The sequence below is a fragment of the Pseudophryne corroboree genome, assembly GCF_028390025.1.
Source record: "Pseudophryne corroboree isolate aPseCor3 chromosome 3 unlocalized genomic scaffold, aPseCor3.hap2 SUPER_3_unloc_2, whole genome shotgun sequence".
In the NCBI taxonomy this organism is placed as follows: Eukaryota; Metazoa; Chordata; class Amphibia; order Anura; family Myobatrachidae; genus Pseudophryne; species Pseudophryne corroboree.
Window position 1 is genome coordinate 5,963,426 of NW_026967508.1, and position 144,179 is coordinate 6,107,604.

General features: G+C 47.1%; 1 protein-coding gene and 1 pseudogene across 1 annotated transcript; one reads left to right on the plus strand and one right to left on the minus strand.

Moving 5' to 3' along the window:
* Positions 1 to 24,143: 24,143 nt before the first annotated feature.
* On the minus strand, positions 24,144 to 83,323 carry LOC134983627 (zinc finger protein 271-like). Its single transcript, XM_063949302.1, has 9 exons — positions 83,230 to 83,323; positions 71,621 to 71,752; positions 70,578 to 70,769; positions 70,253 to 70,432; positions 69,680 to 69,871; positions 69,082 to 69,205; positions 63,288 to 63,385; positions 63,021 to 63,126; positions 24,144 to 26,280 (listed from the first exon to the last, which is right to left on the minus strand). The coding sequence occupies exons 2-9, from the start codon at positions 71,711 to 71,713 to the stop codon at positions 24,557 to 24,559; spliced, it is 2,709 nt and encodes a 902-aa protein (XP_063805372.1). The 5' UTR covers positions 71,714 to 71,752; positions 83,230 to 83,323; the 3' UTR covers positions 24,144 to 24,556.
* Positions 83,324 to 132,379: 49,056 nt separating this feature from the next.
* LOC134983651 (5S ribosomal RNA) lies at positions 132,380 to 132,499 on the plus strand (annotated as a pseudogene).
* The last annotated feature ends 11,680 nt before the right edge of the window (positions 132,500 to 144,179 follow it).

Below are 144,179 nucleotides of genomic sequence, written 5' to 3' on the forward strand. Positions count from 1 at the left end.
AGAATCGGGTGATGAATTGCGGTCCCCGATCAGAGACAATATCCATGGGTAAACCATGGAGCCTGAACACATGGCGGAGGAACAAAACTGCTAACCCTTGAGCAGAGGGTAACCGGGGGAGAGCAATAAAATGAGCCATTTTACTAAAACTGTCTACTACCACCCAAATGACTCGAAAGCCTGCTGAAAGAGGAAGGTCCACCACGAAATCCATGGATATATGTGACTATGGCCTGAGAGGAATGGCTAGAGGTATGAGTTGCCCGACTGGCAACGCTCTTTGTTGTCATGAAACTCAGCTAGAACAGAGCCTCTCAGAAATTCAGGGATGAAGAGACGATCAGCAGTGGTAACTTTGGGAGCCTGCTGTTGAAGCTGGACTAGCTGTGTAAATAAATCCTGTGTGAGGCCTGCCCGGATGATAGATGATGGAACTATGGGGGTAGTAGCCGGGTGGTTATTGTGAACCGGAAGAAATCAACGTGACAGGGCATCAGCTTTCGTATTCTTGGAACCGGGCCTGAAGGTGATAATAAACCTGAAACAAGTAAAAAACAATGCCCAACGTGCCTGCCAAGCATTAAGCCGTTTAGCTGACTCAATATACTGCAGGTTCTTATGGTCAGTAAACACTGTAATGGTATGCCTAGCTCCCTCTAGCCAATGCTTCCACTCCTCAAAAGCCCATTTAACTGCCAGCAATTCTCGATTACCAACATCATAGTTGGATTCTGCGGAGCAGAATTTCCTGGACATGAAGGCACAAGGGTGTAATTCCTGAGACTCCGGATCTTCCTGAGAAAGGATAGCCCCCACTCCAACCTCTGAGGCATCTACCTTAACTATAAAGGGGAGCTCCGGGTTAGGGTGCCTGAGAACAGGAGCCGAGACAAAGGCCTGCTTCAAGGCCAGAAAGGCAGACTCAGCTTCAGGCGACCAATTGGAAGGGTCCGCTCCTTTCTTAGTCAATGCTACTATAGGAGCGACCAAATCAGAAAAGGTATGAATGAAACGCCTATAATAATTTGCAAACCCTAAAAAGCGCTGAATTGCTTTTAAATTCGTGGGTTGCGCCAAATTAAGTATGGGCTGGAGTTTTTTTTTCGGTTCCATGAAAAACCCCTGGGGAGAAATAATATACCCCAAGAAGGACACTTCTGTGATGTGGAAATCACATTTCTCTAGTTTAGCATATAAATGATTCTCCCGTAGTTTTTGAAGGACCAGACGCACGTGGCAAACATGTTGTTCCAAAGACTCAGAGTAAATCAAGATGTCGTCTAAATAAACGACTACGAACTTCCCTAGAAAGTCACAAAGCACATCATTAATGAGGTCTTGAAATACCGCAGGCGCATTTGACAGCCCAAACGGCATCACCAGGTATTCATAATGACCCGACTGTGTGCTGAAAGCAGTCTTCCACTCATCCCCAGATCTTATTCGGATGAGATTGTAAGCTCCTCTAAGATCGATCTTAGAGAAGATAACGGCAGAGCGTAACTGATCAAAGAGTACTGAAATCAATGGCAAGGGGTAGGTGTTTTTAACAGAAATTTTATTCAGAGCCGAAAGTCAATACATGGTCTGAGCGACCCATCTTTTTTCTCAACAAAAAAGAACCCCGCACTCAATGGAGATTTTGAGGGCCTAATGAAGCCTTTTTTCAGGCTCTCCTGAATGTAATTATCCATAGCCGTGGTTTCCGGCCCGGACAGGGCATATAATCTCCCCTTAGGTAACGTGGCACCTGGAATTAAATCAAAAGCACAATCATAGTACCGATGGGGAGGCAGAACGTCCGCATTACCCTTGGAGAAAACATCGGCAAAATCCTGATATTCCAAAGGAATAAATTCTGGGGTAACAGCCGCAACCCGGACTGGATGGGAAATACACTCCTTAACACAAAAGGGACCCCATTGGGAAATCTCCCCAGACCGCCAATCTATGGTGGGATTATGAAAGGCAAGCCAGGGGTGACCCAAAGCTACTGGAACTGCCGGACAACAAGTAAGGTAAAATTCTATTTTTCTGAATGTAGGGCCCCTACTGTCAGTAGTACTGGAGGTGTGCGGTGAGTAATAAGCCCATTGGAAAGCGGACCACCATCCAAGCCGTGCATGGTGATACGTTTATCCAAAGGTACCTGTGGAACGCCTAAAGTCTTAGCCCAACCTAAATCTATGAAATTTCCTGCAGCTTCACTGTCGACGAAGGCCGACACCAACGAACTGAGGCTACCAAAGGAAATCTTTACAGGAACTAATAAAGAATTATTAGAGGAGATTAACGGCAGACCCAAGTGAACCCCCTCACAATTCACTTGGTCAGAGCGTTTCCCGGCTTATTCTGGCAATTACGTGCGATATGTCCCTTGCCACCACAATACAAACAAAGACCAGATTTTAACCTTCTGGTTCTTTCCTCTGGGGACAGCCGAGCGAAACCCATCTGCATGGGCTCCTCGACGTCCTCAGGAAAAGTATATACACATGGACTAGGCCTAAAAGTTGTTCCTCTTTCAGCCCTCCGCTCTCGGAGACGACGATCAATTTTAATAGCGAGCTCCATGAGTTTGTCTAGAGTCTCAGGAGCGGGGTACTGAAGGAGACTGTCTTTAATAACTTCAGACAAACCGAGGTGAAACTGACTGCGCAGGGTGGCTTTCAGCTGATGCTTCTCTATCAAGGTCATCATACAAAAGGCCTAAGGACTTAAAAAAGGCATCTACTGATAGCAAGGCAGCATCATCTGATCTTAGCCCAAAAGCTCAGGTCTGTGGATTACCTTGGAGTAAGGATATCACAATCCCGACCCGTTGAGACTCCGTACCGGAAGAACAGGGCTTTAAACGAAAATAAAGCTTACAAGCTTCCTTAAAATTAAAAAAATCCTTTTGGTTACCCGAAAAACGGTCAGGTAAATGTATCTTTGGTTCTGGAACCATACTCGGGGAGGCTCGCAAAAGATCTTCCTGCGATCTCACCCGAAGAGTAAGGTCCTGAACCATCTGAGTTAATTCCTGAATCTGGTTGGCCAAAAACTGACTGGGATTTGGACCTAAACCTGCCGGATTCATGAGGGCGAAATTCTAGGCCCACCAATACAAAGGGAAAATTATGCCCCTCTTTTTTTTTTTTTTTTTGGGGGCCGGTGATAATGTTACGATCCCTGGCGCTCAGAACACGGAAGATGTTATGAAGTGAGTCCAGAGCACCAGGACGTAATGCTGGATTTGGTGAAATGGAACAGGAATAGCCCCTGGCACCCTACCTCCGTTGTTTTACCCGTGTTGTCAATTCACGCCTGCATGACTATGGTTTCTTGGGCCCATGGCAGCCGCGTTTGAAGGGTGGATTAGGTCTGCCCAACTCTGATGCCCCCCCAGGTCTTAAAGAGAAACAAAGCGTGAACTGAGACGGGGTAATAACAAGGGGACCTCTAACTGAAACAACCAAAGCCAGGGGCTACTGACTAGCCTAAAACTAAATGTATGTGCGGCTTGCCGCCAAAGGAAAAGAACAACCAAAAAGATACCACTGTCCACTCCCCCACACGGCACCGCCGAGTACCGGGGAGGACAGTGGAAGCGGAAACCTCCGCAAATGCACCAATACAAAATAACGCAAATCCAAAGCGGGCTAGGACCCGGAGGCCCTGAACGCACGGCGCTGCTAGGCGCCATGCGGAGACGGACAGGAAGAGAGGCGCGGCGGCTGTGACCGCTGCTCTGTCAGAGTGCGGATGAGCACCACCGCGCCTAACACTTGGATAGCAGTGTTTGCGCCTCAGGGAGATTCCTGGCTGTAAGCAGCTTCCCTTGATGCCAAACCAGGATACGGAAAGGGAAGCCCCATCTGTATTTAACGTTATGACAGGAAAGCAGGGAAGTGATGGGTTTAAAGTCTCTACGTTTGGCCAAGGTGAGCGGTGATAGATCCTGGAAGATCTGCAAAGGGACATTCTGTAAAGTCACGGATCCCATCCGTCGGGCCTCCCTCATATTAGCCTCCTTTGCAGTAAAGTAATGTAGTCGGAGGATGACGTCTCTGGGTTGGGAGGAGTCCTGGCAGCGAGGACGGAGGGCTCGGTGTGCTCGGTCCTTCAGGGGTGTCAGGTGACAGAAGGGCAAAAAGCCGCTTAAGGTAGAGGTCAAGGTGGGCCGACTCGACTTCCTCAGTTTCTCCTCGCCCTATTGTCTTGATCCTCATGCTCCTCCCTCAGTTGAGCGATATCTTGGTGGAGTTGGTGGAAATTGGTCTCGACCGCTTGCTGGAACGTCACCACCTCCTCCACTCGCCGTTCAAGTTGGTCCGTTCTGGAGCCGATGTCGGCAATGTCGGATTTCAGGGAGTGGAGAGCCTGGACGGAGGTTTTAACATCCCGCACCTCCTTGAGGAATGAGAGGAAGTCTCTTCTGGTAAGGGTGTGAGGTCATCATCTTCGGCCTCAGAGTCCGAGGAGCCTTGGGGAGGATCAGGAGCATCAGGCCTGTTCACGGCCGGGGTGCTCTTTTAGTGAGAAATGGTGCGAGGTCGGAGCCCTGTGACTTTTTACTGCCCCTGGGCATCGTGAATATATAAGAGAGAGGGTGATAGACAGGGTGTGAAGTAGAGAAGGCGCTCCGGCAGCAGAGCTCAGGACCAGGGGGGGGGTGAGGCAGGAGCTCTAGGGAGACATCATGCCGTGGCAGGTGGCTCAGGGCAAGGGGTTTCCGGCAGAGGGACCCCACGGTCCCGGGGAGAAGCCAGGCAGTCAGGAGCAGTATGGGACAAAGCTCACTGATGGAGATGGGACCCGGACCAGCCAATGGCCGAGGTCGCACCATGACCAGACTGCAGGGGAAGGGAAGGGGCATCTGGGCTCGGCTATAATGGAGGCCCCACAGGAAGCAGGAGAAGCAGGAGGGTGTAAGTGCTCGTGGGGCTGCGCCCAATCAAAGAGAGAGCCCAGGCCCCTAGAGAGGCTAGACTATGGGCGCCAGAGGGGTGCGGCAAGGGGTTCAGCAACCCAGGGGCCCGGGCGCGGGTGTAATATGGAGGCGCAGGCAGACAGGGGGGCAGGATGTACTGTGCCATAGGAGCCAAGAGCTTCCCCTGCAGTAGCCTCTACGTCTGTAATAAGCACAGTGCGGGCGGCTGTAGTGTTGCCCCTGAGTCTGTCACACTACTTCCTAAGAGGAGCAAAAGTCAGGCAGTAGAGGGAAAAACATATATCTATGGCCCCACTGTTATCTCTTCAGGGCAGTCGACAATTAGAGAGCAGCACCGAGGTTAGGCAGCTGCAGAGTGGCTCTGGGGTTCATCTCCTCGTAGGTTAAGGGGAGCAAGGATCTTGTGGTGCCCGGGTGGAGGGGGAGAAACAAGAGCACCACTACTGTATCCGCGGTGCAGCTGGCTGTCAGTAATTTGCACAGGGAGCCAGCAGCTGCAGTGCAATTCCAGAGTCTGGCTCCTCTCAGTGTGGCTGGCAATCAGTGGGTTAAGCTAGAAGCAGGCAGCTGTAATGAGACCCTGGAGGCTGTCACCCCCCAGAACGGCCGTCAGGTAGTATAAAGAACCAGGAGCCGGCGGCAACTATGCGGCTCCGGCACTCATCTCCCCGCCCGCCGAGGAAAGCAGGGACCAGGTAGGGCTGGAGAGGACACTGCTCCAGTATCTAGTGTGCGGCGCTGAGATGACCCCGGCACCACCGGTGATCCTATCCCTCCAACTGACCTGCGGACTCCGACCGGGCTGCGTTCTCCTACGTGACGCTGTGGGACCCCGTGGCTCCGTCCTCGCACACAAAGATGGTCGCCGCACTCACGGACACCCGGGGCTCCAGAGCAGGAATCACAGGGCCTCGGTCCGCTCCGATCAGCAGCGCCTCTCCACCGTCGGGCGCAGTCTTAGCAGCAGGGTCCATGGCTTCCAAGTGGGACGGAGGACCTCGTTGGCGGCATCCGCGGCAGCAGGACTTCCGGGAACAGGTAATTAAGGTCCCGGCCCGGTGCACAGGCCGCAACCCGCAGGAGCCAGGAAACAGGCTCCCCGATTCCGCAGCCGGAGTCCACCAACACAAGGGAGGTCCGCGCTCACAAGCCCAGTTGTGGGGGCCACAAAGCAGGGATATTATATGGCAGAAAAGGGGGGATTTAGAAGCCTGATCTCAGGAGCACTCTGAGATTGCCTCCTACCCAGTCAGCCTCCAGGCCACGCCCCCTGAGAAACTGTTTTTATACAGTGTTTAAACAGTGTGTACTGCTTAATCACCGGATTGAGAGAACCATCTACAGAATATGAACAGGAGAGTATAGTTATTTTTTATTTACCTGGCGCCTATCACCTAGTACCATTTCTTTTATGTGTTGCCTTGGAGTTGTGGTGAAAACTCTATTTACTAGTGTGACAGAATGCATTGGTTGCGTATTGATAAGGTATCTATTGACCTATTGTTTCCGTATTAGCAGGAACTTTACAGCGGCTGCTGTGTGATTCTGTGCAAGCTGAAGCCTGTTGCTGTATATGATCTAGTGCTGGGAGTTTTTTTTCTATTCTGGACCAGCAAACCACCTACCTGTCCTGAGGGGAAGCATCTGCTCGCTCTCACCACTTGTCAGTCACTGCTACTACAGACGCATTCATTGGAGACTAGAGTCCAAACATCTCCCAGATCAGCCACTGCTGATTTCCCCCCAGGAGCTGGAGGTAATTGGCTTTTATTGCTGGATTATCTGGAGAATATACCTACCTAGGAGGTGGCGTAACGTGAGTAACGCAGCAAATCGCCCCATATAACCATTACTGGACAGGACTCTTTTTGGAAACTCAGATTTTACATCACTAATCAATGTACAGTGGATGGTAGATGCCATCAGGTAACAGCTATTTTTGAACACTGATCTGGATTAATAACGAAAACTGGTGATATTGGTTAATGAGTAATCACCGGCTGCAGTGGTAACTAACTAGTGAGTTCTATATGTCTTTAACAATCACTTTGTGTATGGGTATATACATAATATATATTTTGTGTGCTCATTACTACGGTAGGTGGTTTGTGGATAATAAATATTTACTGTTTTAAGAAATTATCCGGTCTTTAGTGTTAAAATGTATGCACCAAATTTTGTGATGATGTATTCCAGGGAAGGCCTTTGTAGTGGACAGATGGCCGTCTGGTCCAACTCTGAATCGGGCCACAATATCTGAGTCAGCCTCGACATTTGCCTCTACCAAGGATGAATATAAAAGTGTCAGTAAGCGCAGTCGCAGTGGTTTAACTTTTTATTGAAGCAAAGTATCATACAATCATAAATATAAAAGAAAATTAATATTGTGTACATTACAGTGTAATCAAACAATAAATTCAAAGACGTTGTACAAATCTGTTGTCTGCATTTATCTCGTTTCTTTCAGACGTTCAATCACAGAAAACGACACAAAAGTACAAGGATCGCACAGTATTGTTAATTTCGGCTAGAACATCATATTATGCCAGCTATCATTCACATCCAACAAGAACTTGTTAAGGAATACTTGAGCTAGAAAAAACAAAAACGTTTTCTGCGCTCGCCCCTATTAATATTATTTATAAATACTTTAAGGGACAATACAAGGATTTATCAGATGATCTGTTTATCAAAACATTGCTACACAGGACAGGAGGACACCCCCTGAGGTTAGAAGAAAAAAACATTTCATACACAACGGAGGAAAGGGTTCTTTGCAGTAAGAACAGTAAGTATCTGGAATTATCTACCAGAGGAGGTAGTAATGGTGGACTCACTAAATAAGTTTAAAAATGGATTAGATAAATTCCTAACTGATAGAAATATCCAAGGTTACTGCATCTACATTATATTTAATTTTAGAATACAGGTTGAACTCGATGGATATTTGTCTTTATTCAACCTCACCAACTATGTAACTATGTAAGAGAGATACACTCTGTGAAGTATGTTCAGAAACATTTCTATATTGGTTTAAAAATATTTGAATCATTTCCAATAAAACAAAATTGCTCAGAGTTACACCAGTGTATCACTTTCCATATATAATTCCCCTCCGCAGTGTCACATGACTTAGCTGTGATCTTTGGAAGCAATAGGAGTTGTTATATTGTCATGAGACGCTTGAATAATGTTTATCCCCATTTGTTTGTAGATCTGCTGTAATTGGATATAAATCCTGACTGGTCTGGATGGATCACATCTCCTAGATGAAAATGAATCCTTTCTGTCAAGGTCTTGGCTAAACGTAACATTTAGGGCCGGATGTAATGCCGTCCCAGTTGGCCGGAGGTGCGGGTTGCCCGTCACACTTGTAAATAACTGGTGCTTTAAAAAATGTCCAAGACATAGGGGGTCATTCTAACCCGATCGCTCGCTGCAGTTTATCGCAGCGCAGCGATTGGGTCGGAACTGCGTCATTGCCTAGCGATCGCCTCTGCCTGATTGACAGGCAGAGGCGGTCGCAGGGCGGGAGGGGGCGGCACGACAGTGTTTGGCCGCAGGCATGGCCAGACCGTGCGGGGGGCGGGCCGCAGCTGCTTCATGACATCACACGCAGCCGCTGCGACCAGGGGCAGCGACGATCAACTCCCGGCCAGCCGCAGGAGCTGCGTTGGCCGGGAGTTACTCCACAAGTACAAAAGCATGGCCACTGTGCGATGCTTCTGTACTTGTGAGAGGTGGGGGGGGTGGACTAGCCCTGTGCTGGGCGTCCCCCCGCATGTCTGGGAACATGATCATAGCCGTGCTAAATTTACACAGCTACGATAACTCGGAATGACCCCCATAACCACGCCTTATAAATGATTGACTCTTTAGAAAGAAAAAAAAGTCAGATTTCAGCTGGCAACACGGCCCTTAGTATTTAAAAGGGAAACTATAGGATTCACAAAGACCAATGTTCTTAACTTTTTATGGAATAACCACCAGTAAGCTGGAGAGGTGACTGGGGATGGCAATGTAAAATGTGAGCTGAGGAAATATACGTTATGGTAAGAACTTACCGTTGATAACGGTATTTCTCCTATGTCCACAGGTTTCCACAGGATAACATTGGGATATGCTTGAGCGTCAGCGGATTGGCACCAAATCAATCACGAGCTTTGTGGCCACTCAGGATGCACCGGGCTCATCCATATAATCCCGCCCACCGACAGTTGTTTCCAAAGTATTTAGGCAGGAGCATTATGTAGAAACCTATTCAGGCAAGAAGAACACACATGCACACCCTTCCACACAAGAGGGAAGAAGTTATGGAGTATAAAGATTCTCAAATCAGGTGCGTCTGGGTGGGATCCCTGTGGACATAGGAGAAATACCATTATCAACGGGGAGTTCTTACCATAATGTATATTTCTCAGGCTTGGTCCACAGGTTATCCACTGGATAACATTGGGATTTCCCAAAGCAAATTTTTAGTGGTGGGGACGCTCCTGATTGGACAGGAGAACCTTTCGCCCGAATTCAGCGTCATGAGAGGCAAAGGTATCCAAGGCATAATGTCTAATGAATGTGTTAATGGAAGACTATGTGGCTGCCTTACATATCTGTTCTGCAGAAGCACCATGTTGTGCTGCCCATGAAGGACCTATCTTACGTGTAGAGTGAGCAGAGACATTAGCCGAAACAGGGAGATCAGCTTGAGAGTATGCTTCTGAAATAGTCATTCGAAGCCATCTTGCTAGCGTCTGTTTAGTAGCAGGCCATCCCCTCTTATGAAATCCGTAGAGAATGAAGAGAGGATCTGTCTTTCTGACAGCACTGGTACGATCTACGTTGATTCTTAATGCACGGACTACGTCCAGCGACGCTTCTCCCGCAGACAGTCCCGCTACCTGAAAAGCCGGGACCACAATTTCTTCATTAAGGTGAAACTTAGAGACCACGTTTGGAAGATAACCAGATTTAGTTCTGAGAACTGCTTCATCTGGATAAAAATAAAAAAAAAATCAGAAAAGGAGACTTACACGACAGCGCTCCTAAATCTGATACTCTTCTAGCTGATGCCATAGTCAGAAGAAAGCGTACTTTAGCTGTCAACCATTTAAGATCCACTTAAGTGGTTAAAACGGAGAACCCTGTAGGGCTTTGAGAACCAGACTTAAAACCCAAGATACTGCAGGAGGAACAAAGGGTGGTTGAATGCGCATCATTCCCTGGAAAAAAAGGACGCACATCCTGTAAAGCAGCAATTTTCTTTTGAAACCATCCAGTTAATGCTGAAACTTGAACTCTCAAGGAAGCCACCTTCAAACCCTTATCCATTCCTACCTGAAGGAAATCTAAGATTCTGGATACTCTGAAAGATCTTAGATTCATATTTCTTTCACTGCACCGATGAATATAGGCTTGCCATATTCTGTGATAAATGCGAGCAGAGGAATGTTTCCTTGCTCTAAGCATTGTTTGAATTACCTGTTGTGAAAAACCTCTAGATCTTAGGATAGAGGTTTCAACAGCCATGCCGTCAAAGACAGCCATCCAGATGCTTGTGACAACAAGGACCCTGCATTAGTAGATCTGGACGTTGAGGGAGCAGAATTGGTGCATCCAACGACATCCTCTGCAGATCTATGTACCAATGCCTCCTTGGCCAAGCCGGAGCTATTAGACTCACGGCATCCTTTGCTTGCTTTATTTTCCTCACCACCCTGGGTAGCAGGGAGATTGGAGGAAACAGATATGCCAGATGAAATTCCCATTTCACTGATAGTGTGTCCAGTAGGGTCGCTCTGGGGTCTTTTGTCCTTGACCCAATTACCGGAACTTTGTGATTCAGACGGGACGCCATGAGATCTATCTCTGGCAACCCCCACTTGTCTACTAGAGTCTGAAAGACCTCCGGGTGTAGAGCCCATTCGGTTTCCTAAATGGTGTGCCGACTGAGAAAGTCCACTTCCCAGTTTAGGACTCCTGGAACGAATACTGAGGATAACGCTGGAAGATGGAGTTCTGCCCACTTTAGTATGTGACTTACCTCCTCCATTGCTCCTTGGCTGCGAGTTCCTCCCTGACGGTTGAGGTACGCTACTGCCGTTGCATTGTCCGAGCGGATCTGGACTGGTTTTCCTTGCAGAATGTCCTTTGCCTGAATCAGTGCCATGTATATGGCTCATAATTCCAACAAATTTATTGGCAGGCAACTTTCTTTTTTGGTCCATTGTCCCTGGAACCATAATTTTCCAGACACTGCTCCCCAGCACTGAAGACTGGCATCCGTTGCGAGGATCTCCCAATCTGATACCCTAAAGGGTCTCCCCTTGTCTAGATGGGATGTCTGTAGCCACCAGGCTAACAATCTTTTTACCATTACCGGAAGTACTATAATTTGTTTCTTTATTGTCTGATGTACTCCATTCCATCTGGTAAGAATCAGATGTTGTAAAGGTCTTGAGTGGAATTGTGCATATTCCACCATGTCGAATGTCAACACCATCAACCCCATCACTCGCATAGCCGTGTGAACTGATATTGTTTGACTGCGCAACAATACCTGAATCATCAACTGCATCTTGGATATTTTTCCCACAGGTAGAATTATCCTCTACAGACTTGAATCCAATACAGCCCCTAAGTGAATCATCCGTTGTGACGGAATTAGAGACGACTTTGCCCAATTTATGAGCCATCCATGTTTTTGTAGACAAGTTATTGTCTGTTGGAGATGAGTCAAAAGCAATTCCCGGGACTGTGCCAGGATTAAAAGATCGGCGGGGTATGGAAATATTCTTATCCCCTGTTTGCGGAGATAAGCTGCCATAACCACCATAATCTTGGTGAATACTCTGGGGGCTGTGGCCAACCCAAAGGGTAAGGCTTGGAACTGAAACTGTTGCTGGAGGATAGCGAACCTGAGATAACACTGATGGGACAATGCTATTGGCACATGCAGGTAAGCATCCTGTATAGCCAGAGATACCATGTAATTCCCTGGTTCCATGGCCAAAATGATGAAACGTAATGTTTCCATATGGAACCTCGGTACCCAAATGTATTTGTTTAACATTTTGAGATTGAGAATGGGTCGAAACGACCCATTTGATTTCTGGACCAAGAATAGGTTGGAGTAAAACCCCTTCCTCCATTGTTCCAGAGGTACTGGGATGATTACTCCTGGCTGAAGCAGTTTGTGATTTGCTTCTTGCAGTGCCCTGGCCCTCGTCTTTATGCAAGACGGGCTGGTACAAAAAAACCTTCGAGGAGGCTGTTTTTTGAATGGGAAAACATAACCCCGAGATACCACTTCTTGCACCCAAGCGTCTGTTGTCGACTGTTGCCATATGTGTGCAAACTAAAGAAGACGGCCCCCTACCTTGGAGTCCCCCAAGTGGAGGAGCGCACCCTCAGGCTGATGGTTTCTGTTCTGGTTTGAAAGCTGGCCCTCTAGTAGCACACTGCTTCCTCGTTTTACCAGACTTATTGTACTGGATTTGCTTAGGTTCATTCTTACCTTTTGTTTTACCATGCCACCGAAATGGCCTAAAACCTGAACCCCTAGGTTTAGGAGTATAACTGGCAGGAAATTTCACCTTCTTGGATTCAGCTTCTGACTCCAGAATTTCTGTCAATTTCTTACCAAAAAGAATGTTCCCAACAAAAGGCAAAGCTTCCAGAACCTTTTTGGATTCGGAATCAGCTTTCCATGTACGTAGCCAAATTGCTCTGCGAGCGGCTACTGTTAAGGCTGAAGCTTTGTAAGCAATCGTACCCATATCCATTGCTGCTTCTTCTAGAAATAGTGCAGCCTGTTTCATATGGGCTATATGAGACTCCTGCTCCCACGTAGTTGCTAAAAGCCCATTCTCTAATTCTTCAGCCCATTCGACTACCGCTTTTCCCATCCAGGCCGAGGCCATGGACGGCCTTATGACTGCCCCTGACAGGGAAATTTTTTTTTAAAAAACCCATCCACTCTCCTGTCTGTGACATCATCTAATGATGTTGAAGGCAAAGGTAAAACGGATTTTCACACCAGTCGAATGACGTGCGTATCTACTTTAGGAGGCACTTCTCTTTTTAAACAGTCCCCAGTTGGAAAAGGGTAGTACGAATCCCATTTCCTTGGGATTTGTATTTCTTATTGGGCGTAGCCCAAGGCTCCTCCATAATTTCCGTCAGTTCCTCTGACCCTGGAAAGACAGAATAGCCTTCATTGCTCCAATTAACTCAGATATATCTTCTGAGCTGAAGCCCTCTATTTGTGCTTCATAAGGTGAAGTAGAGTATATGGAGTCGTCATCTGTTGTATCCTCCTGTGTAGCTTGCGAATTGGATGATATATTTACCTTCGGTTTATCAGCTTGTTGACTTGTAGAAGCTGTAGGGTCTATACCATAAGATGGGAGCTGCATGTAAGGGTTAACTGTGTAACCTATTCCTGCGATAGGAGCTGCAGGGGCCAACCTGTCAGCTATACTGGATAGAGTCTGTGCAAACATGGCCCAGGGTGGATCTATTTGTTGTTGAACAGGGATCTGCCTAGTAGTCTGCTGAAATGAAAAGCAATTTGCACACAATCCATTATTTCCCAAGGATTGAGTTATTAACCCCACCTTGCAGGATAAACATGCTTTGAGTGTTGGTGTTACTGTAGTAACCTCGTCATCTTTGCCGCTCTTAGACATGATAAATAATCAACTCATCCACAGTACTACACAATCTGTGACTGAAAACACTTTTTCTCTGACGTCCTAGTGGATGCTGGGAACTCTGTAAGGACCATGGGGAATAGCGGGCTCCGAAGGAGACTGGGCACTCTAAGAAAGAATTCGGACTACCTGGTGTGCACTGGCTCCTCCTCTATGCCCCTCCTCCAGACCTCAGTTAGAATCTGTGCCCGGCTCGAGCTGGTTGCACACTAGGGGCTCTCCTGAGCTCTTAGAAAAGAAAGTATTTGTTAGGTTTTTTATTTTCAGTGAGATCTGCTGGCAACAGACTCACTGCAACGAGGGACTTAGGGGAGAGAAGCGAACCTACCTGCTTGCAGCTAGCTTGGGCTTCTAGGCTACTGGACACCATTAGCTCCAGAGGGATCGAACACAGGCCCAGCCTTGGTCGTCCTGTCCCGGCGCCGCGCTGCCGTCCCCCTTGCAGAGCCAGAAGATCTTCACGGAAATCGGCAGCTGAAGACTCCGGTCTTCATTAAGGTAGCGTACAGCACTGCAGCTATGCGCCATTGCTCCCTATGCACACCACATACTCCGGTCACTGATGGGTGCAGGGCGCTAGGGGGGGCGCCCTGGGCAGCAATTAGAGTACCTTAAGGTGGCTAATCACACATAATATAGCCTAAGAAGCTATATATGTGTAAAATACCCCTGCCACATTATTATTATAAGAGCGGGAAAAGTCTGTCGAAAAAGGGGCGGGGCTATCTCCCTCTCAAAGCTCCGCTGGAAGGACGCTCCCCAGACTCTAGCCTGCAGTTTCCAGGCTCAATAGGGTAAAAAAGAGAGGGGGGCACTAAATTTAGGCGCAAATACTATATATATATATATATATATATATATATATATATATATATATATGTATATATATAGCGGCTATAGGGTAAATCACTTGTGTAGTGTAACTCCCTGCATTATATAGCGCTGTGGTGTGTGCTGGCATATTCTCTCTCTGTCTCCCCAAAGGACTTTGTGGGGTCCTGTCCTCAGTCAGAGCATTCCCTGTGTGTGTGCGGTGTGTCGGTACGGCTGTGTCGACATGTTTGATGAGGAGGCTTATGTGGAGGCGGAGCAGGTGCCGATAAATGTGATGTCACCCCCTGCGGGGTCGACACCTGAATGGATGGATATGTGGAAGGGATTACGCGACAGTGTCAACTCCTTACATAAAAGGTTTGACGACATAGATGTGGGACAGCCGGCTTCTCAGCCCGTGCCTGCCCAGGCGTCTCAAAAGCCATCAGGGGCTCAAAAACGCCTGCTACCTCAGATGGCAGACACAGATGTCGACACGGATACTGACTCCAGTGTCGACGACGATGAGACTAGTGTACATTCCAATAGAGCCACCTGTTACATGATTACGGCAATGAAAAATGTGTTGCACATTTCTGATAATACCCTTTTTTGTGGTACCTGGGGTAATATGTTTGGGGAGAAAAAGCTTCCAGTGGTTTTTCCCCCATCTGATGAGTTAAATGAAGTGTGTGAAGAAGCGTGGGCTTCCCCCGATAAGAAACTGGTGGTTTCTAAAAAGTTACTAATGGCGTACCCTTTCCCGCCAGAGGACAGGTTACGTTGGGAGACATCCCCTAGGGTGGATAAAGCGCTCACACGCCTGTCAAAGAAGGTGGCACTACCATCTCCGGACACGGCCGCCCTAAAGGAGCCTGCTGATAGGAAGCAGGATTCTATCCTGAAGTCTGTATATACACACTCAGGTATTATACTGAGACCGGCTATTGCTTCAGCATGGATGTGCAGTGCTGCAGCTGCGTGGTCAGATTCCCTGTCTGAAAATATTGATACCCTAGACAGGGACACTATATTGCTAACCATAGAGCATATTAAAGACGCAGTCTTATACATGACAGATGCACAGAGGGATATTTGCCGGCTGGCATCTAGAATAAATGCAATGTCCATTTCTGCCAGGAGAGTATTATGGACTCGGCAGTGGACAGGTGATACTGATTCTAAAAGGCACATGGAGGTTTTGCCTTACAAGGGTGAGGAATTGTTTGGGGATGGTCTCTCGGACCTCGTATCCACAGCAACAGCTGGGAAGTCGACATTTTTACCCCATGTTCCCTCACAGCCAAAGAAAGCACCGTATTATCAGGTACAGTCCTTTCGGCCCCAGAAGGGCAAGCGGGTTAGAGGCGCGTCCTTTCTGCCCAGAGGCAAAGGTAGAGGGAAAAAGCTGCAACATACAGCCAGTTCCCAGGAACAAAAGTCCTCCCCCGCTTCCTCTAAGTCCACCGCATGACGCTGGGGCTCCACAGCCGGAGCCAGGTGCGGTGGAGGCCCGTCTCAGGAACTTCAGCGACCAGTGGGCTCGCTCACGGGTCGATCCCTGGATTCTACAAGTGGTATCTCAGGGGTACAAGCTGGAATTCGAGACGTCTCCCCCTCGCCGTTTCCTCAAATCTGCCTTGCCAACAACTCCCCCAGTCAGGGAGGCAGTGCTGGAGGCGATTCACAAGCTGTATTCTCAGCAGGTGATAATCAAGGTTCCCCTCCTGCAACAAGGACGGGGTTACTATTCCACAATGTTTGTGGTACCGAAACCGGACAGTTCGGTGAGACCCATTTTAAATTTGAAATCCTTGAACACTTATATAAGAAGGTTCAAGTTCAAGATGGAATCGCTCAGGGCGGTTATTGCAAGCCTGGACGAAGGGGATTACATGGTATCACTGGACATCAAGGATGCTTACCTGCATGTCCCCATTTACCCTCCTCACCAGGAGAACCTCAGATTTGTGGTACAGGACTGTCATTACCAATTCCAGACGTTGCCGTTTGGTCTGTCCACGGCACCGAGGGTATTTACCAAGGTAACGGCCGAAATGATGATACTCCTTTGGAAAAAGGGAGTTTTAATTATCCCGTACTTGGACGATCTCCATATAAAGGCGAGGTCCAGGGAGCAGTTGTTGGTCGGAGTAGCACTATCTCGGGAAGTGCTACAACAGCACGGCTGGATTCTGAATATTCCAAAGTCGCAGCTGGTTCCTTCGACACGTCTACTGTTCTTGGGGATGGTTCTGGACACAGACCAGAAAAAAGTGTTTCTCCCGGAGGAGAAAGCCAAGGAGCTGTCATCTCTAGTCAGAGACCTCCTAAAACTGAAACAGGTGTCGGTGCATCACTGCACGCGAGTCCTGGGAAAGATGGTAGCTTCTTACGAAGCAATTCCATTCGGCAGGTTCCATGCAAGGATCTTTCAGTGGGATCTGTTGGACAAGTGGCCCGGATCGCATCTTCAGATGCATCGGCTGATAACCCTGTCTCCAAGGAGCAGGGTGTCTCTGCTGTGGTGGCTGCAGAGTGCTCATCTTCTAGAGGGCCGCAGGTTCGGCATACAGGACTGGGTCCTGGTGACCACGGATGCCAGCCTTCGAGGCTGGGGGGGCAGTCTCACAGGGAAGAAACTTCCAAGGACTATGGTCAAGCCAGGAGACTTTCCTACACATAAATATTCTGGAACTAAGGGCCATTTACAATGCCCTAAGTCAGGCAAGACCCCTGCTTCAAAACCAGCCGGTGATCCAGTCAGACAACATCACGGCGGTCGCCCATGTAAACCGACAGGGTGGCACAAGAAGCAGGATGGCGATGGCAGAAGCCACAAGGATTCTCCGATGGGCGGAAAATCACGTGTTAGCACTGTCAGCAGTGTTCATTCCGGGAGTGGACAACTGGGAAGCAGACTTCCTCAGCAGACAAGACCTCCACCCGGGAGAGTGGGGACTTCATCCAGAAGTCTTCAAAATGATTGTAAACCGTTGGGAAAGGCCAGAGGTGGACATGATGGCGTCCCGCCTCAACAAAAAGCTAAAAAGATATGGCGCCAGGTCGAGGGACCCTCAGGCGATAGCTGTGGACGCTCTAGTGACATCGTGGGTGTACCAGTCGGTTTATGTGTTCCCTCCTCTTCCTCTCATACCCAAGGTACTGAGGATAATAAGAAGGAGAAGAGTAAGAACTATACTCAATGTTCCGGATTGGCCAAGAAGAGCTTGGTATCCAGAACTTCAAGAAATGATCTCAGAGGACCCATGGCCTCTGCCGCTCAGACAGGACCTGCTGCAGCAGGGGCCATGTCTGTTCCAAGACTTACTGCGGCTGCGTTTGACGGCATGGCGGTTGAACACCGGATCCTAAAGGAAAAGGGCATTCCGGAGGAAGTCATTCCTACGCTGATTAAAGCTAGGAAGGATGTGACCGCAAAACATTATCACCGCATATGGCGGAAAAATGTTGCTTTGTGTGAGGCCTGGAAGGCCCCAACGGAGGAATTTCAGCTGGGTCGATTTCTGCACTTCCTACAGTCAGGGGTGACTATGGGCCTCAAATTGGGTTCCATTAAGGTCCAGATTTCGGCTCTGTCAATTTTCTTCCAAAAAGAACTGGCTTCACTGCCTGAAGTTCAGACTTTTGTTAAAGGAGTGCTGCATATTCATTCCCCCTTTTGTGCCTCCTGTGGCACCTTGGGATCTCAACGTGGTGTTGGATTTCCTAAAGTCGCATTGGTTTGAGCCACTTAAAACCGTGGAGCTAAAATATCTCACGTGGAAAGTGGTCATGCTGTTGGCCTTGGCTTCGGCCAGGCGTGTGTCAGAATTGGCGGCTTTGTCATGTAAAAGCCCTTATCTGATTTTCCATATGGATAGGGCGGAATTGAGGACTCGTCCCCAATTTCTTCCTAAGGTGGTATCAGCGTTTCATTTGAACCAACCTATTGTGGTGCCTGCGGCTACTAGGGACTTGGAGGATTCCAAGTTGCTGGACGTGGTCAGGGCCCTGAAAATCTTATGTTTCCAGGACGGCTAGAGTCAGGAAGACTGACTCGCTATTTATCCTGTATGCACCCAACAAGCTGGGTGCTCCTGCTTCAAAGAAGACTGTTGCTCGCTGGATCTGTTCCACAATTCAACTTGCACATTCTGCGGCTGGACTGCCGCATCCTAAATCTGTAAAAGCCCATTCCACGAGGAAGGTGGGCTCTTCTTGGGCGGCTGCCCGAGGGGTCTCGGCTTTACAACTTTTCCGAGCTGCTACTTGGTTGGGTTTAAACACTTTTGCAAAATTCTACAAGTTTGATACCCTGGCTGAGGAGGTCCTTGAGTTTGCTCATTCGGTGCTGCAGAGTCATCCGCACTCTCCCGCCCGTTTGGGAGCTTTGGTATAATCCCCATGGTCCTTACGGAGTTCCCAGCATCCACTAGGACGTCAGAGAAAATAAGAATTTATTCACCAGTAATTCTATTTCTCGTAGTCCGTAGTGGATGCTGGGCGCCCATCCCAAGTGCGGATTGTCTGCAATACTTGTATATAGTTATTGCTTAACTAAAGGGTTATTGTTTGGAGCCATCTGTTGGAGAGGCTCAGTTGTTATTCATACTGTTAACTGGGTATAGTATCACGAGTTGTATGGTGTGATTGGTGTGGCTGGTATGAGTCTTACCCGGGATTCCAAATCCTTTCCTTATTGTGTCAGCTCTTCCGGGCACAGTTTCCCTAACTGAGGTCTGGAGGAGGGGCATAGAGGGAGGAGCCAGTGCACACCAAGTAGTCCTAATTCTTTCTTAGAGTGCCCAGTCTCCTTCGGAGCCCGCTATTCCCCATGGTCCTTACGGAGTTCCCAGCATCCACTACGGACTACGAGAAATAGAATTACCGGTGAGTAAATTCTTATTATATTGCATAAAAAGTGATATCAATCCGACCCCAACCCATGCACCAGCATTGAGGTTCAGGAAAAACACTGACAAACATATATAAAGTCAGCAATCACACTAGCAGTCAGCCACATGATATTATTAGTCATATGAGCACATTATCAACTACAAGACATTTCAAGTATGTAGGCGTACATTTACTGTTCTCTGTATTATTCAGTTATTTTATTGTATTCAGACGCAATTGCGGAGAAAACCACAGCATTGTACAAAACTCATATGCAATAGGCACTAAACTTAACTATTCATACTAACACAGTAGATAGAAATTTAGTGCTGTATATCCCTTACTCTGTAGAGAGGGATACAGGGAGACTCACCCCACTTCCAGGATCGATCAATATGTTAACGAACTGCTGAGTGGATCCAGACGCTTCTAGTGTACACTACCGCTCCATATTTTTAATGGATACAGACGCTCAGTGAACGTTTAGTGTATGCAGATGCTCATGTCTGCGACACAGTCTCTTAGCGGTAACTTTAGTGTATACAGACGCAGCGGCCCATGCTGCGACCGAGTCCCCTCATGGTAGCGTCTGAGACGGAAGTGAGGTAAACAGTTCATGGCGGGAGACGCACGGTAACGGGTCATGAACTGGGGGGAGGGGCGACCAGGAGAGCATCTGACTCCCCACTGCTGGCATCAACCCTAGGGATCGCTGCCTCAAACTAATCCTGGCGCCGTATGATCGCTAAAGCACCCGTGGTGATGGTGCGCCAGCTACTGTTTGGTAGTCTCCTCCCAAATCAGTGCGGCTGTGTCCGTATTCCCCTTCTAAGCGGAACCGATGCCTTACCTTCTCCCCGTGCTCCGGCCACAGCCTGGTAACGTCTGCTGGACCTGCTAGTAATATCCGACACAGACGCCCGGCGAGACAGCACTTGTACCGTGGGTAAGCGTTGTTGCGGCCCGGCGGAGAGTTGTTGGAGCGACTCTTTCCAATATGAGTGTAAGACGCTGTTAGGAAAGATCACTCAGAAAACATAGTAAGACTATAAAAATAAATCAAATTTAAAGTTTAGGGCTGCCAAACACAGCCGCCCTGTGACCGTGGTCCGACTCCTGCCGCACCAAACAAAAAACAGATTTGACTGAGTCGGTGGGCGGGATTATATGGACGAGCCCGGTGCATCCTGGGAGGCCATAAAGCTCATGATCGATTTGGTGCCAATCCACTGACACTCCAGCATATCCCAATGTTATCCTGTGGATAACCTGTGGACCCAGCCGGAGAAGCAAGTGTTGAAAAATCTGACCGGAAATGAGAGACTTAATGTACTGAGAGCATAGATGTATGACAGAAGAGTAAATGTACAGTACATGAAGCCGGCAGTAAAAGCAGCATTTCCTGCAGCAGCAACCCGCCAATGCAGAAGCTCTGTGCAGGTAACGGGATATCATAGCGTGCCAGGTGTGGTGTAAAGAGTGTCAGTGGCCAAAGATTTGTCCGGAGCAGCGGTGTCTAGGACATACGAGAAAGTGTGTTTTTGGAAGAAGATAGAGTAGGGACATAAAATAATAAAAAAGGAAGAAAACATGGCAGGTTAGGTGAATTATGGATGCTTTGCATGAGGGGGGAACTGGAGAAAGGGATGGGTTGAAGTAAATGAGGTTGCTATCAAAGAGAGGAGAGCAAGTTGGAAAATTTGGAGCAGAGATGGAAGAAGATAAGTCTAATTAATTATATGTGCAATCAGTGAGGCTAAAAGAGTGAGGAGAAGAAGACCAGTGGCAGCTAACCTGTTAATGGGAATGTTGACATGGACTACAGATATATTCTATGGAAAGGATCATAAAATTGGGAGAAGATGAATGACTGCAATGCTGTCACTCACATGCTAGGAAGTTGGAGATCCTATACTGTCAGCTAGGAATAGTTCTAACTGGGACAGAAGCTTAAAGCCCAACGTGTCCACTGATGTTCAGTACGTTCTTCGCTGCAAGTGTGACAGCCTAGTCAGGAGAATGGTAAGAAGAAACCGTGGAGAAGGTCACAAGTGAAGAATCAGGACCAGGAGGAAAGCTGAAGGTCAGCTAAACAGGAACCCAAATAGCAAATAAGCACAAGGATGCTGCAGTAAAGGAGAACTGATACTCTAGCAACATACTGGGGATTAAATATGTTGAGAATTTTATTTATGGGCAGACAACGTGAATTTAGCAGTCTCATGTTGCCGTTTCTAAAAGACTGAAATTTCAAAAATACTCTCACTAGAGGACGCACATCCACAGATAGCAGATGTTGCCCGTGGCATAGAGCCCTGGAGTAAATAACTGGTGGCCTCCACTGAGAATACACCAGGAACACAGCACGCCAAACACCGGACTCGGCAAGTAAGAACCAGGACCAGCAACTTGTGACAGTACTCAGTCTTAACAGTAGACTCCAAGCACCCAATGAAAGGTATTTGTTATGCAAGAGTTTTAAGAATTGGATATTCAAGAATGTGTGTTTAGTGTTCACTCTAGGAATTTTTTAGGGCAGGGTGCTGACCTTGGGGAGGGCACATTTTTGATTCGGGAGGGCACATTTTAATTTAGAAGGGAAAAATGATGTACATACTGTAATATGTATGCAGGTGTATTACACTGGCAGCACATTGTATCTTATAAACCATCCTGGGACACCTTCGCTTCAATCTGACAGCACATTTTAAGTTTAAATGTGCCGTCAGATTGAAGCGAAGGTGTCCCAGAATGGTTTATATAACATTCATGTGCTGCCAGTTTATTTCTAAAGTGTCTCAATATATAGTTTATTAAACTATATAAATCCTATTGAGACACATCAGAATTAAACTGGCAGCACATATTGCTATATAAACCCTATTGAGACACTTCAGAAAAAACTGGCAGCACGTGTTGCTATATAAACCCGATTGAGACACTTTAGAAATAAACTGGCAGCACGTCATATTTTAAGTTTAAATGTGCCGTCAGATTGAAGCGAAGGTGTCCCAGAATGGTTTATATAACATTCATGTGCTGCCAGTTTATTTCTAAAGTGTCTCAATAGGGTTTATATAGTTTATTAAACTATATAAACTCTATTGAGACACTTCAGAATATATCAGGGCCGTTTAGAAACTGGGAGCTCTCCAGGGTAAACAAGCAGGGGATATCCTCTCACATCTGAAGCCTAATAGGTAACATCAGTTTGTGTGTCAATACAACTTACTGGGGGCTGATGCTGCAGGAGTGATCGCACTGGTCCCCCCCCTCACACATTGCGGAACTGGATGAAAATGGCCGCCACACTGATTCTCTTTTATAGGGTCAGGTAAACAGAGGAGGGCTGGGTTTCCCTCGGCGGGAGAGGCAAACCCAGCCCTCCTCATCTCACCAGCAGCCTACAGTATTGCGGAGAGCTGTGAGCGCATTAGCGCAACAAGCCTGAGGCAGCGGCAGGTAGGAGTGACAGCACGGCGGGGAGGAGTGGCAGATGCGGCAGGGAGGAGTGGCAAATGCGGCAGGGAGGAGTGGCAGCGCGGCAGGGAGGAGTGGCAGCGCGGCGAAAAGGAGTGACAGCGCGGCAGGGAGGAGTGGCAGGGCAGCAGGGAGGAGTGGCAGCGCGGCAGGGAGGAGTGGCAGATGCGGCAGGGAGGAGTGGCAGCGCGGTAGGGAGGAGTGGCAAATGCGGCAGGGAGGAGTGGCAGCGCGGCAGGGAGGAGTGGCAGCACGGCGGGGAGGAGTGACAGCGCGACAGGGAGGCGTGACAGCGCGGCAGGGAGGAAGGGAGGAGTGGCAGCGCGGCAGGGAGGAGTGGCAAATGCGGCAGGGAGGAGTGGCAGCGCGGCGGGGAGGAGTGACAGCGCGGCAGGGAGGAGTGGCAGGGCGGCAGGGAGGAGTGGCAGCGCGGCGGGGAGGAGTGACAGCGCGGCAGGGAGGAAGGGAGGAGTGGCAGCGCGGCAGGGAGGAGTGGCAAATGCGGCAGGGAGGAGTGGCAGCGCGGCGGGGAGGAGTGACAGCGCGGCAGGGAGGAGTGGCAGCGCGGCAGGGAGGAGTGGCAGGGAGGAGTGGCAGCGCGGCGGGGAGGAGTGACAGCGCGGCAGGGAGGGAGGGAGGAGTGGCAGCGCGGCAGGGAGGAGTGGCAAATGCGGCAGGGAGGAGTGGCAGCGCGGCGGGGAGGAGTGACAGCGCGGCAGGGAGGAGTGGCAGGGCGGCAGGGAGGAGTGGCAGCGCGGCAGGGAGGAGTGGCAGATGCGGCAGGGAGGAGTGGCAGCGCGGCAGGGAGGAGTGGCAGCGCGGCCCGGCGCGGCAGTCTTTTACTAATCAGCAGGGTGGGCACAAACGGGCAGGGCGCGATTGACACTAAGAAAAGGGGCAGGGCGCAGCGCCCTGCGAAAGAAGGTTAGAGTGAACACTATGTGTTGTTTTCAACCCAAGAATAATCCAGGCCATATGCCTTCCAAGCCACAAGGAATTGTGGGGTTAATTCCAAGTTGATCGCAGCAGGATATTTGTTAGCAGTTGGGTAAAACCATGTGCACTGCAGGGGGGGGCAGATATAACATTTGCAGAGTGAGTTAGATTTGGGTGAGTTATTTTGTTTCTGTGCAGGGTAAATACTGGCTGCATTATTTTTACACTGCAATTTAGATTGCAGATTGAACACACCGCACCCAAATCTAACTCTCTCTGCACATGTTATATCTGACCCCCCCCCCCCCCCCCCCCCCCCCCTGCAGTGCACATGGTTTTGCCCAACTGCTAACAAAATTCCTGCTGCGATCAACTTGGAATTACCCCCTGTACTCCTTCCGTGGAATTGCGGGAATCCCTTTTGGTGCTGAATCTTGATAGCGGGTGGAGGATGAGGACTGGAAGAAAACCAATTAATGACAAAGGAGGATGTAGAAGAGATACACAGAAAACGTAGGGAACCAGTAAAGAAGCTGGTATCATATAGCGGGGTGTGAATTTCATGCTGGGAAATCTAGGCGTAAGCTTCAAGATAGCCGCACTCAGGCTCGGTGCAGAGTATATTAATACTTGTTATTATTATTAGTAATAATCACACATTCTGCGGTGAAGAACATAAACATGTAAAACACAGAGAATGAAATATGACTATGCTCCCGGGTGACCGCACTCGTGTAAAAGTTCTGGCTTACTATAACTCCCTCTCCTTACACTCAGACCTATATCATGGGTTCACTCCTGTGTGACTTTTCTGATGTTTAGTAAGTTGTGTATTATATGTAAAGCATTTCCCGCATTCAGAGCAAGAATACGGTCTCTCTCCGGTGTGACGTCTCTGATGTATAACAAGTCCTGTATTACTTCTAAACCCTTTCCCACATTCAGAGCAAGAATACGGTCTCTCTCCGGTGTGACGTCTCTGATGTATAACAAGTCCTGTATTACTTCTAAACCCTTTCCCACATTCCGAGCAAGAATACGGTCTCTCATCTGTGTGACTTCTCTGATGTACTGCAAGTCCTGCATTACTTCTAAACCCTTTCCCACATTCTGAGCAAGAATACGGTCTCTCTCCCGTGTGACGTCTCTGATGTGTAACAAGTTCTGCATTACTTCTAAACCCTTTCCCACATTCCGAGCAAGAATACGGTCTCTCATCTGTGTGACTTCTCTGATGTATAACAAGTACTGCATTACTTCTAAACCCTTTCCCACATTCTGAGCAAGAATACGGTCTCTCTCCCGTGTGATGTCTCTGATGTATAACAAGTTCTGCATTACTTCTAAACCCTTTCCCACATTCCGAGCAAGAATACGGTCTCTCACCTGTGTGACTTCTCTGATGTCTAACAAATTCTGATTTAATTGAAAAACCTCTCTCACATTCAGAGCAGGAATATGGATATGCTCCTGTGTGAATCATCTGATGTCTAACAAGTAGAGACTTTTCTTCAAACCCTTTCCCACATTCTGAGCAAGAAAACGGTCTCTCACCTGTATGAAATCTCTGATGTCTAACAAATTCTGATTTAATTGAAAAACCTCTCTCACATTCAGAGCAGGAATATGGATATGCTCCTGTGTGAATCATCTGATGTCTAACAAGTAGAGACTTTTCTTCAAACCCTTTCCCACATTCTGAGCAAGAAAACGGTCTCTCACCTGTATGAAATCTCTGATGCCTAACAAGCTCTGGAAAACTTCTATACCCTTCCCCACATTCTGAGCAGGAATATGGTCTCTCTCCGGTGTGAAGTCTCTGATGTACAACAAGTTGAGAATTACGTCTAAAGCATTTCCCACATTCCGAGCAAGAATACGGTCTCTCTCCGGTGTGAAGACTCTGATGTATAACAAGATGTGGATGACGTGTAAAACATTTCCCACACTCAGAGCAGGAATATGGTCTCTGCCCCGTGTGACTTTTCTGATGTCGAGCAAGATCTGATTTCCGTGTAAAAGATTTCCTACAAGCAGAGCAGGAAAATGGTTTCTCTCCGGTATGGCTTCTCTGATGTTCAACAAGTTCTGAATTATTTCTAAACCCATTTCCACATTCAGAGCAAGAATATGGTCTCTCACCTGTGTGACTTCTCTGATGTCGAAAAAGTTCTGATTTCACTGTAAAACATTTCTCACATTCAGAGCAGGAATATGGCCTCTCACCTGTGTGACTTCTCTGATGTATAACAAGTTTTGATTTACATGTAAAACATTTCCCACATTCCGAGCAAGAAAACGGTCTCTTAGCTGTATGAATTCTCTGATGTCTAACAAGATCTGAATTAAGAGTAAAACATTTTCCACATACAGAGCAAGACGCATTTGTAATGCAGTTGCTTTTTATATGAGTAGATATTTTCTGTGTATGATCAGTGTGTGCGAGGTCTCCTCCGTCACATAAGAATGATTCCTCCTTTATATCAGTAGATGGATCTTTAGATGGGTCTGTGGGTAAAAATATAGGAGGTTAGTCATTAAATGTAATTGTCCAATTCACTCCATGTGCTAATAACTATGGTGGTCATTCCGAGTTGTTCGCTCTGTATTTTTTTTCGCAACGGAGCGATAAGTTGCTAATGCGCATGCGCAATGTCTGCAGTGCGACTGCGCCAAGTAAATTTGCCATGTAGTTAGGTATTTTACTCACGGCATTACGAGGTTTTTTCTTCGTTCTAGTGATCGTAATGTGATTGACAGGAAGTGGGTGTTTCTGAGCGGAAACAGGCCGTTTTATGGGAGTGTGAAAAAACGCTGCAGTTTCTGGGAAAAACGCGGGAGTGGCTGGAGAAACGGAGGAACGCTGGGTGTGTTTGTGACGTCAAACCAGGAACGACAAGCACTGAACTGATCGCAGATGCCGAGTAAGTGTGGAGCTACTCAGAAACTGCTAAGAAGTGTCTAATCACAATTTTGAGAAAGTTTCGTTAGCAATTTTACTATGCTAAGATTCACTCCCAGTAGGCGGCGGCTTAGCGTGTGCAAAGCTGCTAAAATCTGCTAGCGCGCGAACAACTCAGAATGAGGGCCTATATGGGGCCTGATTCTGAGTCAGACTTTGCCGCAGTCATGTCAGCAACTTGCAAATGCTAATGCCACCACAAAGCCCTTCCATGGTGTACAGCCGCACATCTGAATCTGTGAGGTCTGAGACGTCCATCGAAATGTGCAGCAGCCCTACACTAGGTGCAGATTCTCCATCTGAGCAGGGTTGGCTGGTTTAAACCAAATGGGTTTTGTTTTTGTTTTTTGGGGGGGAGGGTTTAGCATATTCTGTTTTTTTTCCCCCCATGCTGTGACCACAGGCACGGTGCCGTAACTACTTAAAAAAAGCCTATTACAAGGGAATCCCCCTGGTATTTTTCCACATTCTTGTTGCTTGGTTCTTCATGTGAGTGAGCTGAACCAATGCAGTAAACACACACACACACACCAGAGAAATAAGGAAGATGGGAGGGTGAACCAGATCAGAGAGGTACTAAATCTACTTAGCATCAGCTAGGACTCCACAAACTCCTCCCAACAATCCTAAAGGACAGGAGAAACCCACAACTAATATTTTAATTTTTCACCTAGATCTGTATTTTGTATGTTTTAATATATTTAGTCTATCTACATATATTTAGATGTAATAGGAATAATAAACAGTAAAAAATGGTTTTAGTGAAAGATGAAACACTGGGCCTAATTCAGAGTTGATCACAGCAGCAAATTTGTTAGCAGTTGGGCAAAACCATGTGCAGTGCAGGGGGAAAGATATAACGTGCAGAGAAAGTAGATTTGGGTGGTGTGTGTTCAAACTGAAATCTAAATTGCAGTGTAAAAATAAAGCAGCCAGTACTTACCCTGCACAGAAACAAAATAACCCACCCAAATCTAACTCTCTCTGCACGTTACATCTGCCCCACCTGCACTGCACGTGGTTTTGCCCAACTGCTAACAAATTTGCTGCTGCAATCGACTCTGAATTACCCCCATTAATTATACCAAAGCCTAATAACTTTAGATTGTTAGAAAGCATTAAAACATGGTTGATCAAGGATTCTAATACATAGCAATGTTTCACAGTATTAATATAATAAGGATTCCATTTGTCTTCATCAAAACATTAAAGCTGGCCACACACAGTACGATGTGTACCAATGGTGCGATTGAGGGTCCTAGGGGCCGACATATCAGGCAGTACCCACACACGGGGTGATCCGGTGCACAACCACCCGTTCTGCCGGTCCCCACGCACAGCGCTGCATGGGATTGTCAGCCACATTTGTGATCATTTGAACATGGAGTAAGATCAGGCACAGCGACGGATAATCCCACGGGAGCGCGCAATGAATTATATCATGCCCACACATGGAACAATATAGCTGTTTTATCATTCCAATGCGTCGGATCGTCAGCTATATCGTGCAGTGTGTGGGGGCCTTAATGCAAAAATACTCCAAAAACTGGTTTACAGTAAAAAAAAAAAAAAATATGTTTCTTCTCAACCCCGCATCGAGTATGGCCTCATTCAGTGGAACATCTCTGTACGCAACCACCTTTAGCAACACTCCTATAAAATGCTACCTCTGCGTGCGTCTTTTTATTCACCGCCCACCTCGCATTACAGGTCATGTTTTCCATACCACCTAGCAGGTGCACAGGTGTAATCATTACTCACTGACACATTTTAAAAGATACAAGGGTGGAGCTAATTACTTCACTTGTGATTCTGTGAGGAGACCTGGGAAGCGTTAACTGTTGGTAGCTCTCGAGGACTGGAGTTGGCTACCCCTGCTCTATATCCTAATGGTAATGGTTGGATACCTACATTTCATTTTATTATGCTCTAACTCTTAAACCCGGTTATTGCCTTAACCCGCTAATTGTTTGTGAACCCTTCAGAATTTTCTACTGAAATTTGGGCTAAAACTACCTCAGATTTTCTTCACACAATTTCTAAAACTAGATAAAGAGAACCAAATCAAACAAATGAGACAAAAATAGAGATGTGCTCATTTTTTTATTAGGGAAAATGATCCAATATCACGTATCTGTGAGTAGCATAAGTATGTGAACCTTTGCTTTCAGTATCTGGTATGACCCCCTTGTGCAGTAATAACTGCATCTAAATGTTTCCAGTAATTGTTGCTTAGTCCTGATCATTAGCTTGGAGGAATTTTATCCTATTCCTCTACAAAACCCTGTTATGTTGATGGGTTTCCTTCCATGAACTGCTCATTTCAGGTCCATCCCCAACATTTCGATTGGACCTCGACTTGGCCATTCCAAAACTTTAAATTTATTCTTCTTTAACTATTCTTTGTTCAAATGACTTGTGTGCTTTGGGTCGTTGTCTTGCTGCATGACTCATGTTCTCTTAAGATACAGCTCATGGACCGATGTCCTGACATTTTCCTTTAGAATATTATGGTATAATTCAGAATTCATTGTTCCATCAATGATGGCAAGTGGTCCTGGGCCAGATGCAGCAAACAGGCCCAAACCATGATACCACCACCACCGTGTTTCACAGATGGTATGAGGCTTTTATGCTGGAATGCAGTGTTCTCCTTTCTCCAAACATAACGCTTCTCATTTAAGCCAAAAAGCTCTATTTTGGAATCATCTGTCCACAAAACATTGTTCCAACAGCCTTCTGGAACCAGGTTATCTTTAACAAACTGCAGATGGGCAGCAATGTTTATTTTTGGAGAGCAGCGGATTTCTGTTTGCAATCCTGCCATGCACACAGAATTGTTGTTAAGTGGACTCATTAACATTAGCTAATGTGAGAAAGGCCTTCAGTTGCTTAGATGTTACCATGGGTTCCTTTGTGACCTTGCAAAATTTTAGATGCCTTGCTCTTGGCGTGATCTTTGTTTGTCGACCACTCCTTGGGAGGGTAATAATGGCCTGGGATCTCCTCCACTTGAAAACAATCTGCACACCCTAATACTAAAGATATTAAGAGCTGCTATCATGCTGAGGCTTCTTATACTATGCTGGAGGAAGAGCGATGCAGATGCACACTCCTAGCACTAAGAATACACTGATAGTAAAAAGGATTTAAATAAACCCTCACAATTAACATGGAGTATAATTGAAGTTCTTAGCACACATTTGTGTAAATATGCCGGCCCATGTACCGTGACCAGGTGTTAGGGACATTCATCACATTGGTCCCTAACATTTCTAATACTACTACTATTACTTGACCTGTAGCCCCTTCCCTGGCACCACCTCAAGTAGATTTCTACACCCTTGGGCTGTTTCACTCCTTCCTCTTTCTTCAGAGGAGCCTGGGCAGCCATCAGCAGCAGATCTCTGGGATGCAGGACAAGCCTCTCTGTAAAAACGCCTGAACAGGGCTGTTTTTATATACACTTAAGTATCCTACCTGTCTCATGAGGCAGTGCTAGTGAAGAGAAGTGTTCATTGCAGGTCATTTTGTGTGTGACTTCGTGCCTTTATCTGCTGCCTGGTTTTCATTGTCATGTATCCCAGATATCCGTCTCTGATATTCTATACCCTTGGCTCGGTGGGTTAGAACTGCAGTTTTCATAGTGTTTATCTTAGAGATGAGCGGGTTCGGTCGTCCCCCCCCGAACTTCACGTCTCGCTCGGGACTTCCTGCCAGACTCTGAAACCAGAACTAGGCAAAGCGTCATCATCCCGCTATCAGATTCTCGCCAGTTTTGGATTACATATAAGGAGCCGCGCGTCACCGCCATTTTCACAGCAGTCCTGGAGAGTGAAGCGGGAACGTGTCTCTCTCCTCAGCGTCTGTCTGTGCAGGAAAAAGGTGTGACGACTTGCTCTGTCTTATAGGTCATACTAGTGCTGACTTATGCTGCATCAGTCCAGTGGTGGTGTCCTCTGCTGCCATATGTCCAGTGCTGCTGTATAACTCCAGTCCATTGCACTGGTGCTGTGTTGTCCTGCATCAGTCCAGTGGTGCTGCTGTAGAAGTCCAGTGGTACTGCCGTATAAGTCCAGTCCAGTGGTGCATCCGTATAAGTTCAGGGGTACTGCCATACAAGTCCAGTGGTGCTGTCCTGTGCTGTGTATTATTTACTCCATATAAAGTGGGACTGCCTCCCCAAATGGTCCCTATGGTTGATCCGCCGTGGGCGGATTATTTGGATGTGGGTCGATGGGTCGACACATTTTAGGTCGACAGTCATTAGGTCGACCACTATTGGTCGGCATGCATTAGGTCGACATGTACTAGGTCGACAAGTCAAAAAGTCAGCATGAGTTGTTTTTTAACTTTTTTTGGCGTTTTCTTCAGAAAGTGACGGGGAACCCCAATTAGTGCACTGTGTCTCCTCGCATGGCGAGCAAGCTTCAGGCAAGGTGCCTCGCTGTACTCCACACAGGTTACTATTCCCAATCGTAGTCCACATGGATCGTAAAGTATGAAAAAGTCCAAAAATGTAAAAAGAATGTGAAAAACTCATGTCGACCTTTTGACCTGTCAACCTAATGACCCTGCCTACTCAATGGATGTCGACCAATAGTGGTCGACCTAATGACCATAACCCGATAATTTGTCTAACCAGCTACAGACTTTAAACCAGAATCTGGCTAGACAGAAAGCTCCCTCTGGGTGCACACGTGGCTCTAAGCAGGCCATTTCTTCATCTCCAACCACTATTGTGACTGGACGGTCCCATACGATAGCCCTCACCGCTTTGCGTCCCCAGTCACAGAATGGAGTTTTTAGGTCACACGGGACCGGTACACATAGGGGATTCCCACTTACCGTCAGTAGCCTCCTGTTACAGACTCCACCCACTGCGCAGTGGGCAGGTACAATGCTGCCACCACCAGACTCCTAACGTGCCGTGGCATCTGGAACCACGGTTTAGCTCTGTATGCGTTGACACGCTGTCTTACCACACCTGTGTGGTGTTGATGAATCCCCACTAGTCACTTGACTAGGCCTCTACCCGGTAGCTGGCTGGAGGCGGAGCTTGGAGATGCTGGGTACACCCTGGACAGCTGGAAAATGAAGCTATGTTTCGCCTAGCCCTGCAGGTCACAAGATGAAGCGGTCATTTTGAGGCAGAAGATGTTTATTTGCCCAAATAGTTATGAAAAGAACTCAGCAATACATCAGATGTTACAGCAGAGTGAAAATGGTATAATACACCTAGAGGCTCACAGGCCTCCTCTTTTTATACAGTAAAACGACAATGCATCTCAGGGGATAGTCCCCCCCCTGAGTCCTTTCCATCCAATCAGGATATCTTACAAAATATAAATAAATTACATTTTAAAAGGTTAGAACTGCAAAAAAGCTATTTTCTTCTTCCTGTCACACACAAAGTTCTTGGAATTTAAACATAAATCTGCATCCTACATAATGCAGCCTAGGAAATGTTAGATCAAACTGTTAAACAAAACCCACTAGTTTGCATTCATAAAACAAAATCTGATTAACATGCTCCTGTCTCATTCACATCTCTATGCAAACCCAGTTTTTGGGCTTACAACAGGAAAGGCTGAAAACACAAACAGTCTTCTTTCCAAACCTTAGTTTGTATTTCAAAGAAAATGTTTGGCCACCAAAAGGCCTGCTACTTGACACTTACTTGTACATAGCAAGTCTGGAGCTAGGACAATTAACATATGACTTGCTATGTACAAGTTGCTGAAGAACAATTGTCAAAGCCCTTTAGAATCAAAATAACTCATACTGTACTTTTTTCATAAGCGCCCTGTCCATGCAGTTCTGTAACTGCAGTTCATAATTCGCCAACAACGCACAGCGCAGCAATATAACATATTAAGACACATTATTAAACATACATTTAGTCATGTATAGTGCATGGTATCTAGAGCCAATTGTTCCTTTTTAAAATGGCACCTAGTGACCATTGTCCATTTTAAATGGTGCCTGGCAGCTGAGGGTTAACCCCTTCAGCGCCGCAGATGCCATTATCCATGTGGCTGGGGGGTGTCCGGTCACAACTATCCTTACTGATTTTTCATCTGAAGAGAAAGGGGAGCATACAGCCCAATCTGACACAGATTCTGGTGCTGCAGATAAGGCTCCTTTAACGGTTGATGTCCCTGCCCTGATCGATGCTATTAAGCATATTCTCCAACTCACTGAGGAGTAGGAGGAGAAATCTACTACTAGTGCAAAGAAAACTGATGTTTAAAAGACAGAAGGTGGTTAACGCTGTATTACCCCATTCTGATCATTTATTGGACATCAGACGGGAACCCCGGAATACTCCAGGCAGAAAGTTTCCGGTCTCAAAAAGGGCATTAGCTCATTATCCTCTGCCTGAGGACATCTGTAATAAATGGGAAAATCCACCTCTGGTGGATTCGCATGTCACTCGCCTCATGGTATCATCCACTCTACCGGTTACTACAGTCACTTCCCTAAGGGAACCAACCGATAAAACATATTGAAGGTTTCCTGAAGTCTATTTACTCCCTTACAGGGGCTGTTCATAGACCTACTACTGTTACGTTCCTGATGCTCAGAACTAGAAAGATGTTGCGAAGTGAGTCCAGAGCACCAGGACGTGACGCTGAAATAGGGATGGAACGGAAATAGCCCCTAGCACCCTACCTCCATTGTTTTACCTGTGTGGTCAGTTCATGCCTGAGTGACTATGGTTTCTTGGGCCCACGGCAGCCGTGTTTGAAGGGCGGATTAGGTCTAACATTATCACGGGCCAAAAACACACACAAAAAAAAGATATAAACGGTTATTTGTATTTGGTGGGCCTTGAAATTCGGCCTCATGAATCTGGCAGTTTTAGGACCGAATCCCAGCCAGCTTTTAGCCAACCAGATTCAGGCACTAGCTCAGATGGTTCAGGATCTTACTCTTCGGGTGAGATCGCAGGAAGATCTTTTGCGAGCCTCCCCGAGTATGATTCCAAAACCAAAGATGCATCTACCTGACCGTTTTTCGGGTAACCGAAAGGATTTTTTTAATTTCAAGGAAGCTTGTAAGCTCTATTTTCGTTTAAGGCCCCGATCCTTTAGTACAGAGTCTCAACGGGTCGGGATTGTGATGTCATTACTACAAAGCGATCCGCAAACCTGGGCTTTTGGGCTAAAAGCCGACGATGTTGCCTTGCTATCTGTAGATGCCTTTTTTAAGTCCTTAGGCCTTTTGTATATTGACCCTGATAGAGAAGCTTCGGCTGAGAGCCACCTGCGCGCACTTAAGCAAGGGAAAAATCCAGCAGAGGCGTATTGTACTGAAGAACGACTGTGGCTGGAATGACCCGGCCCTGCGTAGTCAGTTTCGCCTCGGTTTGTCCAAAGTTATTAAAGACAGTCTCCTTCAGTACCCCGCTCCAGAGACTCTAGACAAACTCATGGAGCTTGCTATTAAAATTGATCGTCGTCTCCGAGAGCGGAGGGCTGAAAAAGGAGCTAGTTTCAGGCCTAGTCCATGTGTGTATACTTTCCCTGAGGACGTCGAGGAGCCCATGCAAATGGGTCTCTCCCGGCTGTCCCCAGAGGAAAGAACCAGAAGGCTAAACTCTGGTCTTTGTTTGTATTGTGGTGGCAAGGGACATATTGCACGTAATTGCCCAAATAAACAGGGAAACGCTCTGACCAAGTGAATTGTGAGGGGGTTCACTTGGGTCTGCAGTTAATCTCCTCTAATGATTCCTTATTAGTTCCTGTAAAAATTTCCTTTGGTAGCCTCAGTTCGTTGGTGTCGGCCTTCGTCGACAGTGGAGCATTTCATGGATCTTGGTTGGGCTCAGGCTTTGGGCGTCCACAGATACCTTTGGATAAACGTATCACCATGCACGGCTTGGATGGTGGTCCGCTTTCTAATGGGATAATCACTCACCGCACACCACCAGTACAACTGACAGTGGGGGCCCTACATTCAGAGAAAATCAAATTTTATCTTACCCATTGTCCGGCTGTCCCCGTAGTTCTGGGTCACCCCTGGCTTGCCTTTCATAATCCCACCATAGATTGGCGGTCTGGGGAGATTTCCCGATGGGGTCCTTTTTGTGTTAAAAAATGTATTTCCCGTCCAGTCCGGGTTGCGGCAGTCACCCCAGAACTTATTCCTTTGGAATATCAGGACTTTGCCAACGTTTTCTCCAAGGGTAATGCGGATATGCTGCCTCCTCATCGGTCCTATGACTGCGCTATTGACTTAGTTCCTGTTGCCTCTTTACCTAAGCGGAGACTATATGCCCTGTCTGGGCCGGAAACTACGGCAATGAATGATTATGTACAGGAGAGCAGGGGAGCCTAAAAAAAGGCTTCATTAGGCCCTCGAAATCTCCATTGAGTGCAGGGTTCTTTTTTGTTGAGAAAAAAGATGGGTCGCTCAGACCATGTATTGATTTTCGGGCTCTGAATAAAATCTCTGTTAAAAACACCTACCCTTTGCCACTGATTTCAGTACTTTTTGATCAGCTCTGGACTGCTGTTATCTTTTCCAAGATCGATCTTAGAGGGGCTTACAATCTCATCCGAACTAAATCTGGGGATGAGTGGAAGACGGCTTTCAGCACACAGTCGGGACATTATGAATACCTGGTGATGCCGTTTGGGCTGTCAAATGCTCCTGCTGTGTTTCAAGATCTCATTAACGACGTCCTTCGCGACTTTTTAGGAAAGTTCGTAGTCGATTATTTAGACAACATTTTGATTTACTCTGAGTCTCTTGAACAACATATTACCCATGTGCGATTGGTCCTTCAGAAGTTACGGGAAAATCATTTATACGCCAAACTGGAGAAATGTGATTTCCACATCACAGAAGTGTCCTTCCTGGGTTATATTATTTCTCCTAAGGGGTTTTTCATGGAACCAAAGAAACTTCAGGCCATCCCAAATTGGGCACAATCCACATACTTAAAAGCAATTCAGCACTTTTTAGGGTTTGCAAATTACTATAGGCGTTTTATTCATACCTTCTCAGATTTGGTTGCTCCTATTGTGGCATTGACTAAAAAAGGAGCGGATCCTTCCAATTGGTCGCCTGAAGCCAAGTCTGCTTTTCTGGCCTTAAAGCAGGCCTTTGTCTCAGCTCCAGTACTCAGACGCCCTAACCCGGATCTTCCCTTTATAGTCGAGGTAGATGCCTCAGAGGTTGGAGTGGGGGCTATCCTTTCTCAGGAAGACCCGGAGTCTCAGGAATTACACCCATGTGCCTTCATGTCTAGAAAATTCTCCTCCGCAGAATCCAACTATGATGTTGGTAATCGAGAATTGCTGGCAGTTAAATGGGCTTCTGAGGAGTGGAGGCACTGGCTGGAAGGAGCAAGGCATACCATTACGGTGTTTACTGACCACAAGAACCTGCAGTATATCGAGTCAGCTAAACGGCTTAATGCTCGGCAGGCACGTTGGGCGCTGTTTTTTACTCATTTCAGGTTTATTATCACCTTCAGGCCCGGTTCCAAGAATACAAAAGCCGATGTCCTGTCACGTTGTTTTCTTCCGGTTCACAATAACCACCCTGCTACTATCCCCCTAGTTCCATCATCTGTCATCCGGGCTGGCCTCACACAGGATTTATTTACACAGCTAGTTTAGCTTCAGCAGCAGGATCCCAAAGTCATTCCTGCAGATCGTCTCTTCGTCCCTGAATTTCTGAGAGGCACTGTTCTAGCCGAGTTTCATGATAATAAGGTTTCTGGTCATCCAGGTATCACTAAGACCTTGGAGTTAATCTCTCGCTCAGTGTGGTGGCCAAATCTTTCTAAAGATGTAAGCGAATTTGTCCGTTCCGGTCAGGTTTGTGCTCAGTACAAGGTATCTTGATCGTTGCCGGTCGGGCAACTCATACCTTTAGCCGTTCCTCTCAGGCCATGGTCACATATCCATGGATTTCGTGGTGGACCTTCCTCTTTCAGCTGGATTTCGAGTTATTTGGGTGGTAGTAGACCGTTTTAGTAAGATGGCCCACTTCATTGCTCTCCCCAGATTACCCTCTGCTCAAGGGTTGGCAGTTTTATTTCTCCGCCATGTGTTCAGGCTCCATGGTGTCAAAGTCAGAAAAATATCATGCTACACGTTGCCATATATTCACCTCATGCGCTTGCCCGCTGCACATGCACTTTCTCTGGCGTGCGTGCACATATTCGCAGTTGCGTGGCGGCGCCTCTACGGGCGTGCGCTCGAGCGCATGGTATGTGCATTTACGGTAGAGTTTGTGTGCGTCTAGCGGGCGACTCAATCGCTGCTTAATAACTCCATATAGCAGGTATTATTGGTAATGTTCCCCTTAGTGATAACTGTAAGTTTGTTTAAAGTGAATTGGTCCCTGGACAAGGGAATTCCTCTTTACGTGGTACAAGGGGTCTGATTAAGGTTGAACAGTGGTGTCTGGTACCTAACCGAAGAGTATTTTAATAGCAATAATCCGGTGTTGGTTAGGTAAAGATTAATCGCTCCTGCATATAGTTATGGCCATTAGTAGTTTCTGGACATTTTCTATATTTGCAGTTCATTGTCCATGTGTTGGAAATCCTGAGTTTCCCTCCCACCTGAGCAATTTGATATAGTCACAGCCCACCTGTTCAAACTAACCTATGACCTTTTGTTATGATGCGAGGAGACATTCCTGTGTCCAATGAACAATGAGATTATAGGTCCCTTTGTAGTATACTGTATGCAGTGTATATAAGATCAGCCAGCCTAGACAGCTCACTCTCTCACTCCACAAACAGTTTTCATATTGACTAACTTGGAGCTGGTACCAGGAATAGCGCAGCGATCATTCCCAGTGTGCGTAAGTAATTCTCTGTAATCAACTCGCTCTTTGTTTGTATTGGCCATATTCTCTCTCTCTCTGTTATAGTATAAGATTGTGACGTTATTGTATATTTCTGTCTAGATATTCTGTTAGAATTATATGTTAGCATGTAGAGTATAAGCTGTAACTGTGTACCCTTTTGATATATCTAAAAGCTCGTTAGTATAGGTGTTGGAACCTCAGCAGGGTGTCTGTGTCTCTCTAGCTAGTACAAAGGGTTGCTGAGTTTCTCAATTGCTCAAACAGCTTGCATACTCACAAAGGTTCAGTGCTAAATGCATTATAGTACCACGGTATTAAGGTTTACAGTGTAAGCATATTCTGTGTTTAAAGTTTATAAAGGTTACTATATGTGTGTATGCTCGCTGTGGGTATTCCGTACACCCAGCACAGCGTGTGTACTTAATTTGCGTACCACGTGCGAGGTCTTCATAAGCAAATAGCGTACGGAGTGCGTAGCATGTGCACATGGATTAGCAGCCATTACGGCTACACGGTATTAATATATAGCTAATGTTAAAAGGTAGATACTTGACTATCAATTGCGGGCTCATCCGTCCTCCACATATCCGCACTAACGAAAACAGACGTTATCTGTCAGCAAGGGCGGGAAGGCAGTAGTGCTGGCTAGATAAGCGGCTATTTCGCTACGTTGTAGGAGTGCTGGTGGAATCCGGAACCAGAGGTAGGAACATTAAGCTATTGTCTTTGTAAATCTGGTTTTTATTTCTATTTGGTGCCAACTGCACACGCAGATTGGATGGCTTGTCTGTTTAAATAGGTTTAAAAATGATTTTTAATCACTCTGCATAGCGTGATAGTTATTTTTAAGCCTGGGTAAAAACTAAAAGGAGCTGGCATGATGATTTTCTTTATGACAAAAGGAACCGCATGGTCTGTCCACCATTTTGTGTAACCCTCATGGAGGTGGAAGGGGGAGAAACAGCGGCCATTTTGGGAAGGTAAAAAAAATTTTTTTGTTCCCCTAAGTGGCTGATTCTCAGTTGACTCAGGAAATAATCAGCCATCCATTGTCAAAAAGAAATCATCATTTAATGAGTTTTTTTTAATGCAATTATTTAATCTATATCATAGTCAATCATAAGTGGTTCAGATAGTTTAATAAAAGTTAATAATAAATTAAATATTTGATTTAAGAAATATACAAATAAAACAAAGTAGTTTTTTTTGGTCACTGTCTCCATTCAAGAGCCTAGTTAACTCTGCTTGGTGTAGGATAACCATTGAAGTGCAAATTAACCTTTGGGTTTTTTTTCTCTCCCAGCAGTGAAAGAAATCGCCTTTACAGAGTTAGTTAAAAAAAAAGCACATTCATATGCAAATTAGAAGTACTGAATAAGGTCTCACATAAGTAATAGTGATTAGTACATATATGTAATATTTATATGCGTGTGCTTACATCAATGTATGTTATTAGATTCATTTAGAATTGCATGTTCATTTGTGTAAGTTTCACGTCTCACTCTCCTGTTTGCCATTTATAATTGATAACGTGCTGAGAAAGATTTGTTGCTATTTGTAGTTAAAAGTAAAAATAACACATTAAGAGGTAATTTGTAAAACACGCACACAGCCCTGCCTAAAGACATAAGGAAAGACCTGTGTGGTGCTTGGTAGATGATTACAGTTAAAGATCATCTACATTGATATAAACGTGTTAATTGTATTTCTGTGGACATAGCTGGCTGGCGTACACGTGTCTCTAACAAAAGGGTGAGACTAGTGTACGCGACGCAAGGGCCGACGCACGAAGCGTATATTACGCAACGGAGCATCTGGGTACGCCCACATAATACAAATCACACGATAGTATTATTTTAAATAGGCGAAAAGGAGGCAAACGCGATAATAGCGCAAGTCAATTTTAGTGTCCAAAATTTTAAGCTAATAGATCCTTCTCTAATTTGCGACTCATCTGGACCAGACTGTGTTACTGAATGAAAGGGATTTCTGCGCAGAAACGAAAGTAAAGAGTATATGAGGTGAAAGAGTGTGTATACATATATATAAGTATTGCAAAAGGGTGATACAGCGCCACTTGTGGGGTATAGTCTCAGTACTAACTTGATTTATATGTTAAATAAAAAGTTGTATGATGTAATAGCAAGGTATAAAATACACAACCACCTTGTTAAAGGTGTCAGCCACCCCTTAAGGGTGCAGCACTAGTACGGTGCTGCCAGAGAAAAGATACAGTGGAGGGATAAGGGTACCGGCGACCAATGTTGTGTAAAGATGCAAATAATTAATGTCAAGAGCTTAAGATTTATGAGCCAAAGAATATATAAAATCGGGCCCTTTGAAGAAGTCTGATGTGACGAAACGCGTTGGGTTCCCTGCAGTGACCCCCTTGCCTATTTTAAAGTTAAGTCTTTTACCTTGATACCTTTTTACCTGATTCGGATATTATATGACCTTTTATGTATTTTATCTATATATGCTATTAAAACTGTTTGTTCGATTTTATATATTCTTTGGCTCATAAATCTTAAGCTCTTAACATTAATTATTTGCATCTTTACACAACATTGGTCGCCGGTACCCTTATCCCTCCACTGTACATATATATAAGTTTCTAAAATTTTTGGGGTTGAACCACAGGAAATCATCGAGTTCTCGTGAGGTACATACGTGTAAGTGACTGCATGGTGGCTTGGGAGGCATCCCTTGTTAAACATTTAAAAAAAGAGCATTAGAGTATAGCAGACCAGGAGGTCTACTGTAGCACAGACCAGGAGGTCCAGACAGATCAGGAGGTTTAGGTACAGCAGACTAAGAAGTCCGCTATAGATAAAAGGAGCACAACACCAGAAAGGGTTGGTGCGGTACCTATATAGGCCATTAAGCTCTGGCTGAAGGAATGCGCAGCCACAATTTTCGATTCCACTGGTCGCTCCGCACATAAGATTAGTTGCTTATGTGCAGAATGATTGTACCGCACGTAATTGTGTGCATTAGTTAGTAACTTGACCCAGTACCATTTGCGTACGCTAGAGGGGTCATAAACGCTATTTGTACATTCTAACGTGATTTGTGTAATTTTTTTTATTTTAAGGGAGGTTCGCTGGTCACTCAGGAACTATCCAACAACCAATAGTTACTGGAAAGGGTTAAGTGCTCGTCAGATCACACCCACATGTTCCAGTAAATAAAGGTTCATAGGGGTCCTAGGTTGGGTACAGCAGCTCTGAGTCAGTGATTGCAGTACAGGCCAACATGGACGAGAGTGAGTGGAGGTACTCGGTAAACTTCCGCCGCCGGCCTACCCCGGACATCTTGGTTTTTGTAAGGGTTCGCTGAAGACCCTGATTTGAAGGTCAGAGGTAGTGAAAGCAACACCTGCAAAGATGGGGGCCAGTTGTTCAGGTAGGGGGCGATCAACCTCGGTTCGGGTTGACTTAGCAAACCGACCAATCGGGTCGGCAAGGTATGTAATGTGTGAGAAATACGGTTCACACACAGAGGTTTTGTGCAATGAATGGGAAAGAATGACTGTGCATAATGGGTAAAAGTTCCCACGGGTAGGCAGTTTTTGCCCAGATGTGTTACAAAATCTAAGGAGAAGGATATGTCTCATTAAATCTGCAAAGAGACGGATCAAATATTATGATTGTTTACAGTTATGGAAACAGGAAGGTGAAATACAAGGAGGATTAGCTTACACAGCTGACTCACTTTGGTAAGAAAAATATGGCAGCGAGAGAGAAGGTGGTTACAGAGAATGGCACACTGGTGTTTGATAAACATGCACTTAGCAACTGTATTATAGATAAGAATAATTGTAATAAATGTAACAATGATAATTGTAATACTGTTAAATGTACAACTATTAACCCATGCAAGTTGCACCCCATGTTAAACTTCCCTCAGGATCACCAGCAAGAAAGTGAGCCCAGCACGATATCGGCACCTTTTCCAGCAGCCATCATACAAGACATCCAGGTGGACGCGACCAAATCGGTAAAGACAGTAATCAAACCCCCTAACGGAGGGTCAGGTGAGGTCGTGTCCACAGGTACGTACGGTGTTATATATCACGCACAAACAAATGTACCTCATATTGTAGAACCAACACAAGATGATGTAATTGAATTTAGTCCTGTCAGGGTGATCACAGTCCCCAATGGGAAGACTGACGCTCAGGGAATCATTCCCGCCAGGGACAGTGCAATGCGCCATCCCTGGTCCCGGATGGAATTGAGAGCAATTATGTCTGAATTCCCTGATCCTAGGAAAGATCTAGTTGCATGTCAGAGATTTATTAAGGAACTAGGAAACTCCACAGAACCCACCAACAAAGATTGGCGGACAGTGCTGAGGGCATGTTTGCCCTCCAGCGTTGACCCAGCGAAATTTATTTCTGATTGTAAATTAGACACAGAAGTACCTCAAACGGAGGAACACATTCAGGAATGTATTAAGCAGATCAACCGACAGTTAGGAAAATATTTCCCAGCCGTTGTCGAGTGGAGCATCAAAAGACACCTGGAGTCACAGGGCAGTAAGCAAATAACAATCAGTAGACAAGCCCTGACAACGAAGCCACACCAGCTTAAGACCCAAACCCCTGTGAGAAATTCAAATGTGTTAGTTTGTTACCATTGTCACAAAGAGGGACATTTTGCAAGAGATTGTAGATCAAGAAGTAGACAAAAGTCATATCAACCCCCTAGACAACAACATAACCATGGTATCCAAGGAATCAGGGAAGTACAGGGAAAGCGGATGATGGTGATGAGCATCCAAGCGTTTGAGGAGGCATAAAATCAACCAAGACCCCAGGTCATTGGTACTTATAGGAAGCTAAGGGTTTGTTATCATTGTAAAAGGGAAGGGCATTATGCCAGTAACTGTAACAGCCCACATAAAGTCAGACCACCTAGACCAATGAAAAATGTAATTGTAATCAGGTACCACATATGTAAAATTTTGAGTTACACCTATAAGTTGCAATCAGGAAAGGTGATCATTAGGACTGACAGTAAATCTGAGGTTACAGTTAATGAAATTGGGAGGTCAGTTCCTTGTAGACACAGGAACGGCCGGGTAAACGTTGTAAATTTATCTGTAAATGTTTCTTTCTCCCCATCTCGGACGTTCATCGGCAGGACTCAAACATCACATAGCTACTTGGTCTTTGCAGAAGTCTACCTAACCCCAGCGTGACCTACCGACATCAGTGTGTCCTGGCCAGGCACAAAAATGGTGGAGTGTGGAAATACTGGTGGGAAGGGACTGCGCAAAGATACCAATGGATGTGTTGGTGTGACAGCCTGATGGTGAACGGAAGATCTGACAATGTTTTGTTTGTTTGTTGCTTAATATAACATATATATGAATTGTTCTCTCTCTCGTTTGTTTTTCTCTCGTCTCTTCTTTCTCATGTTTTAAAGATGGTATGTCATACATCAGTTAGACAAATGGTAATGCAAGATTTTTGCTCCTTACAGAGAGATCGCTGATTTGGAAGGAATATTGTATCACCGGAGTGTTCGTTTGGAAGACTGAGAGACAGCACCTTTGATATGACAGCAGAACAAGAAGAACAAGACTAGAGGACATAAGACATCATAACATTTTTCTTTCCCCTCAAAGTATTTTTTGTACCCCCATTACAAATTTCTCTTTCTCCTCCTGTAAGATGGACTCGCCCCAAGAGACTGCAGTCCGTGTTTTCCTGTTAACCATAATGTTGACCAGAGCAGTCTGTCTCGGTGAGAGTACCAGTGAGGTCGAGAAAGGATCCTGAATGGGTTTCTGATGACTGAGACGGAGGCATAAATTTCCAATAGAAACACAATCACAGAGCAAAGGCGAGTACCGGAAACGATCTAGCAGCCATGTTATTTATAGACATTGTGAAGGATTGTTAGCTAAAGAAAACTGCATTTGTAGACACTGACAGTATAGTCGAGGATGGGTGCATCAAGAAATGTCAGTCCAGTTTTAATATCCAAATGGACCGGCATCCATTGAGTGACTATCACTCCTTAGTGGGTAAAGTGTTAAACCAGACAGACTGTTGGGTATGCTCTCAAGTACCTCAAGGTCATAGCAAATCAGGACTAGTACCATTCCCTTTAACGGTAGGATAGGTACTTGAGCTAAGTGGTGGGAGGCCGGTGGACAGGAGGTTTAATATCTCTAGTTCCTCCTAGTTTGAAGCTCCACCAATATCATGTGGATAGGTCCTTAGTGTGCTTTAACATTTCCAATCCCCGAAAGCCGGGAAGTTGGGAAGTGTCATGGAGTAATCAAACCATGACATTTTCACACAGAGCCGACAGAATGCCCATAGATACAGGACTTATACGCCAGATAGCCGACCATAGGAAATTCTTTCGGTATAGGTACACCTTAGGAAGTAGGATCATGCGAGTTGGAGAAGTATCACCAGGATACTGTGCACAGATCGTACAAACTGATACGTGTACTAAACAGATGGAAGAATTAGGGTTAGGAGATTTCACATGGAGAATTTGTAATATGGTAATGTCATACTCCGTCCCATATGTTCTCCCGATGATGCACATTTCATATGCGGGAGGAAGGCGTATAAGTGGCTTGCCCCAAACTCAGAGGGATTGTGTTATATTGGAAAAGTATTGCCTGAAGTAATGACTGTATACCACACTAAAATGAAAGATATTCACCATGGTGCCCAAGCTCCTTATACTCACACCCATTACGAGCACATCGTTAAACGGCACCTGATAGAAAGAACAGAGCATCCGGCCTCTGACCTGATCCATGAATCCACCGGGATTCAAGTCCTACTAGCGTTAGATATCACTCGTACCGCCAGAGGAGTGTTGAATTATAGATATATATCTGCGCTTGCAAATTTATTAGACAATATCACCGAAATGTATGACGACACATTCAGGTATACTGGGAGAGAGTTACAAGCCTACAAAACAGAACTGGTTCAGCATAGGATGGTTCTCAATTATCTCACAGCAGTAGCAGGCGGGTATTGTGTTACCCTAGCGACTCAATATGGAGTAAAGTGTTGCACGTATATTACAAAACAGTACGGAGGACCCAGTCGAGGTCATAGACCAAAAGATGGATGACATCTTGCAATTAAAAATAAGAATTTACTCACCGGTAATTCTATTTCTCGTAGTCCGTAGTGGATGCTGGGGACTCCGTCAGGACCATGGGGAATAGCGGCTCCGCAGGAGACAGGGCACAAAATTTTAAAGTTTGACCACTAGGTGGTGTGTACTGGCTCCTCCCCCTATGACCCTCCTCCAAGCCTCAGTTAGGATACTGTGCCCGGACGAGCGTACACAATAAGGAAGGATTTTGAATCCCGGGTAAGACTCATACCAGCCACACCAATCACACCGTACAACTTGTGATCTGAACCCAGTTAACAGTATGATAAACGTAGGAGCCTCTGAAAAGATGGCTCACAACAATAAACAACCCGATTTTTTTGTAATAATAACTATGTACAAGTATTGCAGACAATCCGCACTTGGGATGGGCGCCCAGCATCCACTACGGACTACGAGAAATAGAATTACCGGTGAGTAAATTCTTATTTTCTCTGACGTCCTAGTGGATGCTGGGGACTCAGTCAGGACCATGGGGATTATACCAAAGCTCCCAAACGGGCGGGAGAGTGCGGATGACTCTGCAGCACCGAATGAGAGAACTCCAGGTCCTCCTTAGCCAGGGTATCAAATTTGTAGAATTTTACAAACGTGTTCTCCCCTGACCACGTAGCTGCTCGGCAGAGTTGTAATGCCGAGACCCCTCGGGCAGCCGCCCAAGATGAGCCCACCTTCCTTGTGGAGTGGGCATTGACAGATTTAGGCTGTGGCAGGCCTGCCACAGAATGTGCCAGTTGAATTGTGCTACAAATCCAACGAGCAATCGTCTGCTTAGAAGCAGGAGCACCCAGCTTGTTGGGTGCATACAGTATAAACAGCGAGTCAGATTTTATGACTCCAGCCGTCCTTGAAATATATATTTTCAATGCTCTGACAACGTCCAGCAACTTGGAATCCTCCAAATCGCTAGTAGCCGCAGGCACCACAATAGGCTGGTTCAGGTGAAACGCTGATACCACCTTAGGAAGAAACTGAGGACGCGTCCGCAGTTCTGCCCTGTTCGAATGGAAAATCAGATATGGGCTTTTGTACGATAAAGCCGCCAATTCTGACACTCTCCTGGCTGAAGCCAGGGCCAGTAGCATGGTTACTTTCCATGTAAGATATTTCAAATCCACCGATTTGAGTGGCTCAAACCAATGGGATTTGAGAAAATCCAAAACTACATTGAGATCCCACGGTGCCACTGGGGGCACAACCGGGGGCTGTATATGTAGTACTCCTTTTACAAAAGTCTGGACTTCAGGAACTGAAGCCAATTCTTTCTGGAAGAAAATCGACAGGGCCGAAATTTGAACCTTAATGGACCCTAATTTGAGGCCCATAGACAATCCTGTTTGCAGGAAATGTAGGAATCGACCCAGTTGAAATTCCTCCGTCAGGGCCTTCCTGGCCTCACACCACGCAACATATTTTCTCCAAATGCGGTGATAATGTTGTGCAGTCACCTCCTTCCTGGCTTTGACAAGGGTAGGGATGACCTCTTCCGGAATGCCTTTTTCCCTTAGGATCCGGCGTTCAACCGCCATGCCGTCAAACGCAGCCGCGGTAAGTCTTGGAATAGACACGGTCCCTGCTGAAGCAGGTCCCGTCTTAGAGGTAGAGGCCACGGATCTTTCGTGAGCATCTCCTGAAGTTCCGGATACCAAGTCCTTCTTGGCCAATCCGGAGCCACGAGTATCGTTCTTACTCCCCTTTGCCGTATAATTCTCAGAACTTTGGGTATGAGAGGCAGAGGAGGAAACACATACACGGACTGGTACACCCATGGTGTTACCAGAGCGTCCACAGCTATTGCCTGAGGGTCTCTTGACCTGGCGCAATACCTGTCCAGTTTTTTGTTGAGGCGAGACGCCATCATGTCCACCATTGGTCTTTCCCAATGGACCACAATCATGTGGAAGACTTCTGGATGAAGTCCCCACTCTCCCGGGTGAAGATTGTGTCTGCTGAGGAAGTCTGCTTCCCAGTTGTCCACTCCCGGGATGAACACTGCTGACAGTGCTATCACATGATTTTCTGCCCAGCGAAGAATCCTTGCAGCTTCTTGTGCCGTGTTTACGTGGGCGACTGCCGTGATGTTGTCCGACTGAATCAACACCGGCTGACCCTGAAGCAGAGGTTTTGCCAGGCTTAGAGCATTGTAGATTGCTCTTAGTTCCAGTATATTTATGTGAAGAGACGTTTCCAGGGTGACCACACGCCCTGGAAGTTTCTTCCCTGTGTGACCGCTCCCCAGCCTCTCAGGCTGGCATCCGTGGTCACTAGGACCCAGTTCTGTATGCCGAATCTGCGCCCCTCTAGCAGATGAGCACTCTGCAACCACCATAGCAGAGACACCCTTGTCCTTGTTGACAAATGTATCCACTGATGCATCTGCAGATGCGATCCGGACCATTTGTCCAGCAGATCCCACTGAAAAATTTGTGCATGGAATCTGCCGAATGGAATCGCTTCGTAAGAAGCCACCATTTTTCCCAGGACTCTTGTGCATTGATGCACAGATACCTTCCCTGGTTTTAGGAGGTTCCTGACTAGTTCGGATAACTCCCTGGCTTTCTCCTCCGGAAGAAATACCTTTTTCTGAACAGTGTCCAGAATCATCCCTAGGAACAACAGACGTGTCGTCGGGATCAGTTGGGATTTTGGAAAATTCAGAATCCACCCGTGTTGTTGGAGCACTACTTGGGTTAGTGCTACTCCAACCTCCAGCTGTTCTCTGGATCTTGCCCTTATCAGGAGATCGTCCAAGTAAGGGATAATTAAGACGCCTTTTCTTCGAAGAAGGATCATCATTTCGGCCATTACCTTGGTAAAGACCCGGGGTGCCGTGGACAATCCAAACGGCAGCATCTGAAACTGATAATGACAGTTTTGTACCACGAACCTGAGGTACCCTTGGTGTGAAGGGCAAATTGGGACATGAAGGTAAGCATTCTTGATGTCCAAGGACACCATAAAATCCCCTTCTTCCAGATTCGCTATCACTGCTCTGAGTGACTCCATCTTGAACTTGAATTTTTGTATGTACAGGTTCAGAGATTTCAGATTTAGAATAGGTCTTACCGAGCCGTCCGGCTTCGGTACCACAAATAGTGTGGAGTAATACCCCTTTCCCTGTTGTAAAAGGGGTACCTTGACTATCACCTGCTGAGAATACAGCTTGTGAATGGCTTCCAATACCGTCGCCCTGTCGGAGGGAGACGTTGGCAAAGCAGACTTTAGGAACCGGCGAGGGGGAGACTTCTCGAATTCCAACCTGTAACCCTGAGATACTACCTGCAGGATCCAGGGGTCCACCTGCGAGTGAGCCCACAGTGAGCTGACATTTTTGAGGCGACCCCCCACCGCCCCTGAGTCTGCTTGTAAGGTCCCAGCGTCATGCTGAGGCCTTTGCAGAAGCCGGGGAGGGCTTCTGCTCCTGGGAAGGAGCTGCTTGCTGCAGTCTCTTACCCCTTCCTTTGCCTCGGGGCAAATATGAATGTCCTTTTGCTCGTTTGTTCTTATAGGAACGAAAGGACTGCGGCTGAAAAGACTGCGGCTTTTTCTGCTGGGAGGTGACCTGAGGTAAAAAGGTGGATTTCCCGGCTGTTGCCGTGGCCACCAGATCCGATAGACCGACCCCAAATAATTCCTCCCCCTTATACGGCAATACTTCCATATGCCGTTTGGAATCCGCATCACCTGACCACTGTCGCGTCCATAAACTTCTTCTGGCAGATATGGACATCGCACTTACTCTTGATGCCAGAGTGCAAATATCGCTCTGTGCATCTCGCATATAAAGAAATGCATCCTTTAACTGCTCTATAGTCAGTAAAATACTGTCCCTATCCAGGGTATCAATATTTTCAGTCAGTGACTCCGACCAAGCCACCCCAGCACTGCACATCCAGGCTGAGGCGATTGCTGGTCGCAGTATAACACCAGTATGTGTGTATATACTTTTTAGTGTATTCTCCAGCCTCCTATCAGCTGGATCCTTGAGGGCGGCTGTCTCTGGCGACGGTAACGCCACTTGCTTTGATAAGCGTGTGAGCGCCTTATCTACCCTAGGAGGTGTTTCCCAGCGCGCCCTAACCTCTGGCGGGAAAGGGTATAATGCCAATAACTTCTTTGAAATTAGCAGTTTTCTATCGGGGGTAACCCACGCTTCATCACACACTTCATTCAGTTCCTCTGATTCAGGAAAAACTACCGGTAGTTTTTTCACACCCCACATAATACCCCTTTTTGTGGTACTTGCAGTATCAGAGATATGCAAAGCCTCCTTCATTGCCGTGATCATATAACGTGTGGCCCTACTGGAAAATACGTTTGTTTCTTCACCGTCGACACTGGATTCAGTGTCTGTGTCTGGGTCTGTGTCGACCGACCGAGGTAAAGGGCGTTTTACAGCCCCTGACGGTGTCTGAGACGCCTGGACAGGTACTAACTGGTTTGCCGGCCGTCTCATGTCGTCAACCGACTTTTGCAGCGTGCTGACAGTATCCCGTAATTCCATAAACAAAGCCATCCATTCTGGTGTCGACTCCCTAGGGGGTGACATCACCATTACAGGCAATTGCTCCGCCTCCACGCCAACATCGTCCTCATACATGTCGACACACGCGTACCGACACACAGCAGACACACAGGGAATGCGCTGATAGAAGACAGGACCCCACTAGCCCTTTGGGGAGACAGAGGGAGAGTTTGCCAGCACACACCCAAGCGCTATAATATATATATATATATATATATATATATATATATATATATATATATATATATATATATATATATAGGGACAACCTTAAATAAGTGTGTTCCCTTTATAGCAGCTCAAATATTATCAATATCGCCAAATAAGTGCCCCCCCCTCTCTGTTTTTACCCTGTTTCTGTAGTGCAGTGCAGGGGAGAGTCCTGGGAGCCTTCCTAGCAGCGGAGCTGTGTAGGAAAATGGCGCTGTGTGCTGAGGAGAATAGGCCCCGCCCCCTTTTCGGCGGGCTTCTTCTCCCGGTTTTTCTGAAACCTGGCAGGGGTTAAATACATCCATATAGCCCCAGGGGCTATATGTGATGTATTTTAGCCAGAATAGGTATTTTTCATTGCTGCCCAGGGCGCCCCCCCCCAGCGCCCTGCACCCTCAGTGACCGTTGGTGTGAAGTGTGCCGAGAGCAATGGCGCACAGCTGCAGTGCTGTGCGCTACCTCATGAAGACTGAGAAGTCTTCTGCCGCCGGTTTCTGGACCTCTTCTCTTTTCGGCATCTGCAAGGGGGTCGGCGGCGCGGCTCCGGTGACCCATCCAGGCTGTACCTGTGATCGTCCCTCTGGAGCTAGTGTCCAGTAGCCTAAGAAGCCAATCCATCCTGCACGCAGGTGAGTTCACTTCTTCTCCCCAAAGTCCCTCGTTGCAGTGAGCCTGTTGCCAGCAGGACTCACTGAAAATAAAAAACCTAACAAAACTTTTTCTAAGCAGCTCTTTAGGAGAGCCACCTAGATTGCACCCTGCTCGGACGGGCACAAAAACCTAACTGAGGCTTGGAGGAGGGTCATAGGGGGAGGAGCCAGTACACACCACCTAGTGGTCAAACTTTTAAATTTTGTGCCCTGTCTCCTGCGGAGCCACTATTCCCCATGGTCCTGACGGAGTCCCCAGCATCCACTAGGACGTCAGAAAAATGGGAGTTCCGAAGGAGACATAATCTCACTCTCGCTGCTGTGGGTAATGAGCTGACTGGTTGGGTGTCATGGTTGAACCCACGAAATTGGTTCTCGGGCTTAGGAGAATGGGCCCAAGGTATTATCATGGATGTAGGGAAGTTTCTCTTGTGTATATTGGGAGTCGTCATATTTATTGGCCTGATATTTAGATGCGTTCGGATTTTAACGAAGTGTAAACGTAATACCCGAGTGATAAGTCTAAGGAGTGAGGACACTGTAATTACAACGACTAACTTGATTTATGACCCAACGATAGAGACAATGTTGTGATGAAAATGTGATTCCACGGTCCGTTTCTTTCACCCGTTTCTCCTTTGTTTTCCTACAAGGTACAAAGACATCCGCTTGGAAGAAGAATTTGACAACCTTTTTATACAGACCATTGATGGACAATGCCATAGACCCCAATATCCCTAGTGACTTTAACTTTTACGATAGCCCAATACTTTAAAGATTGTAAGTCTATGGACATTGAGAAAGCTTTTTGCTCAGCAATTATAGCAAAAGCATCGGGAGACTACAGTCAACATGTACATCGAGGCAAGACACAAGACAAGACCTCAATCAGCAAATGTATATTGAACTCACATAGTTTATGACTGCATTTACCATAATTGTTTCTTATCTTCATTTCTACACCCTTCAGGTAATGACACACATAGTCGATAGGGAATATAGGCACAGATATCAGCACTCACATATCATATCCCCCCATTCATGTATCATCAACTAAAATGTGCTCCCCCATTTTGTTGCAACCAAAAGCCGAAAAGAGCTCAGTAAAGTTTGACAGCCCATCCACAGACCCTTAATATGGGATAAGAAGGATTCAAATGTATACTTAGCAATACCTCGAAGCTTGATTTAAAACACGTACGGCACGATGATACATGACCCCTCAAACATGGACTCATACACACATGCTTCTACTATCTAACTAGGTCATACTTTTTTCCCACCTTCTTCTCTTCACCCTTACCGAATCATAAAAATGTATTACATATGACATATATTTTTCTCTTTTTGAACTGTTTTAGGAAGTGGCAGTTATTGATGACTGCCAAAGGGTGGACTGTCAAAGTCAGAAAAATATCATGCTACACGTTGCCATATATTCACCTCATGCGCTTGCCCGCTGCGCATGCACTCTCTCTGGCGTGCGTGCACATACTCGCAGTTGCGCGACGGCGCCTCTACGGGCGTGCGCTCGAGCGCATGGTATGTGCATTTACGGTAGAGTTTGTGTGCGTCTAGCGGGCGACTCAATCGCTGCTTAATAACTCCATATAGCAGGTATTATTGGTAATGTTCCCCTTAGTGATAACTGTAAGTTTGTTTAAAGTGAATTGGTCCCTGGACAAGGGAATTCCTCTTTATGTGGTACAAGGGGTCTGATTAAGGTTGAACAGTGGTGTCTGGTACCTAACCGAAGAGTATTTTAATAGCAATAATCCAGTGTTGGTTAGGTAAAGATTAATCGCTCCTGCATATAGTTATGGCCATTAGTAGTTTCTGGACATTTTCTATATTTGCAGTTCATTGTCCATGTGTTGGAAGTCCTGAGTTTCCCTCCCACATGAGCAATTTGATATAGTCACAGCCCACCTGTTCAAACTAACCTATGACCTTTTGTTATGATGCGAGGAGACATTCCTGTGTCCAATGAACAATGAGATTATAGGTCCCTTTGTAGTATACTGTATGCAGTGTATATAAGATCAGCCAGCCTGGACAGCTCACTCTCTCACTCCACAAACGGTTTTCATATTGACTAACTTGGAGCTGGTACCAGGAATAGCGCAGCGATCATTCCCAGTGTGCGTAAGTAATTCTCTGTAATCAACTCGCTCTTTGTTTGTATTGGCCATATTCTCTCTCTCTCTGTTATAGTATAAGATTGTGACGTTACTGTATATTTCTGTCTAGATATTCTGTTAGAATTATATGTTAGCATGTAGAGTATAAGCTGTAACTGTGTACCCCTTTTGATATATCTAAAAGCTCGTTAGTAAAGGTGTTGGAACCTCAGCAGGGTGTCTGTGTCTCTCTAGCTAGTACAAAGGGTTGCTGAGTTTCTCAATTGCTCAAACAGCTTGCATACTCACAAAGGTTCAGTGCTAAATGCATTATAGTACCACGGTATTAAGGTTTAAAGTGTAAGCATATTCTGTGTTTAAAGTTTATAAAGGTTACTATATGTGTGTATGCTCGCTGTGGGTATTCCGTACACCCAGCACAGCGTGTGTACTTCATTTGCGTACCACGTGCGAGGTCTTCATACGCAAACAGCGTGCGGAGTGCGTAGCATGTGCACATGGATTAGCAGCCATTACGGCTACACAGTATTAATATATAGCTAATGTTAAAAGGTAGATACTTGACTCTATCAATGGTTTACCCAGGGATATCGTCTCTGATTGGGGACCGCAATTAATCGCCCGTTTCTGGAAACGTTTTTGTGCCTCTTTAAATATGAAACTCTCTTTAACATCTGGGTACCATCCACAGTCTAACGGACAAACTGAACGAGTTAATCAGTCGTTGAAACAGTATTGACGGCTATATTCGGCCAAACTTCAGAATGATTGGTCTGAATTTCTTCCTTTGGCCGAGTTTGCCTATAATAACTCTTGTCATTCTTCCACCAAGGAGTCCCCATTCTTTTCTGTGTTGGGCTTTCATCCTAGAGCCAATTCTTTTTACCCTCATTTTCCAGTCTCCTCGTTGACCTTAACTTCCCGTCTCAGAATCATTTGGAAAAAGGTGCACCTTGCCCTTAAGAAAGCTGCCTTCCGAGAAAAAAAAATTTCTGATAGGTCCCGGCACCCATGCACTTTTAAGGTGGGAGATAAGGTGTGGTTGTCAACCCGCAACATCAAGCTCCGACAACCCTCGGCTAGATTGGGACCCAAATTTATTGGACCGTTCCTTATCATTAAGAAGGTCAACCCAGTTGCTTTTCGGTTACGCTTGCCTAAATCACTCAAAATTGGCAATACTTTTCACTGTTCCCTTCTGAAGCAGTATTTTTCTTTATGGAAACGGGGCCTGGACTGCACACCCTGGCTCATTATAATGGGATGTGCTACCTTGCTGGGACTAAGTACTGTAATACTACAACATAGGAACAAAGGGTGCAGGTGCACCATACACCATTAAAATTATTATAACCATAATATAATATTTGAGGTTCTTGGCATATATTGGCCAGTATATGAGCCTGCCCACCTGCTTCACGGTGACCTCATCGGACAGGTGCCTAACACTATAGGGGTTCACCTCCGGGACGCAGAGCACCCCCAGACCACCCCAGCCAAACCACCCCAGGGCATCACACAGAAAAAAGGATAGGAGTGAAAAATCAGTGTTAAGCAAATGAAAGAGGCTGCTGAATGTAAAAGAAAAGAAGAGGACAGCAGTAAAGTGTTAGAATGTGAAGTTTAGCTGAGCAGTGTTAAAAGTGTAAAAAATATGTGAAAAAAGCGACATAAATCTAAAACAAACACAATTTGATATAAGTGTTAAAAGTAAATGTAAGGTGGTGATGCCCCAAGGTGGCCCAGCCAGAGCAATATAGGGAGCTCCACGCCCCAAAAGCTCACCCCCAAACTGACTTTGTATATAATTAAAAGGATCATACCTATGTCTTTTGTGCAGTCAGAATGTGCTGGTTCCCTGTTTAAAAGCCTGGGAGGCAGTGGGTGGGGTGCTAATCCAGAAATGAGGGATGTCCCAATCCCTCAGGTATGTAAACACACACATAATATAGACTATATGGAAACGGGGCCTGGACTGCACACCCTAGCTCATTATAATGGGATGTGCTACCTTGCTGGGACTAAGTACTGTAATACTACAACATAGGAACAAAGGGTGCAGGTGCACCATACACCATTAAAATTGTCCTCTTCTTTTCTTTTACATTCAGCAGCCTCTTTCATTTGCTTAACACTGATCTTTCACTCCTATCCTTTTTTCTGTGTGATGCCCTGGGGTGGTTTGGCTGGGGTGGTCTGGGGGTGCTCTGCGTCCCGGAGGTGAACCCCTATAGTGTTAGGGACCTGTCCGATGAGGTCACCGTGAAGCAGGTGGGCAGGCTCATATACTGGCCAATATATGCCAAGAACCTCAAATATTATATTATGGTTATAATAATGTTAATGGTGTATGGTGCACGTGCACCCTTTGTTCCTATATTGCAGTATTTTTCTTCCAGGAGAATCCCTCAGAAGACTTCCCAGGGTAGACCTCCGGTGGATGTTCAGGGGCAACAAGAGTTCTTGGGGGAGAAGGTTTCAGATTCCAAAGTTACTCGGGGCCGGCTTTATTTTTTGGTTCACTGGAAAGGCTATGGCCCGGAAGAAAGGTCTTGGGTCCTGGATAAGTATCTACATGCCCCTAAATTTAAGAGATTATTCTTTCAGGAATTTCCTCAGAAACCCGGCTTTAGGGTTTCTTTAACCCCTCCTCAAGGGGGGGGGGTACTGTTAGGTGCCGCGGTCCACGGCGCCGCTCGGTCTGCTTCCGAGCGACGCTCACGGCCGCCACACCTCCCTCCCTGGCGCCTAGCAACGCCAGGACGCAGTGCGCGCTGTGACGCCGTACGCGCTTAGCCGCCGGACCCTTAGCAACGGGGACGCCACTGACGAACCGCGTTTCCCGTTGCTTCCTATCAATCAGTACACCTGTTAGCTCTGGTCGTGCAGCAGGGCAGCTGCACGACATTACTAATTAAGCTTCGCTGCAGCTATTGGAGGGCTCCCTGTTATATTCTCCCTCACTACCTGGCACAAACGCCGGTGATAGCTTCCTGTATGCTGTTCCTGGTCAGCTGTATCTGGTCGATCCTGCTCCCTGTGCTCCTGTATCCTGGAGTTCTGAAGCCGGTCCTGGAATCCTTCCTGTTCAAGTAAACCTGTTGCAGTCATCTGGGGGTTCTCGTTTGTTGGGGTTCTCTCCCGGTTTCGTGAGTAGCGGCTTCTGCCGCATGCTGCGGCCTAGGCCGATTCGTCCTTGTGTTACTTTTTGTATTTGAGGTTTTTGCGGAGGTTTTCCGCTTTTCACTGTCTTCCCCGGAACTCGGCGGTGCCGTGTGGGGGAGTGGAAAGTGGTATCTTTTGTTGTTCTTTTCCTTTGGCGGCGTGCCGCACATATATTTAGTTTTAGGGTAGTTAGTAACCCCTAGCTTCGGTTTGCTTTAGTTAGAGGTCCCCTTGTTATTATCCTGTCTTGGTTCACGCTTTGTCTCACTCTAAGACCTGGGGGCAACGGAGTTGGGCAGACCTAATCCGCCCTTCAAACGCGGCTGCCGTGGGCCCAAGAAACCATAGTCACTCAGGCGTGAACTGACCACATGGGTAAAACAACGGAGGTAGGGTGCTAGGGGCTATTTCCGTTCCATCCCTATTTCAGTGTCACGTCCTGGTGCTCTGGACTCACTTCGCAACATCTTTCTAGTTCTGAGCATCAGGAACGTAACAACTACAGCTGCCTCATGGACAGTAAAAGCAATTGAGGCTTGCTCTTGCTTATGACAGAGGAAGCCAGACAATACCTGTCTCATATTAAAACAGCTTCTTACTCTACATTCAGAAAGCTTCGTCTGAGGCTGGTGTGTTGGCCACCAAGGCATCTGCTATGTCTGTTCTGTCACACCGTATTTTGTGGTTGAATCATGGAAGGTGGACCTAGATTATAAGAAAACCTTAGAAATCCTCCACTTTTCTGGGGATCTTCTGTTTGGGGAAGAATTGAATAAGACTGTGTCTGATTTGGCGGCTGCCAAGACAGCATTTCTACCGCCCTCAAATCCTTCAAAGAAGGTCAAGGGTACCACATTTCGCACCTTTTGACCTCAGGGTAAAGCGAAAGGACAGTCTTTCCCTAGACCCTAAAGCCTGCAAGCCCAAGACCAAGACCAAGCAGCCCTGGGCAACTCATCAGCCTTCCAGTAAGCCTGACAATCCTGCAGCATGATGGGGCGGAGGCCGACTTCTGAACATTTCCATATGACCACTTTTTTATTAGGAACGATTTTTTGTCAACTTTGCGAGCATAAGGTGAAAATCAAAGATACCTTTAGATGAACTCATCTCACTGAGTTTAGGTGAATTGGATACATCCAAGAGCAGACCCTTGAAGAGATGAATGTTATTCTTGTGTGTCTGATCAAGTCTCCCGTTCTCTTTACTTGGATACAGGACACCTCAGATTGAAGAATATAAAGAAATTCTTCATAGAGTTCACACTAACAGCGCTGGTGGACCACTCTCTCCTTTGTTGTCTACAAGTTTGAGATTTGGCACACTCATGAGTTGGTACTTAGCAGTTTGTGTGGCGCAGTTTACACCTATTTTTATATTTGATAAGTTTGTGAGGTTATCCAAGTTTAGAATGGAAACCCTGCACACAATAGTTCTGTCTATGGGGGTAATTCTGAGTTGATCGCAGCAGGATTTTTGTTAGCAGTTGGGCAAAACCATGTGCACTGCAGGGGAGGCAGATATAACATGTGCAGAGAGAGACAGATTTGGGTGTGGCGAGTTCAATCTGCAATCTAAATTGCAGTGTAAAAATAATGCAGCCAGTATTTACCCTGCACAGAAACAAAATAACTCACCCAAATCTAACTCTCTCTGCAAATGTTATATCTGCCTCCCCTGCAGTGCACATGGTTTTGCCCAACTGCTAAAAAATTTCCTGCTGCGATCAATTTGGAATTACCCCCTATGTATCCTGGAGACTTCATGGTATCCCTGGATATACAGGATGCACATCTACATATTCCTATTGCCAAGTCACATCAGCAGTTCCTGCGGTTTGCCATCAACAGCCTTCATTACCCATTCCAGGCTCTGCCATTTGGACAGACTACAGCTCCTCGTGTCTTTACCAAGATTATGGCTGTTACGACGGCCTACCTTCGTCAGCAGGGAACACGAATTCTGCCGTATCTGGATGAAGTCACAGAAAGTTCTCCTCTGTCAACTCCAACTGACGTCAAGCTTCCTTCAGACACACGATTGGCTGATAAACTGAAAGAAGTCCTCTCCGGTCCAGTCACAGAGCCCTGATGCAGTATCAAATCCGAAGAGATTTCCTATTGCATATTTAGTGACACAGCTATATTGTGCCATTTTGTTTTACAATTGAAATTACTGGAGTTGCCCAAGGGCTCCAAAACGCCTTGGATATGATTTTCTTACTTTCCAGCTGGTCTAACTCCAGCTCCACCTTCTGTCTGATAATGTACGGTATTGGCCGCGCTTTATGGAACCTGGGAACAGCTCCATCTTTGAGCACTAGCTTCCCTTTTATGTGTTGCAAAGTCCCAGTGCCTGGTTGAAAAAGAGCTGTAGCTTGGTTAAGGTCTGTTTTCAGGGACAAAGGCAGGGTGTGTGTGATGCTCAGGCTTTTGATGACTGACCAGTCTAGTTTCATTTTTTGTAGCCATTTCCGACCCCACAATGCTGGGCCACCATTTTGAATGATCTATAAGTCAAGAGTCTCCTGCTGGCCATCATGCTGCACAAATACAGGCAACACACCGCATGGAATAATTTTCTCTCCAGTATATGTTTTAAGCAGTTTTGTTTAATTTCACATTTTTAAAATGGCGTTTGTACTCTTGCTGTGACATTAGAGACTGCTGACCCTGTGCCCACTTCCATTTCAACTGGGTGATCACTGATTTGTAGAGTGACCCAAATTGCCTGTTTGTCACCCCCTTTCACTGCAATAACTTCCAAAGTGCCCAGATCATTGCCGCTGTCTGAGTCTTTCAAAACATATATATTCCTTAATCTACTGTGATTCTTTCTCCCGCCAGTGGCCTCCGCCCGATATGTCGGCGACCAGCAAACACGTTTAATGTGCCCCTTTTTGTTACATTTCCTACACAGTTCATGTTTGAACCTACAGTCCCTGGATGAAGGTGTATCTGCGCCACAGCGGTAGCATACTTCTAATGGGGGACCAGGTGCATGCAAGGGCGTTGTGTTTGTTGTTGTGGTCACCATTTTGTGAACTTGTGATGCAGACTTGCCAGCCATTTGGCGCTCCACCACATCTTTAGCTGCAGTTTCCATTGATAATGCCACTTGTAATGCGCGTGTAAACGGGAGCTCTGTCTCTGTTACTAAACGTTTTTGCACACTCTAGCTTAAAATCCCACACACCAGACGGTCTCTCAGGGCATCATTCAGGCCATCTCCAAACTAACAGTGCTCCGACACTCTTTTTAATTCTGGCACATATGCAGCCACTGATTCCCCCTCTCCTTGGTTCCGTTTATGAAATCTGAACCATTCTGCTATCAGGAGAGGCTTAGGGGACAAGTGTTCTTGTGAAATCCTAACAATATCTGCATAAGACTTAGTAGCAGGTTTCACAGGGGACGTTAAATTGTGGAGCAGACCATAGGCGTTTCCTCCCATTAATAGTACTGGTACCCGTTTGTCTACAGCAATGATATTTGCCAGAAAATACTGTTCCAGCCTTTCAGTATAGAGGAGCCAGTCATCTTTTTCAATGTAATTGAGAACCACAGAACAACACACTTAACTGCTAAAACAGCGTCTATAAACTATGGCAGATGAATAGTTTAAACATTCCTAATTAGGTACACCTCCTGAGAGACTGCGCGTGCCGAAAACACTATGTGGAGTGAGCAAAGAACAATATAACAAAGAAAGGACGGCTGCGCAGTGTGTCAGGAGATGATGTGTATAAAGAGAGCCGACATATGAAAAATTAACAATATTTTATATGAATAATTAAAAAACCAATAAATGAACTTGTATAAACCAATCACATGGAATAAAACACACCTTAAAAACTCAGGAATGACATATACTCTGTAAGGGCGTTAAATGCAAATTCAGGACCCAATATTGGCAAGTGTCCGTTTTCCATAGGCTAAATAGCCATAGCGTAAATTGATTGCCAGTAAATGATCACAGAGAGTTCCAAATGATCTGTGTGCTTGCAGAAGTTGGATGTAATGGGTAGAAGGTATTTACCTCTCCAGTGGGCTGGGCGAGAGTCGGGCGTCCCCGACTAGCCGTCCTGCAATGCCCACGTCCACACGGCGGCGGTGAGGAATGGAGATCTCTAGAAGAAATAACTGGCCTGTGACTACCTGAGCGAGGTGTGTGGAGGGCGGGGTCTGACGCGTTTCGTCACATACCATGTGATTTTTTCAAAGATGTGGAAAAAGTCACATGGTATGTGACGAAACGCGTCAGACCCCGCCCTCCACACCTCGCTCAGGTAGTCACAGGTGTTGCTTGCATGAACTAGGAACGATTTCATATCTGGCTGCAAAATTCTTGGAGAGCGACCGCTGGACGTCACGTCTCTACAGCCAGTTATTTCTTCTAGAGATCTCCATTCCTCCCCGCCGCCGTGTGGACGTGGGCATTGCAGGACGGCTAGTCGGGGACGCCCGACTCTCGCCCAGCCCACTGGAGAGGTAAATACCTTCTACCCATTACATCCAACTTCTGCAAGCACACAGACCATTTGGAACTCTCTGTGATCATTTACTGGCAATCAATTTACGCTATGGCTATTTAGCCTATGGAAAACGGACACTTGCCAATATTGGGTCCTGAATTTGCATTTAACGCCCTTACAGAGTATATGTCATTCCTGAGTTTTTAAGGTGTGTTTTATTCCATGTGATTGGTTTATACAAGTTCATTTATTGGTTTTTTAATTATTCATATAAAATATTGTTAATTTCTCATATGTCGGCTCTCTTTATACACATCATCTTTTTCAATGTCAAGGTCCCTTAAGGTGCCTATGGTGGTCATTCCGAGTTGATCGCTAGCTGCTTTCGGTCGCTGTGCAGCAATGAGGTGAAAAAACGGCACTTCCGCGAATGCGTATGCGGCGCAATGCGCATGCACAACGTATTATTACAACGACCGATGTAGTTTCACACAAGGTCTAGCGAACCTTTTCAGTCGCACTGCTGGCTGCAGAGTGATTGACAGGAAGAGGGCGTTTCTGGGTGCCAACTGACCATTTTCAGGGAGTTTTCGTTAAAAAACACAGGCGTGCCAGGAAAAACGCAGGCGTGGCTGGGCGAACGCAGGGTGTGTTTGTGACGTCAAAACAGGAACTGAACAGTCTGAAGTGATCGCAAGCGCGGAGTAGGTTTTGAGCTACTGTAAAACTGCACAAAAACTTTGTAGCCGCTCTGCGATCCTTTCGTTCGCACTTCTGCTAAGCAAAAATACACTCCCAGTGGGAGGCGGCATGGCTGCTAAAAACTGCTATTGAGCAAACAACTCGGAATGACCACCTATATGTAGAGCCATGGCAGTGGGTCCTTACCGGTGCTCGCAGCTAAGCAGAGTGCACGGTGATTCCTTCACAAACACTGCCACTTCTTTCTGGTCTAACAGATATGGCCTGGGTTCAGAAGCCACACGGTGCCAATTGTTGTGTCCATGTAAGTGCTCATTGACAAAAACAGACATGGAGACCAGGAGCTGAAATCAGCATGCCGCTTTCAACTTTACTTGACTGCAAACGAACATAAAGCAACACACTTTTGCAGCAATCTGCACAATTGCACTGAACAACAAAACAGTGGTGAAACATGGTACTGCAAGTATAAAACAGAAATGCACAGCAATGTAAATCTGACATAGCCAGATTCCAATGTCTAACACCCATAGCAACCAATATGATTCTAATTATTATCTTCTAGAAGGTGCTAGATAAATAAGGAAAACATGCTTCTGCAAACCCACACTTTAGTAAATATAAACCTTAGCATTACCAAACATCCTCTTGAGCAGGATCACTTTTTTGGACAGTAAGACAATGGTATTGATGTATCATGCAGTAAAATTGATTGCAGATGTGGACCACGAGAGAAGTTGCCCATAGCAACCAATCAGCTTTGAGGTAGCATTTATATAGCATCACATATATATGCATAACATACATTAGTGCTGGTATACGACTTGTCTCAGACGCAAATTAGAAAGAGTATTTCATACAGATATTATTACTCTTATTGCAAAGGGAGGACAATATGTAATGTCAGGAGGATCATGGGACATGTGACACCACATCTCTTCCCACTGTTCAGGGAATGAATGGCTACAATGTTTCAAAGCTCAGAATGAGGTTACTTCTAGTGTTGTATACCAAACACCAGGGAGTGTGGGGAGGAGACTGGTCAGATCTCTGGGCTGGTAACACATAGTGACATGATGTGAGGGAGAGCAGGAGTATAATAGGTTCTGATGGCTCCTGATGTATGAGATACACCAGAGAGTATGGGGAGGAGACTGGTCAGATCTCTGGGCTGGTAACACACAGTGACATGATGTGACGGGGAGAGCAGGAGTATAACATGGGCTGGTGGTTCCTGATGTATGAGATACACCAGAGAGTGTGGGGAGGAGACTGGTCAGATCTCTGGGCTGGTAACACATAGTGACATGATGTGACGGGGAGAGCAGGAGTATAACATGGGCTGGTGGTACCTGATGTATGAGATACACCAGAGAGTGTGGGGAGGAGACTGGTCAGATCTCTGGGCTGGTAACACACAGTAACATGATGTGAGGGGAGAGCAGGAGTATAATAGGGGCTGATGGATCCTGATGTATGAGATACACCAGAGAGTGTGGGGAGGAGACTGGTCAGATCTCTGGGCTGGTTACACACAGTGACATGATGTGAGGGGGAGAGCAGGAGTATAATAGGGGCTGATGGATACTGATGTATGAGATACACCAGAGAGTGTGGGGAGGAGACTGGTCAGATCTCTGGGCTGGTTACACACAGTGACATGATGTGAGGGGGAGAGCAGGAGTATAATAGGGGCTGATGGCTCCTGATGTATGAGATACACCAGAGAGTGTGGGGAGGAGACTGGTCAGATCTCTGGGCTGGTAACACACAGTGACATGATGTGAGGGAGAGAGCAGGGGTATAATAGGGGCTGATGGATCCTGATGTATGAGATACACCAGAGAGTGTGGGGAGGAGACTGGTCAGATCTCTGGGCTGGTAACACAGTGACATGATGTGAGGGGAGAGCAGGAGTATAATAGGGGCTGATGGCTCCTGATGTATGAGATACACCAGAGAGTGTGGGGAGGAGACTGGTCAGATCTCTGGGCTGGTTACACACAGTGACATGATGTGAGGGAGAGCAGGAGTATAATAGGGGCTGATGGATCCTGATGTATGAGATACACCAGAGTGTGGGAAGGAGACTGGTCAGATCTCTGGGCTGGTAACACACAGTGACATGATGTGAGGGGAGAGCAGGAGTATAATAGGGGCTGATGGCTCCTGATGGATGAGATACACCAGGGAGTGTGGGGAGGAGACTGGTCAGATCTCTGGGCTGGTAACACACAGTGACATGATGTGAGGGGGAGAGCAGGAGTATAATAGGGGATGATGAACCCTGACTCCCCTGCTGGGCAGTTACTTTATTGTTATGTCTGTATGGACAGAGGGGGTAAAGAATAAAAGATTGATGAAGTAACAGAACAAGGATAATATGTGACTCTTTTCTGTAGTAAGTGTGTATTACTCACCTGTGCTGATACCTGTAGGGATTTCCTCCTCCTTACACAGCTGATCACCCATCACATACGTCTCATCTTCTACCTTTATATCTTCTACGTTAACAAGTTCTTCAATCTGAATAGACCACAGGACAATACAAATAAAACAATTCATATGGTCTGCTCCAATTCAGGGTAAAAAGAAGACAAGAGTGTATCAGATCTGCACAGCTTCCCTACACATCATATACTGTAGCATCAACTTTGGTATTTGGCAAGTCCCTGAATTCCATCTACCTGACCCTCCTGTAGGACACTGTGATTCTCCTCTGTACGGTCCTGGGAATAAAGAGGACAGGGACATCTCTCTGGGGTATTCCTGTTACTGGCTCCATCTGTAGGAGACACACAGTGACTGAGTACATTGTATATAATAAGAATTTACTTACCGATAATTCTATTTCTCATAGTCCTTAGTGGATGCTGGGGACTCCGTAAGGACCATGGGGAATAGCGGCTCCGCAGGAGACTGGGCACAAAAGTAAAAGCTTTAGGACTACCTGGTGTGCACTGGCTCCTCCCCCTATGACCCTCCTCCAAGCCTCAGTTAGGATACTGTGCCCGGACGAGCGTACACAATAAGGAAGGATTTTGAATCCCGGGTAAGACTCATACCAGCCACACCAATCACACCGTACAACCTGTGATCTGAACCCAGTTAACAGCATGATAACAGAGGAGCCTCTGAAAAGATGGCTCACAACAATAATAACCCGATTTTTGTAACAATAACTATGTACAAGTATTGCAGACAATCCGCACTTGGGATGGGCGCCCAGCATCCACTACGGACTATGAGAAATAGAATTATCGGTAAGTAAATTCTTATTTTCTCTAACGTCCTAAGTGGATGCTGGGGACTCCGTAAGGACCATGGGGATTATACCAAAGCTCCCAAACGGGCGGGAGAGTGCGGATGACTCTGCAGCACCGAATGAGAGAACTCAAGGTCCTCCTCAGCCAGGGTATCAAATTTGTAGAATTTAGCAAATGTGTTTGCCCCTGACCAAGTAGCTGCTCGGCAAAGTTGTAAAGCCGAGACCCCTCGGGCAGCCGCCCAAGATGAGCCCACTTTCCTTGTGGAATGGGCTTTTACAGATTTTGGCTGTGGCAGGCCCGCCACAGAATGTGCAAGCTGAATTGTACTACAAATCCAACGAGCAATAGTCTGCTTAGAAGCAGGAGCACCCAGCTTGTTGGGTGCATACAGAATAAACAACGAGTCAGATTTTCTGACTCCAGCCGTCGTGGAACCCTATATTTCCAGGGCTCTGACAACATCTAGCAACTTGGAGTCCTCCAAGTCCCTAGTAGCCGCAGGCACCACAATAGGTTGATTCAGGTGAAACGCTGAAAAACACCTTAGGGAGAAACTGAGGACAAGTCCTCAAATTCGCCCTGTCCGAATGGAAAATCAGATGAGGGCTTTTACAGGATAAAGCCGCCAATTCTGACACGCACCTGGCCCAGGCCAGGGCCAACAGCATGACCACTTTCCATGTGAGATATTTTAACTCCGCATATTTAAGTGGTTCAAACCAATGTGACTTTTGGAACCCAAAAACTACATTTAGATCCCAAGGTGCCACTGGAGGCACAAAAGGAGGCTGTATATACAGTACCCCTTTCACAAACGTCTGAACTTCAGGGACTGAAGCTAGTTCTTTTTTGGAAGAAAATTGACAGGGCCGAAATTTGAACCTTAATGGACCTCCATTTCGGGCCCATAGACACTCCTGTTTGCAGGAAATGTAGGAATCGACCTAGTTGAAAATTCCTCCGTTTGGGCCTTACTGGCCTCGCACCCCGCAACATATTTTCGCCAAATGCGGTGATAATGTTTTGCGGTTATATCTTTCCTGGCTTTGATCAGGATAGGAATGACTTCATCCGGAATGCCTTTCTCCTTCAGGATCCGGCGTTCAACCGCCATGCCGTCAAACGCAGCCGCGGTAAGTCTTGAAACAGACATGGTCCTTGCTGGAGCAGGTCCCTTCTTAGAGGTAGAGGCCACGGATCCTCCGTGAGCATCTCTTGAAATTCCGGTTAAAAAGTCCTTCTTGGCCAATCCGGAGCCACGAATAGAGTGCTTACTCCTCTCCATCTTATAATTCTCAATACCTTGGTATGAGAGGCAGAGGAGGGAACACATACACTGACTGGTACACCCACTGTGTTACCAGAGCGTCTACAGATATTGCCGGAGGGTCCCTTGACCTGGCGCAATACTTGTCGAGTTTTATAAACATGTGGAAGACTTCTGGGTGAAGTCCCCACTCTCCCGGGTGGAGATCGTGTCTGCTGAGGAAGTCTGCTTCCCAGTTGTCCACTCCCGGAATGAATACTGACAGTGCTATCACATGATTTTTCGCCCCGCGAAAAATCCTTGCAGCTTCTGCCATTGCCCTCCTGCTTCTTGTGTCACCCTGTCTGTTTACGTGGGTGACTGCCGTGATGTTGTCCGAATGGATCAACTCCGGGTGACCTTGAAGCAGAGGTCTTGCTGAGCTTAGAGCATTGTAAATGGCCCTTAGCTTCAGGATATTTATGTGAAGTGATGTCTCCAGGCTTGACCATAAGCTCTGGAAATTCCTTCCCTGTGTGACTGCACCCCAGCCTCGCAGGCTGGCATCCGTGGTCACCAGGACCAAGTCCTGAATGTGTGGCCCTCTAGAAGATGAGCACTCTGCAACCACCCCAGGAGAGACACCCATGTGCTTGGTGACAGGGTTATCCGCTGATGCATCTGAAGATGCGACCCGGACCATTTGTCCAGCAGGTCCCACTGGAAAGTTCTTGCGTGAAATCTGCCAAATGGGATTGCTTCGTAGGAAGCCACCAATTTTCCCAGAACCATTTCATTGATGTACTGAGACTTGGCTCGGTTATAGGAGGTTCCCGACTAGCTCGGATAACTCCCTGACTTTCTCCTCCGGGAGAAACACCTTTTTCTGGACTGTGTCCAGGATCATCCCTAGGAACAGAAGACAAGTCGTCGGAATCAGCTGCGATTTTGGAATATTGAGAATCCAATTGTGCTGCCGCAACACTACCTGAGATAGTGCTACACCGACCTCCAACTGTTCCCTGGATCTTACCCTTATCAGGGAATCGTCCAAGTAAGGGATTACTAAAATTCCCTTCCTTCGAAGGAGTATCATCATTTCGGCTATTACCTTGGTAAAGACCCGGGGTGCCGTGCACCATCCATACGGCAGCGTCTGAACTGATAGTGACAGTTCTGTACCGTAAACCTGAGGTACCCTTGGTGAGAAGGGTAAATTGGGACATGAAGGTAAGCATCCTTGATGTCCCGAGACATCAAGTAGTCCCCTTCTTCCAGGTTCGCAATCACTGCTCTGAGTGACTCAATCTTGAATTTGAACCTCCGTATGTAAGTGTTCAAGATTTTAGATTTAGAATCGGTCTCACCGAGCCGTCCGGCTTCGGTACCACCACAGTGTGGAATAATACCCCGTTCCCTGTTGCAGGAGGGGTACCTTGATTATCACCTGCTGGGAATACAGCTTGTGAATGGTTTTCAAAACTGCCTCCCTGTCAGAAGGAGACATCGGTAAAGCCGATTTTAGGAAACGGCGAGGGGGAGACGTCTCGAATTCCAATTTGTACCCCTGAGATATCACCTGAAGGATCCAGGGGTCTACTTGCGAGTGAGCCCACTGCGCGCTGAAATTCATTGAGACGGGCCCCCACCGTGCCTGATTCTGCTTGTAAAGCCCCAGCGTCATACTGAGGGCTTGGCAGAGGCGGGAGAGGGCTTCTGTTCCTGGGAACTGGCTGATTTCTGCAGCCTTTTTCCTCTCCCTCTGTTACGGGTCAGAAATGAGGAACCTTTTGCCCGCTTGCCCACGATAAGACTGCGCCTGACAATAAGGCGTCTTCTTATGTTGAGAGGCGACCTGGGGTACAAACGTGGATTTCCCAGCTGTTGCCGTGCCCAACAGGTCTGAAAGACCGACCCCAAATAACTCCTCCCCTTAATAAGGCAATACTTCCAAATGCCGTTTGGAATCCGTATCACCTGACCACTGTCGTGTCCATAACCCTCTACTGGTAGAAATGGACAACGCACTTAGACTTGATGCCAGTCGGCAAATATTCCGCTGTGCATCACGCATATATAGAAATGCATCTTTTAAATGCTCTATAGGCAAAAATATACTTTCCCTTTCTAGGGTTTCAATATTTTCAGTCAGGGAATCCGACCACGCCAACCCAGCACTGCACATCCAGGCTGAGGCGATTGCTGGTCGCAGTATAACACCAGTATGTGTGTAAATACATTTTAGGATACCCTCCTGCTTTCTATCAGCAGGATCCTTAAGGGCGGCCATCTCAGGAGAGGGTAGAGCCCTTACAAGCGTGTGAGCGCTTTATCCACCCTAGGGGGTGTTTCCCAACGCACCCTAACCTCTGGCGGGAAAGGATATAATGCCAATAACATTTTAGAAATTATCAGTTGTTATCGGGGGAAACCCACGCATCATCACACACCTCATTTAATTTCTCAGATTCAGGAAAACTACAGGTAGTTTTTCCTCACCGAACATAATACCCCTTTTTGGTGGTACTCGTATTATCAGAAATGTGTAAAACATTTTTCATTGCCTCAATCATGTAACGTGTGGCCCTACTGGAAGTCACATTTGTCTCTTCACCGTCGACACTGGAGTCAGTATGCGTGTCGGCGTCTATATCTGCCATCTGAGGTAACGGGCGCTTTAGAGTCCCTGACGGCCTAAGAGACGTCTGGACAGGCACAAGCTGAGTAGCCGACTGTCTCATGTCAACCACTGTCTTTTATACAGAGCTGACACTGTCACGTAATTCCTTCCAACAGTTCATCCACTCAGGTGTCGACCCCCTAGGGGGTGACATCACTATTACAGGCAATTTGCTCCGTCTCCACATCATTTTTCTCCTCATACATGTCGACACAAACGTACCGACATACAGCACACACACAGGGAATGCTCTGATAGAGGACAGGAGGACCCCACTAGCCCTTTGGGGAGACAGAGGGAGAGTTTGCCAGCACACACCAGAGCGCTATATATATACAGGGATAACCTTATATAAGTGTTTTTCCCCTTATAGCTGCTGTATCTTTAATAACTGCACGTAATTAGTGCCCCCCTCTCTTTTTTAACCCTTTCTGTAGTGTAGTGACTGCAGGGGAGAGCCAGGGAGCTTCCCTCCAACGGAGCTGTGAGGGAAAATGGCGCCAGTGTGCTGAGGAGATAGGCTCCGCCCCCTTATCGGCGGCCTTATCTCCCGTTTTTCTATGTATTCTGGCAGGGGTTAAATGCATCCATATAGCCCAGGAGCTATATGTGATGCATTTTTTTGCCATCCAAGGTGTTTTTATTGCGTCTCAGGGCGCCCCCCCCAGCTCCCTGCACCCTCAGTGACCGGAGTGTGAAGTGTGCTGAGAGCAATGGCGCACAGCTGCAGTGCTGTGCGCTACCTTGTTGAAGACAGGACGTCTTCTGCCGCCGATTTTCCGGACTTCTGGCTCTGTAAGGGGGGCGGCGGCACGGCTCTGGGACCCATCCATGGCTGGGCCTGTGATCGTCCCTCTGGAGCTAATGTCCAGTAGCCTAAGAAGCCCAATCCACTCTGCACGCAGGTGAGTTCGCTTCTTCTCCCCTTAGTCCCTCGATGCAGTGAGCCTGTTGCCAGCAGGTCTCACTGAAAATAAAAAACCTAAAACTAAACTTTTCACTAAGCAGCTCAGGAGAGCCATCTAGTGTGCAACCTTCTCGTTCGGGCACAGAAATCTAACTGAGGCTTGGAGGAGGGTCATAGGGGGAGGAGCCAGTGCACACCAGGTAGTCCTAAAGCTTTTACTTTTGTGCCCAGTCTCCTGCGGAGCCGCTATTCCCCATGGTCCTTACGGAGTCCCCAGCATCCACTTAGGACGTTAGAGAAATGGGATTATCAGGTGAGGTGTATCTAGGTGGCCCCATAGCTGCTCTCTCCATTACACTACATGACAGTCTCCTCTTACCCAGTGATGTAAGGGGCCGGTGATTCTCAATCATCACGTCTTTGTACAGACCCCTGTGTTCCTCTATATACTCCCACTCCTCCATGGAGAAATAGACAGTGACATCCTCACACCTTATAGGAACCTGACAACACAATGATACAGTCATCACCCAGCCACATCCCCTGGTGTTACTGTATAATGTCCCATTCCCAGCAGTCACCTCTCCAGCCATCACCCAGACACATCCCCTGGTGTTACTGTATAATGTCCCATTCCCAGCAGTCACCTCTCCAGTCATCACCCAGACACATCCCCCGGTGTTACTGTATAATGTCCCATTCCCAGCAGTCACCTCTCCAGTCATCACCCAGACACATCCCAAGGTGTTACTGTATAATGCCCCATTCCCAGCAGTCACCTCTCCAGCCATCACCCAGACACATCCCCTGGTGTTACTGTATAATGTCCCATTCCCAGCAGTCACCTCTCCAGTCATCACCCAGACACATCCCCTGGTGTTACTGTATAATGTCCCATTCCCAGCAGTCACCTCTCCAGTCATCACCCAGACACATCCCCCGGTGTTACTGTATAATGTCCCATTCCCAGCAGTCACCTCTCCAGTCAGCAGATGAATGATCTTGTTGGTGAGATCCAGGATCTTCTGGTGATTGTGCCTCTCATGTATCAGTGAGTGAGGTGGAGGCACTGTGACGGGGCTCTGGGTCCTGCTCAGTCCTCCTGACACACGGTGATGGCTGCTGGGTGTCTCACACTGTCCAGATGTTCCCTTCACTACTGTGTGATCCTGTGTACAACATTCATTAAATTCTACCATGTGAACAGTAGATGCTTACATACATGTACCGTGTCATTATTACTAATAAAACCTGCTGAATTAGAAGAAAGCGAAATCTGCATATTGGGCTGATGTATCAGATAGTAAGGAGTAAATTGATTTTGCACATTCTGGTCAGTTCAGGGTCATCAACAAAACTCAAAAGATTAAAAAATATTCATATAAATTTTGATTGGAGAAATAAATAATGAAAAGAAAACATCACATGTAAATAGAATCTATAATCGCCTCCTTCACTATTTTATCACCAATGTCCTATGTACCTATAATCTACAGGCCTCTGCTGTCATGTATGAGACAAGAGGACATGACATTCCCAGAATCCCTCACCTCTCCAGTCAGCACACAGATGATGTCCAGGAAGAGATTTATTATCCTCTCAGTCATATCCATCTTCAATGCCTGGTGATTCTCCATCATCACGTCCTTGTACAGGCCCCTGTGTTCCTCTATATACTCCCACTCCTCCATGGAGAGATAGACAGCGACGTCCTCACACCTTATAGGAACCTGACACACACAATGATACAGTCATCACCCAGACACATCCCCTGGTGTTACTGTATAATGCCCCATTCCCAGCAGTCACCTCTCCAGTCATCACCCAGACACATCCCCTGGTGTTACTGTATAATGCCCCATTCCCAGCAGTCACCTCTCCTGTCAGCAGCTGAATGATCTTGTTGGTAAGCTCCAGGATCTTCTGGTCACTGTGCCTCTCATGGATCAGTGAGTGAGGTAGAGACACCGTGATGGGGTTCTGGGTCCTGCTCAGTCCTCCTGACACACGGGGATGGCTGCTGGGTGTCTCACAGTTCCCAGATGTCTTCCTCACTACTGTGTGATCCTGTGTATTGAGAGCGACACATCAATGAAACTGAATGAAAAACGACATCTATATCTCATGCCTAAAGCTGGCGTCAATATAACCAACAGTATGTTAACAGTAAAACCTGGTAAAAGAATGCAGAGGACCAGATCACCGCTCTCCACAAATGCTCCAGTGGGGTACCATGGCAGACCAGCCAAGAGGCCCCGACCATACAAGTCGAAAGAGCCCAGAGGGACGTCGGACAGGCGCATCGAGAGATAGATACGCCTGACTAATAGTGGCAGTAATCCACTGAGCAATAGATCCCTTGGAGGGTATCAGCCACAATTGGGAGCTACCACAAAGATCAAAAGTAAAAATTGAAAGCAAGATCTCTTGGTTCAAATGGAAAGCACCTTAGGTAAAAATATGTCTTCGTCCGTAACACCACCCTATCAGAATTAAGGATAAGTAAGGGAGGCTTACAAGACAGGGTCAGCAATTCCAATATCCACACAGAAAAGGCATTACCTAGGAGGAAAACCACCTTCAAGGTAAAGTAGCAGAATTTCACCATCTCAAGAGGCTCAAAAGGAGGTGTCTTAAGAGTCTCCATAACTAAAATTTAAATTCCATGAAGGGATAGGAAGAATGTATGACGAAAGTATACGAAGGACCTCTTAAAGGAAAGCTTGCACAGCCGGAATGAAAGTCATCTTTGGAAAAGGACTGAAAATGCAGACACTTGTCACTGTCACACTCCCTCACCTCCCCAGTTATGTCCCTGTGTTAGTAAGACACTCCCAGATCTCACCTCCCCAGTCAGGTCCCTGTGTTAGTAATATGAATATGAGTGATGTCACTGTGACACTCCCAGGACCCCTCACCTTTCCTGTCAGCAGCTGGATGATCTCCACAGTGAGGTTTAATATCCTTTCAGTCACATGACTCCTGTCCTTGTCCATCTTCCGTGACATCATTTACGTGACTTCTAGTAAAGGGTCTCCGGTTCCTCACAGCTAAATGGCCCAAGAATAAATGTAATAATTAAAATAAATATCAGAGAGAGTTTACAAGTACCATAGTCATACAGCAACTCTGTATTACTATCTGCATAATTCATTCTTCTAGTCTCACACATTAAGATTCCTTATAGAGCTCTGGGGGAGATTCATTCAGGATTACGGTCTGAATACGCACACAGACCAGTCTGAAACTTAATCCCAAATTGGAACTTTTAAAAAAATAAATCCCATCGTTTTGACCGACTCGCAGTCATCCGCATTGTCAGATGAGACTGGAGTGCGGCCGGAGGGGTTACTTCCCTGACAGTGCAGAAAACACTAATGTTCGCAGCACAATGGAAATGTATTGAAGTTAATGGGTGGACTGTGCAGCTAATGAGGCCTTAGGTGGCTTCCGGCATCTGACCTGCTCCATGAAACAGACGCAAACATGAAAATAAAATCTTATTGGCAAACATATAGATAAAAGTGCCCATCCCCAATTGTTCATCCCAGAGACAATGTGGTGTGTAAAGTGTGTTGATAAGCACTGCGGCTGCTGTGTTCCTATATACGTATAAATGGGGGCTGTGGCCGGAGAGACCCCCAGCCCACGTGAGCAATGGCCGCCGCGGCACTGAAGGGGTTAATCCCTAGTGCCCGGCGCCATTATCGGGACAATGGGCGCTTGGCGCCATATTTCAAATATTGTGGGCGCTTGGCGCAGTGTTTGTACAAATGGCATAAAATTTATTTTAACAATGTGCCGCGGTCCCGGACCTCTCCGGCGACAGTGACGGCAGCCCCCGGCGCGCTGAACAGTGTGTGCGCGCCGGGGGAGAGGGAAACCGCTGCATCCGGGAGATCAGCTCCCGCTGCAGCTATCGGGCGTGCGCCGCCTGAGTCCGGGAGCTCCGCTCCCGGCAACGGTGAGCACAGCCCCTCGGCGCACTGAGCCGTGTGTGCGCCGGGGGAGAAGGGTGAGCCGCTGCGGCTGGGAGCTCAGCTCCCATTGCACTGGAGGCGGCCAGCCGTGGCAGCCGGGATAGAATGTCCCGGGCTGCCAGGCGGCCGGGGGGGGGGGCCACAGATTCGGCGCCCTGGCGGCGGGGGGATGATTAGGTTGGTGAGTGCTGGGGTCCGGGAGCTACGCTCCCGGCACCTCAGCACTGCAACAGACACAGAGCCACAGCGGCCGGGACAAGTGTCCCGGGCCGCCGGGCTTCGGTTCAGGGGGGTGTGCCGCTCTGTGCGGCGAGGCTACAAAAGTGAATGCCGCTCTGGGGGACAGGAAGAGCCAGCTCCCTGGACCCCAATGGCGGGCATTACAGGCAGGCTGGAGGATGGGGAAAGCCAGCCCCATACCTCCAGCACCGAGAGAGCCCTATCAGCCATGCTGCAGGGCTAGGGGAGCCCAGCGCTGAGCACAGTATTTAAAAAAAAAAAAAAATATATATATATATATATATATATATATATATATATATATATATATATATATATATATATATATAGATATATATATATATATATATATATAGATAGATAGATAGTGTTATGAGGCACTTCAGTGCCTGGGAATGTGGTTCAGTGTAGATTTAAAGGGAAACACATGTGTTTAAAGGAAATGTATTTAAAGGTAAATGCACTTACTTGGACGTGTGTCCCAGGGAGGGGGAATCCATGGCTGTGCAGGCTGATGGGTTCTCCCAGACCTTTTCCCCAAAAACAGAATACTTTCCCTTCCAGCCTCACTCTTGAAAGTGGCATTGGTAGAGAGAGAAGAAGCTCAACTTTGAAACAAGCTGAGTGGTTTTCTGGAGCTCCATAGGGATCACCCGTAGTAGCCAGGAAACCTGGACTGGGGAGCTAGGCTGCCCAGCTTTGGAGCCCAATTCCAGGCTGCTGGCAGTGAGCTGGGTCCCGGGCAAGTTTCTGGAAGTCAGTTTAGGCGGGAAAACGTCCCCCAGCCTAGACTGAATGGCACCGGGGCGTATCCTGATCCTCCAGGATGGGACAGACAAAGGAGAGTGACCACTCCCCACTGTCCATAGAGAACAATGTTAGCTGTGCATGTGACCAAGGCATGCACAGCTCATGGGTAAACATTGATTGGTTGTAGACCACCGGGCGTGCTTACCCCCTGTGGTAATGTGTATTGGAGTTCGATAAAAGGAGGGCAGTTGCCCCATGAAAGTTGTATTGTACCATCTAAATTCTGCTGGAACAGCTTGCTGTATGCTGTTGCCCCTAGCAATAGGGAAGAGTCTTTTTTAAGGCTATTATTGAGCAAATAAACATCTCATCTGCCTCAAGAAGATTGCTTCATCTTGTGACCTACAAGGTTATGCCAAACATAGCCCCGTCCTCCGGCTGTCCAGGGAAGCACCTAATGTCTCCAAGTTCCGCCTTCTGCCAGCTACCGGTAGAGGCCTAGCAAGTGGCTAGTGGGGATTCGTCAACACCACACAGGTGTGGTAAGGCAGTGCGTCGGCACATACAGAGCAGAACCGTGATTCAAATGCCACGGCAGGTTAGGAGTTTGTTGGTGGCAGCATAAACCCGCCCACAACGCAGTGGGTGGAGTCAGTAACAGGCGGTTACTGGCGGTAAGCGGGAAACCCCTATGTGGTCAGGCCTCGTGTGACCTGACCCTCCATTCTGTGCACAGGAGACGGGACGCGAAAGCGGCGAGTGCTTTCGTACGGGACCGTCCTGTCACAGAGGCGCTATTCCCATTTGCCACCAATTGAGTGCCATCATTATCAGCTTCACATGACCCGGTTCCCATCACTCTGGGGGCGTGTCCAGTGTTCCCCGAGCTGCTAAGCTGCCACCGGACCCTTCCAGCACAGTTTAGATGACGTGCACATTTCCTCCCCCAACCTTCCCTCTCCGTAGGATGCTGGGGTTAGTAGGTTGGATGGTGGAGTAGTGCCCGAAAAGAGGGATTATCCAGCCAGGAGGGGGAGAGAAGTGTCGACCTTTTGACCCTGTTGATCTTTTGACTGTTGACCCTAATGGCCTTTTGACCCTGTCAACCCTATGGTGTAGACCTATCTTTGTAACGTCTATATTCTGTATCACACCAGTTTGTCTTTAATTTGCAACATACACACACACCCAGAATATGCACAGGCGTATCAGGTGCTCCCACCCACCGATCCACTAGCGATTTATCATTCTTCCATCCAACAACCGATATATCGCATAGTGTGTACCCAGCCTAACTAATCTCTAACTCTACCTTATATGCTATTTACTCTAATAGTCCCCTACTCTCACTACACCTGAGATATTACATCTCTGCTAACAGAATTATTCCTCTTTAGGTTACACTCCCTCCATTATATAATCTTATGTGACATTAGGATTATAGTGTAAATAAATGCTAGGAGTAATGGTGGTCTTACTTCCCGGAATGTGAGTGACCCCGTCCTACCTCAAATAACTGCCCCCCTTCCCCTTACACTAACCTGTATATTTACATACTATAACTTATACTCTATGCACCCACACAGGTTACACTCTTCTCCTATATAACTCTCCCCACTGAGGCAGGTGCATTACCATAGAAGAGGACAGGGTATCCGGTCTCTAGGTCGACCACTATTGGTCGACAGTAAAAAGGTTGACATGAGTTTTTCACAATTTCTTTTTTTAGCACTATTTCATGCTTAACGATCCTTGTGGACTACGATTGGGAATAGTAACTTGCCTGAAGCATAGCGAGCCATGCGAGAGGACATGGTGCACTAATTGGGGTTCCCGATCACCGTATGGAGAATTACGACCCCCCCAAAAAAAGAAAAAAGTTTTTTTCAAAAACCTCATGTCGACTTTTTGACTTACACCATGTCGACCTAGAAACTCTGTCAACCTACAATCCTTGTCGACCTAGTTACTGTCCCGAGTACATTGCATCCGGGAAGTATTCACAGCGCGTCACTTTTTCCACATTTTGTTATCTTACAGTCTTATTCCAAAATGGAATAAATTATTTTTATCTCGAAATTCTACACACAATACCCCATAATGACAACATGAGAAAAGTTTGAGATTTTTGCAAATTTATTAAAAATAAAAAACTAAGAAATCACATGTACATAAGTATTCACAGCCTTTGCCATGAAGCTCAAAAAGGATATTTATGGTAGACTTACCATTGTTAAATCTCTTTCTGCGAGGTACACTGGGTTCCACAGGGAAAATATCTGGTGTAGAGTGGATTCTGATCCGAAGAAGCACCAACAAGCTAAAGCTTTAGGCTGTCCCAGGATGCATTGGGGGGGGGAACCTCCTCTATAACCCCGCCTCCAGGCACTGTGAGCTCAGTTTTGTTAACCAGTCCAATGCAGGAGAAGGTAAAAAGAAAAGGCAGCTGTTAGTCACATAGAACCACATTCTCACGACAGGAGAAGGTACCAGCGGCTAATGCCATACAAACCCATAGAAGGTAGGTGCGTCAGGGTGGTTGCCCTGCGGAACCCAGTGTACCTCGCAGAAAGAGATTTAACAATGGTAAGTCTACCATAAATCTCCTTTTCTGCAGCAGGTAACACTGTGTTCCACAGGGAAAACATTGGGTGATATCCTAAAGCAGTTCCTCAAGGGAGGGGACACGCCTTAGCAGGTATGAGAACCCGGCACCCAAAAGAAGCATCCTGGGAGGTGGAAGTATCAAAGGCATAGAAACTTATGAACGTGTTCACCGAGGACCAGGTAGCCACCTTGCACAATTGTCCCGCGGACACGCCACGGCGTCCCGTCTACGAAGGTCCAACAGACCGAGTAGAATGGGCTTTAATGTCAACCGGAGTTGGGAGTCCAGCATGCGCATAGGCTTGTGCAATCACCATTCTAAACCATATGGCCAAGGTCTGCTTATTCGCAGGCCAGACACGTTTGTGGAAACCATATAGTACGAAACGGTTATCTGACCTCCTAATAGAGGCAGTCCTCTCCACCTATATACGGAGAGTCCTTACCACATCCATAGACCGCTCTTTGTGAGATAAGTCAGAAGAGATAAAAGCCGGAGCAACAATCTCTTGGTTAAGGTGAAATGATGACAGCACCTTAGGTAAATAACCAGAGACTACCCGGTTATGATGAAATATCAGACAGGCGCTCTGTCCTGTCGTCCACCCTAAGTCCAACACCCTTCTAGCAGAGCCAGAAGCCAGTAGAAACGGGACCTTGGTCGTGAGCCATTTTAGGTCCACCATCTCAAGAGGTTCAAATGGAGACTCTTACAGGGCATTCAGAAAAGACAGATCCCATGGAGCCACGGGAGGGACATAGGGAGGCTGAATTCTTAACACACCCTGAGTGAATGTATGAACGGCAGGAATAGACACAATCTTTTTCTGAAACCATACAGACAAGGTAGATAAATGAACCCAGATGAAGGCCTAAACCCAGGTCTTGTTGTAGAAAAGCCAAGATTCTAGACGTTTTGAATCTGTACGCATCAAAATTCAGCACACAAGGTGAAGTAAGAATTCCAGGCAGATGCCGGCTTATGGGCTTTCAGAATAGTTTGTATGACCACCTCGGAGAATCCTTTGACCCTCAGGAGTGATTCGTCAAGAGCCACGCCGTCAACGCCAGTCTGGCCAGGTCTGGGTAGAGACACGGGCCCTGGAAGTAGAATAGGACGCTCTGTCAACAAATCCTGCAGTTCTTAGAACCAATGCCATCTAGGCCACGCTGGAGCGGCAAGAATTAGTATTCCTCCTTCTTGCTTGAACTTCCGCAGGACCCTGGACAGGAGTGACAATGGAGGGAACACGTATGGCAGCCGAAAGTTCCATGGAATGGCTAGTGCGTCCACGAATGCTGCTTGAGGATCCCTGGTCCTTAATCCGAAGACCGGAACTTCGTGATTGTATCGAGACACCATCAGGTCTATGTCTGGTAGGCCCCACCTGTCCACTAGGAGTTGAAAGACTTCTGAATGAAGACTCCACTCTCCAGCATGTACATTCTGGCGACTGAGGAAGTCCACTGCCCAGTTTAGGACGATCGGTATGAACACTGCCGATATTGCTGGCAGATGGCGTTCCACCCTTCAAAAGGATCTTTGACACTTCCAACAATGCCATGCGGCTTCAAATGCCGCCTTGATGGCTTATTTATGCCACTGTGGTGGCGTTGTCTGACCTACTTGGACAGGCTGTTCTGTAGTAGGCAGGGCGAGGGTTAATGCACTAAACACCGCCAGCAACTCCAGAATGTTAATCGAAAGGAGTGATTCTTCTCTGGTCCAGCGACCCTGGAAAGAGTGTTGCTCCAACACCGCACCCCATCCCCGCAGGCTGGTATCTGTTGTCAACAGGACCCAGTTGGGGATCCAGAAGGGATGACCCCTGGTCAGTTGCTGATCCTGGATCTACTAGGTCAGCGATATCCGAACCTCCGGAGTCAAAGTGATCATGTGAGACCTGATCCATTGAGGTTGGCCGTTCCACTTGGAAAGGATTAACCTCTGCAGAGTGCGGGAATGAAATTGAGTGTACTCCACCATGTCGAATGTCGACACCAATAGGCCAAGCACTTGCATCACAGAGTGTAACGACACTCTGTAGCAGGTAAGGAAGTATCTTATCCTGTCCTGAAGTTTCAGGACTTTCTCCAGAGACAAGAACAGACGTTGACTTTATGTGTCCAGGATTGCTCCCAGGTGCACCATGCTCTGAGCTGGGACCAGCGAGGATTTCCTCTAGTTGATGAGTCACCCGTGGGCTTGTAGGAAGCTTACCATCAGTTGTAGATGACTGAGGAGATGCGCCGTCATTACGGCCATGACCTTGATGGAAATCCGAAGTGCTGTAGCCAGTCCAAATGGCAGAGCCTGGAACTGAGTGTAAATTGGCAATAGCAAACCGCAGATACTGCTGATGTGACTTGGCAATAGGTATATGCAGGTACGCATCATGTATATCCAGGGATACCATATAGTCTTCGGGTTCCATTGGCAGTATAACTGAGCACAGCGTTTCTATACAAAACTTGGATACTCTCACAAACTTGTTCAGTGATTTGAGGTTGAGGAGAGGCCGGAAGGACCCATTCGGTTTCGGTACTATAAACAGGGTCAAGTTGTTACCACTGCCTCTCTGGGACAGAGGTACCGGCACTACCACTCCTGTATCCAGGAGAGAACTCACAACTTGCTGCAAAGCTTGCGCCTGTAACTGATCCTAGGGGATGACCGTGGCGCAGAACTGGTGAGGGGAACGTCGCTTAAACGAGACTACATACCCGTGAGAGACAACTTCTCGCACCCATGCGTCTGAAGTGGTCTTTAACCAGACCTGGGTGAACTGCAGAAGTCAGCCTCCCACCCAGGGGGAAGGCCGCCCAGTCATGTGGCAGGCTTGTCTTGTTTAGAAGCAGGCTGATGGGGCGCTCAGGACTGCTTTGTCTTGAGCTAAGTGGTTATGCCTGACCTTTTGCTTTCCCTTGAGGCCGAAAGGAACGAAAATTGGTACCTTTTGCCTTCTGTGCAGAAGAATTAGTATTTGTGAGGAAGGCAGTCTTAGCAACCGCCAGTTCAGACCCAATTTTATTTAAGTCTTCTCCAACTAAAATGTCTCCCTTAAAAGGGAGTACCTCCAAAGGTCTTTTTGGAGTTCAGGTCCACCTTCCATGACCTTAAACACAGAATACGGCTAGCCAGGACAGGCGTAGTCGACACCTTGACCGCCAACGCACCCGCCTCAGAGGACGCCTCCTGTAATAGGTGGCGCTGGTAATGTGAGACAGGTATTGTCTGGCACTGGCAGATATATCTTTGGGCAGCTCATCCTCTATTGCCTGAACCCATGCTTCGATACCTTTAGCAGCCCAAGGCGGCAATAGTGGGTCTACGTACAGCACCTGTAAGGGAGTAAATAGATTTCAGGCATCCCTCCACACACTTATCTTTCGTTTCTTTCAGAGAAGTGACAGTAGTGACAGGCAGAGTGGATGACACCACTAGGCGGGTGACATGAAAATACACCGGCGGTGAATTTTCCCAATTGTTACATAACTCTGCAGGTGGAGGATAGCGAGTCAAAGCCCGTTTAGAGAGGGAGGGAACTTTTTTTCACCTGGATTAGCCCAGGACTCCTGCCGGATGACCACCAAATGGTAAGAATGGAGTAATAGATCTTTAACCACCTTCTGCCTCTTAAACATATCAGTTTTCTTAGTGACAGTAGTGGATTCCTCATCATCATCATCATCAGTGTTTTGTAGGACTTGCTTAATAGCAACCACTAGAGCAGGAACATCAATCTGCAGTTCAGAGTCCTTGTCAGAAAAACTGATTCAGTGTCTGACAGGACAGTACCCTCCTCTTCAGATGAAACATCTGAGAGATTCGTGGATTCAGAGGAAGAAGCAGCCCGCTTAGATGACCCAGAGACACGGGAGTGACCTGAGGTAGAGTAACTGCAACTGGTTAGACAAATCATCCGCCCAAGGCGGATTCATCACAGGGACAATTTGAGGCTGTAATGGCACAGGTGGTCCCATAGGGGGCATTAAGCGTTCCAATAGAGCAGTGGTTCTCAAACTCGGTCCTCAGGACCCCACACGGTTCACGTTTTCTATGTCACCCAGCAACTGCACTGTGTATCACCAACTGTACAGGTGACCTGCAGAACAGGAACCGTGTGGGGTCCTGAGGACAGAGTTTGAGAACCTGTGCACTAGAGTACCCAGTAGGTTTGAGGACACGCCCCAATATGGCTCCTGATTGGGTACAGGAGCTACGGACTGACTGAGGAACGTATGACACAGAGTACACAGATTCCCCGCTCAAGTAAACCTGTGGCGCATACTCTGCACGATGCAGGAGCGCCCCCAGATTTCCCGCCCTTTCTGTAAGACATTGTACACAATTGCAACTGTCAAAGTCGAAAAATATCATGATTCACATGCCTTGTACAAACCCCATGCACATGCTCTGCCGTGCGTACGCATATTTGCACTTTGCGTAATGGAGCTTCTACGGCCGTGCGCTTTGGCGCGTGGTATGTGCATTTACGGTAGAGTTTGTGAGCGAAGTGAGCGACTCAATTGCAACATATTTAACCCATACAGTGCGTTTTATAGTTAATATTCCCCTAGACAACATCAGCAAGTATGTTTAGTCTAAACGGTTCCAGGACGGAGAGATTCCTCTTTGCATGATAGGAAGAGTCAGATAAAGGTTGAAAGATGGTGTTTAGTATCCAGCTGTAGGGTATTTTAAGGGTAACATTTTGGTGTTAGTTGGGAAAAGATCGCTCGCTCTTGCGTATAGTTACGTACAGAAGAAGTTTATGAACTTTAAATGTATTTGCTGTTTATTACACATGCGGTGGGAATCCTGTGGATACGTCCAACCAGAGCAGTTGGAGAAAGACACTGCCCACCTGTTCAAACCCACCTATGACTTTTACTGTAATGTAGAGACACATCCCTTTGTCCAATGAACAATGAGGTTACAGTGATAATTGTGAATGAATGTTGTGTATAAAAAGGCCACTGTTTCCTGACCGGCCAGAACTCTCTCTCATCAACGTTATCTACCTGATAATTGGAGGACTGGATCCAGGTTGCGCATGCGAGTATTCTCACGTATGGTATGTTCTCTGTAGCCATTTTGTTATCCTTTCTGTTTGCCATTTATTCTCTTTCTGTTTGCTTGTGTTTGCGATTGCTTCGCTATTGTTCATATTATTCTTTGTTATTCTGTTTAGATTTCTATGTTAGTCTGTAGTGTATAACCTGTATTGTTTTTCCTCTTTTTACTCTAAAATCATCCACGAAGGTGTTAGAGCCGGAGTGGTTTTTAAATTCAAACTAGGTCTTGCGTATTCACTAGTTACTACAAAGGGTTTTCTGAGCGTCTCAATCGCTCAAACAGCTTACATATTATCAAGGTTAATAAGCGTTACATCATTGTAGTCAGTGTTCGCAAATACGCGCAGAGAGGAGGTAGGGATTTAAAAGGACAGCACCATTTAACCTTGTACTGTGATATTGTGATGTGTTGTTTGCTGATAGTTTGTGTCTAGTTTGTTGCACCACACACACAGAGCTTGTTTGAGGACTCTGCCGTTATAGTTAGTGTAGCGGTGTTACACCAGTATAGAGTTGGACCTGTAAGTGGAGAATTTTGCAGTGCAAGATTGGCAACGGTGAGTAACATCTGTGTCTGTCTGTCCCCTGAGCGCCGGAATAGAGGTTTGCTCACAGATGTGAGAACCCCTTTTATCACATGACACGCGAGTGTGTGAAAACTGGGCTGAGGTTTTGTGCCTGTGACGACCTTTCACCCAACCGGTGAAGGTCGCCGCCACCCCTGGGGTATCCCCTTTTCCAGTGGAAGAAGGGTTGATACCCCCCCTTAAGTTGGTTTACTTTCTCCCCAGTTTGTCCGTCGTCGGCTCCGAGAGGGGATCGCCGTGTCCGGGTCCAACTGAAGATTTCCAGGTTTGTTGAAGGTTCCGAGACTTGAGGGCGAGAGAGTGCGGCGCCTGGTGAGTAGTGAGTCTACACCTGCACGGCAGCAGGCACTACACCGCACCGCCACCCTCTTACACCGACATGTAACTGCACTGCAGCCCTTGAAGTCTTTTTTACTTTTCTTCGGGGCTGCCCAGAGCAGCCCTCCTGTTAGGGTTGATGCTAGATCCAAGTGGCCTAAGGGACCTTTCCCGTCAGGGGGAGGAGCCACTGCACAAGGGGGAGGAGCTAGGCCAGCAGGAGAGTTCCTCTACGATCCACACCACCAACTAATATCTTTAGTAATTAGGTGCCGAGAGAAGAGGAGCGAGCCACCGAGCCCAAAGCGTGGCGAGCGAAGAGAGGGTACTTTTCGGGTACCCTGTTCATCCGTAGCCCCTCCCCCTGGTGACGTGTCTCCTCCCCTGGGTACGTCAGAAGGTCCCTTCTCAAGTTCTCCCACTCCGATATAGAATCCACCCTCCTGTTAGTGACCGGCTCTGCAGGCACCAACTGGAAAACCGAGCTCCCAGTGCCTGGAGGCGGGGTCATAGAGGAGGCCCCAATGCATCCTGGGACAGCCTAAAGCTTTAGTCTGCTGGTGCCTCTCTGGATCAAGATCCCACTCTACACCCCGATGTTTTCCTTGTGGAATACACAGTGTACCCTGCTACAGAAACTGAGCTATATGATACATATATTCCAAACAGCAGCAGCTGTATACAGGTATGACAATCGCCAAGTCCGATAGTGTGTGTCTCCCTGAGGACAGGGGGCGCCCGCCATCAATGGGAATATCGTATAGAACCATCGATGGTATGAAGATATGCGAGCGCACCATCCACGGTCACTGCCGGACTCTGGGGCGCCCCCCACCCCAGAGTCCACCCGCCATCACCCGCGCACCCCCCACACCCGCTGTCGCCGCCGAACCCCCCTCCCGCACATTACGGCGGCCGCACTGATAACAAGTTCAGGTCCCAGCATGCTGCAGCTGCACCGCTTACCTGCACGGAAACTCCAACTCCCGGCATGCAGCGCGGTGGCTGTATATATAAGGGGAGGGTAGCGTCTAGGATGCCTTCCGCGGAAAGACCTAGTGCACGTCAGGCAGTGGGCGGTGCTGGGGGCGGAGTCGAAAGAAGCGTCGGGCGCGCGTACGCGGGAACTTTAAATAGCAGTGGCACAGGAGGAAGGGAGAGTGTGGCCGCGGTATTGAAGATCTCCGGCGCTGGTTTATGTAAGTGGGATCCCAGGACAGGACACGATTAGCATCTTGTTGCCGTCAGGCTGCTGGAGAGTACGATTAATGTAATGCTCTTTTTGTTTGGGTGGCAATCGGACCTATCCCAGGGTTATCTTATCGTGGCCGGGTGCTATGGGAGCTGCTCAGTGTGCCCTGTGAGGTGGTGAGTGGGTTAAAGCCTCCCCCAATGCTTGTACTGAATGGGTTAATGCCCACCCCCCCCCCCTCATACCCTCTCCAAGTGGGTTAATACCCCACCTCATGCCCTCTCTGAGTGTGTTAATGCCCCCCCCATGCCCTCTGAGTGGGTTAATGCCCCCCCATGCCCTCTCTGAGTGGGTTAATGCCCCCCCATGCCCTCTCTGAGTGGGTTAATGCCCCCCCCCCCCATGCCCTCTCTGAGTGGGTTAATGCCCCCCCATGCCCTCTCTGAGTGGGTTAATGCCCCCCCCATGCCCTCTGAGTGGGTTAATGCCCCTCATGCCCTCTGAGTGGGGTAATGATCCCCCCCCCCCCCCCCTCATGCCCTCACTGAGTGGGTTAATGACCCCCCCCCCCCTCCACATGCTCTCACTGAGTGGGCTAATTACCCCCCCTCCCCTGCCATGACCTCACTGAGTGGGTTGATGACCCCACTCATACCCTCACTGAGTGGGTTAATGCCACCCTATGTTGGCATGGAGTGGGTTAGTATCGTCCTTTATCAGCACAGGGAGAAAGAAGATGCCTAGCATGAGTTGTGTATACACTTCAACTCTGTTATTAGTACCGCCGGGGCCTATCATATTAGCCACGATGCCGGTAATTATTGTGGATTACTCTTCTGGTGCCTCAGGAACCGGAATCCTAATCACAATAACTCTCTGCCGGAGCCGCGATAACAAAAATATTATTGGGAGCTTATACCGTATACCTACTTCTACTTGGTTAAGGGCTCTGCTTCTTAGGCTACTGGACACCATTAGCTCCAGAGGGTTCGATCACTTGGTGCGCCTAGCTGCTTGTTCCCGGAGCCGTGCCGTCACCTGCCTCACAGAAGCCAGAAGAAAGAAGCCGGGTGAGTGTGTGAAGATCAGACGGCAGAAGACTTCAGTAACAAGGTAGCAGCGCAGCGGTAGCGCTGCGCTCCATGCTACCACACACTTCACCAATGGCACTTGCGGGTGCAGGGCGCTGGGGGGGGGAGCGCCCTGTAAGCATGTTACTGGGTCTTCTAAGGGCTGGCAGAAGGCACAGTTTTCCGTACACCGCCAGCATTTCAAGTTTAAATTTGAGCGGGACTGAAGAGCGCTGGGGCAGGGCTTAGCTGCACAGCTCACCAGCGCCATTTTCTCTCATCCACAGCCGCTGCATGAGACTCTGGCCCGGGACCTCCAAGCTCCAATTCAAGTAAAAGTGAGCAAATCGAGGGGGGGGGGGGGGGCACACAGATATTTGGTGCATATATATTCTAATTAACAGCAGCGCTTTCCACATACATCGTTTGGTGGGATATATGGGTGCTGGGGTGTGAGCTGGCATACTGGCAACAATCAGTTTCATAAGTGACATTGAGCATGTGTCAATGATTCTCAACCATTCTTCTTCGAAGGTTTGAGATCTGTTCGAGAAGGTGGGCATTTTATCTATCCTTAGACCTCTAGGAATAATGTCCTCTGCTAGGTATCTTTCTAATGAGATAACCTCCCACCAAATCCTACCTTCCTTAAGTAAAGCTGTTTCTAATTTAGACATAATTCCTTCCAAATCGTCATCTGCTAAATCTACCGAATCTCGTCGGTTGTTAAATAATTCATCATATTTGTCCTTACGGACATTTCTGTGTGCAAACATACTGAAGGGGGCAGCTGTGATCTACTAAATGAGTGAGGAGCGAAATTTATACAGAAAATACAAAGATAGTAAACCACTGCGCTCACTGCGGCTGCAGTTGTATAGAACCCTGGTGTCACTCAACACCATGTACCGTACCCAAAAACAAACAAAGGGAACTATCGCAACTGCGCACTGCTAAGAATAATTCATAAAATGGTCAAAAAGTTTTTGAAACAATGTCTGTTAGGATAATGATGAGGGAGGTGTTGTTCAATCTTCTCCTTTCTCTTCCTTTTCTATTTCCAATCGATCTCCTTCAATTTCGCCAAATGTCCCTCAAAAACAGTGAGAAAGAGCAATATTTTGTAGGGTGTCTTAAATTTCAGGGGATTCTAGGTTGTATAGCTCAATAAGATGGTTCGTACCGTACTCACGTATAGTACGGAGAATTTCACACGTATAAAGGTTTCTTTATGGACCCAAGATTTCACCCAGCTGGACGGTTTGTTCTGTGTGTTCTTTCAAATTCTCACCAAATGGTGTCACAGCATGGGAAATACCGGGGGAAAGAATGTCCCAATTACTGAATATATCACAATTGATTCTATCCAATTAATTATACAGGTAACCAGTGGAAATAAACTGGCGTACCGTACTCACACTCCAAAAATGTTAAATACACCCATAAAGGTATCTTTTATAGGTAATCCAAACTTCAGACAAATTAAAACAGGTATAGGAGAATAGAGGGTAAGCGTACCCCACTTACAGTCTTCAAAGATGTTTTCAAGCACGTAGCGGTTTCTTTTTCCAGTCTCTTCCCATGAAGTGGACCTCCACTCCCAAGTACTTCCGATCTCGGTATAATGAGATATATATCAGGAGTGGAAGTTTGATAAAAAGTATTTTATTAAATGTAAACAGTGAAATAGTAGCAATAGGGCAAAAAAGACTCCTAACAAAACGACCAGAAGATGTTTAACCACTATCAAACAAGAGATGAAATGGATCCGGATTATCTCACCTCAGTCAATAATGGTCTGGATGGTTTGTAAGTAGTAAATGGCCCTCACACCAACGCGTTTCGACCGGGAGGTCTTTTTCAAGGTGTGTTATGAGGGCAACTGTACTTCTACTTATACCCCAAAACAGGAAACAGTCATAACATGGGAGTGGTCAGTCACAATTAAAACCAATATATTAAAACACTTATTTCATAGTAAAAAAACCTTCAGAATCTGTAACTAATGGGTATCTGATAACATTGAGGGAAATTTTATGTACTTATAGATTGTATTCCTTATTATATTTGTACATGTATTGGGCTTTGCGTTCCACCTGTCCGTGGTGGAACGCACCATTTCCGCCGGAAATAGGCAGGGGAACAGGAGATGGTTCCCAATACATTCTGCCGATAGATGGTCCGCATTACGTGCTACCGGAAGTGATGTGCGTTCCACTCGTTCACAGTGGAACGCACTCACTGATGGATGGTCCGCGTCACGTGCAGCCGGAAGTGATGTGCGCTCCACTCGTTCACAGTGGAACGCACTCACTGATAGATGGTCCGCGGCTTATGTTTCCGGAAGTACTGTGCGTTCCACTCGTCTTTGGTGGAACGCACTTCCTCCGGATATGGCGGACACTCGTAAAGGGGGAGTGTAATAAGTGATGCGTATAACAGTGTGCGTTCCACTCATTCTTAGTGGAACGCACAACCCGGAAGTAGCGGGTCTCTCTCCATACCCGTGTTGATGGTCCAGTTTTAAGATCTGACGTGGGGAGAATTAGTTTGTGCATAAAGAGTAAAATCTTGTGAAAATAAAAAATGATGGTTAAAAATAGATTAAACTTAACAGTAAGAATATTCAATTAACATTTGATATCAGTCAAGAATCCGTCCATTTCCTAGGCCTACTAATATTTATTGAAGACAACCAATTGAACACACGTACATATATTAAACCCACAGATTGCAACTCCTATATCCCTTCTTCAAGTAACCACCATCCTAACTGGCTCACCTCAGTTCCAAAAAGCCAGTTTCATCGACTACGGAAAAACTGCTCTAAATTGGATGACTATAAAGAACAAGGAAACAGTCTGATGAAACAGTTGGAAGGAAAAGGTTACAGTAAGACACGACTAGAGGAGCCATATCAGGAATATGTAACCATCGATAGAAACGTGATGTTGAAACCAATAATGAAAAAGGACAACAAGAAGAAAGAAGAGAATAAGATTATGTTCATAACCAAATTTAACAGTCAATATAAAGAGGTGGAACAAATTATTAAGAAGAATTGGAATCTTCTACTTCACGACCCTATTGTAAAAGAATATCTGACAGAAAAACCCCATTTTGTCTACCGGAAAGCAGACAATATTAGAAAAAAGGTTGTCAACAGTGTAGTAGAAGGACCAAAAAATCTCAGAACCATCCGTTCAAAAGGATTTTACAGATGCGGTATGTGTCAAATGTGCAAAAACTGCAAGAGTAAAAATTCTACCATTACCCAGTACACCTCCACATCGAATAAAAAAACCTTCGAGATCAAGGACTTCATCACTTGTGATAGTAAAAATGTGGTGTACTTGGTTCAATGTACTTGCAATAAGCAATACGTTGGTAGGACCACACGGAAACTAAAAGAAAGGATGAGTGAACACCTCAGAAATATTAAGAAAGGGGTGGAAACTCATGGAATCTCTATGCACTTTAAGAAAGACCATATGTGCAAACCCTCAGAGATTGCCCTATTTTGTGGGATACAGCTAGCCCCAAAAAATTGGAGATGTACGGACATCGAGGAGAGATTAGCAAGGACGGAGATGAGGTCGATTTTTAATTTGGGAACCCTACAACCGAAAGGAATGAATATGGACTTTGAAATTAAATGGTTCCTGTGAAAACCTAATAAAAAAGAAGTCCTCCCTACAGTGGATTTTCCTCTCCTAATCCCTCCGGTACCATCCAACTAGGTCCAGTAAAGGAATATATAAAATATATGCAAATACCAGCTAACATAGATTATATATACACTATTATTAGGTCCTGTGAAAGAGAGGCCCTCTTAATAGAAGGTTTCCCTTCACCTAATCCTTCCTGTATCACCTCAAAAATTCTTGTATAGGAGTATATGGAAATAATTTACCATCAATTTCAATCTATTTTAACCATTATATCATTTTTTGTTTCCACAAGTTTTTACTCCTCATGCACAAACTAATTTTCCCCATGTTAGATCTTAAAACTGGACCATCATTACGGGTCCAGTAAAGGAATATATAAAGTGTATGTACACTATTAATAGGTCCTGTGAAAGAGAGGCCCTCATAATAGAAGGTTTCCCTTCACCTAATCCTTTCTGTATCACCCCAAAAATTCTTGTATAGGAGTATATGGAAATATTTCACCTTTAATTAAGTTTAATCTATTTTTAACCATCATTTTTTATTTTCACAAGATTTTACTCTTTATGCACAAACTAATTCTCCCCACGTCAGATCTTAAAACTGGACCATCAACACGGGTATGGAGAGAGACCCGCTACTTCCGGGTTGTGCGTTCCACTAAGAATGAGTGGAACGCACACTGTTATACGCATCACTTATTACACTCCCCCTTTACGAGTGTCCGCCATATCCGGAGGAAGTGCGTTCCACCAAAGACGAGTGGAACGCACAGTACTTCCGGAAACATAAGCCGCGGACCATCTATCAGTGAGTGCGTTCCACTGTGAACGAGTGGAGCGCACATCACTTCCGGCTGCACGTGACGCGGACCATCCATCAGTGAGTGCGTTCCACTGTGAACGAGTGGAACGCACATCACTTCCGGTAGCACGTAATGCGGACCATCTATCGGCAGAATGTATTGGGAACCATCTCCTGTTCCCCTGCCTATTTCCGGCGGAAATGGTGCGTTCCACCACGGACAGGTGGAACGCAAAGCCCAATACATGTACAAATATAATAAGGAATACAATCTATAAGTACATAAAATTTCCCTCAATGTTATCAGATACCCATTAGTTACAGAATCTGAAGGTTTTTTTACTATGAAATAAGTGTTTTAATATATTGGTTTTAATTGTGACTGACCACTCCCATGTTATGACTGTTTCCTGTTTTGGGGTATAAGTAGAAGTACAGTTGCCCTCATAACACACCTTGAAAAAGACCTCCCGGTCGAAACGCGTTGGTGTGAGGGCCATTTACTACTTACAAACCATCCAGACCATTATTGACTGAGGTGAGATAATCCGGATCCATTTCATCTCTTGTTTGATAGTGGTTAAACATCTTCTGGTCGTTTTGTTAGGAGTCTTTTTTGCCCTATTGCTACTATTTCACTGTTTACATTTAATAAAATACTTTTTATCAAACTTCCACTCCTGATATATATCTCATTATACCGAGATCGGAAGTACTTGGGAGTGGAGGTCCACTTCATGGGAAGAGACTGGAAAAAGAAACCGCTACGTGCTTGAAAACATCTTTGAAGACTGTAAGTGGGGTACGCTTACCCTCTATTCTCCTATACCTGTTTTAATTTGTCTGAAGTTTGGATTACCTATAAAAGATACCTTTATGGGTGTATTTAACATTTTTGGAGTGTGAGTACGGTACGCCAGTTTATTTCCACTGGTTACCTGTATAATTAATTGGATAGAATCAATTGTGATATATTCAGTAATCGGGACATTCTTTCCCCCGGTATTTCCCATGCTGTGACACCATTTGGTGAGAATTTGAAAGAACACACAGAACAAACCGTCCAGCTGGGTGAAATCTTGGGTCCATAAAGAAACCTTTATACGTGTGAAATTCTCCGTACTATACGTGAGTACGGTACGAACCATCTTATTGAGCTATACAACCTAGAATCCCCTGAAATTTAAGACACCCTACAAAATATTGCTCTTTCTCACTGTTTTTGAGGGACATTTGGCGAAATTGAAGGAGATCGATTGGAAATAGAAAAGGAAGAGAAAGGAGAAGATTGAACAACACCTCCCTCATCATTATCCTAACAGACATTGTTTCAAAAACTTTTTGACCATTTTATGAATTATTCTTAGCAGTGCGCAGTTGCGATAGTTCCCTTTGTTTGTTTCCTTGTGGGTTTGTTCCCTAGCTGAGGCGGTGTGTGTGTGTGTCGGTACTACGTGTCTGCATGTCTGAAGCTGAGTGTTACTCCCCGGTGGGGGGTTGCTGGGGGCGCAAATATGGGTCTGGAGATGGCTTTGTCGGCACAGCCGACACCTGATTTGCTTACTATGTTAAGTACACTTAATGCAAATGTGGCCTCATTGCCTAAGAGATTGGATAAATCGGAGTCTCAGACACAAGAGTGGAGAAAATCCATGGAGGATGCTATGTCTCAGTGCAGGCCCCGTCAGGGTCGCAAAAGCGTTCGTTTACCCAGATGGTAGATATGGATACTGACACGGATTCTGATTCCGATGTCGACTTCACTGAGGCCACTTTACACCCTAGGCTAGTTAACAGTATTCAGTACATGATTGTGGCTATTAAAGAAGTTTTTCGTATATCTCTGACGAACCTGCGGTGCAGGAAACAAGGATTTGTTTGTTTAAAGGGAAAAAACCTGAGGTGAAGCCCCCCCCCCCCCCCTCATGAAATGCATATTCTTTCTGAAAAGGCTTGGGAGTCGCCATTCAAGAGGTGGCAGATTCCCAAGAGAATTTTCATAACGTATCCTTTACCCTCTGACAGGGACAAATGGGAGTCGTCTCCTAATGTCAATAAGGCTCTATCCCGTTTGTCTAAGAAGGTGGTGCTTCCGTCCCCTGACACGACAGCTCTCAAAGATCCGGCGGATCGCAAGCTGGAGACGTCTCTGAAGCCCATTTTCGCTAATTCGGGTGAATTGCTCAGACCTGCTGTGGCATCGGTATGGGTGAGTAGTGCTATTGCTAAATGGGCTGATAATTTAGCTTCTGATATGGATACCCTTGATAAAGATAATGTTCTTTTGACTCTTGGATATATCAAGGATGCTGCAGATTACCTGAAGGATGCGGCGAGGGATGTTGGTCTCTTGGGATCAAGAGCCAATGCCATGGCGGTCTCGGCCAGGAGGGCGCTGTGGATCCATCAATGGAATGCTTATGCCGACTCCAAGAAAGCTATGGAAGCTCTCCCCTTCAAAGGTAGTGTCTTGTTTGGTGACGGCTTGACTGACCTGGTGTCTACCGCGAATGCGGGTAAGTCATCTTTTCTTCCTTATGGTCCCACACAGTAGAAAAAGGCGCCCAATCAGCAGATGCAGTCCTTTCTTCCAAATAAATACATGTGAGGAAAAGGCTCGTCCTTTCTCGCTTCAAAGGGTAGAGGAAGGGGAAGAAAGTCGCCTGCAGTATCAGGCACTCAGGACCAAAAGTCCTCCCCCCGCCTCTGCCAAGTCCACCGCATGACGCTTGGGCTCCCCTGGGGGAGGCCGTACCGGTGGGGGGCCGTCTGTGGATCTTCAGTCAGGTCTGGGTTCACTCAGGCCTGGATCCTTGGGTCCTAGAAATAGTGTCTCAGGGATACAGGCTGGAGTTTCAGGAGGTGCCCCCTCACCGCTTTTTCATTTCGGCCTTGCCAATGTCTCTTCCGGACAGGGAGGTCGTGAAGGCAGCAATACAAAAGTTGTGTCAACAGAGGGTCATTGTTCCCGTTCCCCCGTCCCAACGGGGGGAGGGGTTCTACTCGAGCCTCTTTGTTGTACCGAAGCCGGACGGTTCGGTCAGACCTATTCTGAACCTAAAATCCCTCAATCCTTACTTGAAAGTTCTCAAGTTCAAGATGGAATCACTTCGAGCTGTGATCTCCAGCCTAGAAGGAGGGGATTTTATGGCGTCAGTCGATATAAACTATGCCTATTTACACGTCCCGATATATCCTCCGCATCAAGCTTTCCTCAAGTTTTCGATACAAGATTGTCATTACCAATTTCAGATGTTGCCGTTTGGGCTTTCCACGGCTCCTAGGATTTTCACCAAAAGTCATGGCGGAAATGATGGTTCTCATTCGCAAACAAGGGGTTACAATTATCCCGTACTTGGACGATCTCCAGATAAAGGCGAGGTCCAAGGAAAAATTGTTAAGAAATGTGGAATTGTCTGTCGGTTCTGCGACAACACAGTTGGGTTCTAAATTTACCAAAGTCTCAGTTGATTCCGACCACTCAGCTGCCCTTTCTGGGCATAATTGTAGATACTGAGGTACAGAGAGTGATAGTTCCAGAGCTGTCTCTTCCGGAAGAAACAGACAATGGTCAGTGAGCTTCTGAGGCCGACAAGTGTGTCGATTAATCAGTGTACTTGGATTCTGGGGAAAATGGTTGCGACGTACGAAGCCATTCCGTTTGGCAGGTTTCATGCCCGGGTGTTTCAGTGGGATCTGCTGAGCAAATGGTCCGGGTCTCACCTGCACATGCACCGTAAAATAAGTCTATCTTCCAGGGCCAGGATTTCTCTCCTGTGGTGGCTACAAAGCTCTCACCTTCTAGGAGGGTGCCGATTCGGAATCCAGGACTGGGTCCTACTGACGACAAATGCAAGTCTCTGAGGCTGGGGCACAGTCACCCAAAGAAGAAATTTCCAGGAGAAATGGTCAAACCAGGAATCTTGTCTCCACATAAATGTCCTCGAGTTAAGAGCCATTTACAACAGTCTGCTACAAGCAAAGAGCCTTCTTCAGGGTCGACCTGTCCTGATCCAATCGGACAACATAACAGCGGTGGTGCATGTAAACCGTCAAGGCGGAACAAGAAGCAGGCCGGCTATGGTGGAGGCCACAAGAATCCTTCGCTGGGCGGAACAGCACGTGAGTGCTCTGTCAGCAGTCTTCCTCCCGGGAGTGGACAACTGGGAAGCAGATTTCCTCAGCAGACACTATCTCCATCCGTGAGAGTGGGATCTTCACCAAGAGGTATTTGCAGAAGTGACGAAGCGTTGGGGAATTCCTCTGATAGACATGATGGCATCTCACCTCAACAAGAAGCTTCTGAGGTATTGTTCCAGGTCAAGGGACCCTCAAGCCAGTGCAGTGGACGCCCTGGTGACTCCGTTGGTGTTTCAGTCGGTATATGTGTTCCTTCCACTTCCTCTCATTCCAAAGGTGCTGGGAATCATACGACGAACAAGGGGTTTGGGCGATTCTGGTAGTTCCAGATTGGCAGCGCAGGGCCTGGTATCCGGATCTTCAGGAATTATTGGTGGAAGATCCTTGGCCGCTCCCTCTAAGAGAGGACCTGTTGCTGCAGGGTCCATGCGTATTTCCGGACTTACTGCGGCTGCGTTTGACGGCATGGAAGTTGAACGTCAAATTTTAGTTCGAAAGGGTATTCCTGGGGAGGTCATCCCAACTTTCCTTAAGGCGAGGAATGAGGTTACGGCGAAGCATTATCACCTTATTTGGAGAAAGTATGTTTCGTGGTGTGAGACCAAAACTGCTCCTGCAGAGGAATTTCACTTGGGTCAGTTTCTCCATTTTTTTTTTTTTTTTTTGCAGGCAGGCGTCCATGCAGGCCTGACATTGGGTTCCATCAAAGTGCAGATTTCGGCTTTATCTATTTTCTTTCAAAGGGAATTGGCCGCCCTACCAGAGGTTCAGACCTTTGTGAAGGGAGTGCTGAATATCCATCCTCCATTTGTGGCGCCGTGGGATCTTGAAGTGGTCTTGCAGTTTCTTATGTCATCCTGGTTTGAACCTTTACGTAAGGTTGAGTTAGTTTCTCACGTGGAAGGTAGTCATGCTTTTGGCTCTGGCGTCTGCTAGGCGAGTGTCAGAGTTGGCGGCCTTATCTCACAAGAGTCAATGGGGGTGATTCTGAGTTGTTCGCTCGTTGCTGATTTTCGCTATACTGCGATTATCTGCTGCGTGCGCAATGTTTGCAGAGCGCATGCGCTTAGTTATTTTACACAAAAGTTAGGTATTTCACTCACGGCATAACAACGTTTTTTTTTCATCGCTGTGCTGATCGTAGTGTGATTGGCAGGAAGTGGGTGTTTCTGGGCGGAAACTGGCCGTTTTATGGGAGTGTGCGAAAAAACGCTGGCGTTTCTGGGGATAACGCGGGAGTGTCTGAAGAAATGGGGGAGTGTCTGGGCTAACGCTGGGTGTGTTTGTGACGTCAAACCTGGAACTAAACTGACTGAACTGATCGCAGTGTAGGAGTAAGTCTCGAGCTACTCAGAAACTGCCAAGCATTTTCTATTCGCAATTCTGCTAATCTTTCGTTCGCAATTCTGCTAAGATACACTCCCAGTAGGTGGCGGCTTAGCATGTGCAATGCTGCTAAAAGCAGCTAGCGAGTGAACGTCTCTGAATGAGGGCCCATATTTGATCTTCCATTCGGATAGAGCAGAATTGAGGACTCGTCAACAATTTCTGCCAAAGGTGGTTTCTTCGTTTCACATTAACCAACCGATTGTGGTACCTGTGGCAACGGATGCTGTGGCAGTTCCAAAGTATCTTGATGATGTTAGAGCTTTGAAGATTTACGTCGCCAGAACGGCTCTTGCCAGGAAAACTGAGGCTCTCTTTGTCCTGTATGCTTCCAAGAAGATTGGAAATCCTGCTTCTAAGCAGACTATTGCACGCTGGATTTGTAGTACAATTCAGCAAGCTCATTCTTCGGCTGGGCTACCGTTGCCAAAGTCGGTAAAGGCCCATTCTACCAGAAAAGTGGGCTCATCTTGTGCGGGTGCCCGAGGGGTCTCGGCACGTCGGCTTTGCCGAGCTGCTACTTGGTCGGGTTCAAACACCTTTGCTAAGTTTTACATGTTTGATACCCTAGCTGAGGAGGACCTCATGTTTGCTCATTCGGTGCTGCAGAGTCGTCCGCACTCTCCCGCCCGTTCTGGAGCTTTGGTATAATCCCCATGGTCCTTTTGGAGTTCCCAGCATCCTCTAGGACGTAAGCGAAAATAAGATTTTAGTACCTACCGGTAAATCCTTTTCTCCTAGTCTGTAGAGGATGCTGGGCACCCGTCCCAGTGCGGACTGTTACTTGCAGTGTATTATTGCTGGTTGAATTTGTTTACACGTGGGTTGTGTATTAGTTGTATTCAGCTTGTTGCTGTTTAACAATATGAATTATCTGGTTTCCCGATACTCCGGTTGTACGGTATGTTTGTGGTGTGGGCTGGTAGGTTTTCTCGCCCTTGGTTTAAACAAAAATCCTTTCCTCAAAATGTCAGTCTCCCCTGGACACAGGTGGTCATTCAGAGTTGTTCGCTCTGTATTTTTTTTTTTTTCTCGCAGCGGAGCGATTAGTCGCTAATGCGCATGCGCAATGTCCGCACTGCGCCAAGTAAATTTGCTATGCAGTTAGGTTTTTTACTCACGGCATTACAAGAGATTTTTTTTCTTCGTTCTGGTGATCGGAGTGTGATTGACAGGAAGTGGGTGTTTCTGGGCGGAAACAGGCCGTTTTATGGGTGTGTGTGTGAAAAAACGCGGGAGTCGCTGGACGAACGCTGGTTGTGTTTGTGACGTCAAACCAGGAACGACAAGCACTGAACTGATCGCAGATGCCGAGTAAGTCTGGAGCTACTCAGAAACTGCTAAGAAGTGTCTTTTTGCAATTTTGAGAATCTGTCGTTCGCAATTTTGCTAAGCTAAGATTCACTCCCAGTAGGCGGCGGCTTAGCGTGTGCAAAGCTGCTAAAAGCAGCTTGCGAGCGAACAACTCGGAATGAGGGCCACAGTTCCTATAACTGAGGTCTGGAGGAGGGGCATAGAGGGAGGAGCCAGTTTACACCCATTCAGTCTTTTCAGTGTGCCCAAGCTCCTGCGGATCCCGTCTATACCCCATGGTCCTTTGGGAGTCCCCAGCATCCCCTATGGACTAGGATAAAAGGATTTACCGGTAGGTACTAAAATCCTATATCTTTTTTTTTGTATAAAGCCAGTAACATTTAATAACTAATGTGCCCTTTATGCTTCATCTAGGTATACCCTGGAAAGACATGATGCTTCTAAATATTATTTCCATGTAACTACTACACTACCTGCTGTACGGGGTATTATGTCCTGTCTGACACACAGCACATCATATGGGAAGATGCGATGAATGTGTGTAAACCAGATTATGTTCACACACTACACAATGGGGTTCCAGTTACAATCCCGACAAGATACCGGCTGCAAAATCCCGAAAGGTGACCGGACACTGACGCTGGAATTCCAACTGTTGGGATCTTTATCATTTACACATTGAGGTGGGTAAGTACTACGCCAGGGATGGGAGGGTTAGGTTTAGGCACACACTCCCTGGGGACTAAAATCGATATGTACTAAACAGTGATGAAAGTGTAGAAATGAGCCAGGGGAGAAGTTGCCAATGGCAACCAATCAGCATTAACGTAACATTTTTTAATTTGCATACTATAAAAGTATACAGACCAGCTAATTGTTTGCTATTGGCAACTTCTCTGGCTTACATCTCCACTTTTATCACTGTTTAGTACATGTCCTTCTTAGTGTGTGTGTGTGTGTGTGTGTGTTGGGGGGGGGGGGGGGGGGTTACGTGTAGGGAGCGGGAACGTTCGGGGGGTGGAGGTGGTTGGGGTTATGCACCTAGGGTTACAATGTCAGCCTTTCACGTGTCAGGATGTCGCTTTCTCCTGACCACCAGCATTTCAGACCCAAACCACACAATGGGCCTGGTTCATATCTGATCACTTCCATGCATTTTAATACAGCAAATGATCAAATCCGAACTGCTTATGCACCACAGTGCGCATTGGACGGCTACAACGGGCATCGTCTATCAGCAACAGGATGTTGTGAAGAATCCAGTTGCACAGGCGTTTGCAAGGAGGAAGCCGTTTGTGGGTGGCAACTGAAAGTTTTCAAGTAGTGTACGGAAAAACTCGGATGTGTCCAAGCGTTTTTTAGGGAGGGTGTCTGACGTCTGCTCTGGCCCCGATCAGCAGGATTCAATAGCACTGGCTAAGTAATGGTGCCCATACACCTTTGAGATATGACATACAATACGTTGATTTCTTATACGTCCTAGAGGATGCTGGGCCCCACTTCAGTACCGTGGGGTATAAAATGTTCCGCAGGAGCCATGGGCACGTTTAGACTTCAAGGGTGTGAATTGGTTCCTCCCTCCTCCAGACCTCAGTTTAGAAACTGTGCCCAGGCAGACTGGATGCACTCCAGAGGGGCTCTACTGAGTTTTTCTGAAAGACTTTGTTAGGTTTTTTTTATTTTCAGGGACTGCTGACAACAGGCTTCGTGGAACTTAGGGGGCAGAAGTAGAAACCAACTTCCTGAATAGTTCCATGGCTCTGCTTCTGGCTGACGGGACACCATTAGCTCCTGAAGGGTACTGAACGCTAGCTGCGGCTATGTGCTCACTCCTACAGCACGCCGTCACCCCCCCTTGCAGAGCCAGAAGACAGGTTAGTGTACAAGAAGAAGGCTCTTCATCGTGACTGCTAAAAGGTACCGTGCAGCGGGCGGGAACACTGCGCGCCATTCTACCCAGTAACACAGGCACAGCGGGGTGGGGGTGTCCTGGGCAGCATGTAACCTGGCAGATAAGGGGACATAAGATGCTGAGGCACAGTCCTACCCCTGCCAGTATAAAAATGTGTATTAAAAAATCTGAGGGGAAACGTGCCATTACGGGGGCTGGGCTTCTTCCTCAGTCAGCCAGCATACTGCCCGGCGCCATTTTCTCTCCTAGCGAGCTGCAGAGAAGAACGCTGGTCCTCCTCCACTTCTGAACCAAGTATCTGGGTGCCAAACGGGGGGGGGGATGGGGGCAGTGAAATTTGGTGCTATATTGTATTCATCAATTTAAAAGCGCTATTGGTCTGTGGGCATTTTGTGTTTCACAGGTTTTTTTTATTACTGGCGCTGGGTTGTGAACTGGCAAATCCTATCTGTGTCCCTCTGACAGATTTTACTGTGTGTCTGTCCCCTATAAGTCCCTGAGTGTCTGTGGTGTGGTTGTGCACGTGTGTGACACGTCTGAGGCAGGGAGCTCTTCCCCTGAGGGAGCCATTTTAGGGACACAGAGTTGTAATGTGGTGGCGCTGCCGGCACACCACGAGCCTGAATGGGTGAAAGAATTACGTGATAGTGTGAATCATATCGGTAAGAGATTGGATAAATCTGAGTCTCATGCAGAAAGCTGGAGAAAATCAGTGGAAGATGTGATTGTTCATAGTTCTGCCTTTTCATCCACAGGGGACCCCTCTGGGTCACATAAGAGGCCATTTGCACAAATAGTACATACTGATACTGACACGGACTCTGATTCCTGTGTCCACGATAGTGAGTCCAGGGGGATAGATCCTAAATTGGCAAAATGCATTCAATACATTATTGTTGCTATAAAGGATGTCTTAGAAGTTACGGAAGCCCCTCCTTTACCTCGGGAGAAGGCTTATTTTTATAAGGAAAAGAAAATTAAAGTAACTTTCCCTCCCTCTCGCGAGCTAAATATTTGGATGGGGGGGGGGGAGAATCGGCATGTGGGGGACGTCTTGAAACTCCAGTTTGTATCCATGGGACCCTATTTGTAAGACCCATGGGTCCAGGCCAGATTGAACCCAGATCTGACTGAAAAGTTTCAGACGTGCTCCCACCCGAGCGGACGGCAAGGGAGCCTCAGCGTCATGCTGCAGATTTGGCAGAAGCAGGGGTTGATTTCTGTTCCTGTGATCCTGGGGTAAACCCTGCAGAGGACAGGAAAAGGTGGGAGTCGCCCCCAGTTTTAGACAGTGCCCTGTCACGATTAACTAAAAAGGTGATGCTCCCTGCGCCTGGGACGGCTTCACTAAAAGAGCCGTCAGACCGCAAGTTGGAGACTACGTTAAAATCTATTTATGCGCCAGTGGAATGCTGACTGATTCCAAAAGAAATATGGAGGCTCTCCCGTATAAAGGTGAGGCCTTGTTTGGAGATGGGCTGGATGCGTTAGTCTCTACGGCTACCGCTGGTAAGTCGACCTTGCCTCATGCTTCTGCGCCGGCGAAAAAGACGCATCACTCTCAGATGTAGTCCTTTTAGCCCAACAGATACAAAAAGGGTAAAGGTTCCCCTTTCTTTGCAGGCAGAGGGAGGGGAAGAGGAAAAGTCCTCAGGATCACAGGAGCAGAAATCAACCCCTACTTCTGCCAAATCTGCAGCATGACGCTGGGGCTCCCTTGCGGGAGTCCTCTCAGGTGGGGGCACGTCTGAACTCTTCAGACAGATCCGGGTTAAATCTGGCCTGGACCCATGGGTCTTGCAAATAGTGTCCCATGGATACAAACTGGAGTTTCAAGAGTTTTGTTTTTCAAATCGACCTTGCCAGCTTCTCTCCCGGACAGAGTAGTAGTAAAAGCTGCAATTAAAAAATTATGTTGGTATCAAGTCATTATCCTGGTGCCCTTGTCACAACAGGGAGAAGGTTTTTATTCAAGCCTCTTCGTAGTTCCGAGGCCGGACGCCTCGGTCAGACCAATTTTAAACCTGAAACTTCTTAATCTCTACCTGAAAAGGTTCAGGTTCAAGATGGAATCTCTGAGGCCAGTGATTTCCAGTCTGGACGAAGGTGACTTCATGGTGTCGGTGAACATAAAAGATGCCTACTTACATGTCCCCATTTATCCTCCTCATCAAGCTTATCGGAGATTCGCAGTACAGGATTGCCATTACCAGTTCCAGATGTTGCCGTTCGGACTCTCCACGGCACCGAGGGTATTCACCAAGGTGATCGCAGAGATGATGGTCTTCCTTCGACAGCAAGTAGTCAATATAATCCCTTACTTGGACGATCTCCTTATAAAAGTGAGATCCCGGGCACGGTTGGTGCAGAACATTACACTCTCCCTGTCCATACTCCAACAACACTGTTGGATCATGAATTTTCCGAAATCGCAGTTGGAACTGACGACATGATTGTCCTTTCTGGGAATGGACACAGAAGTACAGAGGGTATTTCTTCCAGTAGAAAAGGCTCTGGAAATCCAGAGAATGGTCAAACCAATTTTGAAACAAACAAGAGTGCCGATACATCAATGTATTCGGTTGTTGGGAAAGATGGTAGCGGCCTACAAGGCCATGCAGTTTGGCCGATTCCATGCCAGAGTTTTCCAGTGGGACCTTTTGGACAAGTGGTCTGAATCCCACCTACACATACACCAGAAGATAATCATGTCCTCCAAAACTAGGATTTCACTCCTGTGGTGGCTGCACAGTTCTGACCTGTTAGAGGAACGCAGGTTCGGGATTCAGGACTGGGTCCTAGTAACCACGGATGCAAGTCTCCTAGGCTGGGGAGCAGTCACACGGAGAAAAAGCTTCCAAGGAAAAAGGTTTCCTGACCTGACCAATCTTCACATAAATGTTCTGGAATTGAGAGCCATTTACAACGGCCTTCTGCAAGCGGTACATCTTCAAGATCAACCTGTGCCGATCCAGTCGGACAATGTAATGGCAGTCGCATACATAAACCGCCTGGGCGGAACGAAAAGCGAGCAGCGATGGCAGAGGTGACCAAGATCCTCCTATGGGCAGAAAGACATGCAAGAGCTCTGTCAGCAATTTTCATTCCGGCAGTGGACAACTGGGAAGCAGACTTCCTCAGCAGACACTATCTCCATCCAGGAGAGTCTGGCCTCCACCAAGAAGTCTTTGCAGAGGTGACAAGTCTTTTGTGAGTTCCTCAAATAGATATGATGGCATCTCGTCTCACCAAGAAGCTTCAGAGATATTGTTCCAGGTCGAGAGACCATCAAGCAATAGCGGTGGATGCGCTAGTGACCCAGTGGTTATTCCGGTCAGTGTATGTCTTCCCTCCACTTCATTGCTGAGTGCCGGATCCTAGCCCGAAAGGGTATGCTGAAAGAAGTCATTCCCACACTTATTCAGGCCATGAAAGGAGTAACGTTGAAACATTACCACCATATTTGGAAAAAAATGTGACTTTGTGTGAATCGGAAGAGTTTCACTTGGGACGTTTTTTCTCCATGTTCTGCAGGCTGGTGTGGAGGCGGGCCTCCGATTGGAAGTACACTGACAAGGCTGAAATCTGGACCTTAATTGACTCCAAAGACAATTGGCTTCTCTTCCAGAGGTTCAGACCTTTGTGAAAGGGGTTCACATCCAGCCTCCATTTGTGCCTCCAGTGGCACCATGGGACCTTAATGTGTTGTTGCAGTTCCTACTGTCACGATCCGGGCATCTGGACGCCATTACTTACCCTTCAGATGCCTCCTAAGGCTGGCTCAGCGTTCCAGGACCGGATCCCATCTGTTATACTGATGTCCACATTCCTGCTTCCTCTCCTGTCACCCTGAGACGCTGTCACCGCGGCGCCATGTACATCCGGAATGGCGTCTCCCGCGGCCTCCGCCGCCGTCCCTGAGTTTCTGCATGCAGGATGTCAGAGTGGCGATTACGTCAGCCGCGGCCTCCGCTGTGCCCACGTGGTTTGAATGTGCACTTATCAGTCTGGCGTCTCCTGTGGCCGGCGCCGCCATTACTGTTTTAATTCCCACATGGATTACAAACCATATTCCCTCCAAGTGTCTGCATGGGCGCAACCATGTTGGATACTGTCACCTGATCATTTTCACCAATCTGTTTGCATTTGTAATCTGCATAATTGCCTAGCCAATCCCTTCCTTGCTGCAGGTATAAGTATGTTGTGCCTGAGCAAGGAAGGCGTCAGTGCTTTGGTTGTCAAACCTAGTTCCAGTTTGTCTCTCTCCTGTGGTTTTCCAGGTTCCAGTTCCTATCTCCAAACCTCCACTAAAGAGACCCGCACCAGCATTCCACCTGCGGTGTAGCGACTCTCCTATCCTCTTGGATTCATCTGCTTCCAGCTACAGATCCACCTGCTTACAGCATTCAGCATCCAGCAGAGATCAGCTCTTCTTAAAGTGCCGGTACCCTTTTCTGCAGATTACCATTTACCACCGGTAATTTCCCCGCTCTCAAGCTCCAAACATCATTTCATATTTCATCGCTCTCAAGCTACATTTATTATTTAACTGGTTCCAGCCAGTATCCACTCCGTGCCAACATCAGTCTGGTTTCAGCCAGTACCCACAGCAGCCGTTTTACCCACAGCAGCCCAGCTTTTCCTGGAACACCAGCTGGTACGATCCTGGGCTATTTCCATTGCTACAGTCGGGCTGTCGGGAATCTGCATTTTCCATCGCATCACTGCTGTGGAACTACAGGTCCCAGCAGTTCAGTTCTGTTCCAGTCTTCAGTCTCCTGCAGCCCACAGCTCTCCGTGCTCCACCTAACCAGTTCAGTTCTGGTTTTCAGTCCTCTGCAGCCTGGAATGCTTCAGCCAACTCACAGCTGATCTGGACACCTAATCCGGCTAGTATCTCTGCCTGCAGTTTGTGTCCAATCACTGCTGGGCAGGAGGTATAACTTCCAGTTTGTGGCTCTCTCACATTGCCTTGGACAACACGTCACATCCCGTGAACAGGTGGCTCCTGTTTGCAATCCTCTGTCTTCAGAGATTTCCTTGTGTGTTAGACCTGTGGAACAACAGGTCCCAGCCGTTCCAGGTTCCAGCAGTTCCGGTGTTCCTGTGGAACTACAAGTTCCAGCAATCACTCCAGCTCTCCTGCTACATTCGGTGTGTTCCAGTCTCCAGTGGTTCCCTGTGTTCCAGTCTCCAGTGGTTCCCTGTGTTCCAGTCTCCAGTGGTTCCCTGTGTTCCAGCCTCCAGTGGTTCCCTGTGTTCCAGTCTCCAGATCCCCTGTGTTCCTGGATATTCTCCTGTACCTGTTACTTCCGTGGAACTACAAGTACCAGCACCAGCAATACCTTTCTGGCTTCACACCTTCTACATCTGCAGTGTGCTCCAGCCTACAGCAGTAGAGACTCCCTCTCCAGGTGCATTCCGTCATCTCACCTGTGATTCAGCCTGCATGCTGATTGTGCACTTCCAACAGCACAGTGAACATTACCATCCAGTCTCCTGCATTTCTACCAGGTTTGCTACCATCATTTCACCTCTGCTGGCTCCACGTCTTAATTACTCTGGTTCCATTTCTGCATTACAAACTCTGCCATAGACTTTCAGTTTCAAACCATACTATTCCATTGCCATTACCATTGCCGTTACCATTGTCATTTCCATTGCATTCGTTTGTTTACTTTCTGCTGCATTATTATCTGGACGTTTCTGTTATTAATAAATCTACATTGTGCATATGCGCAGAAACCCAGTACTGCCTCCTCACTTCATTCTTCCATCCTACCTCCACTGACCCACTAGCGCCCCCTCCGGGGACACAAACCAGACCGAACCTGACAGTTTGTCCAAGGCCCATGGACTCGGATGGTGGTCAGAATGTGGGGTCAGGGGCCTTACAAAATCTGGTCTCCCGTTTGGATGGTCAAGAGGCTGCGCAGCAGCAGATGTTCCAGTTCCTACAGGGAATGTCTATCCGTTTGGATACTTTGCAACAATCCCTTCCAAGTTCTGTTGTTTCTCCAGTTCCTGTTCAAGTCAAGCCTGCTCCAGTCATTTCAACTTTCCCTGCACAATCCGTTCCTGTGGATGGCTGTTGCTCAAGTCAGTCCTATGGCAGTCCCTTCACAGCGAATTCTCCTGAGAGAGCGACTTCCTCCTTTGAAAGCTTCAAGACTCCTTTGTTGTCTGCTGTGAACTCTGAACCACTAAGCACTCTTTTTATCATCTATTGGAACAACTTCAAAGTCTCCTAACAAAAATCATTCCTATAATGCCAGAAATCCTGAGTGGTGCTTTAAACGCAGTGAAGAGTACTGCTCAAAGTATTGAGACTAGTGCGTCCTCCGTGTCAACTTTTTTTCAAACTAAAGTCTCTTCTCCTATGCAGAGAGGACAGATTCCAGAGCTACCCGCGCTCCAAACTCACGGAAGCTGAACGCCGGCATCGCAAGCAGCTTCACCTCTGCTTTTACTGTGGGAGTTCTAGTCATCTTATTAAGGACTGTTCCTTCCGCAACTCAAAAGTTGGTGACAGGTCCCAACATCACAGTGTTTTCACCTGCAAACCTTCCAACGTATCCTCTACAGTTTCAAGTTCCTTTACCCGGGACAGGAGTGTCCAAAAAGTATATGATTGGGGTCCTGTGACAAATAGACCCAATCCCAAGTTCAGAAATCAACAGAGACTATCTATGTTACCCATAACTAAAGTAGTGTCTGTGCCCACAGCCCGAGAAGGGGCATCTGTGCCCACAGCCCGAGAAGGGGCATCCATGTCTACAGCCCGAGAAGGGGCATCCATGTCTACAGCCCGAGAAGGGGCATCCGTGTCTACAGCCCGAGAAGGGGCATCCGTGTCTACAGCCCGAGAAGGGGCATCCGTGTCTACAGCCCGAGAAGGGGCATCCGTGTCTACAGCCCGAGAAGGGGCATCCGTGTCTACAGCCCGAGAAGGGGCATCCGTGTCTACAGCCCGAGAAGGGGCATCCGTGTCTACAGCCCGAGAAGGGGCATCCGTGTCTACAGCCCGAGAAGGGGCATCCGTGTCTACAGCCCCAGGTGGGGCATCTGATGTTGTGACCCCAGTAGGGGTATCTGATGTTCTGGTTCCAGAAGTGGCATCCGGGCATGCAACTCAAAGAAGTGTGTCTAAACTATTAACCCCAGGAGGGGTCTTTAGAGTTTCAGCCTCAAGTGAGGAATCCAGGGCTAAGATCCCAGGAGGAATTCTTAAAGTCACAGATACAGACATGAACTTTTGTTTGCCAACTTCAGAGAGTGCTACCAGCTCAGTACCACTCCAAAAGGGATCATCAGAACATCCGGATTCTGTCTATACAGAGTCAAGTGTCAATGGACCTAGCCCGGTTCCAGCCGTCGGTCCAAAGTCTCCACTGGTTCCAGCCAGCCTGAGTGGCTCCAATGATGGGCTACCTCCTTCGGTTCCAGCCGATTCCAGAATCCTCGGATCAAATCCGGTCCTATCCGTCAGTCCGAGGACTCCACCGGTTCCTGCCGATTCAAGCTCTTCCGGACCCAATCCGGTCCCATCCGTCTGTCCGGATCAGCCTCCTCTGGTTCCAGCCAGCCCGAGTAGCTCTGTTTCAAATGCTGAGCTACCTCCTTCGGTTCCAGACGATTCCAGTCTCTTTGTATCAAATCCGGTTCTATCCGTCAGTCCGAAGACTCCTGCGGTTCCAGCCGGTTCAAGCTTATCTGGACCCAATCCGGTCCCATCCGTCTGTCCAGATCAGCCTCCTTCAGTTCAAGTCAAGTCAAGTAGTCCTGTACAAATCCCGGATCCATCCATTTGTCTAAAGTTGCCATCGGTCCCTGCCGATTCCAGTTCCTCTGAACCCGGTGTGGTTCTCTCCGGTGTTTCAAGTAAACAACTCCTGTCGCTATGTCCAGAGTCTACAGTTCTTGCAGATATTGCAGTTGCCTCAATCCAGATGGAGGCTCTAAGCATCTCACCCCAAGATGAAGCTTCTAGCGTTCTGTCAACCTCAGCTGAGAATTCCCGTCAGTCAATCCAGGAGATGACGTCCTCTCTCCACCCTCGAGCATTTCAAGTTGATTCTACTCCTGCTTCTGAATGCTTATTCCAGTCCTCAACTCTCAAGTGTCCTACATTGTCTTCCGAGACTTCAACTGACATTCAGCCTTCCAAGTGTCCACCAGATACAAAAGCTCCAGTCTACTTTGATGGTGACTATGCTCAGTTTCGTGCAGTGGCGAGCCAATACCTCGCTTTTACTGAGTCTGAACCTTCAGTGACTATTTCTCCAGCCAATGCAATCAGATACTTCCTCCTGTTCTTCAAAGGTAAAGCATTGGACTGGGCGAATCCTCTCATTGAATCTAAAGATCCGCTACTGAGTGATCTTCCCGCTTTCTGCGAAGCCGTAAAACAGGAGTTTGCTCCAAAGTTTATGCAGTCAGAGTCATCTGGGCATTCTGGCCAATTTGTCAACAGTTTGTCTACTGCTAAATCCTCTCCAACATCTCTGTCTGTGCAAGATCAGGATACATTAGACCAAGCTATTAAAAATTTCCAAGCTGTAAAGTCAAGACAACGTTCTCAGACTTTAGATTTGAAAGTTGCATATACTTCCGTGCCTCCATCCTACAGCAACACTTCTGAAAGTATTGACTCCCCAGATTCAACATCTGCTCAGTCTTCTGATCAGTCTTCCAGTTTTTCAGTTTTTCGACTCAACTCCTTCCAAACACGAACAGGTTCTGTTGAATCAACGTATCAGAGATTTCAAGAATTACAGGAATTGGAGAGCTCCAGAACCAGTTCAAAGTCTACCATCTGTTGACGTAAGTGTTGGCTATGCTGCCGTTACCCCTAGTCCTGGTGTCTCATATAGCTTCAAATTCACTGGTCCACAGATTGTCTCAGATTCTGTTGTTCCTAAACAAAAGGCTCCCATGACCACACTAGACCTGGACTCTGACTCTGAAAGTGAGTTTGTTGATGAAGACTCAAGTTACATTATGGGAGGTTCTATCCTTCCTAGCTATGCCTTTTCCCAGGAAGTAAATTCTGTCTCAAATGACCCTGAATGGTCTACTTGTTCTGACGAGGAAAATCTGTCTTCTGAAGATGAAAGTTGGGAAGACTTTTGAGGACCTCTGCTTTTGTGTTTTCCTAAGTTCTTTTTCAAGGTTCCTCCAAGTTCCAGCGTGGGTGTTCGGTGCCCACCCATAAAAGGGGGGGTACTGTCAGGAATCTGCATTTTCCATCGCATCACTGCTGTGGAACTACAGGTCCCAGCAGTTCAGTTCTGTTCCAGTCTTCAGTCTCCTGCAGCCCACAGCTCTCCGTGCTCCACCTAACCAGTTCAGTTCTGGTTTTCAGTCCTCTGCAGCCTGGAATGCTTCAGCCAACTCACAGCTGATCTGGACACCTAATCCGGCTAGTATCTCTGCCTGCAGTTTGTGTCCAATCACTGCTGGGCAGGAGGTATAACTTCCAGTTTGTGGCTCTCTCACATTGCCTTGGACAACACGTCACATCCCGTGAACAGGTGGCTCCTGTTTGCAATCCTCTGTCTTCAGAGATTTCCTTGTGTGTTAGACCTGTGGAACAACAGGTCCCAGCCGTTCCAGCAGTTCCGGTGTTCCTGTGGAACTACAAGTTCCAGCAATCACTCCAGCTCTCCTGCTACATTCGGTGTGTCAAGTCTCCAGTGGTTCCCTGTGTTCCAGTCTCCAGTGGTTCCCTGTGTTCCAGTCTCCAGATCCCCTGTGTTCCTGGATATTCTCCTGTACCTGTTACTTCCGTGGAACTACAAGTACCAGCACCAGCAATACCTTTCTGGCTTCACACCTTCTACATCTGCAGTGTGCTCCAGCCTACAGCAGTAGAGACTCCCTCTCCAGGTGCATTCCGTCATCTCACCTGTGATTCAGCCTGCATGCTGATTGTGCACTTCCAACAGCACAGTGAACATTACCATCCAGTCTCCTGCATTTCTACCAGGTTTGCTACCATCATTTCACCTCTGCTGGCTCCACGTCTTAATTACTCTGGTTCCATTTCTGCATTACAAACTCTGCCATAGACTTTCAGTTTCAAACCATACTATTCCATTGCCATTACCATTGCCGTTACCATTGTCATTTCCATTGCATTCGTTTGTTTACTTTCTGCTGCATTATTATCTGGACGTTTCTGTTATTAATAAATCTACATTGTGCATATGCGCAGAAACCCAGTACTGCCTCCTCACTTCATTCTTCCATCCTACCTCCACTGACCCACTAGCGCCCCCTCCGGGGACACAAACCAGACCGAACCTGACACGGGCCTGGTAAGGACTTTCCAACTAGAAGATTATAAGAACTATCTCACACTACCAGAGCCCTGTGGTCCTTGCCACCCTGTAGTACCCAGGAACTGTATTTATCCTCTACTGATTTTATGTTTTCTTTTTACTGCTGCTGTGTTACGGAGTATGTCATAAATAAACATCATTGACTTTTACCCTGGTTGTCGTGGTCACGCCTTCGGGCAGTTCTTCTACATGTTACTTACATGTCTAGGGGTCTGATGCAACCTCCCAGGTTCCGTTACATCTCAGCCCCTACAACTGAGGCTGCCTCCCGTCAGCTCAGGCCCTCAGTTGTGACACCTACAATCGAACTGGTTTGAGCCTCTACGGTAGAGTTGAAGTTTCTCACTTGGAAAGTGGTGATGCTTTTAGCATTGGCATTCGCACGGCGGTTGTCTGAGTTGGGGGGGCCTTGTCTCACAAGAGCCCTTGCCTAATCTTCCATGAAGATAGGGCAGAGTTGAGAACTCGTCAACATTTTCTTCCAACGGTGGTTTCCTCTTTCCACATAAACCAGCCTATTGTGGTGCCAGTAGTTACTGACACATTCACTGAATCAGTCTCTAGTTAGAGCTTTGAAGATTTATGTCGCTAGAACAGCTCTAATTTGGAAAATAGTCTTTGTTTGTCCTGTATGCTCCCAACAAAATTGGGTGTCCTGCTTCTAAGCAGACCATTGCGCGCTGGATTAGAGGGACATTTCAGCATGCTCATTCCACGGCAGGATTGCAGATACAGAAGTCTGTAAATGCCCATTCTACTAGAAAGGTGAGCTCGTCCTGTGCGGCTGCCAGGGGGGTCTCGGCATTACAACTTTGCCGAACAGCTACTTGGTCAGGGGCAAACATGTTTGCAAAGTTTTACAAGTTTGACACCTTAGCCCATGAGGACCTGAAGTTTGGTCACACGGTGCTGCAGGGTCATCCGCACTCTCCTGTCCGTATTGGAGCTTTGTATAACCCCATGGTACTGAAGTGGACCCCAGCATCCTCTAGGACGTATGAGAAACTAGGATTTTAATACCTACTGGTAAATCCTATTCTCCTAGTCCGTAGAGTATGCTGGGCGCCCGACCCAGTGCGTACTTTTACCTGCAGTTGTTGGTTTTTAGTAGTGATGTGCACCGGAAATTTTTCTGGTTTTGGATTCAGTTTCGCAGCCATGTTTTGGATTCAGACGCGTTTTGGCAAGACCTCCCTGAAATTTTTTTGTTGGATTCGTGTGTGTGTGTGTGTGTGTGTGTGGTGTTTGTTTTTTTTTACAAAAACCCAACAAAAAAAACAAAAAAAAAACAGCTTAAATGATAGAATTTGGGGGTCATTTTGATCCCATAGTATTAACCTCAATAACCATAATTTCCAGTCTATGACGCCTCACTATTTTTAGTCCTAAAATTTGCACCTAGGTCGCTGGATGACTAAGCTAAGCGACCCAAGTGGCCGACACAAACACCTGGCCCACCTAGGAGTGGCACTGCAGTGTCAGACAGGATGGCACTTTAAAAAAGTTAGCCCCAAACAGCACATGATGTAAAGATAAATGAAAGAAAAAAGAGGTGCAAGATGGAATAGTCCTTGGGCCCTCCCATCCACCCTTATGCTGTATAAACAGGACATGCACACTTTAACAAACCCATCATTTCAGCAACAGGGTCTGCCACACGACTGTGACTGAAATGACTGGTTGGTTTGGGCCCCCACCAAAAAAAGCAATTACTCTCCTTGCACAAACTGGCTCTACAGAGGCAAGATGTCCACCTCCTCCTCCGATTCCTCACCCCTTTCACTGTGTACATCCCCCTCCTCACAGATTAATTTGTCCCCACTGGAATCCACCATCTCGGGTCCCTGTGTACTTTCTGGAGGCAATTGCTGGTGAATGTCTCGACGGATGAATTGGTTATAGTTCATTTTGATGAACATCATCTTCTCCATTTTCTGGAAGTAACCTCGTACGCCGATTGCTGACAAGGTGAGCGGCTGCACTAAACACACTTTTGGAGTACACTCTGGAGGGGGGGCAACTTAGGTTAAATAAAGCCAGTTTGTGCAATGGCCTCCAAATTGCCTTTTTCCTGCCAGTATACGTACGGACTGTCTGACGTGCCTACTTGGATGCGGTCACTCATATAATCCTCCACCATTCTTTCAATGGTGACAGAATCATATGCAGTGACAGTAGACGACATGTCAGTAATCGTTGGCAGGTCCTTCAGTCCGGACCAGATTTCAGCACTTGCTCCTGACTGCCCTGCATCACCGCCAGCGGGTGGTTTTGGAAATTTTATCCCTTTCCTGGCAGCCCCAGTGGCGGTAGAAAAAGAAGGAGGATTTGTTGGCGGGTCACGTTCCGCTTGACTTGACAATTGTCTCACCAGCAGGTCGTTGAACATATGCAGACTTGTGTCTGCCGGAAAGAGCGATACAACGTAGGCTTTAAACCTAGGATTGAGCACGGTGGCCAAAATGTAGTGCTCTGATTTCAACAGATTGACCACACGTGAATCCTGGTTAAGCGAATGAAGGGCTCCATCCACAAGTCCCACATGCCTAGCGGAATCGCTCCATCTTAGCTCCTCCTTCAATCTCTCCAGCTTCTTCTGCAAAAGCCTGATGAGGGTAATGACCTGACTCAAGCTGGCAGTGTCTGAATTGACTTCACGTGTGGCAAGTTCGAAGGGTTGCAGAACCTGGCACAAGACAGAAATCATTCTCCACTGCGCTTGAGTCGGTTGCATTACCCCTCCTTTGCCTATATCATAGGTGGATGTATAGGCTTCAATGGCCTTTTGCACCTCCTCCATCCTCTGAAGCATATAGAGCAGGCATTCCCAACCACGGTCCTCAAGGCACACCAACAGTGCAGGTTTTAGGGATAATCAGGCTGCAGCACTGATGGTTAAATCCAAATAACTGAGCTACTAATTAAGTCACCTGTGCTGAAGCCTGGATATCACTAAAACCTGCACTGTTAGTGTGCCTTGAGGACCGTGGTTGGGAATGCCTGATATAGAGTGTTGAATTCCACCTCTTTACCGCCTCTTGCTTTAGTTGATGGTGGGGCAGGTTCAGGAGTGTTTGCTGGTGCTCCAGTCTTCGGCACGCAGTGGAAGAATACTGAAAGTGACCCGCAATTTTTCGGGCTACCGACAGCATCTCCTGCACACCCCTGTCATTTTTAAAAAAAATCTGCCCCACCAAATGAATTGTATGTGCAAAACACGGGACGTGCTGGAATTAGGCCAGATGTAACTCGCGCACAATATTGGTGGCGTTGTCCGATATCCTAAATCCCCAGGAGAGTCCGATTGGGGTAAGCCATTCTGCGATGATGTTCCTCGGTTTCCGTAAGAGGTTGTCAGCTGTGTGCCTCTTCTGGAAAGCGGTGATACAAAGCGTAGCCGGCCTAGGAACGAGTTGGCGTTTGCGAGATGCTGCTACTGGTGCCGCCGCTGCTGTTGTTGCTGCCGGAGGCCATACATTTACCCAGTGGGCTGTCACAGTCATATAGTCCTGAGTCTGCCCTGTTCCACTTGTCCACATGTCCGTGGTTAAGTGGACACTGGATACAACCGCATTTTGTAGGACACTGGTGACTCTCTTTCTTATGTCTGTGTAGATTCTCGGTATCGCCTGCCTAGAGAACTGGAACCTAGGTGGTTCTTGATACCAGGGACACAGTACCGCCAAACAATTCTCTAAGTCCCACTGAACTAATGGTCGATACCGGACGCACGTCTAACACAAACATAGCTGTGAAGGCATCAGTTATACGCTTTGCAAAAGGATGACTGTTGTCATATTTCATCTTCCTCACAAACGACTGTTGGACAGTCAATTGCTTACTGGAAGTAGTACAAGTGGTTTTCCAACTTCCCCTCTGGGATGACGATCCACTCCCAGCAGCAACAACAGCAGCGGCAGCAACAGCATGTGTAGAAATTGCATGCGGGGAAAAAGGAATAAAAAAGTTAGTATTGGGTGTATGCTATAGGCCGCCTGGTATCAACATATCTGATGAGGAATTGTTACTAAAGCAAATTGAAAGAGCAGCAGGAGTAGGCGACATAGTAGTGATGGGAGATTTTAACTATCCAGAGATAAACTGGAAAAACGATTCATGTGATACTGCTAGGGGCAGTATGTTTTTAAACACACTTAATGATAACTACTTAGTTCAACTAATTGAGGAACCAACTAGGTACAATGCAATCTTAGACCTGGTATTAACAAACAATCAGGATTTGGTATCGGGTATTATAGTAGGGGAACCCATAGGAAACAGCGACCATAATATGGTCACATGCAATATCAGTTTCCATAAACAGCCCTATACTGGCTCAACTGTGACTCTAAACTTTAGCAAAGCAAATTTTGAAAAGATGAGGGTATTTTTCAGGGATATTGAATGGGAAGGTTTGTTTTTAGGAAAAAATACTACGAAGAAATGGGAGGTAGTAAAATTCCTGCTAGCTAAAAATACACTCAAATTTATTCCTACCAGCAGCAAAAAAAGGAATAAAAATCATAAACCGATGTGGCTTAACAAAAAGATAAAGGAACTTATAGGCAAGAAAAGGCGAGCATTTACAAAATACAAATCTGATGGGGAAGCAGAGTCATTTCAGCACTATAAGGAATGTAACAAAATATGCAAAAAGGAAACAAGTGCGGCTAAAGTAGAAACTGAAAAACTAGTAGCAAAGGAAAGCAAAGCGAAGCCCAAAAAATTCTTAAATACATTAATAGCAAGAGATTAAAGAAGGAGAGTATAGGCCCTTTAAACGACAAGTTGGGTGTCTTAAGCAAAAATGATAATGACATAGCGGACACACTAAATTAGTTTTTTGCAACAGTATTTACTAGAGAGGACTCAATTCATGGACTAACACATAATCTCAATGTGACAGGACGGTTCCGTACGAAAGCACTCACCGCTCTCGCGTCCCGCCCCCTGTGCACAGAATGGAAGGTTTAGGTCACACAGGACCTGACCACATAGGGGATTCCCGCTTACCGTCAGTAATCGTCTGTTACTGACACCACCCACTGCGCTGTGGGTGGGTTTATGCTGCCACCACCAAACTCCTAACCTGACGTGGCGTTTGGAACCACGGTTCTGCTCTGTATGTGCCGACACACTGCGTTACCACACCTGTGTGGTGTTGACGAATCCCCACTAGTCACCTGACTAGGCCGCTACCGGTAGCTGGCGGAAGGCGGAACTTGGAGATGTTGGGTGCTTCCCTGGACAGCCGGAGGACGGGGCTATGTTTGGCATAACCCTGTAGGTCACAAGATGAAGCAATCTTCTTGAGGCAGATGTTTATTTGCTCAATAATAGCCTTAAAAAAGATTCATCCCTATTGCTAGGGGCAACAGCATACAACAAGATGTTCCAGCAGAATAAAGATGTACAATACAACACACTCTGGAGGCACGCAGGTCTCCTCTTTTTATCTCAATTCTACACACCGTACCACAGGGGGGTAAGCCCTCCCTGTCTTATCCAACCAATCAGGTTATCGCAGAAAATATAAATAAATTACATTTTACAAGGATGTCAGTAAGTGCAAAAAAGCTCTTTCCTTTTTCCTGCCACACACAAAGTTTTGTATAATTTAAACTCCAATTCCTACCACCTTGGAGTTTACACTTCACCATTGATACATTTAACACATAGCTTCAAATAAGATTTGTATTTGATTTACCAAACAAATGTTCTTCCTTCCTGCATCTGCCATTCAGGATTTGTATATCAATTAAATCAGTTACATGAAACAGGTTCCAAGCCCAGAACTACTTTACATATGGGATAAGGAGAGCATCTTTGTCTAAGGAACTTACACATCAAAAGGTATTGTCATTCACACCTCTCTGCTAGGACAGGGCCATTAGCATGCCACTTCCTACTGACAGGAGATGATTATTCAGACATCTATAGTAAGTGCAATTTTCCTTTAAATATACAGGTGACCACATCTCAAATAAAAATACATTTAAACATGCATTCCTGCAATGGTGCACAGAGCACTACATATGACATGTTAAGACACATCATTAAACATTTTTAAACAGTCTGCGCCCAGCGCCGTAAGTACTTTTAACAGTGACGCCAAGCGCCTATTGTCCGCAACATGGCGCCGGGCACGAGGGTTAACCCCTTCAGTGCCGCAGATGCCAATATACGTGTGGCTGGCTAGTCTCTCCGGCCACACTCAATGAGAATATCCCACTGAAAGGTACTTATTTAAGCGAGGAAATAGTCTGTGACCGATTAAAACATTTAAAGATGAATAAGTCACCAGGTACCGATGGTATTCACCAAAGGGTTCTAATGGAGCTTCACTCTGAACTTGCATAACCGCTATTTTTGATCTTTAAGGATTCAGTAATATCAGGTATGGTTCCCAAAGACTGGCGTATAGCGGAAGTAGTGCCTATATTTAAAAAGGGAAGTAATGCTGAACCAGGTAATTATAGACCAGTTAGTCTTACATCTATAGTGGGGAAAGTATTGGAAGGTATTCTAAGAGATAGTATTCAGAAGTTCCTTGAAGTCAATAAGGTCATTAAAAGGAATCAACATGGGTTTATGAAGGACAGATCCTGTCAAACCAACTTGGCTTTAATTAAACAGTAAGCGGAAACCTAGGTCAGGGTCAAGAGGTGGATGTAATCTTTTTAGATTTTGCCAAAGCATTCGACACTGTACCACACATGAGACTTCTCTACAAGCTACAAGAATCAGGGCTAGGAAGCACAATATCCACTTGGGTCAAAAACTGGTTAGATAATAGGGAGCAGCGCGTTGTGGTTAATGGATCTTTTTCTACTTGGACTGAAGTACTAAGTGGTGTGCCGCAAGGCTCAGTATTAGGACCGCTATTGTTCAATATTTTCATTAATGACCTAACAGAAGGTCTAGAGAGCATGGTGTACATTTTTGCAGATGATACCAAATTGTGTAAAGTTATAAATGCGGAGGGGGATGCTGAGTCGCTTCAGAATTACTTAGTTAAATTAGAAGCTTGGGCAGCGAAATGGAGAATGCGCTTCAATACAGACATGTGTAAAGTAATGCACTGTGGTAACCAGAACAAAAATAACACCTACCTACTAAATGGGGTAAAATTAGCGGATTCTGTATTGGAAAAGGACTTGGGTATCCTCATAGATAGCAAACTAAGCAGTAGTACCCAAAGTAGGACTGCCGCAAAGAAGGCTAATAAGATATTTGCATGCCTAAAACGGGGAATTGATGCTAGGGACGAGAGTATTATACTCCCGTTATATAAATCACTTGTGAGGCCACACCTTGAATACTGTGTACAATTTTGGGCACCTTACTACAAAAAGGATATCCTGGAGCTAGAAAAGGTTCAAAGGCAGCCGACCAAACTAAGTAGGGGTATGGAGACGCTTAAATACGAGGAAAGGCTTGCAAGGCTATGCATGTTTACACTGGAAAAGAGGAGAATAAGAGGGAACATGATCAACATTTACAAATATATAAGGGGACAATATACAGGTCTTGCGCAGGACCTGTTTTTGGTTGGATCAACACAGAGAACTCGTGGACACTTACTCAGGTTAGAGGAGAGGAGATTCCGCACAATACGGCGTAAAGGCTTTTTTACGGTAAGGACGATACGTGTTTGGAATTCCCTGCCTGAGGGAGTTGTAATGGCCGACTCAGTCAACACCTTTAAGAATGGGTTAGATACATTCTTAATGGATAAGGATATCCAGGGTTACGGGGCATAGTCACGCATTATGGTTATTATAAAAAAGAGGGGTAAAACGTAACGGCAGTCATCAACTTCAGTCAAAATTTTATACAAAATAATCGTGCATAGGAGACCACAAATAGGTTGAACTCGATGGACAATTGTCTTTTTTCAACCTTAGATACTATGTTACCACTCAAAGATCTTCTGGAGGAATCCCGGTTGGGGGAGGACTCCTCAGTCTTGACAGTGACATGGCCTGCAGGACTACTGACGTTCCTGACTGAGGAGGAAGTTGACGTTGAGGGAGTTGGTGGTATAGCTTGCAGGAGCTTGGGTACAGGAGGAAGAAGGGATTTAGGTGTCAGTGGACGGCTTACACTCTTAACCCAAGTTTCACAACTTGACACTAACTTCTGATGAATGCGCAGCAGGTGACGTATAAGGGAGAATGTTTCTAGGTGGTTAACATCCTTACCCCTACTTATTACGGATTGACAGAGGCAAGAGATGGCTTGACACCTGTTGTCTGGATTTGTGTAGAAATAATTCCAAACCGAAGAGGTGGCTTTTTTGGTAGTTTGCCCAGGCATCACAATGGGCTTCTTCATCCCACGGACAACAGGTGTCTCCCCCGGTGCCTGACTTGAACAAACCAAATCACCATCAGAATCTTAATCGTCAACTTCCTCCTCAGCGCCAGCAACACACATATCCTCATCCTGGTGTAATTCAACAGTGACATCTTCAATTTGAATATCAGGTACTGGACTGTGTGTGCTCCTTCCAGCACTTGCAGGGGGCGTGCAAATGGTGGAAGGAGCCACCTCTTCCCATCCAGTGTTGGGAAGGTCAGGCATCGCAACTGCCGACACACTTGGGCTCTCCTTGGGGATTTGTGATACCATCTCAAAACGCACAGATCTTTTCTGTGCTCTTTCCAGCTTAACTCTAAATTTTTCTAGCGGGAGGATAAGGGCTTCCATCGTCATGTGAAGCTGAACCACTAGCCATGAAAATAGGCCAGAGCCTTAGCCGTTCCTTGCCACTCCGTGTCGTAAATGGAATATTGGCAAGTTTACGTTTCTCCTCAGACGATTACATTTTTTGGGGGGTTTATTTTTACTGAACTTTGGCTTTTTGAATTTTACATGCCCTCTACTATCACATTGGGCATCGGACTTGGCAGTTAACGTTGATGGCATTTAATTGTCTACGTCATGGCTAGTGGCAGCAGCTTTAGCACTATTCTCCATTATTTTCTGGGAGTTATGAGCCAATATGCGGCACAGGAATGATGGGAATGATTCATGAACAGGATACTACCACTGGTCTGATGCAGCACAACACAACAACACTGTAAGGGACTTGTGGTTATTGTTTTTATTATTATACGGCAGCAATGGACATATAGCAGCAGCATATATTGTCACTGGAATGACTGATGTGATGAACAGGACACTACCACTGGCCTGATGTAGCACAACACAACAAAACTTTATAGAGCTACACTGGATATATGGAAGCAGAGAACACCAACACTGTGACTGGCTGGAAAGATGCAGCACAATACACTGGACTGGACAGCACAACACAGCACCACTTTATACAGCTACACTGGAAGGAGAGGACACCAACACTGACTGGTTGGACTGATGCAGCACAATACACTGACTACACTAGACTGAGCAGCACAACACAGCACAAGACTCGCCACCCCCACACAGACACTGGACACTGAGAAAACGTCCTCTCAATACACTCTCTGAGACTGGAGTGAAAATAGCTGCGACGCGCGGCTCCTTATATGGAATCCAAATCCCGTGAGAATCCGACAGTGGGATGATGACGTTTTGCCGCGTTTGGGTTTCCAAGTCAGGCGGGAAAGTATGAGTCTTATATACAGACACACACACGTCACACTCGTACATTTACACACGTCGTACACATGTCACACTCAAACACACATACATGTAATATATACACATGCCAAATTCATATATACACAAACTCACACTCAGTCACACACACACTCTCACTCACCCCAACAGGCCTGTTTTTGGTTGCGCCGGCTGCTTCAACTATTCACAGCAGCACGGACTCCAGCAGCTGGCGTGGCCTCCTTCAGGCAGCCACGCCAATCGGGCGACCTGGGAGCACCTTTCAGACCTAAACTTGGTTGTCTTCCCGGGACTCAAGTCCCGGGAAAAATTCTGGTTAATTGCGGGGTTGGCGACCCGGATCACGTTCCTGGGTCGGTGCATTTCAGACATACCAAATTCCTGAGTGGATGCGCGTTCATGTGCAAAACCCCGGGAATTTAGAGCATGTCTGAAAGAGGTATAAGTAGCAAAGAGGTCCTTATGGTGAAGAGAAAATAGCTTATTTTAGCATTATCTGGCTAGTTTCTCTTCGCCGTAAGGACATAACCATGAGAGGGATAATAAGGTCCTTTCGGATAAGAACGTGACCATAATGTCCTTATGGCGAAGAGAAAATAGCTGATTTTAGCATTATCTGGCTATTTTCTCTTCGCCATAAGGACATAACCATGAGAGGGATAATAAGGTCCTTTCGGATAAGAACGTGACCATAATGTCCTGATGGTGAAGAGAAAATAGCTGTTTTTAGCATTATCTGGCTATTTTCTCCGTAAGGACATAACCATGAGAGGGCTAATAAGGTCCTTTCGGATAAGAACGTGACCATAATGCATACTTGCCTACCCTCCCGGAATGGCCGGGAGGCTCCAGAAAATCGGGTGACCCTCCCGGCCCCCCGGAATGGTGGGCAAGCCTCCCGCTTTCCCCCTCGGCCGCCCGCAGCAGAGAACAAGCGGGCAGCCCGAGGGGGTCCGATGACGCGATTCGTGCTGAATCGCGTCATCGTAGCTCCGCCCCCCGTTATGCAGCGCCTCGTTTCTCAGCACAGCGGGGGGCTAAGTCACGATGACGCGACCGTGATGCAACGCCCCCGGACCGCCCATCCTTCTGCCGGCCACGCGCCCCGAACCGCCTATCCTGCTGCCGGCCACGCTTCCCATACACCTACAACGCTGCCTCCTCCCGGAGGAGGAGGCAGCAAAGTAGGTAAGTATGCCACAATGTCCTTATGGCGAAGAGAAAATATCTGATTTCTCTGACGTCCTAGTGGATGCTGGGAACTCCGTAAGGACCATGGGGAATAGCGGGCTCCGAAGGAGGCTGGGCACTCTAGAAAGATCTTAGACTACCTGGTGTGCACTGGCTCCTCCCACTATGACCCTCCTCCAAGCCTCAGTTAGATTTCGTGCCCGGCCGAGGTTGGATGCACACTAGGGGCTCTCCTGAGCTCTTAGAAAGTAATAGTCTTAGAATTTTTTATTTTCAGTGAGACCTGCTGGCAACAGGCTCACTGCAGCGAGGGACTAAGGGGAGAAGAAGCAAAGTCGCCTGCTTGCAGCCGGATTGGGCTTCTTAGGCTACTGGACACCATTAGCTCCAGAGGGATCGACCGCAGGCCCAGCCTTGATGTTCGGTCCCGGAGCCGCGCCGCCGTCCCTCTTACAGAGCCAGAAGCAAGAAGATGGTCTGGAAAATCGGCGGCATGAAGACTCTGTCTTCACCAAGGTAGCGCACAGCACTGCAGCTGTGCGCCTTTGCTCCTCTCACACACTTCACACTCCGGTCACTGAGGGTGCAGGGCGCTGGGGGGGGCGCCCTGAGGCAGCAATAAAAACACCTTGGCTGGCTAAAATACCTCAATATATAGCCCCAGGGGCTATATATGAGGTAAATACCCCTGCCAGATTCCATAGAAAAGCGGGAGAATAGGCCGCGGAAAAGGGGCGGAGCTATCTCCCTCAGCACACTGGCGCCATTTTTCCCTCACAGATCTGCTGGAAGGAAGCTCCCTGGCTCTCCCCTGCAGTCTACACTACAGAAAAGGGTTAAAAAAAGAGAGGGGGGGCACTAAATTTAGGCGAAGTATACATTATATAAAAACAGCAGCTATAGGGGACATAACTCAGTTAGTCCCTGTATTATATAGCGCTCTGGTGTGTGCTGGCATACTCTCACTCTGTCCCCCCAAAGGGCTTTTGTGGGTCCTGTCCTCGTTTAGAGCATTCCCTGTGTGTCTGCGGTGTGTCGGTACGGCTGTGTCGACATGTTGAATGAGGAGGCTTATATGGTGACGGAGCAGAGGCCGATATATGTGATGTCGCCCCCTGTGGGGCCGACACCAGAGTGGATGGATAGGTGAAAGGTATTAACCGACAGTGTCAACTCCTTACATAAAAGGGTGGATGACGTAACAGCTGTGGGACAGCCGGCTTCTCAGCCCGCGCCTGCCCAGGCGTCTCAAAGGCCATCAGGGGCTCAAAAACGCCCGCTCTCTCAGATGGCAGACACAGATGTCGACACGTAGTCTGACTCCAGTGTCGTCAAGGTTGAGATATATACACAATCCACTAGGAACATCCGTGACTTGATCCCGGCAATAAAAAATGTGTTATACATTTCTGACATTAACCCAAAAATAAGAATTTACTTACCGATAATTCTATTTCTCGGAGTCCGTAGTGGATGCTGGGGTTCCTGAAAGGACCATGGGGAATAGCGGCTCCGCAGGAGACAGGGCACAAAAAAGTAAAGCTTTACTAGGTCAGGTGGTGTGCACTGGCTCCTCCCCCTATGACCCTCCTCCAGACTCCAGTTAGGTACTGTGCCCGGACGAGCATACACAATAAGGGAGGCATTTTGAATCCCGGGTAAGACTCATACCAGCCACACCAATCACACCGTACAACTTGTGATCTAAACCCAGTTAACAGTATGACAACAGAAAGGGCCTCTTAAAGATGGCTCCTTAACAATAACCCGAATTAGTTAACAATAACTATGTACAAGTATTGCAGATAATCCGCACTTGGGATGGGCGCCCAGCATCCACTACGGACTCCGAGAAATAGAATTATCGGTAAGTAAATTCTTATTTTCTCTATCGTCCTAAGTGGATGCTGGGGTTCCTGAAAGGACCATGGGGATTATACCAAAGCTCCCAAACGGGCGGGAGAGTGCGGATGACTCTGCAGCACCGAATGAGAGAACTCCAGGTCCTCCTTTGCCAGGGTATCAAATTTGTAAAATTTTACAAACGTGTTCTCCCCCGACCACGTAGCTGCTCGGCAGAGTTGTAATGCCGAGACCCCTCGGGCAGCCGCCCAAGATGAGCCCACCTTCCTTGTGGAGTGGGCTTTTACAGTTTTAGGCTGTGGCAGGCCTGCCACAGAATGTGCAAGTTGAATTGTGTTACAAATCCAACGAGCAATCGACTGCTTAGAAGCAGGTGCGCCCAACTTGTTGGGTGCATACAATATAAACAGCGAGTCAGATTTTCTGACTCCAGCCGTCCTTGCAATGTATATTTTTAAGGCTCTGACAACGTCCAACAACTTGGAGTCCTCCAAGTCGCTAGTGGCCGCAGGCACCACAATAGGTTGGTTCAGATGAAATGCTGATACCACTTTAGGGAGAAAATGCGGACGAGTCCGCAGTTCTGCCCTATCCGAATGGAAGATTAGATAAGGACTTTTATAAGATAAAGCCGCCAATTCAGATACTCTCCTGGCAGAGGCCAGGGCTAGTAACATAGTCACTTTCAATGTGAGATATTTCAAATCCACCTTTTTCAATGGTTCAAACCAATGGGATTTGAGGAAATCTAAAACTACATTTAGATCCCACGGTGCCACCGGAGGCACCACAGGAGGCTGTATATGCCGTACTCCCTTGACAAAAGTCTGGACCTCAGGGACAGAGGCCAATTCTTTTTGGAAGAATATTGACAGGGCCGAAATTTGAACCTTAATGGATCCCAATTTGAGACCCATAGATAATCCTGATTGCAGGAAATGTAGGAAACGACCCAGTTGGAATTCCTCCGTCGGAACCCTCCGATCCTCGCACCACGCTACATATTTTCGCCAAATGCGGTGATAATGTTTCACGGTGACTTCCTTCCGTGCCTTAATCAAGGTAGGAATGACTTCTTCTGGAATGCCTTTCCCTTTTAGGATCTGGCGTTCAACCGCCATGCCGTCAAACGCAGCCGCGGTAAGTCTTGAAAAAGACAGGGACCCTGCTGTAGCAGGTCCCTTCTCAGAGGTAGAGGCCACGGTTCGTCCGTGAGCATCTCTTGAAGTTCCGGATACCAAGTCCTTCTCGGCCAATCCGGAACCACTAGTATTGTTCTTACTCTTCTTTGCCGTATGATCTTCAATACCTTTGGTATGAGCGGCAGAGGAGGAAACACATACACTGACTGGTACACCCAAGGAGTTACCAGTGCGTCCACAGCTATTGCCTGTGGATCTCTTGACCTGGCGCAATATTTGTCCAGTTTCTTGTTGAGGCGAGACGCCATCATGTCTACAATTGGTCTTTCCCAACGGTCTATTAACATGTTGAAGACTTCTGGATGTAGACCCCACTCTCCCGGATGAAGATCGTGTCTGCTGAGGAAGTCTGCTTCCCAGTTGTCCACGCCCGGGATGAACACTGCTGACAGTGCTATCACGTGATTCTCCGCCCAGCGAAGAATCTTGGCAGCTTCTGCCATTGCACTCCTGCTTCTTGTGCCGCCCTGCCTGTTTACATGGGCGACCGCCGTGATGTTGTCCGACTGAATCAACACCGGCTTTCCTTGCAGGAGAAGTTCCGCCTGGCTTAGAGCATTGTAGATTGCTCTTAGTTCCAGAATGTTTATGTGAAGAGACTTTTCCAGACTCGTCCATACTCCCTGGAAGTTTCTTCCTTGTGTGACTGCTCCCCAGCCTCTCAGGCTGGCGTCCGTGGTCACCAGGATCCAATCCTGAATGCCGAATCTGCGGCCTTCTAATAGGTGAGCCTTCTGCAACCACCACAGAAGTGACACCCTTGTCTTTGGTGACAGGGTTATTCGCAGGTGCATCTGCAGATGCGACCCTGACCATTTGTCCAACAGATCCCTTTGGAATATTCTTGCATGGAATCTGCCGAATGGAATTGCTTCGTAAGAAGCCACCATTTTTCCCAGGACTCTTGTGCATTGATGTACTGACACTTTTCCTGGTTTTAGGAGGTTCCTGACCAGATCGGATAACTCCTTGGCTTTTTCCTCTGGAAGGAAAACCTTTTTCTGAACCGTGTCCAGAATCATTCCTAGGAACAGCAGACGAGTTGTCGGGATTAAATGGGATTTTGGAATATTCAGAATCCACCCGTGTTGTCTTAGCACCTCTTGAGATAGTGCTAAAGCTGTCTCCAGCTGTTCTCTGGACCTTGCCCTTATTAGGAGATCGTCCAAGTATGGGATAACTAATACGCCTTTTCTTCGAAGAAGAATCATCATCTCGGCCATTACCTTGGTAAAGACCCGAGGCGCCGTGGACAATCCGAACGGCAGCGTCTGAAACTGATAGTGACAGTTTTGAACAATGAACCTGAGGTACCCCTGGTGTGCGGGGTAAATCGGAACGTGTAGATACGCATCCTTGATGTCCAAGGATACCATAAAGTCCCCTTCTTCCAGGTTCGCTATCACTGCTCTGAGTGACTCCATCTTGAACTTGAACTTTCTTATGTAGAGGTTCAAGGACTTCAGATTTAGAATAGGCCTTACCGAGCCATCCGGCTTCGGTACCACAAATAGAGTGGAATAATACCCCTTTCCTTGTTGTAATAGGGGTACTTTGACTATCACCTGCTGAGCGTACAGCTTGTGAATGGCTTCCAACACCCTCTCCCTTTCGGAAGAGACGGTTGGTAAGGCAGACTTCAGGAAACGATGAGGAGGATCCGTCTCTAATTCCAACCTGTACCCCTGAGATATTATCTGCAGGATCCAGGGGTCTACCTGCGAGTGAGCCCACTGCGCGCTGTAATTTTTGAGACGGCCCCCCACTGTCCCCGAGTCCGCTTGAGAGGCCCCAGCGTCATGCTGAGGTTTTTGCAGGAGCCGGGGAGGGCTTCTGTTCCTGGGAAGGAGCTGCCTGTTGGTGTCTCTTCCCTCTTCCTCTGCCTCGTGGCAGGTACGACAAGCCCTTTGCTCTCTTATTTTTGTAGGAGCGAAAAGGCTGCGGTTGAAAGGTCGGTGCCTTTCTCTGTTGGGGAGTGACTTGAGGTAAAAAAGTGGATTTCCCGGCAGTAGCCGTGGCCACCAAGTCTGATAGACCAACTCCAAATAACTCCTCCCCTTTATACGGCAAAACCTCCATGTGACGTTTTGAATCCGCATCGCCTGTCCACTGTCGTGTCCATAAGGCTCTTCTGGCTGAAATGGACATAGCACTCACCCGAGATGCCAGTGTGCAAATATCCCTCTGTGCATCACGCATATAGATAAATGCATCCTTTATTTGTTCTAACGACAGTAAAACATTGTCCCTATCTAGGGTATCAATATTTTCAATCAGGGATTCTGACCAAACTACTCCAGCACTGCACATCCAGGCAGTTGCTATAGCTGGTCGTAGTATAACACCTGCATGTGTGTATATATTCTTTTGAATAACTTCCATCTTTCTATCTGATGGATCCTTAAGTGCGGCCGTCTCAGGAGAGGGTAACGCCACTTGTTTGGATAAGCGTGTGAGCGCCTTGTCCACCTTAGGGGGTGTTTCCCAGCGCGCCCTAACCTCTGGCGGGAAAGGGTATAATGCCAATAACTTTTTTGAAATTATCAACTTTTTATCAGGAGCAACCCACGCTTCATCACACACGTCATTTAATTCTTCTGATTCAGGAAAAACTGTTTGTAGTTTTTTCACACCATACATAATACCCTGTTTTACGGTATCTGTAGTATCAGCTAAATGTAACGTCTCCTTCATTGCCAAAATCATATAACGTGTGGCCCTACTGGAAAATACGTTTGAATTTCTACCGTCGTCACTGGAATCAGTGCCCGTGTCTGGGTCTGTGTCGACCGACTGAGGCAAAGGGCGTTTTACAGCCCCTGACGGTGTTTGAGGCGCCTGGACAGGCATTAATTGATTGTCCGGCCGCCTCATGTCCTCAACTGACTGTTTAAGGGAAGATAAACCATCACGTAATTCCACAAATAAAGGCATCCATTCTGGTGTCGACCCCCTGGGGGGTGACATCTGCATATTTGGCAATTGCTCCGCCTCCACACCAATATCGTCCTCATACATGTCGACACCACGTACCGACACACACCGCAAACTCACAGGGAATGCTCTAATGAAGACAGGACCCACTAGCCCTTTTGGGGAGACAGAGGGAGAGTCTGCCAGCACACACCACAAAGCGCTATATATACAAGGGATATCCTTATATTAAGTGCTCCCTTATAGCTGCTTTAATATATATATATATATAGCCATTAATGTGCCCCCCCTCTCTGTTTTACCCTGTTTCTGTAGTGCAGTGCAGGGGAGAGACCTGGGAGCCGTTCTGACCAGCGGAGCTGTGACAGAAAATGGCGCCGTGTGCTGAGGAGATAGGCCCCGCCCCTTTTTCGGCGGGTTCTTCTCCCGCTATTTTTCCAGTCAGGCAGGGGTTAAATATCTCCATATAGCCCCTATGGGCTATATGTGAGGTATTTTTAGCCTTGTATAAGGTTTATATTTGCCTCTCAGAGCGCCCCCCCCCAGCGCTCTGCACCCTCAGTGACTGCCCAGTGAAGTGTGCTGAGAGGAAAATGGCGCACAGCTGCAGTGCTGTGCGCTACCTTATGAAGACTGAGGAGTCTTCAGCCGCCGGTTTCCGGACCTCTTCACGCTTCAGCATCTGCAAGGGGGTCGGCGGCGCGGCTCCGGGACCGGACTCCACGGCTGGGCCTGTGTTCGATCCCTCTGGAGCTAATGGTGTCCAGTAGCCAAGCAGCAAATCCACTCTGCATGCAGGTGAGTTTACTACTTTCCCCCTAAGTCCCACGTTGCAGTGATCCTGTTGCCAGCAGGACTCACTGTAAAGAAAAAAACCTAAACTAAACTTTCTCTAAGCAGCTCTTTAGGAGAGCCACCTAGATTGCACCCTTCTCGTTCGGGCACAAAATCTAACTGGAGTCTGGAGGAGGGTCATAGGGGGAGGAGCCAGTGCACACCACCTGACCTAGTAAAGCTTTACTTTTTTGTGCCCTGTCTCCTGCGGAGCCGCTATTCCCCATGGTCCTTTCAGGAACCCCAGCATCCACTTAGGACGATAGAGAAATGGGTTTTAGGTTTGGGGAGAAAAAACAGGCAGTGTTTTGTTCCCCCATCAGATGAATAAATGAAGTGTGTGAAAAGCGTGGGTTCCCCCGTTAAGAAACTGGTAATTTATAAAAAGTTACTGATGGCGTACCCTTTCCCGCCAGGAGGATAAGTTACGCTGGGAGATGTCCCCTAGGGTGGATAAGGCGCTCACACGGTTGTCAAAAAAGGTGGCACTGCCGTTTTAGGAACGGCCACTTTGAAGGTACCTGTTGATAAAAAGCAGGAGGCTATCCTGAAGTCTGTATTTACACACTCAGGTACTAGACTGAAACCTGCAGATCGTGCTGCTGCAGTGTGGTCGGTGACCCTGTCACGCATACTAGTTTGCTAATATGAGAACATATTAAAGACGTCGTCTTATATATGAGGGATGCACAAAGGGATATTTTGCCGGCTGGCATCCAAAATGAATGTAATGTCCATTCTGTCAGGAGGGTATTAGAGACCTGTCACTGGACAGGTGATGCTGACTTAAAAGGCGCATAGAGATTCTGCCTTATATGGGTGAGGAATTATTTGGGGATGGTCTCTGGGACCTCGTATCCACAGCAACTGCTGGGAAGAAATATTTTTACCTCAGGTTTCCTCACAGACTAAGGAAGCACTGTATTATCAGGTACAGTCCTTTCGGCTTCAGAAAAGCAAGCGGGTCAAATGGCGCTTCCTTTCTGTACAGAGACAAGGGAAGAGGGAAAAAGCTGCACCAGTCAGCCTGTTCCCAGAATCAAGATTCTTCCCCCGCTTCCTGTGAGTCCACAGCATGACGCGGGTGCTCCACAGGTGTAGCCAGGTACGGTGGGGGGCCGTCTCAAAAATTTCAGCAATTAGTGGGCTCGCTCACAGGTGGATCCCTGTTTCTTTCAAGTAGTATTTCAGGGGTACAAGCTGGAATTCGAGATGTCTCCCCCCAGCCGTTTCCTAAAATATGCCTTGCTGACAACTCCCTCAGGCAGGGAGGCTGTGCTAGAGGCAAATTAATAAGCGGTATTCCCAGCAGGTAATAGTCAAGGTGCCCCTACTTCAACAAGGACGGGGTTACTATTCCACACGGTTTGGGGTACCGAAACCGCATGGTTCGGTTTGACCCATTTTATATTTAAAATCCTTGAACACATAAAAAAAAATTCAAGTTCAAGATGGAATCGCTCAGGGCGGTTATTGCAAGCATGGACGAGGGGGATTACATGGTATCCCGGGACATCAAGGATGCTTACCTGCATGTCCTCATTTACCATCCTCGCCAGGAGTACCTCAGATTTGTGGTACAGGATTACCATTACCAAGTCCAGACACTGCCGTTTGGACTGTACATGGCACCGAGGGTGTTTTATCAAGGTAATGGCCGAAATGATGATACTCCTTCGAAAAAAGGGAGTTTTAATTATCCCGTACTTGGACAATCTCCTTATAAGGGCGAGGTCCAAGGAGCAGTTGGTAGTCGGGGTAGCACTATTTTGGAAAGTGCTACAACAGCACGGTTGGATTCTAAACAGTCCAAAGTCACAGCTGGTTCCTATGACACGTCTACTGTTCCTGGGGATGGTTCTGGACATAAACCAGAAATAGTGTTTCTCCCGGAGGAGAAAGCCAAGAAGTTGTCATCTCTAGTCAGAGACCTCCTGAAGCCAAAACAGGTAGCGGTGCATCATTGCACGCGAGTCCTGGGAAAAATGGTAGCTTCCTACGAAGCAATCCCATTAGGCAGGTTCCATACAAGAACTTTTCAGAGGGACCTGTTGGACAAGTGGTCCGGATCGCATCTTCCGATGCATAGGCTGATAACCCTGTCTCCAAGGATCAGGGTATCTCTACTGTGGTGGCTGCAGAGTGCCCATCTTCGAGAGGGCCGCAGGTTCGGCATACAGGACTAGGTCCTAGTGACCATGGATGACAGCCTTTGAGGCTGGGGCGCAGTCACACAGGGAAGAAACTTCCAGGGACTTTGGTCAAGTCAGGTGATTTCCCTACACATAAATATTTGGGACTTGAGGGCCACTTACAATGCCCTGAGTCCGGCAAGGCCTCTGCTTCAAAACCAGCCGGTACTTATCCAGTCAGACAACATCACGGCAGTCGCCCATGTAAACCAACAGGGCGGCACAAGAAGCAGGATGGCGATGGCAGAAGCCACAAGGATTCTCCGATAGGCGGAAAATCATGTTAGCACTGTCAGCAGTGTTCATTCCCGGAGTGGACAACTGGGAAGCAGATCTTCTCAACAGACACGACCTCCACCCGGGAGAGTGGGGACTTCCTCCAGAAGTCTTCCAAAGGATTGTACACCATTGGGAAAGGCCACAGGTGGACATGATGGCGTCCCGCCTCAACAAAAAGCTATAAAAGATATTGCGCCAGGTCAAGGGACCCTCAGGCGATAGCTGAGGACGCTCTGGTAACACCGTGGGTGTACCAGTCGGTTTATGTGTTCTCCCCTCTGCCTCTCATACCAAAGGTACTGAGAATAATAAGAAGGCGAGGAGTAAGAACGATACTCGTGGTTCCGGACTGGCCAAGAAGAGCTTGGTACCCAGAACTTCAAGAATTTATATCAGAGGACCCATGGCCTCTGCCACTCAGACAGGACCTGCGGCAGCAGGGGCCCTGTCTGTTCCAAGACTTACCGCGGCTGCGTTTGACGGCATGGCGGTTGAATGCCGGATCCTGAAGGAAAAGGGCATTCCGGACGAAGTCATTCCTACGCTTACTAAAGCCAGGAAAGAGGTTACAGCAAATCATTATCACCGCATATGGCGGAAATATGTTGCATGGTGTGAGGCCGAAAGGGCCCCAACAGAGGAATTTCAACTAGGTCGATTTCTGCATTCCCTGCAAGCAGGAGTGAATATGGGCCTTAAATTAGGCTCCATTAAAGTACAGATCTCGGCTCTGTCGATTTTCTTTCAAAAAGAACTAGCTTCAGTACCTGAAGTTCAGACATTTATAAAAGGAGTGCTGCATATTCAGCCCCCGTTTGTGCCTCCTGTGGCACCTTGGGATCTCAACGTGGTGTTGAGTTTTCTTAAAATCACATTGGTTGAGCCACTGAAGACCGTGGATCTGTAATATCTCACTTGGAAAGTGGTCATGTTATTGGCCTTGGCTTCGGCCAGGCGAGTATCAGAATTGGCGGCTTTGTCATGTAAAAGCCCTTATCTGATTTTCCATATGGATAGGGCAGAATTGAGGACTTGTCCCCAGTTTCTCCCTAAGGTGGTGTCAGCGTTTCACCTGAACCAACCTATTGTGGTGCCTGCGGCTACTAGGGACTTGGAGGACTCCAAGTTGTTAGACGTGGTCAGGGCCCTGAAAATATATGTTTCCAGGACGGCTGGAGTCAGAAAATCTGACTCGCTGTTTATCCTATATGCACCCACAAACTGGGTGCTCCTGCTTCTACGCAGACTATTGCTCGTTGGATTTGTAGTACAATTCAGCTTGCACATTCTGTGGCAGGCCTGCCACAGCCAAAATCTGTCAATGCCCATTCCACAAGGAAGGTGGGCTCATCTTGGGCGGCTGTCCGAGGGGTCTCGGCTTTACAACTTTGCCGAGCTGCTACTTGGTCAGGGGCAAACACGTTTGCAAAATTCTATAAATTTGATACCCTGGCTGAGGAGGACCTGGAGTTCTCTCATTCGGTGTTGCAGAGTCATCCGCACTCTCCCGCCCGTTTGGGAGCTTTGGTATAATCCCCATGGTCCTTACGGAGTCCCCAGCATCCACTAGGACGTCAGAGAAAATAAGAATTTACTCACCGGTAATTCTATTTCTCGTAGTCCGTAGTGGATGCTGGGCGCCCATCCCAAGTGCGGTTTATCTGCAATACTTGTACATAGTTATTGTTAACTAAATCGGGTTGTTATTGTTGAGCCATCTGTTGAGAGGCTCTGTTGTTTCATACTGTTAACTGGGTATAGTATCACAAGTTGTACGGTGTGAATGGTGTGGCTGGTATGAGTCTTACACGGGATTCAAAATTCTTCCTTATTGTGTACGCTCGTCCGGGCACGGTGTCCTAACGGAGGCTTGGAGGAGGGTCATAGTGGGAGGAGCCAGTGCACACCAGGTAGTCTAAGATCTTTCTAGAGTGCCCAACCTCCTTCGGAGCCCGCTATTCCCCATGGTCCTTACGGAGTTCCCAGCATCCACTACGGACTACGAGAAATAGATTTACCGGTGAGTAAATTCTTATTTTTAGCATTATCTGGCTAGTTTCTCTTCGGACAAGGAGGACACACCGCGACTACACGCTGCATCTGGAGAGCAGCGGCTGCACGCGGACTACAGCTGACAATCTCCCCACACCCTCCACATAGAAGTCAGCACACGGCTTCACTTCCAGCGCACCTCCAGAGCCAGTTACCAGCGGCGAATGGCCGCAGACAGCCTCCACAGCAGGATTGATAGTGGTATCGTATGAACACATACCCTGTACCTCATATATACGTAATATTGCCTTATCAGGATAATAATTTACTTTAAAGGCGATGCACTGATAGGTTGTTTGTATTCTGGCTGCTCCAAGAGGTGCTGGAGCTGTGAGGCATCCAATAGGTGTTTGGGAGCAACTTGGCATGTGTTGGGAGTTACTTGGTATTATCATTAGAGGTATTAAAAGCCAAAGAGCAGATTACTGTGCAAAGACCTTTAAGCTGTGGTTTAGCATCAACCTTGCAGCACACGGCTATTTAATTATTACTGCCTGCTATGGCTAATGAATAATACCTTCAGCCTACCTGCTTTTTCTTCATTTTTTTCTCATTATAGCCTCTCAGACACATTGTAAAAATTTTTGGCTCAAGCATAAGAGGCTTATATATAGTGAGAATTATTGGCTGGTGATACAATTTTAGGGGCCACACATAATATTGGTGTTATTGCCCCATTAAATATCACCACTCTATCCTGTTTAAGAAATTCTGCAGCATATTGCTAATTAATTGTTAGTATGCACATTACTGCCCGGTATAACCATTGAACAAAACTTTCAGCTGTTTATCTGCTCCTTTTTTTCTCATTATAGCCTCTTTTTACACATTGTAAGAATTTTTTCTCAAGTTTTAGAGGCCTATATATAGTGAGATTCATTGGTTGGTGATATAAAGTAAGGGGCTACATACACTGTATCACTGATGGTATTGCCTCATTGAATATCACCATTCTATCCTGGCTATGCAAGTGGACAAGATATCCCCTTGCATATGATAACTGTCCTTATTAATTATATAGTGGACATCTCTGCATATAATTGTTATGCACACCAGTGCCTGCAGGAATGTACTGGTGTCTGAACGGAGAGGGATGCAAAACAAATGAACTCACAGACAGACTGGGGAATATGACATTACGTACACAGAAGGTGATAGGGTAATAAAATCAACACAAAGTGAACAGAGAAGCCCAGAGGCTAAGAAACTGGGTGTCTCCCTAGTATTAGGAATGCTCAGATGGAAAGAAGCGAGATGTTGTGTTTTAATACGTAGAGAACCCGAAATGCCGTTACTAAGGGCAACAGCAAAACCCTAAAGGGTTACCAACGGGTGTGGCAGTAAACTCCTTGGTCAGAGATGGAATAATAGACACAAGGAGAGTCTCCACAATCCTAGTCCTCACTTGCAGTGCACTGGTTCATCTTACTGCCACTAAACTGACACCTGAACACCTTGCACAGTGAGACAGGATTTTGGCAGGCAAGTCTGAGAATACAGCCGCAAACTTGCTAAGTTCACAGAGTAGCAAAAGAACCCCAGCAAGTTAAACGACTGACTCCAGTCTTACTGCTAGGTCTGGATTGGCAGAGTGTAGTACCAAATCCCAAGGCCTATTTGCAGTAAGCAACAAACAAATACAAAGCTACACAGTACTGGCTAACTTTCAGGAACTGACTAACCAACAAAGATTCAGCAGCATCTGCTTAACCTGAGAAGAGGGTTTATATAGCAGGTGCTGTCCACGCCTCACTCAGACCTCACAGACTGAGCACAAAAACCAGCACCGGATCCCCTGCCGTGCACAAAGCCTGTAACCACTGCACAGCAAAAGACCCGAACCGGAGTATCAGCTGCGCTCAGGTTACTCCGCTAGCACTTGTCTCCCGGTTGCCATGACGACGTGGCAGCACAGGGCAGGAGACCCTAACAATAATTCTTGCACATGATAATTGTTCCACTATCCCTTATTGGATTTTGCTGTAATCGCACTCCCTAGTTTTGGGCATAAGTTCAATACAGAGTTTTGAACACACGATTGACTCAGATCAATTGGAATATTTGTTCGGGCGAGACGGGTATTGGGATCGACTGAACGGGCAGATAAAACTATTGCGGACATACCCCACTGGAGATGCCCGATCTCGTCTGATCTTGGAAGCCAAGCAGTGGAGGGCCGGGTCAGTACTCGGATGGGAGACCACCTTGGAACACCCTGGTACTGCAAAAAATTCTTCTGCCCGATCTAGAGGGATCCCTATTAATACCAACTAGCACTCGGTTCTGTATGACTTATGATTCAATTCTCTACGCTAAAATAAGCCTGAATAGGATTGCTGTAGAATAAATGATGGTCATATATTACGCAAAAGCGTCATTGTGATTACAGTAAATCCACTAGCCCTAAGACTTGGATTCCGGCTTTCCATTGTGTTATCTGAAACCATATGAATTATTCTCCATATAGTGCTATATTTTCGCGTAGCTTTATTATTCACGTATATTTTTCTCCTTAATTACCCTTTTTTGAACAAATAAAGTTATTTCTTACCAGAATTTATTAAAATACACCTATTCCTCTGAATTGAGTGCTCCTACACAAGAGTCTACTTTCCAACCTTCTTGTGTTCGTTTTCTCTAGTTTCTCTTCGCCGTAAGGACATAACCATGAGAGGGCTAATAAGGTCCTTTCGAATAAGAACGTGACCATAATGTCCTTCTGGCGAAGAGAAAATAGCTGATTTTAGCATTATCTGGCTAGTTTCTCTACCCCGTAAGGACATAACCATGAGAGGGCTAATAAGGTCCTTTCGGATAAGAACGTGACCATAATGCATACTTGCCTACCCTCCCGAAATGGCCGGGAGGCTCCAGAAAATCGGGTGACCCTCCCGGCCCCCCGGAATGGTGGGCAAGCCTCCCACTTTCCCCCTCGGCCGCCCGCAGCAGAGAACAAGCGGGCAGCCCGAGGGGGTCCGATGACGCGATTCGTGCTGAATCGCGCATCGTAGCTCCGCCCCCCGCTATGCAGCGCCTCATTTCTCGGCACAGCACAGCGGGGGGTGGAGTCACGATGACGCGACCGTGATGCAACGCCCCCGGACTGCCCATCCTGCTGCCGGCCACGCTTCCCATACACCTACAACGCTGCCTCCTCCCGGAGGAGGAGGCAGCAAAGTAGATAAGTATGCCATAATGTCCTTATGGTGAAGAGAAAATATCTGATTTTAGCATTATCTGGCTAGTTTCTCTTCGCCGTAAGGACATAACCATGAGAGGGCTAATAAGGTCCTTTCGGATAAGAACGTGACCATAATGTCCTTATGGTGAAGAGAAAATAGCTTATTTTAGCATTATCTGGCTAGTTTCTCTTCGCCATAAGGACATAACCATGAGAGGGATAATAAGGTCCTTTCGGATAAGAATGTGACCATAATGTCCTGATGGTGAAGAGAAAATATCTGATTTTAGCATTATCTGGCTATTTTCTCTTCTCCGTAAGGACATAACCATGAGAGGGCTAATAAGGTCCTTTCGGATAAGAACGTGACCATAATGTCCTGATGGTGAAGAGAAAATATCTGATTTTAGCATTATCTGGCTATTTTCTCTTCTCCGTAAGGACATAACCATGAGAGGGCTAATAAGGTCCTTTCGGATAAGAACGTGACCATAATGCATACTTGCCTACCCTCCCGGAATGGCCGGGAGGATCCAGAAAATCGGGTGACCCTCCCGGCCCCCCGGAATAGTGGGCAAGCCTCCCGCTTTCCCCCTCGGGCCGCCCGCAGCAGAGAACAAGCGGGCAGCCCGAGGGGGTCCGATGACGCGATTCGCGCTGAATCGCGTCATCGTAGCTCCGCCCCCCGCTATGCAGCGCCTCGTTTCTCGGCACAGCACAGCGGGGGGCGGAGTCACGATGACGCGACCGTGATGCAACGCCCCCGGACCGCCCATCCTGCTGCCGGCCACGCGCCCGAACCGCCTATCCTGCTGCCGGCCACGCTTCCCATACACCTACAACGCTGCCTCCTCCCGGAGGAGGAGGCAGCAAAGTAGGTAAGTATGCCATAATGTCCTTATGGCGAAGAGAAAATATCTGATTTTAGGAATATCTGGCTAGTTTCTCTTCGCCGTAAGGACACAACCATCAGAGGGCCAATAAGATCCTTTCGGATAAGAACGTGACCATAATGTCCTGATGACGAAGAGAAAATAGCTGATTTTAGCATTATCTGGCTAGTTTCTCTTCGCTGTAAGGACACAACCATCAGAGGGCCAATAAGATCCTTTACACAAAGAGAAAATAGCCAAGTGTCAGTAGAAGTGGTTGATTTACTTTCATATACAGGACCTGACCACTAGGTGGCAAAAAAGTCCTTATCACGACGGTAAAGTAGACTGCTCTGCATAGATTAAGATAATTTCTCTTCATCATAAAGACCACGTCCTTATGGCGAAGAGAAAATATACTCAACCGGCCTGTTATGTAGGGCAGCAGGGTTCTGTCACACACTGGCTGACGTGATTTCTGATACAGTGGGGTAAATTTACTAAGCTCCCGATTTTGACCGAGATGCCGTTTTTTCTTCAAAGTGTCATCTCGGTCATTTACTAAGCACTAATCACGGCAGTGATGAGGGCATTCGTAATTTTTTTCAAGTTTAGGTAAAAAATTACGAATGAATACACCATCGGTCAAAACGCGGCTGTTTAAGTATGAATCTCGGTCATTTACTAAGAAGTGCAAAGCAAAAAACAGACAAACACTGCCGTGAAAAATTACAACTCGTAAAAAAGTGCTAAAAAAAAACAGACCTACTTTTTATATTCGTGATTGCATAGGCATGCAGGGATCCATGAGATCCGTGCATGTCTATCAGTGGGAAGGGGTGGGATTTTTTTTTTTTTCTTAAAAAAAAATGCGTGGGGTCCCCCCTCCTAAGCATAACCAGCCTCGGGCTCTTTGAGCCGATCCTGGTTGCAAAAATATGGGTAAAAAAATGACAGGGGTTCCCCCATATTTAAGCAACCAGCATCGGGCTCTGCACCTGGTCCTGGTTCCAAAAATACGGGGGACAAAAAGAGTAGGGGTCCCCCGTATTTTTAAAACCAGCACCGGGCTCCACTAGCTGGACAGATAATGCCACAGCCGGGGGTCACTTTTATATAGTGCCCTGCGGCCGTGGCATCAAAAATCCAACTAGTCACCCCTGGCCGGGGTACCCTGGGGGAGTGGGGACCCCTTCAATCAAGGGGTCCCCCCCCCCAGCCACCCAAGGGCCAGGGGTGAAGCCCGAGGCTGTCCCCCCCATCCAATGGGCTGCGGATGGGGGGGGCTGATAGCCTTTGTTGTATTTTAAAAGATATTGTTTTTAGTAGCAGTACTACAAGTCCCAGCAAGCCTCCCCCGCATGCTGGTACTTGGAGAACCACAAGTACCAGCATGCGGCGGAAAAACTGGCCCGCTGGTACCTGTAGTACTACTACTAAAAAAATACCCAAAAAAAGACAAGACACACACCGTGAAAGTATAATTTTATTACATACATACACACATACATACATACTTACCTTAAGTTCCCACGCAGGTCGGTCCTCTTCTCCAGTAGAATCCAAGGGGTACCTGTTGAAGAAAATATACTCACGAGATCCAGGGGTCCAGGCTCCTCGGCAAATCCAGGGTTAATCCACGTACTTGAATAAAATAAAAAAACGGTGTCCCGACCACGAACTGAAAGGGGACCCATGTTTGCACATGGGTCACCTTTCCACGAATGCCAGAAACCCACTTTGACTTCTGTCTAAGTGGGTTTCCTCAGCCAATCAGGGAGCGCCACGTTGTAGCACTCTCCTGATCAGCTGTGTGCTCTTCACTGACAGGCAGCACGCGGCACTGTTACAATGTAGCGCCTATGCGCTACATTGTAACCAATGATGGGAACTTTCTGCCCTGCGGTTGACCTAAAGTGACGTCACCGCTGAGCAGAAAGTTCCCATCATCGGTGTTTATTGTGTTTGTCTCTCAGTCTGCATGTTATATATATATATATATATACTAGGGAAGTCCCACACTCTCACCCAACACAGGTAGCGGCTGGGGTGCCAATCAAAGCCTGGCCCAATCGGGGTCAGACTCATAGTACAATACAGAGTACATCCACATAAAGTGGAAGACAGATAGCACTCTCCAGACTTGCGTAGTCGATACCAAAATAATTTATTCAAAAAATGGTTCCTTTAAATTCAAATCACAAAAGATAAGGAAAGGGCTCACCAACGTTTCGGTCCCATATTGGGACCTTTTTCAAGGTAGTTGCCAATCAGTGAAAAGTCCAGTACATTAGCAGCATCATCAGCAATACACAAAGGAACCAGGAGCACTGCAATGCGCCTCCCAGGTCCCCTATATATACCTAAGTGTGATTCAAGTAACTCAGATGGGACGGCTACAGCCGGTTGCGTCACTTCCGGTCGAGACCGGAAGTGACTATGCGCCCGGGTCCGTCTTGTATTACAATGTAATGGCGTATCAGAAGCGCAGAGGGAGTATTAATGGGTACAGTCAGTGTCCCGCCAAACGCATAATGGAGGTTTAAATGCTGTGGGTGCACTAATGTTTATTTAGCTGCGGCAACGTCCTAATGCCGCTACATCACTTCCGGTGTATGCCGGAAGTGACGGTAACCATGGTAGCATTGCTAAGTAAATGGGGCCGTCCTATAAACAATGCAATAGCGCTTTGGAAGCGCATGGGGAGTATTGGTGGGTACAGTCAGTGCCCCGCCCAACAAGGAATAGGAGTGTAAATACTGTGGATGCATCAATGTTTACGTTGCTACGGCAACGTCCTATTGCCGCTACATCACTTCCGGTATGTACCGGAAGTAACGGTTACCATGGTGGCGTCGCTGTGTATGGGGCCGCACCAGCACTAAAAGACAGTCTACTGGACATAGTGTTGCCAGTATACTGGTCTGGTATATGGGAGACCTGGTTAGCGCACCTAGTTATTCCGGGAGCAAAACATAACTAAGTAAATAAATAGATAGTGTTATCTATTGAATACATCATGAACCTGTGCATCATGCGCAGACATAGAAAAAAAGGTGTTTAAAGCCAAAAGACACAAACAAAAAAACACCAACCAAGGAGACAGGTCACATAGGGATATGGTGTACAATAATGGTGCCAGTGGAAACTGACACCAGCAACAAACACAAATAGAAATACCACTAACTCAGCCCGAAATAGAGGTCTTAGAATGTCATCATGAAGTTTATAAGTCACATCCACTGTGGTAAATATAGTACCAATTGACCAAATTACCCAGTGGTAGTGTATTATCCCGGCGCCCTCATATTGAAGGTATTGAGAGCCCGGGGGTACACATAAAGTAATGGTGTCACGATCCGGGTATCTGGACGCCATTTCTTACCTATCAGATGCCTCCTAAGGCTGGCTCAGCGCTCCAGGACCGGATTCCATCTGTTACCCTGATGTGCACATCCCCGTATCCTCTCCTGTCTCTCTGGACGCAGTCACAGTACGCCTTATACATCTGGCATGGCGTCTCCCGCGGCCTCCGCCGCCGTCCCTGAGCTTCTGCATTCAGAGTGGCGATTACGTCAGCCGCGGCCTCCGCTGTGTCCGCGTGGTCGGATGTTCATCTGTCAGCCTGGCGTCTCCTGTCTCCGGTGGCCGGCGCCGCCATTACTGTTTTCCAGACCGCATGGATTACAATCCAAACTTCCCTCCAAGTGTCTGCATGGGCGCAGCCATCTTGGATTCTGTCAGCTGATCATTCCTACCAATCCGTTGTCAGTATTATTAATTTGCATAATTGCCTAGCCAATGCCTTCCTTGCTGCAGGTATAAATAGGTTGTGCCTGAGCAAGGAAGGCGTCAGTGCTTTGGTTGTCAAACCTTGTTCCAGTTTGTCTCTCTTCTGTGAATGTCTTCCAGGTTCCAGCTCCTGTCTCCAGACTTCTGCTATAGAGACCCGCACCAGCATTCCATCTGCGGTGTAGCCTGACTCTCCGATCCATACTGGACTCACCTGTTTCCAGCTACAACATCACCTGCTTCCAGCTCTGCTTCCAGCAGTGTACAGCTTCTCTTAAAGGGCCGGTGTCCTTTCTGCAGTTTACCACTCTCCACCAGTATTATCACTTCTCCGCTCTCAAATTCTACATTTCATCTATATTGCATCGCTCTCAAGCTTTATTTATTATTTAACTGGTTCCAGCCAGTATCCACTCCTTGCCAACACCTGTCTGGTTCTAACCAGTACCCACAGCAGCATTTTACCTACAGCAGTCCAGCTTTCCCTGGAACACCAGCTGGTACGACCCTGGGCTTTCCTCATTGCTACAGTTGAGCCTGGTAAGGACTTTCCAACTTGCAGATAATAAGAACTGTCTCATACCATCAGAGCTCTGTGGCCCCTGCCACCCTGTAGTACCCAGGAACTGTATTATATTTCTCTGCTGATTTTTATGTTTCTTTTTACTGCTACTGTGATGCATGGAGTTTGTCATAAATAAACATCATTGACTTTTACTCAAGTTGTCGTGGTCACGCCTTCGGGCGGTTTCTCTTCATGTTACTTACATGTCCAGGGGTCTGATACAACCTCCCAGGTTTCGGTACATCTCAGCCCCTATAACTGAGGCTGCCTTCCGTCAGCTCAGGCCCTCAGTTGTGACAGTAAGCACTGACCTAATGAATTCAGCCGGAGACCAGGATTAAGCGGCCAGGCCGATGCAAGAACTGGCAGCCCGACTAGAACATCAGGAGGCTGCACAGGGCCACATCATCCGCTGTCTCCAGGATCTCTCTACTCGGCTGGATGGGATTCAGACAACTCTCCGTGGACCAGGCGCGTCTGGTGCGTCAACCACAGTGACTCCAACTATAACCCCACCCACCTTACCCATTTCTGCTCCACGTCTTCATCTTCCGACGCCAGCAAAATTTGAGGGATCTCCAAGATTCTGCAGGGGATTTCTCAACCAGTGCGAGATTCAGTTTGAGCTACAACCTGGCAATTTTCCCAGTGACCGTACAAAAATTGCCTACATCATCTCTCTTCTCAGTGGCTCAGCCCTTGACTGGGCATCACCGTTATGGGAGAGGTCCGACACCCTGCTATCTTCTTACACCGCATTCGTGTCAAAATTCAGGCGCATCTTCGACGAGCCAGGCCGGGTAACTTCAGCTTCGTCTGAGATTCTCCGTTTACGCCAGGGATCACGTACTGTAGGACAATATCTTATACAGTTCCAGATCCTGGCATCTGAACTGGCATGGAACGACGAGGCCCTGTATGCTGCATTCTGGCATGGTTTATTCGAGCGTATTAAAGATGAGTTAGTTACCAGAGACTTACCCTCCAAGTTAGATGAGCTAATCTCACTTTGTACGAAAGTTGACTTACGTTTCAGAGAGAGAGCAACTGAGCGTGGAAGATCATCTGCTCCAAAATCTTCTGCTCCTCCTCCTCGCCAACTGTCACCAACTAAAGATGAACCCATGCAAATTGTTTGTTCCCGTTTAACTCCTGCTGAGCGCCGAAAGCGTCTCTCTGAGTCTCTGTCTGTATTGTGCAGCTCCGTCTCACACTATTAATGCCTGTCCCAAACGTCCGGGAAACTCCAAATCCTAGCTCGCCAAGGAGAGGGCCGGCTAGGAATAATGATCTCCTCTCCATCTTCTCAAGATTGTAATCTCCCAGTCTCGCTTCAAGTTGCTCAACGTTATCAGAACGTCATTGCCCTCCTGGATTCCGGAGCAGCTGGGAACTTTATTACCGAAGCCTATGTTAAACGGTGGTCCCTACCCACCGAGAGACTTCCTTCCTCCTTTTCCTTAACTGCCGTGGATGGCAGTAAAATTTTTGATACAGTTATTGCTCTAAGGACTCTACCAGTTCGTCTGAGAGTGGGAGTTCTTCATTCCGAACTTATTTCACTTTTAGTGATTCCAAGAGCCACACATCCTGTGGTCCTGGGCCTTCCATGGCTCCGTCTTCACAATCCTACAATTGATTGGACGACTACGCAAATTCTGGCATGGGGTCCCTCCTGTGCTGAGACATGTTTGTGTAAAGTGTTGCCTGTCTGTTCTTCCTCCCCCAGGTCGTCTGATGTTCCACCTCCTCCATATCAGGATTTCACGGATGTGTTCAGTAAAGCTTCTGCTGATATCCTTCCTCCTCATAGAGAATGGGACTGCCCGATTGATCTCGTTCCAGGGAAGGTTCCACCTCGAGGCCGAACTTATCCGTTGTCTCTGCCTGAGACGCATTCTATGGAGGAATACATTAAAGAGAACCTAGCAAAGGGATTCATTCGACCTTCCTCTTCTCCAGCCGGCGCAGGCTTCTTTTTTGTAAAGAAGAAAGATGGTGGTCTGCATCCGTGCATCGACTACAGAGGTTTGAACGACATTACCATCAATAACCGCTATCCTTTACCCCTGATTACTGAGCTCTTTGACAGAGTTAGCGGAGCTACCATCTTTACAAAGCTGGACTTGAGAGGTGCATACAATCTCATCCGGATCCGTGAGGGTGACGAGTGGAAGACCGCATTTAACACCCGTGACGGACATTATGAGTACCTCGTCATGCCCTTCGGATTGAGCAATGCTCCAGCTGTCTTCCAGCATTTCGTCAATGAGATCTTCAGAGACATTCTATACCGTCATGTCGTGGTCTATCTAGATGATATCCTCATTTTTGCCAACAATTTAGAGGAACATCGTTTTTGGGTAAAGGAGGTTCTGTCCCGTCTCCGTGTCAATCATCTCTATTGCAAATTAGAGAAATGCGTCTTTGAAGTCAAGTCCATTCCGTTTCTAGGGTACATTGTGTCCGGTTCCGGACTAGAGATGGATCCTGAGAAACTACAAGCAATCCAGAATTGGCCGGTACCCTTAACCCTCAAAGGGGTCCAGAGGTTTTTAGGGTTCGCCAATTATTACCGAAAGTTTATACGAGACTTTTCCACCATTGTGGCGCCTATTACTGCTTTCACCAAGAAGGGTGCTAACCCGTCCAAGTGGTCTGAAGAAGCCATGCAAGCTTTTCATCTTTTAAAACAGAGGTTCATCTCTGCGCCTGTCCTGAAACAGCCTGACATCGACTCTCCTTTCATCTTAGAGGTGGATGCCTCCTCCGTTGGAGTAGGAGCGGTGTTATCTCAGAGGGCTAAAGATGGCCATTTACATCCTTGCAGTTTCTTCTCACGGAAGTTCTCCCCAGCGGAACGCAACTATGCCATTGGCGACCAAGAGTTGCTAGCCATCAAGATCGCTCTAGAGGAGTGGAGATATCTGTTGGAGGGAGCTTCTCATTCAATCACCATCCTTACAGACCACAAGAACCTTCTATATCTGAAAGGCGCACAATGTCTCAACCCTCGACAGGCCAGATGGGCACTTTTCTTTTCCAGGTTCGACTTTAAACTCCAGTTCTGTCCGGGCTCTCAGAATCGCAAGGCCGATGCCCTTTCCCGCTCATGGTAGCAAGAAAATGAGTCAGAGTCTTCAGACAAGCATCCTATTATAAATCCGTTGGCATTCTCCACGGTAGGGATGGACTCTACGCCCCCATCAGGGAAAAGTTTTGTGAAACCGACACTAAGGAAGAAGCTCATGCATTGGGCCCATGCTTCCCGCTTTGCCGGACATACAGGTATCCAAAAAACCCTGGAGTTTATCTCTAGGTCCTATTGGTGGTCAACTCTGAAAAAGGACGTTTTGGAGTTTATTGCATCTTGCCCAAAGTGTGCTCAACATAAGGTATCCCGCCAGTCGCCTGCGGGGCAACTGGTTTCACTATCTGTTCCCCGTCGACCATGGACCCATCTGTCGATGGATTTTATTACAGATTTACCCATGTGCAACAAGTTCAATACCATCTGGGTGGTAGTTGACCGGTTCACCAAGATGGCACACTTCATTCCTCTCACCGGTCTTCCGTCAGCTTCCAAGTTGGCTCAAATATTCATACAAGAGATCTTCTGACTCCACGGTCTTCCTGAAGAAATCATCTCAGATCGAGGAGTTCAATTCACAGCCAAATTCTGGCGAAGTTTATGTCAAGTCCTCCAAGTCAAGCTAAAGTTTTCCACGGCTTACCATCCTCAGACCAATGGTCAAACTGAGAGGGTGAATCAGGACTTGGAGGCCTTCCTCCGCATCTATGTGTCTTCCTCTCAAGATGACTGGGTTCAATTACTTCCCTGGGCCGAGTTTTGTCATAACAATCAGTATCATTCTTCATCTTCTTCAACACCATTCTTCACCAACTTTGGATTCCACCCTAAAGTCCCTGAGTTCCAACCGCTTCCAGCAACTTCTGTTCCCGCAGTGGATATCACCTTGCATCAGTTTGCCAATATCTGGAAGAGCGTACGATCAGCTCTGCTCAAGGCATCGTTCAGGTACAAGAAGTTTGCGGATAAGAAGCGTCGAGCAGTTCCTGCTCTCAAGGTGGGTGATCGGTTATGGTTATCCACAAAGAATTTGAGGTTAAGAGTTCCCAGTATGAAGTTTGCACCTCGCTACATCGGTCCTTTTAAAATTGATCAAGTCATCAATCCTGTTGCTTACAGACTCCAGTTGCCTCCCTTCTTAAAAATACCCAGGACATTCCATGTTTCCCTGTTGAAACCGCTAATCTTGAATCGGTTTCATTCCTCCAACTCCGAAAGTCCAAACTCAACGAGGCGTTGAGTATGAAGTAGCCAAGATCCTGGACTCACGTCACCGTTACGGTCAACTTCAGTATCTTATTGACTGGAAGGGTTATGGCCCTGAGGAACGTTCATGGACCAATGCTTCTGATGTCCATGCTCCTGCCTTGGTCCGGAGATTCCATTCCAAGTTTCCTCAAAAGGCAAAGAAGTGTCCTGGGGCCACTCCTAAAGGGGGGGGTGCTGTCACGATCCGGGTATCTGGACGCCATTTCTTACCTATCAGATGCCTCCTAAGGCTGTCTCAGCACTCCAGGACCGGATTCCATCTGTTACCCTGATGTGCACATCCCCGTATCCTCTCCTGTCTCTCTGGACGCAGTCACAGTACGCCTTATACATCTGGCATGGCGTCTCCCGCGGCCTCCGCCGCCGTCCCTGAGCTTCTGCATTCAGAGTGGCGATTACGTCAGCCGCGGCCTCCGCTGTGTCCGCGTGGTCGGATGTTCATCTGTCAGCCTGGCGTCTCCTGGCGCCGCCATTACTGTTTTCCAGACCACATGGATTACAATCCAAACTTCCCTCCAAGTGTCTGCATGGGCGCAGCCATCTTGGATTCTGTCAGCTGATCATTCCCACCAATCCGTTGTCAGTATTATTAATTTGCATAATTGCCTAGCCAATGCCTTCCTTGCTGCAGGTATAAATAGGTTGTGCCTGAGCAAGGAAGGCGTCAGTGCTTTGGTTGTCAAACCTTGTTCCAGTTTGTCTCTCTTCTGTGAATGTCTTCCAGGTTCCAGCTCCTGTCTCCAGACTTCTGCTATAGAGACCCGCACCAGCATTCCATCTGCGGTGTAGCCTGACTCTCCGATCCATACTGGACTCACCTGTTTCCAGCTACAACATCACCTGCTTCCAGCTCAGCTTCCAGCAGTGTACAGCTTCTCTTAAAGGGCCGGTGTCCTTTCTGCAGTTTACCACTCTCCACCGGTATTATCACTTCTCCGCTCTCAAATTCTACATTTCATCTATATTGCATCGCTCTCAAGCTTTATTTATTATTTAACTGGTTCCAGCCAGTATCCACTCCTTGCCAACACCTGTCTGGTTCTAACCAGTACCCACAGCAGCATTTTACCTACAGCAGTCCAGCTTTCCCTGGAACACCAGCTGGTACGACCCTGGGCTTTACTCATTGCTACAGTTGAG

Excerpts from the sequence above, each read along its gene's own strand:
- LOC134983627 (XM_063949302.1), bottom strand. The coding sequence starts at position 71,713 with ATGATGTCACGGAAGATGGACAAGGACAGGAGTCATGTGACTGAAAGG. Across the intron at positions 70,770-71,620 it reads TCCAGCTGCTGACAGGAAAG|GATCACACAGTAGTGAGGAA; the intron begins GTGAGGGGTCCT and ends CTCAATACACAG. Across the intron at positions 69,872-70,252 it reads TCTGTGTGCTGACTGGAGAG|GATCACACAGTAGTGAAGGG; the intron begins GTGAGGGATTCT and ends TGTTGTACACAG.